This window comes from Anomalospiza imberbis, chromosome 16 (assembly GCF_031753505.1).
Source record: "Anomalospiza imberbis isolate Cuckoo-Finch-1a 21T00152 chromosome 16, ASM3175350v1, whole genome shotgun sequence".
Lineage (NCBI taxonomy): Eukaryota > Metazoa > Chordata > Aves > Passeriformes > Viduidae > Anomalospiza > Anomalospiza imberbis.
Window position 1 is genome coordinate 15,240,630 of NC_089696.1, and position 105,523 is coordinate 15,346,152.

At 52.0% G+C, this 105,523-nt stretch overlaps 6 protein-coding genes and 1 long non-coding RNA gene across 8 annotated transcripts; 5 read left to right on the forward strand and 2 right to left on the reverse strand.

The window, feature by feature from the left end:
- The first annotated feature begins 25,166 nt into the window (after positions 1-25,166).
- On the forward strand, positions 25,167-40,043 carry LOC137483852 (uncharacterized). The gene is made up of 20 exons (XM_068207265.1): positions 25,167-25,264; positions 26,817-27,178; positions 27,575-27,704; positions 27,838-27,931; positions 28,827-28,977; positions 30,406-30,568; positions 31,254-31,379; positions 32,359-32,427; positions 33,275-33,397; positions 33,688-33,843; positions 34,437-34,490; positions 34,710-34,927; positions 35,806-35,882; positions 36,026-36,136; positions 36,823-36,909; positions 37,643-37,750; positions 37,945-38,066; positions 38,371-38,493; positions 39,335-39,377; positions 39,512-40,043. Exons 2-20 carry the CDS (start codon positions 26,983-26,985, stop codon positions 39,587-39,589), a joined length of 2,229 nt encoding a protein of 742 aa, XP_068063366.1. The 5' UTR covers positions 25,167-25,264; positions 26,817-26,982; the 3' UTR covers positions 39,590-40,043.
- Positions 40,044-46,722: 6,679 nt separating this feature from the next.
- GNG13 (G protein subunit gamma 13) lies at positions 46,723-48,739 on the forward strand. The gene is made up of 3 exons (XM_068206350.1): positions 46,723-46,834; positions 47,629-47,751; positions 48,243-48,739. Exons 2-3 carry the CDS (start codon positions 47,654-47,656, stop codon positions 48,346-48,348), a joined length of 204 nt encoding a protein of 67 aa, XP_068062451.1. The 5' UTR covers positions 46,723-46,834; positions 47,629-47,653; the 3' UTR covers positions 48,349-48,739.
- Positions 48,740-48,884: 145 nt separating this feature from the next.
- On the reverse strand, positions 48,885-59,574 carry CHTF18 (chromosome transmission fidelity factor 18). The gene is made up of 22 exons (XM_068207266.1): positions 59,489-59,574; positions 59,186-59,350; positions 58,938-59,064; positions 58,683-58,857; positions 58,508-58,597; positions 58,328-58,380; positions 57,979-58,120; positions 57,223-57,435; positions 57,013-57,110; positions 56,096-56,219; positions 55,848-55,975; positions 55,125-55,218; positions 54,928-55,026; positions 54,235-54,365; positions 53,512-53,674; positions 53,206-53,430; positions 52,968-53,117; positions 52,465-52,595; positions 51,285-51,417; positions 50,404-50,514; positions 49,693-49,750; positions 48,885-49,021 (listed from the first exon to the last, which is right to left on the reverse strand). The coding sequence occupies exons 1-22, from the start codon at positions 59,568-59,570 to the stop codon at positions 48,885-48,887; spliced, it is 2,829 nt and encodes a 942-aa protein (XP_068063367.1). The 5' UTR covers positions 59,571-59,574.
- A 778-nt stretch (positions 59,575-60,352) lies between these two features.
- Positions 60,353-63,267, forward strand: RPUSD1 (RNA pseudouridine synthase domain containing 1). The gene is made up of 5 exons (XM_068207267.1): positions 60,353-60,578; positions 60,671-60,794; positions 61,277-61,379; positions 61,462-61,563; positions 61,727-63,267. Exons 1-5 carry the CDS (start codon positions 60,397-60,399, stop codon positions 62,119-62,121), a joined length of 906 nt encoding a protein of 301 aa, XP_068063368.1. The 5' UTR covers positions 60,353-60,396; the 3' UTR covers positions 62,122-63,267.
- A 2,143-nt stretch (positions 63,268-65,410) lies between these two features.
- On the forward strand, positions 65,411-68,501 carry LOC137483856 (uncharacterized). The gene is made up of 3 exons (XR_011004667.1): positions 65,411-67,589; positions 67,993-68,024; positions 68,455-68,501. It is a non-coding gene; the product is annotated as an uncharacterized lncRNA (long non-coding RNA).
- Positions 68,502-68,747: 246 nt separating this feature from the next.
- Positions 68,748-75,450, forward strand: LOC137483936 (mesothelin-like protein). The gene is made up of 11 exons (XM_068207426.1): positions 68,748-69,018; positions 69,114-69,204; positions 69,811-69,955; positions 70,512-70,696; positions 70,872-71,030; positions 71,200-71,333; positions 72,017-72,150; positions 72,307-72,407; positions 72,629-73,817; positions 74,949-75,146; positions 75,368-75,450. Exons 1-11 carry the CDS (start codon positions 68,849-68,851, stop codon positions 75,448-75,450), a joined length of 2,589 nt encoding a protein of 862 aa, XP_068063527.1. The 5' UTR covers positions 68,748-68,848.
- A 964-nt stretch (positions 75,451-76,414) lies between these two features.
- Positions 76,415-96,442, reverse strand: LOC137483855 (mesothelin-like). 2 transcript variants are annotated; one of them, XM_068207269.1, is made up of 23 exons: positions 96,302-96,442; positions 95,868-96,071; positions 95,163-95,254; positions 94,536-94,666; positions 93,928-94,049; positions 93,022-93,184; positions 92,216-92,431; positions 90,968-91,138; positions 90,151-90,297; positions 89,969-90,018; positions 89,375-89,495; positions 88,245-88,330; positions 87,511-87,640; positions 86,604-86,794; positions 85,249-85,339; positions 84,302-84,413; positions 83,859-84,043; positions 83,207-83,359; positions 82,349-82,482; positions 81,608-81,735; positions 81,014-81,108; positions 78,369-78,558; positions 76,415-76,907 (listed from the first exon to the last, which is right to left on the reverse strand). In XM_068207269.1, exons 2-23 carry the CDS (start codon positions 96,005-96,007, stop codon positions 76,816-76,818), a joined length of 2,940 nt encoding a protein of 979 aa, XP_068063370.1. In that variant the 5' UTR covers positions 96,008-96,071; positions 96,302-96,442; the 3' UTR covers positions 76,415-76,815. The 2 variants fall into 2 exon arrangements, with proteins under 2 accessions (XP_068063370.1, XP_068063369.1); XM_068207268.1 differs by having other exon boundaries at positions 76,415-76,910.
- Between the last annotated feature and the right edge of the window lie 9,081 nt (positions 96,443-105,523).

Genomic DNA, 105,523 nt, shown 5'->3' on the forward strand with positions numbered 1-105,523 from the left:
CAGGCAGGGGTGTCTGCAGGGAGAGCTGAGACATTTCTGCCTCAAAATCAATTAACAGCCGTGCTGCAGCTAATTAGCCCGTCCACATTTTGGGCTGCCCATTTTGTTCATCTTGTTCACAAGCCCCAGGGCTGGCACAGGTTGGGGTCAGGGAAGAGTGAGAGGTTTGGAGCGGGACAAATCCCTTCCTGGCAATTCCCGGGCTCACGGAGCAGCATTCCCGTGTCCCCCACGGTCCAGGCAGGGCAGTTCCCAGTCCTTTATCCCATCCCACAGATCAGCCTCAAACCCCTCAGCCAGCTGAGGCCAGCGCTGGGCCTCTCTCCCTTCCAACATGCCATCGGCACAAAGCTGAGTGGGAGCTCTGCTCTCCAGCAGGAAAATCTCCCGAGGGAGCCCAGGCTGGGAGCTGAGCCTGGGGGAGCTGCAGGGCCCGGGCTGGCCTGGCCAGCACAGACTCCATGAGCTCAGAGCTCCTTTCCACTCCTCGCTCCTGTGATTCAACAGTTCTGATCCCTGGGGAATTTTTAAAAATAACCTGGATGAAGCAGGGAGCAGGCCTGCCTTGGCTGGGAGGTCGGGCCAACAGCACTTTTCCATGGGGCTGTTCCATGATTAATCGAGACAAGAAAAGAAAAGAGAGGAGGAAATTGATAAACACAATGGTAATTCCAGCCAGGATTTGCCTCAGTCAGGTTATTAGAATCCTGACATCATGTCTTGAAAAGAAGACTGGAAATAAATCTCTGCGAGATAAGATCTGCCTGGGGGAGTGGAGGTGCACCAGGATGACCCAGCCATGGGGGGGGGTCCCCAAAAAGTTGTTTCCCCCAGTTTTCCAGGGTCTCAAAGCAGCAGCAGGAGCCTGTGGCTCCCATGGCAAACTCCCAGCTGGTGCCTGTGCTCCTGAGCCCGTCCTGCTCGGTCACCCACACCTGGGAAACGCCGCTCCCGAGGCAGCCCCAGGTGGGGGGAGCTCGTCTCCTTCCAGGTGATTTCAGCAGAACAAAGCCTGGGAAGTTTGGGATGGGCTCTCCTGATGGATGTGGGGCCTCAGCCACACCTCGAGCTCTCCGAGGGATCGGGATCCGGAGCAGCCGGAGCTGGAGCTCTTCCCAGAGCGGCAGCTCAGCTGGGATGGGATCTTTGGGATCCACAGCAGGAATTCTCCTGCCTCTTCAGCCCTCCTGGCTGGTCCTGGGGCAGGTGTGGAGCAGGAGTGAGGTCACCCAGGAACGTGAGGTCACCCAGGAACGTGAGCCCAGATCCCTCTCCAGCCTCACCAGCAGCACTGGGAATCTGGGAGTTGCTGTTTCAGGGAGGCAAAGGAAACTTCTTTGCCTTTTTTCCCCCCTAAATGTCCCCACTCGTGGCTGGTTTCAGTCTGGAATTAACTCCAGTCACCGGAGCTGCTGTACCTGAGATGTCATGGGAGTCCTCAAGGCCTTCAACCCTTCCCTCTCCAAGCAGAGATGATGGATCCCTAAATCCTGCCCAGTCCTGGGCTCTGAGCCGAATTCCAGGTGAGGAATTTCTGTTCTGTCTCCACATCCTCAGACTTTCATCCCTGGAAACCAGAGCTGCTCCCAGTCCAGCCCAGCCCAGCTCCCTGCCCTGGCAAGGATCTGCTGCAGGGGAAGAATTCCTTTTTTCTCTCATTTATTTTCTTTAACAAGTGAATTTTTACCTGTGAGCACTTGCTCCATGACTTTTCCATGGGCAGCCCCTGTGCCTTCCTCCCCTCCCTCTGCTCCAATGCAAAATCCCAAAGAAAATCCCTCCTGGGAGGAGGAACCCAGAGGCAAACACCCTGCCAGAGCTCTGACCCTCTCCAGCCCAGGAAATTCCTTGGCTCCTTTTGGAGCTGGCCCGAGGCTGAGCGGGTTGGAAGACGCTAAAAATCCCATTTATTGCAATATTCGGGGAGAAAAAGGTTGGGTATTGCACCCACAGATCCCCCACAGCATCTCCCAGCAGCCTGAGAAGGTTTTATTTTGAAATATATGACACTGTGGTACTAAATACCTGATATCAGGGAGTTTATATTGAAGTAATTATTGTTGTTGGATTTTTTTTTTTAATTTTTTTTTTTTTTAATACAGGTTTTTCCGGCCCAGTCCCTCATTCCAGAGGTGGGGGTGCAGAGCTGGGATCTCGGGATAGCGTTCCGTGTCCTCGCTGTCCCGATCTGCAGGCGACAGTGCCCTCTAGTGCCCCCCACCCCTGGGCAGCCCCTGGCCCCGGAACCTGCCGAATCCCCAAATTCTCTGCGGTTCTGCTTCTGCTTGGACGCGACGATGTTTTCCAGCCCTCTGGATGCTGTGATTCCATCCCAAGGCATCATCCAGGCGGGGCCTGGGGATGTTGGGGTTATCCCTGCAGGGAATTTCCATCTTCCTGTTGCTGGCGGAGACTTTTCCCACTTTTATTCTACTTTATTCCTTGAATATTCATATATATGTGTGAATATATATATTAAAAAATATATAAGATGTGTTATATATTATTAAAAAATTACAGTAATAGTATTATATTGTGTGTTATATTGTGTTATATTGTGTTGTGTTATATTGTGTTATATTGTGTTATATTGTGTTATATTGTGTTATATTGTGTTATATTGTGTTATATTGTGTTATATTGTGTTATATTGTGTTATATTGTGTTAATAGTACTGCATTTATATTATATTATATTATATTATATTATATTAATAATATAATATATAACGTCATATAACATAATATAATATAATATGTAATATAATATCATATCAATACTATACTATATTACTATTATTAATATAATATAATTTATAATGTTGCTATATTATATATAATAATATATATCATATTATTATATTCTATTGATATATCATATTAATAGTATAATGTTATATTAATAATATTATTTCCATTAATAGATATTAATATATTATATATTGTAATATATTTTAGATATATTATATGTCATTATTCCTACAGAGCCATGGAGCAAATCCTGAGTGCCTTCTCCAGGCTCAGGGACCATCAGGTGCTCCTCACCTGCCCTCAGTCCCTCCAAGCTCAGAATTCCTTGGACCCTGCCCTGGTGAGCATCCCGGGATGACATTCCAACTTTAATAGCACTAAATTAATTAACCCTAATTAATTACAGCTCCCACTGGCACTGCCTGCCTGCTTTCACTTCTCAAAGTCTCGCCTGGGGATGAGAATCCCAGAATCTTTTAGGGTGGAAAAGAGCTCCGAGGTCACTGAGTGCCTGGTCCAGAGCTCTGAGTGCCACATCCAGGAATTCCTGGGCACCTCCAGGTGTGGGCACTCCAAAGCTGCCTGGGCAGCCCCTGCCAAGGCCTGAGCAGCCTCTCCACGGGGAAATTCCTGCTGAAGGGACGCGGCAGCTGTGCAAGCACCCACAGGCACCCCACCCCTGCCAAGACCCTCAGCCAAACTCCTCGGTCTTCTGCTCAGGGAAAGGCTCCATGAAAACCCTCTGGAACTGGGGGCTGAACGTTCCTGGCCTGGCACAACCAGGAGGGAGCTGGGGAAGGGGCTCAGCCTGGAGAAAAGAGAAAAGAAAAGCCTGAAACCAGCCACGAGTGGGGACATTTAGGGGGGAAAAAAAGGCAAAGACGTTTCCTTTGCCTCCCTGAAACAGCAGCTCCCAAATTCCCAGTGCTGCTGGTGAGGCTGGAGAGGGATCTGGGCTCACGTTCCTGGGTGACCTCACGTTCCTGGGTGACCTCACTCCTGCTCCACACCTGCCCCAGGACCAGCCAGGAGGGCTGAAGAGGCAGGAGAATTCCTGCTGTGGATCCCAAAGATCCCATCCCAGCTGAGCTGCCGCTCTGGGAAGGGGCTCAGCCTGGAGAAAAGGGGAATCAGGGGGAATTTCTGGCTCTGCACAGCTCCTGATGGAGGGGACAGCCTGGGGGGTCGGGCTCTGCTCCAGGGAACAGGGACAGGAGGAGAGGGAATGACCTCAGGCTGGGCCAGGGGAGCTCAGGGTGGATTTCTGGGAGAATTTCCCTATGGAAAGGCTGCTCAGGCATTGGAACTGCCCAGGGAGGTTTGGAGTGCCCACCCTGGAGGTGTCCCAGGAATTCCTGGAGGTGGCACTCAGAGCTCTGGGCTGGGGACAAGGTGGGGCTCAGGCACAGCTTGGAGTTCTTTTCCAACCTCAGCGATTCTGGGATGAAAAACTGCTTTTCCCAGAGCATCCCTGCACTCCCCACCTGGGAATGCCAGAGGTGGGAGCTCCAGCAGGGCCCTGGCTGCAGCTCTTTAACACCACGAGGCTCTTGGTGCTCCGGGGGCTCTTCAACCACACACACGTTTGTGTTGTAAAACGCATGTGAACGCGGTGGGAAGGAATGCTGATGTGTGACTCCAGCTCAGAAGCTGGATGATTTCTTTATTATAACTGTGCTATAATCCATTAATATTCTATTTAAAGGAGATACTAAAACTACAAACCTACTTGTTTTAACTCCCATATCTAACTCCCAACTGGTGCCCCTCTCTGAGAGTGCAGCCACAGGTGGGTTGGATTGGCCATCAGCTCAAACAATCCTCACCAGAACCCAACCAAGCAATCACCCCAGGTGAACAATTCTCCAAACACATTCCACACGGGAAAACAAGGAGCAGAAATAGAAATTGTTTTCTCTTTCTTTCTCTCTGTGCTCCTCTATGGAAAATCCTGAGAGAGGGAGAAATGTGCTGCCACACGTTTGTGTTCCTTGCCTCTGCCAGGGAAGTCTGCTCCTCCAGGGCTTCTCATTAAGCAAAAAATTCACGAGGGAGGGTGAAAGTGGAGTTTTGCTGTCTGAGGTCAGGGGCAGCCGTTTCGAGTCGTTCAGCTGGGGAGGATGGGGGAAATTTCTCCCGTGAAACACAAAATTTCACTTCCCCGTTTGGAGAATCCACATGGAGCAATGCCTGGAGTAACAACCTGATCCCTGTGGAGGCAGAATAAAAGGGAAACACCTCAGGATTTGTGTCCAGTGAAAAACAACGTGTCCATGATGGAAAACCTTGTGGGGTTTGATGCTAATTTTCGTGGTCACCTTGGCTGCGCTTGAGGAAGTGGCCGGCGCTGCCAAGAGCGAATTTCCCTGATGATGGATGAGGAATCGGAGCAGAAAATAAATAAATATCAGCAACACCTTTTCTTTTTCCTGCTTTTCTGGCAGATTGGTGTCATCCAAGGTCACACATTTGGGCGCTGGAAGCGCAGCCAGAGCTCGGTGCTTTCAAATCATGTTTAAGCCAGAGCAGCTTCTTTAAGGGCTGGGTTAAAAAAAAAAAAGATTGAAGTAGAGTCTCCCAAAAAATCCCTTAATTCGTTAATTTTCAGCATTCCTTAATTTCATTAATTTGAAGTAGAGTCTCCCAAAAAATTCCTTAATTTGTTAATTTTCAGCATTCCTTAATTTCATTATTTTTAAAATTCCTTAGTTCATTAATTTTCAGCATTAATTGTCTTCTCTCCTTGTGTTCAGGCTTGGAAGAAGCTCCCCAGTGGGATAGTGGAAGGTGCCCTGCCCGTGGAAGGGGTGGAATGAGATGATCCTTAAAGTCCCTTCCAACCCAAACCATTGCAGGATTGGGCAAGAATTCCTTGTTTTCCTCCTGAAGCCTCTCCTGCATCCCCCACACCAGGTACTGACCCCTCTAGAGCTGATTTTTTTACCCTGTCTGTGGAAAAAATTGAAGAAAAAGGAGGATTTTTGGACAAAACGCTACAAATCTCAACAAGCAGTGATCCCAGAAGAGCCCCGGGCAGGGCAGCGGCTCCGGCCGCTCTCAGTGGATGGATTCGGGGCTGCAAACCCTGGGAACTGCAGCCATCCCCACCTTTTTCTGATTTCTTTTCCTTACCCCGGGCAGGGCTTTAGGAGGAATAATGTTTCCAGGCACATGGGCTGCAGTGATGGGAGGCAGAGCATGGCATGAAGCTGTTTTCCGTGTGCTCCCCCCTCCAAAACAAGGGTGAAAATTAAAAATCTTTCACAAATTAATCTGGAAAAGGCCTGGGAGAAAACAGGCAGGAGGCTCCTGAAGTGACCGCTGATCCCACAGGCTCTGAGGGCAGCGAGTGTCGCTCCTGCCTCTCCAAGCTGGTGCTAATTCCTGGGGGAAAAAGGGGGAAAATCGGGAAATTCCACTGTAAAACCCCACGAGTTTTACTTGTGTGGAACCCCAGCCATTCTGCAGGTTTGGAGATGACCTGGAAAGATTTCAGGATTGGGGGATTTTTTTTTTTATTATTTTATTTTCTTTTTTTCGGGGGGAGGGGGTTTGTTTGTTTTTTTGTTGGTTTGTTTGTTTTTGTTGTTGGCTTTTCCTTTGTTTGATTGGTTGGTTTTTGTTTTTTGGGGGGTTTTTTTATTATTATTATTTCTATCTCCCTCTCCAAATAGGAGGGAAGGACATGTGTGGGGCGACAGCAATGACACAGCCCCAGAGGGAGGAGGACAGAGCTGGCGTGATGTGAGGGAGGGACGAACAAACGGAATTTATGGCAACCTCTGGAAAAATGATAAATGGAAGCTGTAATTTTTATTGGGAAAGGGGAGCAGAGCACGGGTGAGGGACCAGAATAATCAAAAAAGCATAAATTAGGAATGGGGTTGTTGGACAGGAGCACACAAAGCTTTTGGCTCGTGGAGAAGGGGAGTTTCTGCCGGAGTAAGACCCAGGGAAATGCATGGGAAATTCCTGCAGGAAGTTTTTCTGGGGAGTTGCGTTGGGCTGAAATTCTCTGTCATGGCTCCATGGGGCTTCCCAGTGCTCCCAAACCCATCCCGCAGCCTGGGAGCAGCCCGGGAGAGGGGAAGGGCAGGAATGAGATAGCTCCAGGCTCCCTCCCATCCCAGGCCTGCAGAGCTCCCCGATGTGAGGGTGAGCGTTCCCGGAGATTCCCCGGCTCAGCGTGCGACGGGAATGGCCCCAGGTGTGCAGGAGCAGGGAACGGGAATGCACTCAGCATCTCTCCAGCACATTTCCCATCTCTCACCCCCCTGCCTGACCAAGCCCTGCCCTGAGCGCGTTTTTCCCTAAACCTGCGGGTTTGGTTTTTTTTTGTTTTGTTTTGTTTTGTGGGTTTTTTTGTGGTTTTTTTTGTTTTTTTAGCTTTGAATCCATCTGCAAATCCCTTCTGATGGCAGAAAGGAGCCAGATTTCCCTTTGGATGAGTTCGGCAAACTGCCTGAGCCCAGAGCTGGAGCAGCATCGGGATCTCGGTGGGGCAAAGCTGGAGGAGCCAGGAAAGGCAGGGATGGAGCAGGGGAAGGCAGGGATGAAGCTGGGGAAGGCAGGGATGGAGCTGCAGGGTTGGAGCTGTGCGAGGCAGGGATGGAACTGGGAAATGCAGGGATGGAACTGGGAAATGCAGGGATGGGGCTGGGAAATGCAGGGATGGAGCTGGGAAAGGTTGGGATGGAGCTGGGAAAGGTTGGGATGGAGCTGCAGGGATGGAGCTGCAGGGATGGAGCTGGGAAAGGTTGGGATGGAGCTGCAGGGATGGAGCTGCAGGGATGGAGCTGGGGAAGGCAGGGGTGGAGCTGGGGAAGGCTGGGATGGAGCTGCAGGGATGGAGCTGCAGGGATGGAGCTGGGGAAGGCTGGGATGGAGCTGCAGGGATGGAGCTGCAGGGATGGAGCTGGGGAAGGCAGGGATGGAGCTGCAGGGATGGAGCTGCAGGGATGGAGCTGGGGAAGGCAGGGATGGAGCTGCAGGGATGGAGCTGGGGAAGGCAGGGATGGAGCAGATGTTGAGTGCAGGGAGAACACCGGGAGCCTGGGAGGATAAATCTGAACAATTAACACGTGGGAGGCCGCAAGAAGGAGCAATGTGTTTTGGTAATCACCGGGAAGTGCCGACCCCTCCTCCTGCAGCTCCCAGACCTCGGGCACCAAGCAGATGTCACTCAGCCCCTGATTAACACGTTACCGAATTTCTGCCGGCGTTTAATAAAAGTTTGACGTAACATGCAGGTAATTGCTTCCAAATGGCAGGGGAACAATGTGGCCCTCTGTGCATGGCATTGTTTTAGATCAGGTGAAAACTCCTCTTGTTGCCTCCACATCAAGGAAAATCCCCCAGCCAAGACCCCGCAGCTGCTTTTGCAGTCGCTCCAGAGACAAAGGAACGCCCTGGGAAGAGCAGAGCCCCCAGCCCGGGAATATTTGTTCCCCGGATTTGTTCAGATGTCCACATGCAAGAAAAACGGGGAGATGCTGTTCCAAGAGCATGGAGTGGCAGGCCAAGGGGGAATGGATTTGAAGTGCCAGAGGGCAGGGATGGATGGGGTATTGGGATACAGGAATTCCTCCCTGGGAGGGTGGGCAGGCCCTGGCACGGATTCCCAGAGAAGCTGTGGCTGCCCCTGGATCCCTGGAGGTGTCCAAGGCCAGGCTGGACAGGGCTTGGGAATAGTGGGAATAGTGGAAGGTGTCCCTGCCCAAGGCAGGGCTGGCACTGGATGGGCTTTAAGGTCTGGTCCATTATGGGACTCCTGGAGATATCAGGGTGCTCCAAAGGCTCTTTCCTGTCCAGCTCCACTGCTTTCCAGCCCACCAGGACAAATCCCCTCCAGATCAAAGCCCCCCAGCCCAGAGCAGTGAGGACACACGGGAAGGACTCCTGGACAGGAGCCACCCTGGGGAAAATGGAGCAAAGTCGGGACAAAGCTAATGGAATGCTGATGCCTTGGGTTTTTTTGGTTTTTTTGGCCTTCTCTTCCTGCAAAAATCTGTTTGAGGTGTGTGGGTGTCACCTGTGCACGGAATGGGACTGGGATCTGAGGAGCTGGGACACAGGAACAGCCTGGCAGGGGGGCTTTTCCTCACTCCACATCTCTGTGCTGAAAAGAGATGCTGAGATGAAACCCTGTGGCTCCTTCCCCCTTCTCCAAGGCAAACACAGACAGTTCCATTCCCACTCCCAAGAAATCCATCTTCCAGCATTTCCCTGGGTTTGTGTGTGCTTTGTTTCATCCGGTGCCGTGGAGCTTGGACGCCTTTTCCATCTCACATTGAGCTTTGGATGCTGCCTCTTTTCCTCTCCTGCCTCCATAAAGAATAACAGTGGCCCTTGCTGTGTTTTCCCTGGATCATGGGCTGCTGGAAGCCAAAGGGAAGCTCTGGAGGAGGAGGAGGGCAGGAGGATCCTTTTCCCCAGCAGAGCTGCAGGCTGGGCTCTTTGGCCTCCTCAAGCCTTCATGGTGAGCAACAAATTGTCCTATAAAAATTCCCCTCTTGAGTTTTATTTTGCTAAGGAACAAGGCCCAACTTGGAAATTTGGGATTTAACTGTCCTACTTTTTATCTGGACAGCAAATCCAAGAGTAAAGGGCTGAAATCCAACGGGTTCTGCTTCTCCCTGTAAACAGAAGGAAAATTAAGACCCCCATGTTTGGACCAAGAAGGAAGAAAGGCTGGGAGACACCTGAGCATCCCCCTTTTCACTCCTTTTTCCCTTCTTTGCTGTTCCAACCTGGCTCTGTGGACAACACCCAGGGAAATGTGTGTTTGGGGCCCTCTGAGATGCCTCAAAAAACCTCCGGAGGCTGGAATGACACAGATCCTCCCATTTTACCCTGATTATAAATAAGGTGCTGAGCAGAAATTTCTTTCAAAAAGGAATTTCTTCATCTTTCAACCTCTGGGCTCTGGTTCCCAATGCTCCAGCTTGGATTATCTCCTAAAAAGGAAGCTTCAAACCCCACCCTTCTTTCCCTGTGGGATCCATGGTGCTTTCCATTGACCTTGGGAATGCTGAGTAACCTGGGAGAGTGGGAAGTGTCCTGCCCACGGCAGGGGGCTGCAACAGGGTGATGTTTAATGTCCCTTGCAACCCAAACCATGCCAGGATTCTATGCTGGAATCACTGGGCAATATTTTGCCTTTGCACCTTGAGCTGGAAGTCCCTGGGTGTTTGAAGGGATTTGAGATTTGTGGCTGGTGCCACTCTCTGAGCTGAGAGCTCAGAGCTGGAGTGATCCAAAGCAGCTTTCCTGGGACCTGAGGCTCCTGGGAGCCAGTTCCCAACAATATCCTTCCCAGCTGGTCCTCCACAGCCAGGCAAACCCCATCCCCTCTGATTCCCCTAAACACATCAGCCTCTCTCAGTCTTGGGATCTGTGAATCTGCCCCACAGCAGGGCCAAAACTGCTGTGACTTTGGTATTCTCAGTGGCACAGCTGGAGCTGCAAATCCAGGGTGGAAGATTTGGGATGGGCAGGGCTGGGAACAGCATCCTCCTGGCCACAGGAGCATCTTCAGCTGCACAGAGCATGGAGACAAATGAACTGGAGGAAGTGTTTCCTCTGCCGAGGGCTCTCACCCGCGAGCTCCCTGCTCCAGCAGAGGTCAAGAGTTGAAAAATGAAGAAGAAAGGAAAAGGGATAGAAAGATCCATCTTCCCTCATGAAATCCCCAGAGCAGGGGGCATTTGGAAGTCATTTTTCACTGGGCTGAGAGCTGTTTCTGGCCTTTAGCAGATATTATTCTCTCCTCAAACCTCATAGATTTGGATGTTGGGAAGTGTTTCCCCCCATCCTCACGGGTGTTGGAAGAGGAGCATTACCCTGGGTGCAGGGCTGAACTTCCACACTCTGGTTTGTGTTTTGGGCTAAGAGGGAGCCAAATTCCCACTACAAACCGCTCTGTTCCTCAAAATTCCAAGATTTTAAAGTCATTGGGGCTCAGATGCAAAGAGGAATGAGTGGTTTGGGTTCGCTGGGGTTCATGCACAGGGAGGGCTCTGATAAAACCCCCGCAAGGAGAGGAAGGAGAGGTTCAGCCTGGCTAAAGGAAATCTAAATAAAATTCCTTTCTGGAAGGAAGTCAAGAAAATTATTTTCCTTCTGTGTTTCTGTCTCTCTTCTTCTGGCTTATAAAAACACCTTGGCTGGGATATTCTACCAGCTCTGCCTTTTATGAAAAACCCCTGCTCAGGCTGTTCAGATTTCACGCTGTTCCATGAAAGTAAAATTTTATGACCAGAAGCTGAAATTAGGAAGGAACTTTTTTGCTGTTGTTTGTTGTCGTTGTCATGGCTTGGATTTTGATGGTAGTCAGGAGAGTTTGTTTATTTCTGCTTTTTCTGCAGCACAGCCAGGTCTGAGCTCTCCAGGGTTTTTCGGGATGCTGCTCCAAACAGGTGCTGGTGGTGGGAAGCTGAGCAAGGGGTGGTGGTGCCTTCCCTGGAGCAGGAAGGGTTCCACGGCTCTGTGAGGACAGATGTGTGGGAGAGCAAACATCCCACAGCAGGGGACACAGGTGACCAGCCTGGAACAGCCTCATGGGGTGACAAAGTGGCTGTGACAAGGTGGGAGTTATTCCCTCCTCCCCTCTGGAAAGCCAGAGCCTGTGGATCACAGCTTGCTCTGAGCTCACATCCAACACCAGCTGCTTCTTGGCTGGCGAGTGCCAGCAGGCTTTTTCTGCCATTTCTTCCTTGAAATGGAGCACTGCTGGTTTTCCATTAATTCCTCCTCCTCTGCTAAAAAAAAAAAAATCCTATGGAAAGGAGGAAAAAAGCCCATTCTAAGAGGTCACTTGGTCCCTCTTTATTGGGTGAGTTCCAGTGACCCTGAGGGGTTGTGACATCTGAAGGGGTTAAAGAGAGTTGCACAGGGTTAGGTGAAAGTCAGAACTGTTCATTCCAGTGTTGGTTCCTCCTGCTTTCCATGCCCAGGATCCATCCCTGGGACAATTCAGAGCCCCCTGGTTGGTGGGAACAGCGACTGGGACCATCCACCCACCCAGCTGTGACTCCAGCCTGGGCTCCTCTCCCTGCCCAGAGCAGCATCCCAAGGGGTTCCAGGGCACGGAACTGCTCCAGAGACATCCCAGGTGGGATGGGGGATGCAGGCCAAGCCCCGAGCCCTTCGTTTCCTCCCAGCCCAAACGTCTGTGCAGCCTCGGCAGATTTACGGGGCGGCCGTGAGTATTTCACCAGCTCTTTATTAATAATGCAGCCAGAAAAAGGGGCAGCCTTTCTTTCCAGGGCCTCTCCGAGCCCGGGATAATCCCAGGAGGGATTTGGCTGCCCCCAACAGAGGGTTTAGTGGTGGGCAGTGCTTTACAGCCCTTTGTTGGAGCGGGGCTGTTTCCCCAGCATCAAACGGAGGCTCAGGATGGGCTCTCCATAAATCTCTCCCCTCTAATCCTTCCCTTCCCACCCTTTTGCAAACTGGGAGAAACTGGAAGGGCAGACTGGACTGGGCAGGGCAGAGGTTTAACCCGTTGTGCTTTGGGGGATCTTCTTGGGAGCAGAAGGGGCCGTGGGTGGAAGGAGGAGCAGGTTTGGGTTGTGCTCAGCAATTAAATCCCAGAGGCAGATCGAGGAGCTCCTCTGGGCGTTTGCTGGTTCCAGCACTGGATTTAAGGAATAAATCTGGCTGCGTTACAGTCACCTCAAGCTACTGAAGCCATAAATGCAGAACTCTGAGGCTGATTTTGGTGTTTGCACCACCACCACCTTTGTCAAGGCTGGATTTTGTTAGCCTGGACTGGTCTGTCCTGTGGTGCCAGCAGCTCCTGGGTCACGCTGGGATTTTTATGCTCCCAGCAGCACTGGAGGTGAGGAACAGGTACCAGGCCCTGCAGTGATCACCTGAGGGTCACAGCTGGGAGCACACCTTGTGTGTCAGGGGACTCCCCCCCTCCTGGCCCTGTTCCCATCAATATTCCCAGTCTGGGATATCTCCCTGCCCAAGAGAGGGCCAGGAGCAAGCCCAGGGCAGGACTTGGGCAGCGAATTCATCTCTTCCTTCCCCCATCTCCATCCTTAAGGCACCGGGAGCTGAACTTTGTGTCCGTGTGGCCATAAAAGAGCGCGGGTTTTTTCAAGGCAGCTTTCCAGCAGCGATGAAAGGTCCTGCAGCGGGCAGAGGCTGCTTTGGGAATGGAACAAATTGTGGGTTTATGGCTCCCGTGTGTGTGGGGGGCTGTAAATCTCCCAACTTTTAACGCATCTGTTCTTTTCCGAGCAGGCTACCAATGGCTAAAGGAGGAGAGGGAGAAATATCCGACATTTCCTGACATCGGCTGCCCTCGGGAGCTCTTCGGGAAGGTTTTTAAAGGAATATTTATGGATGATCCTGGTGAATCAGGCCCTAAAAGGTACCGAGAAAGGGCTGGTGTTCATTAACATTTGGGAGCTGTGCATTGAGGATTTCCCTGTGGAGGGGCAAATGAAATGGAGTGAAAGTGAAGGAGCTTTCGAGTTAATCCCGTTCTTTTTTTCAGGTTATTGTTGTTGCTAAAAATCAGAACCTTATTTTTGATGGAGGAAAAAAAAATTACTAAAAGTCCATTTTTGATACGATTTTCCTGAGAAGATTCTTTCCAGAATTCCATACTGAGAAAAATAACAGAATTTTGAGATTTGTGAAATCCCTCAGAGGTTACTCAGTATTAATTACTCTGGGTTTAGGAACAGGAAAATCAGCACAGGATGGGTTGGTGGAAGAGCATCCTGGGGTTCTGACCTGCAGTGCCTTTTCCTAAGGCCAACTTGAGTTGCACCAGGCAAGGACACGAGGATTTTCTGCCCTGAGATTGAGATTGGGGTTTCAGAGAGGCACAGGGCAAGAACACGAGGATTTTCTGCCCTGAGATTGAGACTGGGGTCCCAGAGAGGCACAGGGCAAGAACACGAGGATTTTCTGCCCTGAGATTGAGACTGGGGTCCCAGAGAGGCACAGGGCAAGAACACGAGGATTTTCTGCCCTGAGGTCAGGGTCCCAGAGAGGCACAGGGCAAGAACACAAGGATTTTCTGCCCTGAGATTGAGACTGGGGTCCCAGAGAGGCACAGGGCAAGAACATGAGGATTTTCTGCCCGATGAGGTGAGCTGCAGCTGCTCTGCTCCATCCTCGAGGGAGGGAGACAAGGAGGGGATGCAAAGGCAGGATGACCTCAGCAGCAGGACAAGGACAGGCTGGTGTCCAGCTGATCCTTGCGAAACACCCTCTGGAGCGTGCTGGGAGCCGTGCCCAGCCCCGAGCGTGCCCGGTCCTCGCGCACTCACTTCTAACCCAATACTGGCTTCTTACCACAGGCACGGAAAAGGAGTTTTTTTGTTTCTCAGTGACCTCGTGAATCCAAGACACTGCCAATTCTCCATCCATCTCGGCATTGAAAACATCAACACCTCCCTCCCAAATGGAAAGGGAGTCAAAGGTCCTGTGCTTCCCTGTGCCCTTTGCTCTCCCTCTGTCCTCAGCTGGGGATTGGCCTTTAGGGAAGCCCCCTCTGCTCCACTAAACTGGATTTGCAACTGTGGCCTTGTGATCCTGCACCCAGAGCTGCAGTGGGACTGGGAGCAGCTCTGGGGGAGGCCCTGGGGATCCTTGGATTTGTCACTCCAGCTCAGGAGGGTTTGGTCCGTGGCTGTGCATTCCCAGCCCCTCAGAGGGGCTGCTCCAACTCTTCACTCCCACGTGTTTCCAACATCTCTGCTCAAAAGAAAGCTCCATCTCTCCCTCCTGTTTCTTTTTTGCTGAGACTCTGCTTGGAACTTGCACAAACCCTCCCCAAAAATAACCCTGGCACCTCTCCCAGCCGTGGGCGTCAGGACTCCTGTGCGGGGAAAGGGACGGCTGAGATCTCACTCCTTTTTGTGGCACATTTTGGTCACCTCTGGCACCTCACTGGTTCCAAACTTACGAGGTTCCTCCCCTTTCCAGCTCTTGCCTCCTCTCCTGGGTTCACGTCTGCCCCTTGGAGGCCTCTGGAAGCACGAAGGGTTTTCTTGAGGAACGTGGCACCGACAAAGCCGTAAAAGTGGCCAGTAAATCCAGGGAGTTTTCCTCCTTTCTCTGCTTCCTTTGGGATGACGTGAAGCTGCAGCAGAGAAGATGAGGCTGGGATCCTGTTCTGTTTGTTCCCTGGCCTGTGGGTAATTTTTCTTCGGGCCTGAGAAGAGTTTTGGGAATTTTTCTTAAGAAGGAAAACAGAGGGATAACAGCCACGGGTGCTCGTGGGCTCTTCCTGGCATCCTTGCTCTGGGAAGCAGCCCTTAGGTCAGGGGTGGATAATCAAAACTGGGGGGGGAAACCAAGGGCCTGGTGCCCAGCTGGTACAAATTGGCCAAATCCTTCAGATTTTAATGAGTTTGACCCTCACAGTCACCTGTGTAACTCCCTCACATGCTCCTGGAGGGAGGCATTATAAGGAGAAGGGGAAGTTATTCCTCTTGGAAATCTCTTCACCCTCCCTGTGCAGAAGGGAAGCTGAGTCCTGGCTGATCCAGGCAGGCTGGAGGAACTTTGAGACAAGGATTTGGCTTGGCTCTGTGGCAGTGTGGAATATCTTCCTATTTAAGTACATAAATCACAGGAAAATGTCCCAGAATGGTGGGGATGAGCCTTGAGAGCAGCCTGCACTCTGGGGAAACAGCAGCAGGAGAGGTTCAGCAGGGCTGGAAAGGCAGCCCTGGCCATGCTCTGAGGACAATCCCCTGTCCTGGGGGTCTGCACAAGCCCGGGACCCACCTGCAGTGCCCGAGGGGTGACCAGAGCCACCTGGGCTGGGGACAGCCCGGCCAGGGACACCCTCTCAGGTAAGTGCTCAGCAGGACCCTGACCCAGTTGGAGCCATGGGGACCACCATGGCCAGTGATGACTTGTGTTAAACCAGCTGCAGTTCTGCTTTTCTCCCTCCCCTGGGCACGGCTGCTGATTCCCTGGGCTGTGGTGGGAAGCAGGAGCCCTTCCCAGCCCCGGCCTTTCTCTGGATTAATTTAAGATGCTGTGAAGTGCGAGGTTTGGGGGTGGGAGATGCTGTCTAAAACTTGTTTGGAGGCCTGGCTGGATAAATCCCCGTGGAATTTAATTTAACTGAGCTGACACCAGTATGAATCACGGCAGCATTCCCAGCTCTTGGACACTTCCTACCAACTGCCTGCAGGGCTCTTGCTTTTTCAAGGGGAGACTAAAAGCATCTCAAAACTATTAAAGTCCCGAAAAAATAGTGGAGGGTTTTTTTTTTTTTTAATTTCACTGAGGAAAAAACAACATCTGCTATAAAAATCTGCTGGCCAGGGGCCAGGGGCAGTAGGAGCAGATCCCACTTCTCAGGGTTTGGCTGGTGGAGGCTGGAAGTGCCTCAGCCCCGTGATCCCGGCATATCCCAAAGCCGTGCCTCATCTGTCTGCAGGATTAGGTGGACACAGAGAGGCTGGAGAAGTCGGGATAAAAGAAAGGACAGAGGGAATTTGATGGAAAGAGGAAGGAAATGAAAGAAAGGCTTCCAGGAAAGGGAAGGAGACAACGCTGTATTTATAAATACTGGGTTGAAGTGAAGGCTCTGGGACAGAGTCAGGCTGCTGCACAATGAAATCCATGAGGTAGCTGTCTGTTCCCAGGATTTAACTGAAGAGTGACATCTCTTCAGAGGCAGGAAAGTGGTCAGGACTAAGCATGAAACATGTAAGATGGCAGAATTCAAAAGGATAAACATTATTTGATACCTTATTTATAGGGCACCACAGGGGAAAGGTAAAGGTTTCAGAAAAGAAAGAAGCACTTTAATTTTATCTGGAGATTTTCCAACAATAAAATCTAATCCATCATTCTCTGTGTGTGACTGCTCTTAATGAAAATTTAGAGGCTGTGAGTGAAATTTAGAATTCCCAGGGGATGCTATTAGGAAGATGTCTAGCAGCTATGCAAAACCTGTTAGATCAGAGCCCTGCCAGAGGCTGGCCAGGGCTGCAGTGTGAAAAGGACACCTCGGAATTCGGGGAGCCGAGGCCCCGCCAGCCTCTCCCACTGGGATTCCTCGGATGGACGCTCATCCCAGGGCTCCCCCCGGCATCAGGGACACCAATATCCAGCCACAGCAGCTGTGTTGATCCCAAAAGAGAGGGATTTGGGCCATTTGTGTTTGTTTTTCACCCAAAGCACCTCATGGTGCTGAGAGTTGTGGATTTCTCTCGTGTGCTCCCCAGGTTTTTTAACTGATCCCAGTTAAGAGCTCTCAAAAGAAGCAGCGAGAAAACTTATTTAATCAGAGAATCCTGGAGTGGTTTGGGGTGGAAGGGAATTTTAAACCTCATTCCTTTCCAATCCCAACACCCTCCACAATCCCAGGCTGCTCCAAGCCCCATCCAAGCTGGCCTTGGACACCTCCAGGGATCCAGGGACAGCCACAGCTTCTCTGGGAATCTGTGCCAGGGCCTGCCCACCCTCCCAGCCAGGAATTCCTTCCCAATATCCCACCTAAACCTACCCAAGGTTGCTCCAAGGCACATCCAGCCTGGCTTTGGACTTCTCAGCCCATCTTGGAGCTGCCCAGGGCCACAAAGTGCCTCTCATCCCCGCTCATTTCCAATCCTCTGCACTTTATTTTTAATTAAAGCAGATCACCAGACCGTTTCCAATAGTTTTTAATGGTCAAAAAGGGGCTTTGATTATAAAGACAATAATGTTCAATTACTGAAGGGCCTGCATGTACATCATGAATCAGTTTAATACCAAAGTCACTGCCAATTATTCAACTGATTCAAAATGAGGCTCCATCAGAAAATGTTAAATCACAGGATAAATCTGTCCCGGGCAAGGCTTTAGTAATCAAAATTCTCTCAAAGCAGAAAAGGCTTTTTTTAAAGCAGGGGGGGAAAAAAGGTTACAGCTTAAGCCAGACATTAAATAGTAATGCCAGATGTTAAACAGGTGACTGAAATTATTGGCAGCTATCAGATGCAAGGTACTACTGGGTGCAGAGCTCTGCCACCAAGTTTGCAATCTGGGCAAGGGGCTTAAATATTCCTGTCATTTTCTGCCTATGGATAAGAGGCAATTTGGATTATAGGATAATAACCTCCTAATTCTCAGCAGATGAGCATCAGCCTCCTGCAACATCAAAAACCAGCCCAAGTTTAATGTGGACCCTTCAGTGAGAGATGGTTTTAAACTCTGTAATTCCGCTGGTTCTGTGGAATTAAGCACAAGGTGCTGCTGGGACCCCTGTGCCTGCAGACAGCAGAAAGCACCTCAAGACCTCCTAAAATGCAGAACAAAACACCCCAAAAAAAGGGTTTACAGATTTTCATGTCAATCTTTCTACCCCCAAATTTACTTTATTTCAATTTTTCCATGAATTTCTGTGCTGGAGAACTCCAGTTGCCCAATACCACTTGGAGCAGGTACTGCCTGCCCATGTGGGGTCTCAATTCTTTGGGTGGCTCTGCCTTTCCCCCCCTCCTTCCCCTCTCCATCCCATCCCACATCACCCATTGTCCAGCAGGATTTGGGGGCCTGCACTGGCACTGATTTATTGTGCAGCACGTGGGGTGTGGGATCCTTCAGAACTCCTTCAGAACTCCTGCACCAACCCCTCCTGTGGCATCAGCCACTGCTGCCATCCACGGGGGGAAAGTGGGATCTGGCACCTGCAGCTCGGGGCAGGATGTGGGGAGTGCTCCGTGCCCAGGAGGATCAGTCAGGGATCTTTTCCCAGCAGGACACTGAGCACCTCCTGCCCTGCAGGATGACATCTGCTCTCTCTCCATGCTCAGCTTGGGCTATGTCAGAAATCATGTCTGTAGTGACAGGACAAAGGGGAAACTGAAAGAGAGGTGGTTGAGGTGGGATATTGGGAGGGAATTCCTCCCTGGGAGGGTGGGGAGGGACTGGGATGGAATTCCCAGAGAAGCTGTGGCTGCCCCTGGATCCCTGGCAGTGTCCAAGTCCAGCTTGGACAGGGCTTGGGACAGTGGAAGCTGTAGGGGGTACAGTGGGAGGGTTTTTAAGGCCCTTTCCGACCCAAACCCTTCAGTGATTCTGAATTTCCATGAATGGAGCTCTCCACAGGCACAAGCACAGCCCCAGCCTGTCCCACTCACTGCACCCTGTAGTAAATTGTCCCCAGTGCCTGGGCTGAGGCTGAAGTAACGAAACTCAGGTGCTCAGACGAGCCAAACCCCACATTTCCTTTAATTTTCAATCTTTTTCTCACTCTTTTTCTCCCTCCTTCCTTGCTACAGAGCCGAGAGCGTGGACAGCACGGCTGGGTTTGTTCCTGCCTCGGCACCAGCGGGAACATCCCAGCTCCAAGGCTGGAGGATGGGCGAGGAAAGGGTCAGGACACATCCCCCGACTGCGAGCTGAAGAAAAATGTTGGCAGAGCAAAGCTTGCCACAGGAAGAAAAGGTTGTCCTGGCTGTTCATATTCCTCCACATGGGGTGAGTAAAACTGTCGGTCAGACTGAAGCGTCTGATGCACAGAGGGGAATAAAAACTCATTAAAGGGCCAAAAGGAAACCCTATTAAAATATCAAATATAAACCGGAGGAGACTTGATCACCCATGTGCTGGAGGAGTGTCAGGGCTTGAATGAATCCGACTTTTTTTTTCCCCTGAAAGCAGAGGAAATGCGCTTTGTGGAAAGCCAGGTGGGATGAGGGGCAGGTAGGGTGTCAAAGAGCACTGATAATATTTCAGGGCCTCGCTCGGAGCCGGGAACACGAAGGGGATTTATCCGGTTTTCGGCGGGGAGGAGAGTGCTGGCAGATTTTTGAAGGAATTCCAACGAGGTTCAGACTCATCTGGTTCTTAAATCGAGAGCTCTTGGCCGCCGCTGTGCCGAGGCAGGAGCATCTCCACTCCTCACTGCCGGGACACAGCCTGGCTCGGGAACCAGCGCCGGCGGCTCCGCCTGATCCTCCTGCTGCCCTGGCCTGGCTCCTGTCCTGCTGGAAGGCCAAAAAAAAGAGCATTTCATGTGCTCTGAACTACCCAGAGAACCATCCTTCTCACAGCATCTCATTTCTGCTTTATGTGGTCTTGAGAGAGGAAAGAAATTACAGGAGGAAAGAGCAGAACAAAGCGTTTTCTTTCAAGCACTGAAATCTGTGTTGGTCCTGTCAGTGCTGGAAGGGATGGAGCCTGGTGTCCAATGGATTTGTGCCTCAGGGCTGATGGACTTTTAAACCCAACTGAACTGAGGCTCTGTCAGGCTTTCACCCCTTCCTACACACCAGGAAAACCACGTGGGGGAAAAAAACCAGGATTTCTCCCTCACCCAGAGCAGCTCTTGCCTGGTCAGCCACCCAGAGTCCTCTTTCTGGTGGTTTTCTCCTGTGTGGACCTCTGGTATCTCACAGGTGTGAAGGCTTTTCCATGGTTTGGGAATGTTTGTCCCATTTCTTTGTGGATTTGTAGTTTTCTGGTTGTGATTAAACTCAGAGAAGGCATAAATGAAGGGTTTCTCTCTCTCACAAATGTGTTAAATGCGTTACCTCTGGGATGTGGAGCTGTTGTCCAGTTGGTTGAACTTGGCACCGGAATTCAGGAATGACATTGGGATGAGGTTGTGAGGGGAACATCACTGGGCCATCACCCCAGAAATTTCATTCCCTCACAAAATCAGGGTTCAGGTAACAGCTTGTTTCTAATTTAGGTGGAGCAGAGCCCTGCTGCAGGCCCTGAGCTTCACCCACGTTCCTCGCTCTGTTCCCATTTCCCTCCTGCACAGTGAGGCACGTTCTTATCCCAAGCCCTTCTCCTGAATCCAGGGATTTTTTGGACACCTGGGCTGGTTTCATCCCATCTCAGCAACACCAGGGTACAAACAGGGCCCGTTGTTCCCTCACAGACACATTAGAATCACCTAAATCTTGTTTCCCCCTGAAATCTGAGCTGGTCCCACACAGCAAAGCACTGAGGGGCTCCCCAAAGGTGAAAAGAGGGGATATGCCCTCACAACCCCATGGAAAGAGCTTGAAAATCCCACAACTCTTTCCCAAAAGCTCAGTTCTAAGAATCTCTTTTCCATTTCCAGCTCTGAACATCATTTTTGTGGCCAAAAGAGGTGTGACAGGAGTCATCTGGGGTGGGCCCAGCTGCTGGATTAGCACCTGCCCAGGTGGGATTGGAGGTTTCAATCCTCAGAGCCTTTTCCAGTGCAGGGATCTATCCCAAACCTTTCACCAGGTACAAACCATGCAGCAGAATGAAGTAGCAGTGAATGTAAACGGGACATGGAAAGGTTTTTGAACAGATGTTTTAATGGTCTGTTTGCTGTTGTGGTCAGAGAGAAATTCCCTTTGACTTCAGCAGCTGGAGGGTAGAATCCCACTCCTCTGGCCCTCAGCTGCTCATTCCCAAGGAGCTGAAGTCTCCAGGTGATGTCCCAACAGCTGCAGAGTCTCCTGGAAGCAGGGATGTGGGAATCACCTGTCAAATACATCAATCTGTTTGCATTTCTAGCTGTGTTTTGAGATGTTTCTGGCAGAGATTCCAGAGAAGCTCTGGCTGTCCCTGGATCCCTGGCAGTGTCCAGGGCCAGGTTGGACAGGGCTTGGGGCAGCCTGGGACAGTGGAAGGTGTTGGGATTGGAACTGGACGAGCTTTAAGCTCCCTTCCAGGATCCTCTCATTCCATGATGTCAGTCCCAGACCTCGAGCTGGATCTGGGCACAAAATCCACCAGGGCAGAGCAGACCGAGCTCAGGCGATGTGAAATTCAATATTTTACACCCACACCACTAAAAATAAGGCGCCGCCGCCAACTCTTCATCTGGGAAGAGGAACCACCGATGTCACTGTGTCTTGGACAAGGCACAGCACTCAAGTCCTGACCATATTTAGCCATAAGATCATCTCCCAGGACTTCACAAAATCATGGAATCACAGGATGGTTTGGGTTGGAAGGGACCTTAAAACTCATCCAGTCCCAACCGTTCCCTGCCACAGGCAGAGAATCAGGAATTTCTGCATGAGAGCAGAGTTTTAGAGAAAAGTCTTCTGGACAAGGACCAGCTCTGCTGTTGTTATTTCTCCCTGCTATCTCCACACTTCATTTCATCCCCCAAATTGCTGTGTTGAGTTACTCAAGGTTGCTAAAACCGTGTAGTGCTAAGGAGGCAGCAAGAGGGAGGAAATTATGTCTCTAGAAAATGCCCCACAGAGCTGAAATCAGGCCACCTCTTTAGGTGTCGGGTTTAGATTTTGTCATTGTAAGCAGAGAAACTTGAAACATTTTGCCCAAATGTGTTGAAAGCCACGAAGATCTTAAAGATTATTCATGGAATAAATATTCATTTGCAGGAAGAGGGATTTTTTTTTTTTTTAATGCATGAATATTTCAGGCAGAGTGTGCAGTTGCTTGCAGGAAAAGGTGATCGTATTCTCAGTGCTGTTTAAGTAGTTCCTAATATTAAGGATAAGAATTAAAGGTATCAGGGCACTTCATTTTTAACATGTAACCATGGACTAGAATTCCAGAATGGTTTGGGTTGGAAGGAACTTTAAAGACCATCCAGTTTCAACCCCCTGCCATGGGCAGGTTCTGCTTAAGTTAAAATCCTTCCTAGATTTTCTTTAACTGATTCCTATTAGTGAAAAATTCCCTCAGAATCTGTCCTCAAACTTTCCCTCCCAGGTGCTGTAACACCATCACTCTGCTGAACAACTTTAACCACAAACACATTGCACTTGTAGCCCTGAACACCGGGAAATATCTTTATTTTATTCACAGGTCCCGTCGGCTTTTCCCCTTCGAAAACTCCATTCCCTGTGCCAGCAGCACATCAAGACATCGCAGCTCTCCCTGGTTCAGAATTCCCCTTTTTTTTTTCTTGAGGTCGAGTCCTGGCTGAGCCTGTGTGGAGCTCTGGTACCATCTAGTGTTACTGGGGGAAGCCTCAGCTGCTGGATGCGGCTTTTCCTCGCTGATGTCGCGACAGAAGCTGGCGATTGGGGTGAGGACACGCAGCGACAGCATCTCCTCCTCCTCCAGCTGAGGCTCGGGGTGGGCAGGTCCAGCAGGGCTGGGAGGGGAACAACTCAGAATCACAGAATCAGGGGAAATCCCGAGCTGGAAGGGACCCCACGGGGATCATCCGGTCCTGCACAGAGCCACCCCCAAAAGTCCCATTCCCCTGGCGTGGAACCTGCAGTGGGGCTCCTCTCTCCTGTGCTGGGTGCTCCTGCTGTAACTGGAGTGAGGGACTGGATTACTGTGATTGTCATGGATGATTGTGATTATCGGAATTATTGTGATTATCTGAATACAATTATTGTTATTATCATGGAATTGCTGTGATTATCATGGAATTCTGGAATGGTTTGGGTTGGGAGGCACCTTCAAGACCGTTTTGTGTATTATTGTGATTATCATTCCATGAATTATGAATTACTGTGATTATCATGGAATTCTGGAATGGTTTGAGTTGGGGAAGCACCTTCAAGAACGTCTCGTGAATTATTGTGGTTATCATGGAATGATAATCGTAATTATGAATTATTGTGATTATCATGGAATTCTGGAATGGTTTGAGTTGGGGAAGCACCTTCAAGAACGTCTCGTGAATTATTGTGATTATCATGGAATTCTGGAATGGTTTGGGTTGGGAGGCACCTTCAAGACCATCTCGTGAATTATTGTGGTTATCATGGAATGATAATCGTAATTATGAATTATTGTGATTATCATGGAATTATTGTGATTATCATGGAATTCTAGAATGGTTTGAGTTGGGGAAGCACCTTCAAGACCGTCTCGTGAATTATTGTGGTTATCATGGAATGATAATCGTAATTATGAATTATTGTGATTATCATGGAATTATTGTGATTATCGTGGAATTCTAGAATGGTTTGAGTTGGGGAAGCACCTTCAAGACCGTCTCGTGAATTATTGTGATTATCATGGAATTATTGCGATTATCATGGAATTCTGGAATGGTTTGGGTTGGGAGGCACCTTCAAGACCGTCTCGTGAATTATTGTGGTTGTCATGGAATGATAATCGTAATTATGAATTACTGTGATTATCATGGAATTATTGTGATTATCATGGAATTCTGGAATGGTTTGGGTTGGGGAAGCACCTTCAAGAAGGTCTAATCCCAATCCCTTGAACAACCCAAGTTCCCTCAGCTGCTCCTCCTTCGGATGCTCTCCCATAGCTTGGTATTCTACCTTTTGGTGACCAAAACTGCTCAAAATATTCGAGCTGGGGCAACCCCAGCGCAGAGTGTGGTGTGTGGGGGTGGTCTTCACTAATGAAAAACGTAACTAATTATCTGTAAGAACCAATCAGGTCCTGGCAGAATGGGTGTGGGGGAGTTTCAGTAATTAGCTGAGAAATTGGTCTTCATGTGGCAACTAAAAAAAACAATTAGCGACTGGTGGAGAGGGTGTGGGGGTCAAAGTAATTACAGGAGAAATGGGTGGTAATGATTTGGTAACGACTACGTTTGAAAGAACCAATAAAGTTCTGGAGGAATGGTGTGGGGCTTGGAGAACCTCGAACTGAGCAGATTTGTTGTAGCGTTAAGTAGTATCCGGGAAAAAAAACATTCAGGTTTCATAGATTTGTGAGTATGAACTGCATCCCGGGTCCGTTTAAATGGAATATTAATGGCCACACGACGCGTGATGGGGGAGGATACACGTTAAATGGGGAATATGTAGTATTTGGGACTGTACTTCCCCACTGCCTCTGCCAAGGGGGAAAAGAGCAGGAAAACGCGGATAGAAGGAGGCTGTGCCTTCCAGAAACTCCCGAGAGGCCCCACAGAGGTATGGCGCTCTCCCCGCGATCCGAACAAAGCTGATTTTTGCGGGACTCCTCTGGCACTGGCCTGTCCCAGCCGCACTTCCCGCACAGCTTGGCGCGGTGTGCAGGAGGCACGGGAGGCACCGCCCGCAAGGGCGCTGCGCGGATGCCGATTTTGCGGAGAATAAAGCGTTGGTTTAACCTTTTGTTTTGTTTTGTTTTTTTTACGCGAAGGGGTTTTATTTATTCCGCCCGCAGCCCGTGCCCTCACCGAACATGGCGGCGCCCCGCCGCCCTCAGGCGCCGCGGTGAGGGCGGAAGCGGCGCGCGGGCCCCGGCCCGGAAGCGCTCGCGGCCTTCAAAGAGTGGCGGGCGGCGGGAGCGGGGCCGCGGTGAGCGGGAAAACAAACGTCGGGAATCCCAGGAAAACGCCGGCAATCCCGGGGAGAGCGGCACGGCTGGAAGGGCTGAGCGGGCGGCGGGAGCTGCTCAGGGGGAGGTGGGTCGCGGGGTGCGTTGTGGCCGTCGGGGGAGGCTGTGGGGGCTGTGGGGGCGAGGGGCGGGTGAGGCGTTGGGGGTGTCGGAGGGAGGGGAAGGGAGCGGGGCATGGAAGGGGGGACATTAAATACCATCCCTGCCACGGGCAAGTTCTGCTCCAGTTAAAATCCTTCCTAGGTTTTCTTTAACTGATCGTTGTTAGCGAAAAATTCCCTCGGAATCAGTGCTGAGATTTTCCCTCCCAGGTGCTGTAACAGCCTCCCCGCTTGGTGTTGTGGGGAGGGCTGAGGTGGGGGATGTTGGAATTGGGGAATGGGGTGAGGTGGGGGATGTTGGAATTGGGGAATGGGCTGAGGTGGGGGATGTTGGAACTGGGGAATGGGGTGAGGTGGGGGATGTTGGAATTGGGGAATGGGCTGAGGTGGGGGATGTTGGAATTGGGGAATGGACTGAGGTGGGGGATGTTGGAATTGGGGAATGGGGTGAGGTGGGGGATGTTGGAATTGGGGAATGGGGTGAGGTGAGGGATGTTGGAATTGGGGAATGGGGTGAGGTGGGGGATGTTGGAACTGGGGAATGGGGTGAGGTGGGGGATGTTGGAACTGGGGAATGGGGTGAGGTGGGGGATGTTGGAATTGGGGAATGGGGTGAGGTGGGGGATGTTGGAACTGGGGAATGGACTGAGGTGGGGGATGTTGGAATTGGGGAATGGGGTGAGGTGGGGGATGTTGGAATTGAGGAATGGACTGAGGTGGGGGATGTTGGAACTGGGGAATGGACTGAGGTGGGGGATGTTGGAATTGGGGAATGGGGTGAGGTGGGGGATGTTGGAGTTTGGGAATGGGGTGAGGTGGGGGATGTTGGAGTTTGGGAATGGGGTGAGGTGGGGGATGTTGGAACTGGGGAATGGGCTGAGGTGGGGGATGTTGGAACTGGGGAATGGACTGAGGTGGGGGATGTTGGAATTGGGGAATGGGGTGAGGTGGGGATGTTGGAGTTTGGGAATGGGCTGAGGTGGGGGATGTTGGAATTGGGGAATGGAGTGAGGTGGGGGATGTTGGAGTTTGGGAATGGGCTGAGGTGGGGGATGTTGGAATTGGGGAATGGACTGAGGTGGGGGATGTTGGAGTTTGGGAAGGGGAGAGGGAGTAGGGTTGTTGTTGTGCTGGGTGTTTCTGGTGTGGCAGGTTTAAGGGACAGCCGAGTTGTTGTTAACAGGAGTTGTTGTTGTGGAATTCTGGAATGGTTTGGGATGGGAGGAACTTTAAAGCTCATCCTGTCAGCAAAAATCGGGAAGGATGAAAAACTCTTCCAGCACTACATAGTGATAGAGTGTCAGGCTTTATTTTATTCTGGTCAGGATGTACCACAGAAAATACTCCCTATACAGATGGCTTTTTACTAGATACCTTGTAGATTCATACATGCAAAACCCAAAGCAATTCCCGTTCATTGGTCCCAAATTTAATATTGCATCATTTCCAGCAATCCAGTCCCACCATTTGCCATGGGCAGGGACACCTTCCACTAAATCAGGATGCTCCAAGGCACATCAGCCTGGTCTTGGACATTTCCATAGATCCAGGAGCAGCCACAGCTTCTCTGGGAACCTGTCCCAGGGCCTCCCCACCCTCCTAGGAAAGGATTTGTCCCAAAATCCCCTCTAACCCTTCCCTGTCACTGGGAACTCATTCCCCTTGTCCTCATTCCACAGCCAGTCCCACCAAACCCACCAAAAGAACAGCTCATCTCATATGTTAAAGTTTTTTTCTTCTTTTTTCCTCTCCTTATTTTCAGGGTTGTCTGAGCTCTGGATGGAAGCTCCAGTGGGTTTTGAGGTGCTGAGTGCACTGAGGATGAAACATCTCTGTCTCTAGTGTAATTTACCCAGCAGAGGAGAAGAATTTGGGTCTCAGAGGAGTCTTTTTCTTCCCTTGTTGAAGAAAACACCTTAAAAGTACAAATGGACAGTCAGTGTTACCCTGGTGGCTGCCAGGTGGTTCCAGTTTGGAAGTTGGTGGCCATGTGGCCATCAGAAAAGGAGGAGGAGAGCATAATCCTGATCAGTGATGATGATGATGATGAAGTGCAATGCCCAGATGATGATGATGGAAGGGAGAGCACCCAAGGGAGTTCTGTCCTGTTTGTAGAGCCACAGGGTAAGAGCTGTTCCCTTGCTGCTGCTGGAGTTCCCTGAAAGATTTGGGGAATAGATTGAATGAATTCTCTGTTATGCTTGAAATCTGTCCTTGTGCTGCACAAGTGAATAAAACCAGGAGGAAATCCCCAATTTGTAGGGATATCTTTGATGGCACTACTCCAAAGGATGCTGCTGTGTAGTTTTCACATTCTTCAAACTGAGCTCAGACTGGACCTTTTCAATGTCAGCTGGGTCCTTTTTTATTTGGTTTGATAGTTCATGAAAGTTTTGTGTGCCATTCAGTCAGATCCCCAAAAAAATGTGCTTTAAAGTGTTCAAAAAGTAAATGTCAGTAATTTCTAGGGACTTTGGAGCTACCTTTACACTGATTTACACCTCGTGCTCTTTCCTGCAGAGAAGTCTCCCCTGCAGGAGAAGAAATCAGAAGAACTGGTGGATGAGGAGGGGGATTTGGTGGTCACCTACTGTAAACAAGCCAATGTGATGCCTCACGCCAGACACGACTGCCCCACGCACCCCTTTGAGTATGCCCAGGGCTGGGCAATCCCCTTTGGGCTCCCATTCTCCACATTTACCTTTGGGACAGCTGCAGGCAGCAGCAGAGCTGGGTATGGGTGTGATTTTCCTCATTAACCTTCTGGTTTTTCAACCTTGCAGGAGGAGAGAGAGTGATACTTGCCTCCCCCTTGGGAAAAACGCAGATATTTGTGACCAGTGCTACTGCTACATCTGTGACAAACTGGCTGCTGAGGTAAGGGCAGGGCACAGCTTGCAGGAGACAAAACTGGCTCAAATGAGAGCTTTAGCCAAGCCCTGCCTTAGGCTCAGATTTTTGGCAGCAGCTCTGCTCAGGTGACTGTGCCTAAATCACTCTGGCTCACGAGTTCTTAAGGTCAGGTCTAATATCAAATGGGTTATTTATTGAGTAGACAGGAGGTAGCAGAGAAAGGGGTTTTAACAGTTATTTATTTCACAGGATAAAACAAAGCAGGCTACATAAAGCAGTGCACAATAACAGGGTACCTGTATTAAAGTTGGCAAAGAAATAGGATAGATGAGGGATCAGCAATTCTACCCTCCCAGGAAAGAGTTTGGGGGCTCTAAGAGAATAATACAGGAAATTTGATTAACAGGTCCTTGTAACTACTTAAAGTGTGGTTCTCTTGGGGTTTATTTCTAGTCCAGGCAGCTGTTGGAGTAAACATACACAGTGCATTTCATAAAATCAGATTACTAAATCAGACATTTTTTTAAATGAATTAGAGACATGTCAGCTTTCTAGACTGTCCCCACTGGAGTTAGGAGTGGAGGGGATTGTGTGGGGGTGGTTTATCGCTTGGACCTTTTGTGAATTTCAGAAGGCATGAGCTGTGGGCAAAGTTGGGGTGAACATGCAAGGACAGGGCTCTGTTCCCAGCTTCCAGTGGGGAGGGTGCCAGTCCTGAGGGTCTCTCTGAAGGACTCAGCAGTGACAGGTAATCAATGAGTGTCTCTTTTGAAATGGTTGCCATGATACCAAATTGTTGCTTGTCAAAATATTTACTCAGGTGCAAGGAGGATAAAATTAATTATAATCCCTCCCTCAATGCTGAGGGGAAACACGAAAATCCAGCAACCTCTCCGTTTTTTTGTATTTTCTGACACAGTGCCAGCTCTGGACAGCCCCTTCCCTGTGCCACTGCAATGCCCACAACAAAAGCAACTTCTGGAAGTCACAGAGGAACTTTGCCCTGGCTGGGGTCCTGGCCACTTTCAACCTGGAGCTGCTGGAGCTGGACACAGAGCTGCGGCACGGGGGTGAGTGCTCTGTCCCCAGGGACCTGGGGCTGCTCAGGCCTTGCCTTGAGTGTTCTGTCCCCTCAGAGACCTGGGGCTGCTCAGGTCCTGTCCTGGGTGCTCTGTCCCCAAGGACCTGGGGCTGCTCAGGTCCTGTCATGGGTGCTCTGTCCCCAAGGACCTGGGGCTGCTCAGGCCCTGTCCTGGGTGCTCTGTCCCCAAGGACCTGGGGCTGCTCATGGCCCTGTCCTGGGTGCTCTGTCCCCAAGGACCTGGAGCTGCTCAGGTCCTGTCCTGGGTGCTCTGTCCCCAAGGACCTGGGGCTGCTCAGGTCCTGTCATGGGTGTTCTGTCCCCAAGGACCTGGGGCTGCTCAGGTCCTGTCCTGGGTGCTCTGTCCCCAAGGACCTGGGGCTGCTCAGGCCCTGTCCTGGGTGCTCTGTCCCCAAGGACCTGGGGCTGCTCAGGTCCTGTCATGGGTGTTCTGTCCCCAAGGACCTGGGGCTGCTCAGGTCCTGTCCTGGGTGCTCTGTCCCCAAGGACCTGGAGCTGCTCAGGTCCTGTCCTGGGTGCTCTGTCCCCAAGGACCTGGGGCTGCTCAGGTCCTGTCATGGGTGTTCTGTCCCCAAGGACCTGGGGCTGCTCATGGCCCTGTCCTGGGTGCTCTGTCCCCAAGGACCTGGGGCTGCTCAGGCCTTGCCTTGAGTGTTCTGTCCCCAAGGACCTGGGGCTGCTCAGGTCCTGTCCTGGGTGCTCTGTCCCCAAGGACCTGGGGCTGCTCATGGCCCTGTCCTGGGTGTTCTGTCCCCAAGGACCTGGGGCTGCTCAGGTCTTGTCATGGGTGCTCTGTCCCCAAGGACCTGGAGCTGCTCAGGCCCTGTCCTGGGTGTTCTGTCCCCAGGGACCTGGGGTGTCCTGTCCTGGGGAACAGCTTGGCTGCTCCACTCCAATCCTTAGGGAGTTTTTAAGGAGTAAATTGCTGTGCCTTTTTCCATGCTTGGGCCAGGGATGGGTTTGCAAGTGCAGATTCCTGCCTTTCTCCATCTGGGGGAATCATAGAATGGTTTGGGGTGGAATGGAGCTGGAAGACATCTCATTCCAGCCCCTTTCCTTGGGCAGGGACACCTCCCACTCTCCCAGGGTGCTCCAAGCCCCATCCTGCCAGGCCTTGGACATTTCCAGGGCTGCCACAGCTTCCTTGGGCACCCTGTGCCAGGGCCTGCCCACCCTCCCAGGGAACAATTCCTTCCCAATATCCCACCTAAATTTTCCCTCTTTCAGCCACAAAGTTTTCCTGACCAATAAAACTGGATGCAAACAATTTCCTAAATAACTCCACATGGGTAACTTTTTTTCCTAAATAATTTCACATGGGGAACTTTCTTTTTTTATTTCGGAAAAAAACATGCAATTTTTATGCTTTTTTTTTTTTTTTTGTCTTGTTTCTCAGGAGATCTCCTAGAAAAATTCATCAGGGATCTTTCTGTAGCCTATAACAAATACCTGACAGGAGAAAGGATGTGTCCCCCAGGACACGAATGCTGCTGCAAGCCAAAATTGCCCCCAGGGCAGTGCAATGTCTGCAGCTCACAGAACTTTGAGATGGTATACAAGTAAGTGACAACAGATTTGGGTTTGTCAGGGCAACTTTTATTCATTTAATGAGTTATAAATCAGAATTGTGGCACCTGAGACAGCAAAAATAGAGTGGAGAGAACTTGTATGGTCAGCAAGATAAATTGCATTTGGCTGTAGTTTAAAATCCCTCTTAAATGTGTCTTTAAATCTCCTGAGCTGTGCAGGACACCTGATGATCTCTGATTAATATAACCTGAGAAAGTGGGGAGCTAAGGCCTGGGCTTTGGGGTGGCTTTAGGTGGGATATTGGGAAGGAATCCTTCCCTCGGAGGGTGGGGAGCCCTGGCACAGATTCCCAGAGGAGCTGTGGGTGTCCCTGGACCCCTGGGAGTGCCCAAGGCCAGGTTGAACGGGGCTTGGAGCAGCCTGGGACAGTGGAAGGTGTTGGGGTTGGAATTTAAGCTTCCTTCCAACCCAAACCATTCTGGGATTCTGTGATTTTTTACTAATTGCTTTTTTAGAATGAGTTTCACCTTTTCACTGGTATAACAAACCTTCAAAGTACCCAAAGTATTGGTTGTGCCAGCACCTCCTCAGTGTGCTGGAGATCCTCTGAAGGATCTTGATTGCTCTCAAGCTGTGGGATGGCCACAATTGCCACTTGTTTAGGAAGTCCGTTGTTGCAGACCCTTGATCTTACAGGCCACTTGACTTTCTCAGGTATTCTGATGTTTTCGAGCTGGTAACAAGATTTTTAAATCAGGCAGAACAAGAAAGCCCCAAAGCTGCTGCTGTCATGCTGCTGGGAGCAGCTAAACAGATTGCCCTGCACAAAGACCCTGCTCTGTAAGTACCTGGCCCACAGAGAGAGGGGGATCTTCCTTCTTTCCTCCAGGGGAGGGGAATTAGTGAGAGAATCCCGGGGGTTTGTTTCTTAGGGGTGAGGAAAGAGTAAAAATCCGATGAACACACAGAGGGAGAAGTGGGATTTGGGGGGAAAGGAGAGGTTGGATGTGAGAGGGAAAAGTTAAGCAGGAATGAGAGTTTGAGATGATTTGAAAAATCCCTGCTAAGGGAAAGCCAGATTTAATATTAAACAACAAAGTTGGTTGGCAAGTTTTGCTCCACTGCTTACAGGAGGGCTTAGGCACAACAAAGGAAAACAAGCAACAACAAAACCAAACCTAATCCGGGCATTCAGAAAAGGAAACGAACCGAGAACCACCGAGGGCAGTGTGGGACAAAGGGAACAGCAAAGATTAAAAGGAGATCGGCCTTAAAAGCTTAACAGCACTCCCACTTAACAGTACTTTAAATTATGCCTTAAGCTTAACAATTCAACAAAGAAGCGGCACTTACACCTAACTTAAGCTTAGCTTAAAACTTAACCTTAACGATTTAAGGGGAATAACACTTTAACAGCATTTAACCTAACTTAGAACTTCGAAGTTACACTTAGCAACTCAGCAAGACACTTTTCAACAGCACAAGGAGTTTTGTGAAACCTGCACATTTTGGGGTTTAAATTCAGGAGTTTTGGTAAAAGAGAAGGAAATGATGTCTGGATTGGTTTGAAACAGCAGCTCCCCTGCAGTTCCTGCTGAGGAGTGATCCAGGTTTGCAAGGAGCAGGCTGCATTTATTATCTGGGAATTTTGCACCGTGTTTTGCACTTCAGCACTTGTTTCAGCCTTTGCAGGAATTTTTTTCAGCATGCCAGCTTCCAAGATTTTTCGTTAAAAAGTGTTTTATTCAACAGTTGAGTACAGAGAAGGGGAAAAGGCAGGAAGGGGAGCCAGGCATTAATTAGTGCTGATTTCTTCCACGCTTAGGAGCTGTCAGAACCTTGGCCACACTGCTTCCCTAAGGATTGCTGTCCCATTTCTGTTCCAGAGGTAAGATTGGTTTCCTTGCTGGCTGCAGACTTTCTGCTTGGCTTTAAAATGCATTTCAGGTGACAAATCTTCTGTTCAGAGGCACGTGGCAGGTGAGAGCAGGTTGTGGGTGTTACACCAAGGAGTAAACAGTGGCTGGGAGAGGTCACAGCAGCATCCTGGCAGGATTGCCCTGGGGTGGAGCATGGAAAAGCTCTCCAGAGGCTGGAGAATGAGGACACCCGGCTCCCTTGGCTTAATTCACTTCCCATTTTAGCTCTATCCTTCACCTTCCCCCCCAAATTCACCTGCCACAGAAGGTTGATGAGTGAAGAATTAAATTCTTTCCAACCCAGTTCTATAGTCTCACCTTCTCTGGAACTAATGACAGGTACAACCTAAATCCTACAGCAGTTCTCATTTTACATTGCTATTCTTGATTTTTTTTTTTTAATTTCTTACTTGGAACAAAAAAGGGAAAAGTTTGTCTTTACCTCCCTGCCAACATTTTAAAGAGTAAACTGTTCTTTATTTATCTCCACTTATCAATTAATACAAAAATGGTTCCAGTAGCAGGGAAGGTGCAGGAGCTCAGGCCCAGCACAGTTTGAAGTGTTTGCTGTACACATTCCTTGGAGACCTTTGTTTTAAAGCTTAAACCCTACAGAACCTTGGTTTTAAAAATAACAGCACAATAATAATTTCATTACTCACTACAAAACTTGAATCAGAAATTCAAATACAGATCCAAAAAACAAAACACCTCCAAACTTGTGCAGTTTCCCATATGATTAAAAAAGACAACTTGTTAGTAACTCACCTCATTTTAAAATACCCTTTTTGAATTATTTTTCTTTTCAAATCACAGGATCACAACCCAACTTCAGAGGATGCTGGTGTTGTGTGACTTCCCAAAAATGCTGTATGAAAAGTTTGTTGAGTTTTTCCAGTCCATATCCCTTCCCTGCCACTGCTTTGCTTTCTCAAACAGGTGAGTTCTTGGGCCTCTGAGTATGTTTGGATCCAGCTGCCTGTGGAATGTTCTTTCCCTGATAATAATAAAAGTGGGAGCATTTTAGAGGAATATTTCATTATTTGCTGCTTTCCCTGTTTGTTGTTTGATGCCATGACTGAGCTGTTCTCCCTAAATTTACTTCCTTTACCCCAGAACTGAGCACTAAACCCCAAAAGGTTTTATTCATCAAACTTCACAATCCTTAAAGGAGCTAATTAGAGTGCAACAAAACACAGTTTAAAATTACATTATTTTTATCCTTCCAGCTTGAATGTTTTGCCCTGGGACCACATGTCACTGACCACAGTTTTAAAAGGCCAGAACATCACTGGGCAGAGGAGACAGAAAGGAAGGAAGACGTACCTGTGGGAAGCACTCCCTGTTGTGGAGGCTCGAGTGGAGAAACTGCTGGAGAAAAAAAAGTGAGATTGGTTTGACTTCTTTCACTTTGAGAATTCAATTCTTATATTTTGACTGCTCCAAACCTCTTTACTTTGGTGTAATGGGGAAACACAAAACAAACTATTTTTTAATTTTTTTTTCTTCTCGACAAGGCCAGGAACTTTTTAAAGTTTCTCAAAGCCTTTTGAATGCCTCAGGACCAAGAAAAGATTGCTGGAGTGGCTCATTTCTGTCTCTCCATGAACTCTGCAGGTTTTACATGTTGATTTTCCAAGCAATTCCTCTTCGTCAAAGGCTGGCAAGTGGCAGGCAGCCAGAAGAGTCTGTTTGGGTCTGCAGAGGGTTGTGCTCCAGAAAATCCAATATTCCGAAGAATCCAGTCCACTTAGAGAATTCAGCTGCAAAGCAACCTCTGGTTTTATTTTGCCAGAGCTGAGATAATCTGGGAATTACCTCTAGGAATTTATTTCCAGCTGTATTTCTGTCCTGCTCTGCAATGTCTCGTGCATGGGAAGCTCTCCTGGTTTGCTTCTTTCATTGTAGGAAAAGTTTGCCCTGTGCACAGTTTTGCACTTCCTTCCCCTTCCTTCTCACCTTCTGGTTTTCTCCCCAGGTATAAGGAAGTTGTTCGGTACCTGAGAGCTGTGAAGTGCAATGAAAACCAAAGGTAAATGGCTTTTCCCTCTCTTTTCGCCTTTTCCCCTTCTTTTTCCTCCCCTTTCCTTTTCCCCTCTCTTTTCCTCCCTTTCCTTTTCCGCTTATTTTTCCTCCCTTCTTTTCCTTCTCTTTCCTCCCCTCTGTAATGGTCAAGCACAATCAGATCTCACCACAAATCCTATAAAAACCTCATCCTAATGAAACCCAAATCTCCATTTCCTCTTCCCAGGCTCCGAGACCTTCGGGACCTGATCCCATTCTACCTGTGCAAAACTGGGAATTTCCTGGATGCTGCCCATTCCCTGCTGTTCCCTGTGAACAGCCTGGCCTGCTGCTCTGCCTGCAGGATCACTCCTTGCCAGTTCAAGGTCTACCTCAAGATCTTCAGGACAGGCTGTGTTCCCTCTGGGAATGACATGCTGGAGACAGGGCCCTGGGTTACAGCTGGCAAGTGTCATTCCTTCCTTCCTTCACTGAGAATTTCATTCCAGCTCTTCACTGGCAGTCAAATGAGTGACACCCTGAGCCCAGCTGGCAACTGGGTGAGGGTAGGGAGGCCCCTGCATCCCTGGAAGTGTCCCAGGCCAGGTTGGACAGGGCTTGGGACAGCCTGGGATAGTGGGAGGTGTTTGGTTGGAGCTGGATGGGCTTTGAGGTTCTTTCCAAACCAAACCATGAAAACAGCAGGCAGGAAGGATGGCTTTGTACTGGAGCATGGATTTATTCACTTCACTTTGCTCAAAACACTCATTTTGTCAGCTGTGAGCTTCTGCTGAAAGCAAAGCAAGAGAAACTGGTAAAAGAAAATCCAGAGGTCTCCATTGCCTCCCAGCATTGCCACTGTCAGTGGGAGACTTGGCTTTATGTCTCAGCCATGACCTTGAGGAGAAAACCTCCTGATGGGCAGTGTTTCATCATCAGAATCATGAGCTCAGCCTCTGATGATTGTCTTCACCTGTCCTGGGCTTTGTCACTTCTCAGGGTGTCTTCTGCCACAAAAGATTTATCTGGGAGTTGCTCCCTACTGGCAGAATTCTTGGAAGTGTGAGATCCCTCGGTGTGGTGTGATGTCCACAACAAACACTTCTCTGGGATCACCAAGCTCAGTCTGGATTGTGTGCAGACTCTGCAGCTTTCCAGAACTGTGGTTTGTAGCTGATATTTATCTATTCCACCAACAAACCAGTGTAAAACAGCTCTAAACACTTGCTGGCTCTGCAGAAACAAGCCTGTAACCAAGTGAATATCCTGGTTGTGTTCCTGCTGTGGAGTTATTTGGGGTGTGTAGGATCTGGCTTTGATTCTTTTCATTTCCATCCCTGCAGGCTCTCCCCTGAGGAACACAGTGCTAATTAAGCAGGCACTCAAACTGCTCTACAGCAGCAAGGCACTCTACAGGAACGTGAGTGAGGCCAAGATTCCCTCTTCTCTCCTGTTCCCACTCCTTGAGAGGGCAAGGATTTGCTCTGACCCCTTTTTTCTCTGAATAATTCATCCCTCTGCACAGATTTCACTTTGTAACACAAATGTTCTGTTGTTTTTTAGGCCAAGTGTTGGAGTTCCTTCATCATGATTTTGGGGAGCAGTGATTTGCTGGAAAAGAGGGGGCACCTGCTTCCCTTAGCCCTGGGAGAGCCCCCCCTTGGCTTCCAAGAGGTACCAAACAGTTCTGGGAGCTGGGAGAATCTCCTGGCTTGGGTTTGGACAAGATTCCACTGGATGTGGGAATTGGCTCCTTCTCCCAGGTGCCAGAGTTAACTTCCAGTGCCTCATCCAGTGCTCCTGTGCCAGGGGTGGCTCTGCAGCATGTGGGGGTTCAGGAGTGTTAAAGGCAGCTGGAAATGAGTTCCCCCTGCTCCCAGCTCAGGCCTGGGACTGGTTCTGGATCTGTTCATGTGAGATGGATCAGATCAGAAAGGGCCTGGCCAGGGGGAATGGCCTCCCGCTGCCAGGGGCAGAGTCAGATGGGAGATGGGGAAGGAATTCCTGGCTGGGAGGGTGGGCAGGCCCTGGCACAGATTCCTGCAGAAGCTGTGGCTGCCCCTGGCAGTGCCCCAGGCCAGCTGGGACAGGGCTTGGAGCAGCCTGGGACAGCGGGAGGTGTCCCTGCCATGGCAGGGCTTGGCACAAGGTGATTTTTCCATCTCAGCCCTACAAAAAAAGAAGAGTTTTTAATAGGGTTTGGTTGGTGCTGCAGAGCCTCAGCTTCCCTTGAGTATGATGTGGAACAGGCACCATCCTCTGCAGAAATGCTGAAGGAGTCACTGAAAAGCACATGAAACCCCATTTCTGGCAGGTTTGGGGAGGATCTGCCATCCTTGTCCCTCACTGTCCCCTTGCAGAACGTGCTGGCAGCCAGTGGCAGCTTTCTGGAGGATCTCAAGTCTGGAGTTAATGTCTCTTTACCATCTGCTGTTTTCTCTGGTCAGGTGAGTGATGACAGCAAAGGAATTTATCCCCAGCACTGAGAAATGTTGGGTTATTAAAAGCTTTTAAGAGGGGCCTGGAAGATTTTCTGGGGGATGTTCAGCTAAAGATTAGCAGTCTAAACTCTGGAGCAGATATGAAGGTGGAGAAGTCAGGGTCTCTCCTGCTCTGCACATCTTCAGGCCAGGAGAAATCTTTATCCCTGTCCAAATGTATGGATTTATAAAGGAGGAGGGCTGGGAATAATTGATTGTTTATTAACTTCTCTCAGGGTTTGGCTCAAACAGACACTGGGGCTTCTCAAAACTCAGAATTGCCCAGAAGTTCTAAATTTCTTTGCAGTTAAGGGTTTCAGGTATGTGGAACTTGTTTGTAGGTAGCAGGAAAAACATTCCATATTCAATGCAGTCATCTAAGGAGCTGCCTCATTATTTTTTATTTTCTTGGAGGAAATTTTAGTTTATTCTCCAAAGATGTGACTCCTGAGCTGGATTTTTTTTCCCCTTTGATTCTCTACTTCTGCTCCTGTGTGAGATTTCACTTTTATGTGAGCACTTTGAGAGCACCAGAAATAAAACCCCTGTTTTTAACTCTTGATAAGGTTCTTGTGGATTTTTTGTGTGCCCTCCAAGCTCTCTGGCTGAACTGGAATGACCCAGTGCTGGTTTGAGTGGATAAATAAAGGGAAAGCAGCTGTTAAATCAATTTCTTTCCTTGTTATTGTCTTTTGTGTAGCTGCACCACGAGGCTTCTCTCGTCCTGGCAGTGCAAGCAGTGCAGCAGATGCTTTGTTGTGACCTTCCCCACTTGACTTCCTTCTTAGAGATAGTCCTGGCTTTTGGGGTGAGTCCTAGAAACTGATTCCTGTTCTAAGAGAAGAAAGCAAATAATGTTTAAAATCTCTGTGATGATGAAAACACATCCTGGAAGTTTAAGCCACATCTAATTTGACTTTGCTTTGATTTTTTTTTTTTTAATTATTATTTGCAGGAATGATTGGCAGGAATGAGGTTAAATCATATTTTGTCTCTTCTTAGAAAAACTTCTGGGCTCTGAGGCTGTTGCTGGACCAGCTTTCCTGTGAGGAGCACATCCTGTGTGGCACTGCCAGCCTGCTTTTGAGGGACCTGAGCCGTGAGGAAGCCACCATGCTGAGAGTGTGAGTGCAGCCCTGCTCCCAGAGCCTGGGAATGCAGCAGAGGGATAGCCTGGGCTGCAGATCTGGGCAATGCTCAGGTGGAGTGGAGTTCCTTCATCGTGGTTCTAGGGAGCAGTGATTTGCTGGAAAAGAGGGGGCCCTGCTCCCCTTGTCCCTGGGAGAGCCCCCCTTGGCTTCCAGCAGTGCTGGGAGAATCTCCTGGCTTGGGTTTGGATGAGATTCCATTGCATGTGGGAATTGGCTCCTTCTCCCAGATGCCAGAGTGAACTTCCAGTGCCTCAATCCTTGTGATTTTGTTGTCCAGGTGGCAGAACCTTGGCCCCCAGTACGTGGGGGAGTTCCTGTGCCTGTTCCTGACCTGCAGACACAAGAGGATGCAATCTGTGGGGCTCTTCAGCCTCAACGTGGTCATAGAGAACCTGCACCTGTGAGTGACTGGGGACTGCCCAGGGTCCCCTGAAATAAATCCTGGCATTGTCCCACTGGGACTGCCCAGGGCCACCTGAAATCCTGGCATTGTCCCACTGGGACTGCCCAGGGCCACCTGAAATCCTGGCATTGTCCCACTGGGACAACCCAAGAGCCACCTGAAATCCTGGCATTGTCCCCCTGGGACTGCCCAGGGCCCCCTGAAATCCTGGCATTGTCCCACTGGGACTGCCCAGGGCCACCTGAAATCCTGGCATTGTCCCACTGGGACAACCGAAGAGCCACCTGAAATCCTGGCATTGTCCCACTGGGACTGCCCAGGGCCACCTGAAATCCTGGCATTGTCCCACTGGGACAACCCAAGAGCCACCTGAAATCCTGGCATTGTCCCACTGGGACAACCCAAGAGCCACCTGAAATCCTGGCATTGTCCCACTGGGACAACCGAAGAGCCACCTGAAATCCTGGCATTGTCCCACTGGGACTACCCAAGAGCCACCTGAAATCCTGGCATTGTCCCACTGGGACTGCCCAGAGCCACCTGAAATCCTGGCATTGTCCCACTGGGACAACTCAAGAGCCACCTGAAATCCTGGCATTGTCCCACTGGGACAACTCAAGAGCCACCTGAAATCCTGGCATTGTCCCACTGGGACTGCCCCAGAACCACCTGCAAATCCTGGGGTTCCCCCCAGTCATTCTCCCATAAATCTGGAATCACCTTGGCTTTGGAGCTGTGTGTGTTGGGTTTTTGTAGGTGTTTGAGTCATGCAAAGCCAGGAGTGCCTGCACCTGTGGCCAGCTGGGAGGGAATGAGTGGGAATTTCTCTCTCTTTCAGATGTCCCTGGGCAAAGCAGCTCTGCACCTTTTTCCACGAGTCAGTGAGTATCCCAATATTTGTAGGATTTATCAGCAATGCAGATCAGTCACACCCCTTACCAATTAAATATTGAAGTGGTTTTTGTATTAAAAAACCATTCCTGAAGGGGATTAATTGTGTCTTGTCTCTTCCCAGGGGTTGGGGCAGCTCCCCTTTGGCACCACAGCTCACCAGGAAGTTTCCAAGTTCGTCAGTGCTTTTGGGATGCTCTAATTGGGACCAGATCATCAGGAATATTTTCCAGTTGGTTTTTCATCCAAGCAATCTCTTCCTGGAGAGTTCTTGGGTTTGCTTTGGTTGTCACCTCCAGGAAGAGTCAGCTAACAACTGGGACTGGCTCTGGAGTGGGAACAGAACATTTGGGGAGTTTCTTGCAGTTTGCAGTTCCACATATTCAGGAGCTGTTGGAAGAGGCAGCAGGTTGGAGTTGTTTTCAGAAGCTGACAAAACCAGGGAAACACGGATGGAGCAGGAAGCAGCAAAGAATTTTTCCTCCTGTTGGAAGAGGCAACTGCTGAGAGGGAAGAGCTTAAGCCAGGAAAACAGGGAGCTGAAAACTCCCTCTGCAGCAGTTTGGGGTCAAGTGCTGTTTGCACAGCTCTGATTTTGGGTTCCATTCTAAACCAAGAGGCTGGAGGATAAACCTGAGCTTTATTTTCTTCAGACAGCCCCGGTGTGGGGCAGTGGAGAGCTGATTTTATTTGGAAATAATCCAGCTTTCAGGCTGGGCTTTTATTTCCTGCTGAAAATAAGGTTTAGATGGGTGCAGGTGGCTCTGTGCATTTCCCAAATCCTAATTCTAGGGGAAATTTGGAGTTCACTCTGCCCTGGGCAGGGGAAAGAGCTCTGGAGCCTGGGCTGGGCTCTGCCCCTTTGGGATCCCTCTGTGCACTGCTTGGGCAGGCAGGAAAACAAACCTCAACGTGTGCCCAAGGGCACTTTGCACATTTCCAGGGGTTTGGGGGCTTCTGCAGCTCTTGGTAGCCCAAATTTCCTACCAAAAAAATGCACCTGGATGGAAATTTGACCCCTTGTTCATTAAAACTGCCCAAGTTCCATTGTTACCTTGACATTTTGGGTGGATTTTTTTGGTTATTTATTATATTGATTTGGGGTTGGATTTTGTAAAGGGCTTGGTTTTTTTGTTGTTTTTTTGTTTGTTTTTTTTTTTTTTTTTTTTTGGTTTGGTTTGGTTTGGTTTCTTTGGGTATTTTTATTTTGGGGTTTTTTATTGGCTATTTGGGTCCTGTTTCTTGGGGGGGGGGGGGGGTTGAGTTTTTTTGGCTTTGAGGTTTTTTTGCCTCCTTGGGTTTTTTGCTTTAGGTTTATTTTGTTGGGGGATTGGGTTTTTGGATTTTTTGGGAGGTTGATATTTTAGGAAGCTGAGGATTTTGGCGAGGGTTTATGTTTTTTTTTTTTTTTTTTTAGGAAGTTGAGGGACTTTGGGGATTGAGGTTTTTTTAGGATGTTGAGAGGGTGTTGGGGGTGGGATTTTTTTGGAGTTGAGAGGGGTTTGGGGGAGTTTAGGGGTTTTTAGGAAGTTGAGGGATTTTGGGGATTTAGAGTTTTTTTGTGGAGTTGAGATTTTCCTTTGAGTGTCGGGTTTTTGGTTTGGGGTTTCTTTTTGAGGTTTGAATTTTTGCCTTGGGGTTGGACTGGGCCAGGCTGAGCTTCCTCCAGATCCCCCCATCCCAGAACCCCAAAAAGGGAGTGGGAACAGATTTAGGGCAGGTCCCCTTCCAGCCTGGATTTCTCCCCCTTGGCACAGAAAATCTGGGAAGTGCTTCTTTCCTGTAAGCAAACACTTCTCCATTATTGATCCCTGCTGAATTTTAATGCCTTGGAGCAACCCTATGGATCCTTTAGGTAATGATTTAATCTTTTATGGATGAGAAAAAACCTTTTCTGGAGCTCTGCCCTTCCCTTTGGGCCTGGAGTGGTCCTGAAGGAAGGCTGAGCTCTGCTCCAGGTGAAATGGAGAGGAGCAGAGCTCATGAAAAATGGAAAAGTGGCCTCTGGAGCAGGAAATGGGGCCCTGGAGCTGCCTCGTCCCAGTGCTGGAGCAGACACAGCTCTGCTGCTTCAGCAGGGCTGCCAGGCAGGGAGCAGAGCTGCAGGGAAGTGACATTTCACCTGGAAAAATGGTGACATTTCACCTGGAAAAAAAAAAAAAAAAGGTGGATTTCACCTGGAAAAAGAAAAAAAGGGTGGATTTCACCTGGAAAACTGTGAATTTCACCTGGAAAATTGTGAATTTAAGGGCTTTCCCTAAAGTCTGGAGTGGGAATGTCCTCCCCAGCTCCAGGGAGGCTGTCCCTGCCTTCCCTGGGGGCAGCAGTGTCACCTGTGCTGGCTCTGGGCAGCACCAAGGGGCTCCCAGGGACCCTCCTCATCCACCAATTGCTCGCATTTCTAATTAATTGCTCTCATTTCTAATTAATTGTCTCCAATCTCTTCCCTTACTCCCAGTGCAGTGAATAGAAACCCACCCTGAGCATTTTTAAGGAACATTTCCAGCCCTTCACCCTCACCCAGCAGCTTCCTGCTGCTGCAGTCTGTGCTTGGTGCCTGATCTCCAGGAAAACCCTCTGGAACTGGGGCCTGCACATTCCTGGGATGGCCCAGGCAGGAGGGAGCTGGGAAGGGGCTCAGCCTGGAGAAAAGGGGGATCCCAAAAGGAGAAGCTTTGCAGCAGGGCACTCCCCAAACTTCCCTCACTTTTCTTTTTTTTTTTTTTTTTTCCCCACATTTTCCCCCGCTTTTTGATTTTCCCCTCACGACAAGAGAGATGTGGAGGGGCTGGAGAATTCCTGAGGAAGCTGGGAAGTTCAGCCTGGAGAAAAGGGGGATCAGGGGGAATTTCTGGCTCTGCACAGCTCCTGCCAAGAGGGGACAGCCGCGGGGTCGGGCTCTGCTCCAGGGGACAGGGACAGGAGGAGAGAGACAGCTTCCCTAGGGTTGGATATTTGGGAAAGTTCCTTCATGGAAGAGCTGGAAGGGGCTGCCCGGGGCAGGGACATCCCCGGGAGTGCTGGGGACAGGAGTGAGCGTGGGCTCTGGGGCAGTGGCCAGGCAGGGATCAATTAAAGGTTGGATTGGGGGATCGTGGAAGGAATTTTCCAACCTGAGCCTCCCCTGGCCCAGCCTGAGGCTGTTCCCTCTCCTGTGCTTGTCACCCCCCGGCTGTCCCCTCCTGTCAGGGACTTGTGCAGAGCCAAAAATTCCCCCGATCCCCTTTTTCTCCAGGCTGAGCCCCTTCCCAGCTCCCTCAGCCCCTCCTGGGGTTCCAGCCCCTTTTCCCTGCCCTTGGCCCTAAATAATGTGGGGACAGCTCTGAGGAGCGGGACTGAGTCCCTGCCCAGCTCCCTGGCATCACAGGGACTTTTCCAGCTGCTCTCCCAGCCGGAAATGCCGGGATTTAATCCCAGGACTGTGGAAATGCCGGGTTAACAGATGGCTGAGCTCAGAGCTCAGCGTCCTTCATCTGCAAAATCCGGGGGGGCTGCACCCCAGATCCCTGGAATCACACCCTGCTCCTGCCTGGATCATGGGATTCACCCCAAATCCCTGGAATCACACTCTGCTCCTGCCTGGAGCATGGGATGCACCCCAAATCCCTGGAATCACACCCTGCTGCCTGGGGCATGGGATTCACCCCAAATCCCTGGAATCACACCCTGCTCCTGCCTGGAGCAGCTCCCGGAGGATGGGATGGACCCCAAAATCCCAGGCAGGAGCTGGCTTCCCGGGACAGAGCAGGATTCCCGGGATGGGGCTGCACTCCCTGGATGGAGCAGGATGCCCGAGATGGGGCTGCATTCCCGGGATGGGGCTGCATTCCCGGGATGGGGCTGCATTCCCGGGATGGGGCAGGGTTCCCGAGATGGAGCAGGGTTCCCGGGATGCGGCTGCTTTCCCGGGATGGGGCAGGGTTCCCGGGATGGAGCAGGGTTCCCGGGATGTGGCTGCATTCCCGGGATGGAGCAGGGTTCCCGGGATGTGGCTGCATTCCCGGGATGGAGCAGGGTTCCCGGGATGGAGCAGGATGCCCGGGATGGAGCAGGGTTCCCGGGATGGGGCTGCTTTCCCGGGATGGAGCTGCTTTCCCGGGATGGAGCAGGGTTCCCGGGATGGAGCAGGGTTCCCGGGGCGGAGCAGGATGCCCGGGATGGAGCAGGGTTCCCGGGATGGAGCAGGATTCCCGGTATGGGGCTGCATTCCCGGGACGGAGCAGGGTTCCCGGGGCGGAGCAGGATGCCCGGGATGGAGCAGGATGCCCGGGATGGAGCTGCTCTCCCTGGTGCCGGTGGCTCCTGCATCCCCGTCCCGCGGGGATTTCGCCGTTCGGGCCGAGCGTTCCCGGGAGAGCCCGCAGGGCCGGGCCGGCTCCGGGGGAACCGGGGCGGCTCCGGGGGAACCGGGGCGGCTCCGGGGGAGCCGGGGCGGCTCCGGGGGAGCCGGGGCTGCGGGGAGCCCGGGCAGCAGCGCAGCACAGAGAGCACGCAGCGCTTCCCAGCTTATTCCCGGGAATATTTCCCGTCCGGCTCCTGCAGCATGCCTCCTTCAGGGAGCCTTTCTTTAGATTTATACTTTTATTTGATACTTATAGTTTTATTTTTATATTTTAAATTTGGTCTATTTATGATAATAATTTAAATTTTCTTTTCTTTTTTCTATTTTTATTTTTCTATTTTTAATTTCTATTTCTATCCTTATATTTTTGTATTTCATCTTTTTATTTTTCTATTTTAAACATTTGGTTTTATTTTTATGCAACATTTTATATAATGACGTGCTAATCATACATGTTTATATAATTATATAAATTTTATTTAATATTAATTACTATATAATTATAATGTATCAAATATATATTATATATTATATATAATTATTATATATAATTATTATATATAAGATAATAATTATATATTTATTATATAATTATTATATAATTATATAATATATAATTTTATATTATATATAATGCATATAATAATATATTTTATTTATTATATAGTATATAAATATAAATATATATACTTATAATTATATTATGTATAATTATATATATATTGTATTATTGTTATGCTATATAATGTAATTTTATAACATAATATATTTAATATATTTTAAATATATACTATATAATATAATATATAATTATTATAATAATTTTATATTAATGTATAATACTATTAAATAATCTAGTATTTTTTTCTCTTTTATATTTTATATATTTAATTCTTATATTTAAAATAAGGTTTAGATTGGTCAGGTGGCTCTGAGCATTCCCGAGATCCTAATTCTGGGGGGAATTTGGAGTATATTAAATATAAATTTTTATATTTATATCTATTTATGGATTTTTTTTATATATACACACATAAATGTAGGCATGCACGTATATGTGTGCATATCTAAGTATTTCTATGCATTAAAAATTCTCCATAATACATCAAAGATATTAAATCTGATCTGGAAACTGTATCCTATCTACATAAACACATATGTGTAATGTGAATTTATTTTCCACTGCAATTTGATTAAAATTAAAATATAGATTGGATTTTTTATATAATTTGGTATGTGTTAATATATATATATATATACACACTCTTGTCTTTCTGTATATGTTTATATAAGTATATATATATGTATATATAAGTATATATATATAACATTATTTATTTTTTATTATATATTTTATATTTTTTATTATAGATAAAACCTTAGCCCTGGAGGGTCTTTAAGGTTCCTACCAACCCAAACCACTCCATGATTCTCTTTTATATATATATTTAAAATTAAATATATGTATATATATTCTGCTAGATCATACTATATATTTATACTATTATTTATTCCATCATATATTTCTATAATATTATTTTTCTATTATATATTTTATTTTTAATGTTATTTATTTAACCAGATTTAGAGATTATTATATTATATTATATTATATTATATTATATTATAATTTTTTTAAATGTATATTGTAATATAGGGGTTTTTTATTACTTTTTATTTATATTTCACCCTCATCTCATGCCTCCCCCGGGGAATTCGCTCCCTCAGGAACGAGGGACTGGCTTCAGCCCCCGTTCTTTGCGTGGGCCCAGCCCAGGCGTGATGCAGAGACACAAAATCCAATATGCAATCCAAATTTAAATCCATATTTAATATTAATCCGATGGTAAATCCATACTTATACGATTTTTATTTCTAGAAATATTCGGTATTTGTTCCCCTGGGCCAGGATCTGGGTGCGCTTTGCTTTGTGCCAGCCTTGGTTGGGCTTTTTTTAAGCAACAGCTTTTAGCCCAAGTTTATTTTTAATGGCTTGACGACGGCGGGGGGGTCACACCTCTGGTTTTCCATTGAATATTTTGGCTTTAATCAGCTCCGACTGTTCCGGGGGCTTTTCCTTCCCCATAAATCCCTCATCAATGATTTTGGTTATCGATGACGCTGCCCTTTCACCCGCCAGATGTTCCGGCCCAGCTGCTCACTCCTGCCGGTTATCCTTCTTTTGTTTTCCACTTTTCTATTCATTCCCAGCCTCTCCAACTCCTCCAGCGCCCGGGAAGGGGGAAAAGCCACAAAATCCAGGGGGGAGCAGCGCGGGAGAGCCGGGGAGGGATGAAGGAAAGGATGCGGGAAGGGATCCGAGCAGGGATGCGGGCAGGGATCGGGGCAGGGATGCGGGAAGGGATCGGGGCAGGGATGCGGGAAGGGATCGGGACAGGGATGCGGGAATGGATCGGGACAGGGATGCGGGAAGGGATCGGGACAGGGATGCGAGCAGGGATCGGGACAGGGATCCGAGCAGGGATCAGGGATGCGGGAAAGGATCGGGGCAGGGATACGGGCAGGGATCGGGACAGGGATGCGGGAAAGGATCGGGGCAGGGATACGGGCAGGGATCGGGACAGGGATGCGGGCAGGGATCCGAGCAGGGATCAGGACAGGGATGCGGGCAGGGATCCGAGCAGGGATGCGGGAAGGGATCGGGGCAGGGATCCGAGCAGGGATCGGGGCAGGGATGCGGGCAGGGATCCGAGCAGGGATGCGGGAAGGGATCCGAGCAGGGATCGGGGCAGGGTTGCGGGCAGGGATCGGGATCCAGGGCCTCCCTGGGGATGTCCCCCACTCATCCCCTCCTCCCTGGGTCCCTCAGGACCGGGGGGCAGCCGGGATAACCCCAATTCCGGAGCCTGGCCGGGTACCAGGAGGCGCCTCCATCCCGGGCGCTCCAGCGGAGCCAAATCCCCCGGGAGCGGCGGGGGGAGGACGCTGCCGTGATCCGGCTCCTGCCGCACCAGCCGAGCATTAATAGATTATCCCGAGCATTTGGGATCGCCGGGAGCCAGGGGAGCGCTGCGGGAGGAGCACGGGCAAGGCCAGGGCTGCAGACGCGGCCCCATTTCTCTGCTGCCGGCATTCCCAAGCCAGGTGGGAGCGGGAGGCGCTGGGGATGTGCGGGATCGGGAGGAGCGGGAGGCACCCCCGGGGCGGGGAAGGGGCTGATCCCGCTCCCAAACTGGGATGGAGTGGGGCTGGGATGGAGCTGTGCCCGCGGGAGGGTCTCACCCTCCCGGCACCCCCAGCCCTTCCCTGCCCGTTCTCCCGGAGCTGGGGCACCCCTGGGGTTCACGGCCCCGGGGCTGGGGCTGGGCTTGGGGACAGGGGAATGTCTCCACCAGGTTTTGGGGTGGCACGGGGGCCACCCCGCTGTGGGCACTGCTCGAGCCCCCCCCCCACCTCCCCCACTGCTGTGCCTCAGTTTCCCCATCACACCCATCCTCCCCCAGGGTCACTGCTGGGGGACAATGGGGTGCAGGGGGCAGAGAGGTTTGTTTTGCTCCCCAAATCTCTGCTGGCCGCCCCCTGAGCCGTTTCCAGTGCTCTTTAGGCAACCCCAAATGCCTCCTGGTCCCTTCAGAGCCATGGCCAGGCAGGAAAAGGACAAACAGCCCCTTCCCAAACAGCCTCGGGCTGCTCCTTGCTGCTCCCCACCCAAATTTCAGTCAAATCTGCCTCAGTCCCTGCGTTTTGCATGAGAAGGGCACTGGCAGCCTTTGCCCCAACCAAAACAACCCCAAAAGCTCCTGGAGCCCTTGGCTGCTCCTCGGTGGGCTTGGAAACCTCCCCCGGAGCCTGGGACACGCTGTCCCCATCCCGGGGGAGCCTTTGGGGTGCAACTGAGGGATCAGGGCAGGACAAGTCACCAAAATCCCCGTTCCCAGCCCAACGGAGCCCTCGGAGAGCGCGATGGACGAGTGGGATCTCCCACAATGGAAAAAAGAGGTGGAAAGCCTCAAGTACCAGCTGGCCTACAAGAGGGAGATGTCCTCCAAGACCATACCTGAGTGAGTGGGGTTTCCCTTTCCCTTTTCCTTTTCTTTCCCCTTTCCCCTTTCCCCTTCCCTTTTTTCCCCATCCCAGTGCCCCCAAGAGCAGAACCCACCCCCCTTTTCCCCCCCTCAGCTCCCCGGGGACTCCCAAATAAGATTTTTCCCTTTCTGGGTCTCCAAGCCCAGGAGCAGAACACCCCCGGTGTCCCCGAGCCCTTTCCAGCTGCCCAAGCTCTGCTGGTGCCGGGATGTGGTGGCACCTCCTGACCCCGGGGTGTCCCTGGCAGCCCCCAAGGTGCAGATCCCCCCTTCCCAGAGCTTTGCAAAGCTCGACACCCTTCAAATCACGGATGGCTCCGTTCCCTGCCTGCTTTGTCACAGAGCTGGGGACACCCCCAGGATGCCCCCACCAGAGCAGGATTTACCCCGAGCCCCCCAAATCCCCCCTTCTGCTGCCCTGACCCCCCTGGGGCTGTGCCCACCCTCCCTCCCTCCCCTCTCTGCAGGTTCGTGAAGTGGATCGAGGATGGAATTCCCGAGGATCCCTTCCTGAACCCGGAGCTGATGAAGAACAACCCCTGGGTGGAGAAAGGCAAATGCATCATCCTCTGAGGCTCCCGCTGCAGGACGGAGTTTGCATTCCTCAGCTCCAGTTCCAACACAGAGCCCGAACAAAAGCCCTGCCCTCTCCTCCTTTCCTCTCTTGTAGTTGTAGAAGGGGTTTTAGAAATGGGGGGAACACGGGGAAATGCCCCAGGATGGGCAGCCTGGGGGGACGAGCAGCAAACGTTGCTCCAGGGGCGTGCTGCAGCTTCATCTCACACTTCTGCCACCCAAAAAAGGCAGACTTTTGCAACTTGTAAAGAAGCTTTTTATAAAACCCCCCATTTTTAGTGCTTTTAGATACTTTTGTACACTGTAGGATATTGTTTCAAAGCAAACCAGGCAGAATATGGCACCTCGAGGTTTAGGAGTGAAATAAACAGAGCAATACTTCACTACTGATTTTTTTAGATACATTTCTTTCTTTTCAAACAAAATAAGTGGGTAATAAAAAACACTACCCCAAGATGATGGCCACACAGCCCATCCATGGGCTGGAAAGCCAAAGGCAGCTGATCCCTGCAGCCGCAGCTCCAGAGGTGCCCCTAGAGCAGGTCCCTGATGTAAAGGTTCCTCCTGACAGCGTTGGAGAAGCCCTCGTTGAAGCGGAACCAGACGTCGCTCCTGCCCACGGCCTTGCCCATCTGCAGCTCCAGGGATTCCTCCTTGGAAACCCGAGGGGCTGCAGGAGGAAAATCCACTTTAAAACCAGGCAGGAAACCTTCAGCTCATCAGCTGTGCCCTGCCTGCAGAGGGAGGATGTGGGGAGGGTCGGGAAGGGCAGAGCTGGTGCTCCCAAAACCTGGATGCTGCAACCAAAAATTCACCCCAACTTCCCTTTGGATGGGGCCAGAATCCATGGATGTGCCCACAGGAACTCCCTGCCAGCTGGGCTGGGGACAGTTTGTCCCTGCTGCTGTCCCCTGGGATGGGGCTGAGGGACAGGAGCCCCCTTTTGGGAATGGGGAGAGCGCCCGGTGGCACCCAGGGCCACCCTGTCCCTGTGCCACCCACCTGGGGCTGGAGCCACCCTGTCCCTGTGCCACCCACCTGGGGCTGAAGCCACCCTGTCCCTGTGCCACCCACCTGGGGCTGGAGCCACCCTGTCCCTGTGCCACCCACCTGGGGCTGGAGCCACCCTGTCCCTGTGCCACCCACCTGGGGCTGGAGCCACCGTGTCCCTGTGCCACCCACCTGGGGCTGGAGCCACCCTGTCCCTGTGCCACCCACCTGGGGCTGGAGCCACCCTGTCCCTGTGCCACCCAGGCACTTCTGAGGCTGCCCCATCCCTGTGCCACTCACCCAGAGCTCAGGGACACTTTGTCCCTGTGTCACCTGCCCTGTGTCACCTACCCGGGGCCGTGGCTGCCTCTTTCTTCTGGAGTGGCCTCCCAAAAAAGTCCAGTTCAGGCTGTGGGAAGCAAAAAGCAGGAGTGGGGTTGGCTCTGGGGCACCTGCACTTCCAGCTGCTGCTCAGAGAGGGACAAAACCACGGCAAGGTCGTCCCTGGGCAAGGCTCAGCCACCCCAAGGCTCTTCTGAGCACAGCAGGAGCCAAATGCAAACCCTGCAGGAAGGGCCAGGAGCCTGGGAATGCAAACAGCATCCAAATTTGGGGGAAAGACAAAATGTGAGGCTCAGGTGGGGTTTTATATCCAGGAAAGGGCTGGCAGCTGAGCCCTGGAGAGGGGCAGTGCCAGGGAAGGATCCCAGCTCCTCTTGCAGCCCAGGGATGCCCAGGGTGGGATCATTCCAGAGCAGCTTTTCCAACTGCTTTCCCACAGAGCCCAAATCCAGCTCTTTCAGCCCAAATTCCCACAGCTCCTCCCCTCCCCCAGCCCTGAAAACTTCCTGGGACACATCCAAAATGTCACCCAGCTCCAATTCACGCCGATCCCAGCGATGCCTTTACGGGACACACAGAGCTGAGCCGGGCTATTATAGGAACCTGGACTAAAAATCCAAATTCCAGTGGAGCCAGGGAAGGCCTGGCAGCCCAGGAAAGAGCTGGTGGGAAGTGGGGCAGGCACTGGGGCAGGAAGTGGGGCAGGAACTGGGGCCTGACCTTGTCCTGCAGCGCTGCTCTCCTCACGATGTGCTCCAGGCGCTGCTGGTGGTTGGGGGTCCCCGCTGGCTCCGCGTCCCCTCGCTCCTCCCCGAGGCCATTCCCGGGATCCTGTGGGGAGGACAGAGCTGAGCCAGGCTCCCCTCGGGGTGTCTGAGCCCCAGGCTTGGGCTCTGAGCACCTGTCACCCCCTTGGCCCCCATCCCACCCAGGTCAGGTTGCAACATCCCAAGGATTTTTCCATCATTTTCTGCCTCGTGGGATCAGCCCCAGCTGAAGCCCCTTTCCCTGGGATTTCACATCTGTACCATGTAAACAAGGAGCCTTCAGAGATGTTTTTGCAGCTTCTCTTTGTCCCACACATCTCCCAGGAGCCCTTCTCCTGCTCCAAGGGGCTCCCAGGGATTAATTACCCCGCTGGTACCAGGGCAGGGCAGGCATCAGCTACACCCAGGATGTTTCTCCACCTTTTCTACCCCTTCCCATCTTTTCCTGCCTCCAGGAGAGTGGGCAGAGCCAGTCTGCTGCTCCTGGGGGCTTCGGGACCTCTGGAAGTGGCAGCAGCCAGGGAAGGGGAGGCAGGGAAGAGTTCACCTTCCACATGGCCAGGTACAAACAGCAGCCAAAAACTCCCACCTAAAAAATTCCCACCTCCTCACACCCCTCACTGGACAGTGGAAGGGTTCAAAGCTCGAACTCCCTCCAGAATTCCTGCAAAAAGCTGAGCCCTGCAGCCCAGCCCAGCTGTGCAGGGAAACAGCTGCAGCCAGGGGGGTTAATCCTGGATTTCCACTCAGCAGCCAAAGCCAGCTTTGGGACAAACACATCCCCGGGGATTTCCTCCACATCCACAGCCCTGCCAGCCCTTTGGGAATGCCCACCTGGGCCAGGTTCCTTGCCTCTGTCCTCCTCATCTTCTCCAGCTCGATCTCCCTGGCAATGAGCTGCTTGGCCTGGTAGCTGAGCTGCCTGCGGGCCGGCAGCTCCGGGAAGCGGCACACGGCCTCCACATTCCTGCAGCACGGGAAAACAGGGGATCAGCCCCAAAAACCAGCCAGCTCTGTGCAGCCTGCGAGCCCCAGCACCTCCCAGCCCTGCCCCGTGGCTGGTTCCTCAGTTTCCCCCCCGTGTGGGAATGGCAGGAGGGATTAGAGGGGTTTAATCCTGGCTCGAAAGCAAAAAGAGGAGATTGGAGCTGTGCTGGACAGATTGCCCTGAAAAGCTCAGGGGCACAGCACAACCTTCAGAGCCACCCCCAGGTGCCCCTCGGGACAGGCTGAATGGGAATCCAGCCAGGAGCAGGAGTTTGGGATCATCAGAGCAGCTGGATTCTTAATGAGGCTGGGGCACCACGTCTGGAGTGAGGCCTGCTTCAGTTTCCCCAGCACTGAGGAGCCACCAGTCCCTCTGCCAGCTCTGAAAATTTCATATTTATCCACTTTTTTTTTTTTTTTTGCTATTTATCCACTACTTTTTTGCTATTTATCCACTATTTACCCACTACTTATCCACTATTTATCTAATATTTATCCACTATTTATTCACTATTTAGTCAATATTTACCCACTATTTATCCACTATTATTGCCCCTAAAATAAGAAGAACAAAGCCCTGAGTCAGGTGGCTCTGCAGTCATTCAGGAATCAGTTGTCAAACCAACGCCTTAGAAAGGTTTAAGGAAATAAACCCCAGGTTTTGCTGACGACGTCAGATTTGTTTGCCAGAGAGACGCTGGGACACAGCTGCCAGGTGCCACAGGGATGTGCCCAGGTGGGTCAGCCCTGTCCTGCCACCTCCTGGGGATGGAGCAAAGCCAAAAGTCCCAACTCCTTCCTGAGCATCATCACAGAATCCTGGCATGGTTTGGGCTGGGAGGGATCTTCAAACCATCCAGCTCCAACCCCGACACCTTCCCCTTGCTCCAATTCCCATCCAGCCTGGCCTTGGACACTTGCAGGGATGGGGCAGCCCCAGCTGCTCTGGGAATTCTATTCCAGGGCCTCCCCCTCTCCCAGGGAAGGATTCTGACTCCCACTCCCCCTGGCCAGCCCCGGCACTCACGGATCCAGCTTGAAGACGTACTGGCCCTCGGGCAGGCGCTCCTGCAGGTAGGTGAGGTTGTAGGTGAGCATGGTGCTGATGAGCTCAGCCAGCTGCTGCTTCTCCTTCAGGCTGTAGAGCTGCGTGTTCACCTGGCCAGGGGACAACAGAGAACATGGAAACCCAAGCAGCCCAAGCGTGGGGTTTGTTTCTGGGTGAGGAAGGACCCAGATCAAGTGTAGCTCCCTCTCAGGGACACACAAGACAGACCCTCTCCTGGGTGGGGGTGACTCCGAGAGCTCCCCAAAGCTCTGCTCAGCCCAGCCCAGCCCAGGTGGGGCCCAGGACCCCTCCACACAGTCGGGCACCTCAACACCCTGCCCCCAGCTTCTGCAGCAGCTGCGACACCAAACCCAGCCCGGATTTGGGACAGAAATCCAGGCTAGCTCATCGGGGTGGGGTTCGCAGAGGGCTCCCAGCAGCCAGACAGGGCTGCAGCAGGGCCAGGGGCTGGGGACACTCACGGGCCGCAGTCTGGGGGCGATGATGTCCAGCAGCAGGCACAGCACGTCCAGCACCAGCGCCTGCTGCCCCGCACGGCTGCGGGCGCCGGGCGCGATCCCCGACACCATGGACAGCACCAGGTTCTGCATCTGGCTCAGCTTGGCCACGGCCTGGGGACAGCACGGGGAGCGTCCCTCAGGCAGTGTCCCCGCAGGGACAGAGCTGTGGCAGGCTGCCCGCGGGCCCTGCCGCACTTGCCTCGGGCTGGCTGCTGGGGTAGGCCAGCCGGGGGACGGCGGCGGCCGCGAAGAGCAGGTGGAAAGCCACGGGCAGGAAGGGCAGGTAGCGCAGCAGCTGGAAGCTCTGCCCCTGCAGCACGGCCCGGCCCAGCAGGTCGGAGAAGCCCAGCCACTCCAGGGCCAGGCACACGGAGCCCAGGCTGGAATCCCGCACCTTCATGTTCAGGAAGTTCTCAAACAGGCCCTGGAAGCGGGCGTGGGATCAGGTGGAGCCCAGCTGGCTGGGGGTCTGAGCTTCCCACTCCAGCCCCCCGGCTGCTCTCACCTGGGCCAGCTTCTCCTGCTCTCCCGAGGAGATGGAGAGGTGCAGGATGTAGTGGAAGCGGTGGGAGGAGGAACTGAAGCCCCCTGAGCCCCCAGGGTGGGACAGGTCCTCGTCCCCCAGCAGGAGCTGGGCAGGCAAAGAGGGGTCCATTCCTATCCTGTGCCTGGGGGAGCCCAAAGGGAAGAGCTGAGGGTTTCCCAGTGCTGGAGGAATATTTGGATCCTTGGAAACGGGACTAGAGGCACTGGAGGAATATTTGGATCCTTGGAAACGGGACTAGAGGCAATGCCAGTGCTGAATTATTGGGGGCTAAGTGGAGTGGTAGCAAAGCATCTGGAATGGCTTTATACCAAGAGGAAAGGTTAAGAAGGAAAATCCCCTGGGAGGGCGAGCAGGCCCTGGCACAGAGTGCCCAGAGCAGCTGTGGCTGCCCCTGGATCCCTGGCAGTGCCCAAGGCCAGGCTGGACAGGGCTTGGGGCAGGGAAGGTGTCCCTGCCATGGCAGGGGTGGCACTGGATGGGCTTTAAGGTCCCTTCCACCCCAAACCATTCCAGGATTCTATGATGGACACAAATCCCCTCAAGAAGCTGCTCTCCAGGACCTCACAGGTCCCATGCAGCCTTCCTTGAACACTTCCAGGGATGGGGCAGCCACAGCTTCTCTGGGAAATGGGAATACCACCCCCCAAGCACGCAAGAGATGTAAAAACCCCCTCCTTCTACCTCTGGGGCCTGGGGAGCTGGAAGATCTCTTGCCAGATGGAGAAGAGCCCCTTGTTCTGGTCCTTCAGGCCAATCCTCATGGTCTGCACCATCTGCACACTCAGCTCCTTCTGCCCTCGGCCGTGCAGGAACTGCAGCAGGAGCCAGGGGATGGAGGGGATGGGGATCCCGAAACCCCTGGAACAGCTGGACACAGCCACCCCCCTCTTCCTCCACGTGTAGGGTTCAAAACACCCCAGGGCGATGTTTCAGGAAGGGACTTCTGTCCCCTCTGTCCCCGTGGGAGCCTGGAGCTGCAGCACCAGCGTGTCCCCAAGGCCATCCCCGTGTCCTGATGGCCATCCCCTGCCCCCAGAGCCATCCCCATGTCCCCAAATCCATGCCTGTGTCCTGATGGCCATCCCCTGCCCCCAGAGCCATCCCCATGTCCCCAAGGCCATCCCCATGTCCTGATGGCCATCCCCTGCCCCCAGAGTCCCCATGTCCACAGGGCCATGCCCACGTCCCCAAATCCATCCCCGTGTCCTGATGGCCATGCCCATGTCCCCAAGGCCATGCCCACGTCCCCAGAGCCATCCTTGTGACCCCAGCACCTTCCCAGTGTCCCCAGGGCCCTGGCAGTGTCCTGATAGCCATCCCCATGTCCCCAGGGCTCTCCCCGTGTCCCCAGGGCCATCCCCATGTCCCCAGCACCTGCAGGGTGTTGATGCAGGAGCGGATGTCGCTGTCGGTTTTCTCGCAGAGCGCCAGCAGCGCGCCCGTGTCCGCCCGCATTCCCTGCCGGAGCGCGATCTGCGGGACAGGACAGGGCTCAGCGGGGAGGGGACACCGAGCTGCGGGGACAGGGGACACCGAGCCGCGGGGACAGGGGACCCTGGGAGAGCCCCGACCTCGCTGAGGCGCTGGGCGAGCCGGGAGGGAGCGGTGCGGGGGAAGCTGAGCAGGAAGGATTGCTGCCGGAGCGGGCGCAGCGCGGGCACGAACCTGGGGGAGGGAAACACGGGGGGTTCAGACAACCCAGCACGGAATTTCCTTCTCAGTCCTGGAATTATTTAGGTTGGGAAAGACCTCCCAGAGTGTTGAGTCCAACAGTTCCCCCAGCACTGCCAGGTCACCACGAAATGATGTCCCCAAGTGCCACATCCACACAGCTCTGAAATCCTCTCAGGGATGGGGACTCCACCACTGCCCTGAGCGGCCTGGCGCAACCAATGGCTGCCCTTTCCATGAAGGAATTTTCCCAAATACCCAATCTAAACTTTCCCTGGCCCAGCCTGAGGCTGTTCCCTCTCCTCCTGTCCCTGTTCCTTGGGAGCAGAGCCCGACCCCCCCGGCTGTCCCCTCCTGTCAGGAGCTGTGCAGAGCCACAAGGTCCCACCTGAGCCTCCTTTTCTCCAGGCTGAGCCCCTTCCCAGCTCCCTCAGGAATTTTCCAGCCCCTTCCCAGCTCCATTCCCTTCCCTGCACAAGCTTCAGCCCCTCCATGTGAGGGGCCCAAACCAATGCCAGGACTTGAGGAGCTGCACTCAAACACAGACACTCCCAGCAGCCACCTCCTGTCTGGGGGCAGGGTTTGGTGTCCCTGTCCCCCCTCCACGGGCAGGTGACACTCACTGGTCATTGCAGATGCAGATGATGGGCCGGAGCAGGAGCCCCCCCTCGCGCCGCCGCCGCCGCCCCGCGCCCGCCTCGCCCTCGCCGTCCTTCCGCTGGATGATGGCCAGCAGGACGTTGATGGAGGCCTGGGGGAAACAAGGATGGGAGGGATGGGTTCTTGCTCGTGGAACGCTGGAGGAGCTGTTGATGGGGTAATGTTTGAGGGGCTGGTGCCCACGGGGTCGGTGCAGGCGCCCCGGGCTCACCGCGGGCGCGCCGTCGATCTCGTCGATGATGAGGCAGTTGGGCCTCTCGTGGGAGCCCAGCACCGACCTCATCTGGGTGGCAGCTTCAATGCGGGTCTGGAACACCTCGGGGCTGCGGTCATCGCTGCGAGGGGACACGGCGACAGCTGACCTCGGGGGTGGGGACACTGCCAGCATCACCCCTGGGACAGCATCACCTCCACAGCAGCATCACCCCTGGGACAGCATCACCTCCAGAACAGCATCACCCCTGACACAGCATCACCTCCAGACCAGCATCACCTCCAGAACAGCATCACCTCCACAGCAGCATCACCCCCGGGACAGCATCACCTCCAGAACAGCATCACCCCTGACACAGCATCACCTCCAGAACAGCATCACCATCACCTCCAGCATCACCCCTGGGACAGCATCACCTCCAGAACAGCATCACCTCCACAGCAGCATCACCATCACCTCCAGCATCACCCCTGACACAGCATCACCTCCAGAACAGCATCACCCCTGACACAGCATCACCTCCACAGCAGCATCACCCCTGACACAGCATCACCTCCAGAACAGCATCACCCCTGACACAGCATCACCTCCACAGCAGCATCACCCCTGGGACAGCATCACCCCTGGGACAGCATCACCTCCACAGCAGCATCACCCCTGGGACAGCATCACCTCCAGAACAGCATCACCTCCACACCACCATCACCCCTGGGACAGCATCACCTCCACACCACCATCACCTCTACAGCACCATCACCTCCATAATAGCATCACCATCACCTCCAGAACAGCATCACCCCCAGGCCACTATCATCTCCAGCATCACCTCTGCCACAGTATCACCTGCCCCCTTTTGTGGGCAGGGCATGGGCTCACCTGGCCCTCAGGGGCTCACCTGGCCCTCAGGGGCTCACCTGGCATTCATCTCCACGGCGTTGTACCCCGCGTGCCTGGCGATGACGTGGGCCAGCGTGGTCTTGCCCAGGCCAGGGGGCCCACAGAGCAGGGCCACCTGTGGCACAGAAAGGAGGTCACCCCTGGAGGGCTTCCTCCTTGGAGGGGACAACGCTGCTCCTCAGCTGGTGGCAGCACAGGGAGCCACAGCCAGGTCCCCTCCTGCTCACCTTGTGTTTGGGTCTCTTGTGCTGGTCCAGCTCGGCCTCCAGCATCTCCTCGGTGAGCTGGACCTTGGTTTTCCACTTGTTGGGATGCTCCTTGGGATGGCTGAGTGGGGGATGAGCTGCAGGGCTGGGCTTGGGCTTCTTGCCAGCCTTGTCCTTGCCGAACACCACCGTGTCCCACAGCTTGAGCCACTTCAGCAGGCAGCGGTTGGTGTACTGCAGGAAAGCAGGAAAATCCCTGGAACCTGGGAAAAATCCAGCTTGGGGCAGAGGAAGGCTCTCCTTCATGGAGGAGGCTGTCAGGGCTCCACCTGGCAGCTCCCTGGGAAAAAGTGGAAACGTTTCCCTTCCCAGCTCAGCCCCCATCCCTCAGGGAAACCCTGGCTAAGTCCCACCAGCCCCATCCCTGCTGGCCCTGCTCTCTCTTGGCTCAACTCAGCAATTCCCAGCCTCTCCAATTCCCTACAAAACTGCTAACATTCCCCAGAAAAATTCAAAATAGCCAACAATTTCTGGTTAAAATCCTCCCTATCTTTTTTGTCTCGTTTTGGTCACGTTCCATAGTTTCTTCTGCCAGAACATCCCCAGTCTCCTGTGCAAACCTGCCACCCCAAGCTCTCAGGACTCAGGCAGAGCAGCACAGACACAGCCCCCCAGCCACTGCTTCCAAAGGCAATTCCTGATGCCATGGCATTAAGGAAGAGCTGCAGAGGTGCTGACCCCACCCCTCCCAAGCCCCGCCGTGTCCCAGCACCTCACATCATCACTGAGCAGCTCCATGTAGCGCTGGGGGGTGAACTTGTCCACCCAGAGGCAGTGGGATGCCGACTCCTCCTGGGCTGCTGGAGCCGTGTCCATGCTGGGATCTGGGCTCTCAGTGCTGGGCTCGCTCCCCAGGCAACTGCAGCGTGGAATTAATTTACCCCAAAGCACCCCAGGAGTCAGGGCAGGGTGGGAATTCCACCCAGACTCCCCAAGCCGGGGGTGATGAGGACAAAAAGGCTCCTCTGCTTGCAGGTCCTCCAAAATTTGATCCTGAAGGAGCAGCTGGGAGGCAAATCCAGCAGCGTGGCAGGGACTGGGGAGGGATTTCATCCCAACATCTCACCTGTTTATGATCTCCGTCAGCTGCTGGGAGGCCTCCAGAACCTGCCTGCGACGCTTGAGCAAAACAGAGAGGGGTCAGAGACACCCCGCAGTCCATGGCTGGGGGGCAGGAATTTGGGAGCCAGCCCTGTGGCCAGCAGGGGTGGCAGGGACAGAGGGGAAGGTCAGGGACATGTGGTACCTCCTGATCCACCTGCTCCTTCAGGTAGGAGAAGGGCACCCCCAGCAAGTGGAGCGGCCTGCGAGCGTTCCAGCCCAGGGAATCCGGGAGCTGCAAGGACACAGCACAACCAGCCCCGTCCTGAGCCACCTGGAGGCCACAGAGGAGCAAACCCGACCTGCAGATCCCTCCTCACCTCCAGCCCTGTCCCGCAGGGATCATCCCTCAGCACCAGGAAAACCCTGGTGCCCTGGGCAGACGTCACGTTGATGTAATCCTGCAGGATGGGGGGTCTCCTCAGGACCCTCTTCTTTTCCAAGGGTGGTGTGGTCTGCAGGGGGATCATTCCACTCATCTCCAGATGGTTCGAGCTGGAAAACCCCAAATTCCTTCAGCAGGGGCAGGGCCCTTCCCCTCTCTCCTGTTAAAAATGGGGTGCAGGGTGCCCAACCTGGTATTGTGGGGAGCCAGAGGTGCCTCTGGGCCACCATCCCAGGAGACATCCGGAGCCATCTCATCGTCCGCACCGAAATCGAGCTTCTTAACAGCTTCCAGGCGCTGCCGCTTCGCCTTCGGGGCTGGAGCAAGCGGAGAGCGTCACCGATGGACGGTGGTACCCAGGGGATGCTCCAGCAGCCGGCACCGCCCGGGGCGGGCGGCCAGGGGCCAGCAGCACCCGGGCAACCGGGTCAAACCTACTGCGGGGTTCGGCTGCAGCCGGGGACACGGCGGGGACACGGTCCCGGTCCCTCTTCTTGGCGCCGGTGCCCCCGGGAGAATCCCCGGGGATGTCGGGCTCCTCCGGCGGCTGCCTCTTGCCCCTGAACTGGGATGCTTTGGGGCCGGTGGGTGGGGACGGCTCATCTGTGAGAGGATTCAGACCACGGTGCCGGTCACCGGAGGGGACCCGCGGCGGGACGGGCACACGCGGGCGCGCAAAGCACGGTCCCGCCCGCTCCCTCCCTCCGCCGCCTCCCGTCCCGGCGCCGCAGCAGCGCCCACCTCCCAGCTCGGCCAGCACCTCCAGCTCGTCGGCGAAGCGCTCGTAGAAGCCGTCCTCGGGCCCGGCCTCGGTGCCCGCCATGGCCCGCGCCCGCCCCGCCGCCACCGGGCCCGCGCCCGCCGCGCTTCCGCCCGCGCGCGCCGCGGGGCCGGCGCTGATTGGGCGCGGCGCGCGCGGGCGGAGGCGGGGCCGGCGCTGATTGGACGCGACGTGAGCGCTGCCGGGAGGCGCTGCGGGAGCGGCCGGGGCCGGGGCCGGGGCGGCGGCGCTGCGGAGCCCCCAGCCGGGGCCGGGGCCGGGGCCGGGGCCGCGGCACCTCCGCCCTGCCCGGGTCACTTCTGCCCTGCCCGGGGTCCTCTCCGCCGCGCGTGTCCCCGCCCGGCGTCCTCTGTCCCCTCCCCTCTGTCCCGTGCCCTCCGGCGCTCGCGGCCGGGCTGCAGCGAGGAGCGGGGCGAGGCCGATCGCCGCCGCCGGGATGGGCAGAGCCAGCGCCGCGCGGCTGCGGGGCCTCCGCGCGTGACAGCGGGGCGGGGATGGGCCTGCCACGCGTGGCGCCAGGGCGTCCCGGGACAGCGGGACAGCGGCGGAGCCGTGCGCCGTGACCGCGGCATGGCGGCGGCTGGAGCGCTGCCGTAGCATCGGCCCCGCGGTGGGACCTGCGTCCGCGTGGTGTGACCCGGTGAGGCTGGGGGACAGGCAGGGTGACAGCAGCGTTGCAGGTGACACTGGTACCTCGGCAGCACCGGTGCATCTCCATTCCCTGCTGGGGTATCCCACCTGCAAGCCCTGCTCCCCGCCCGTCCCGTGTGTCCCGGGCCGCTGTGCCCGTCCCGGGATGCCCATCCCGCAGCTGGCGGTTCCTCATCCCGATTCCCCCTCGCTCTCTCTGCCCCGCAGGGTGCCGGCCATGGAGCCGGGCAGCATCGACAACCTGTCCATCCTGTACCAGAGCTCCGACTTCATCGTGGTCAACAAGCACTGGGACCTGCGCATCGACAGCAAGATGTGGTACGAGACGCTGACCCTGCAGAGCCAGCTCAAGCACCGCTTCCCCGAGCTGGCCGACCCCGACACCTACTATGGCTTCAGGTGAGCACCTGGGCACCGAGCCCCACTCTGCCCTCGGCTGGGGACACTCCTGAGATGCCCAGGATGCTCCTTTACCCCCGTGTCCTTCCCAGGTTCTGCCACCAGCTGGATTTCTCCACCAGCGGGGCCCTGTGTGTGGCACTCAACAAAGCGGCGGCGGGAAGTGCCTACAAGTGCTTCAAGGAGCGCCTGGTGACCAAAGCCTACCTGGCCCTGGTGAGCCCTCCCTGCCACCTCCTGCCTTGGCCTTTTGGTGTTCCTGAACACCTCTGCCCTGAGGGAAAGCTGAGGGGGTTGGGGGTGTTCAGATGGAGAAGAGAAAGATTCAGAGTTAGAGCCTAAAGGAGCTCAAAGAGAGCTGGAGAAGGGATTTGGACACTGGCATGGAGGGACAGGACACAGGGAATGGCTTCCTACTGCCAGAGGGTGAAGTTAGGTTGGATATTAGGAAGGAATTCCAGCACAGGGTGCCCAAAGAAGCTGTGGCTGCCCCATCCCTGGAAGTGTCCAAGGCCAGCTTGGATGGGGCTGGGAGCAACGTGGAAGGTGTCCCTGCCCCCGACAAGGAGTTGGGCTTGGGGAAGTGATGGGCTTTAAGGTCCTTCCAACCCCACCCTTTCTGTGATTGCATGATTCCTGTCATGGGAGGTGGGTGAGGAGCAGGTGCCAGGGCTCCGTTTGCACGTTCCTGCCCCCAGGTGAGGGGCCACGTGAGCCAGAGCCGGATGACGATCCACTACGCCATCGGGAAGAACACCACGGAGGGCATGACCCACATGATGTGCATCGAGGGCACAGAGGGTGAGCAGCCCCATCCCCTGCTCTGCCCACACCCCCAGGGATGCGCTGGGGCATCACAAACCCCCTCTGGATCTCCTTGCAGGCTGTGAGAATCCCAAGCCGTGCCAGTCAGAGCTGATCGTGCTGGAACACGGATCCTACAGCGGAGACCCCGTCACCAAAGTGCTGCTGCAGCCACTGACAGGTGGGGACAGGGGCAGCTCTGATGTGGAGCAGAGCCTGGAAAGGGATGAGGAAAGCTGAGAACTGCAGTGCTCAGGGGGACAAATGCCATTAGGTGTATTGTCACCATGCCCTGAAGGAGAGATTCAGGAATTTCCTGTCCCTGATTCCCCCTCTCCCCCCAGGGAGGACTCACCAGCTCCGGGTTCACTGCAGCGCCATCGGCCACCCCATCGTGGGGGACTTCACCTACAGCCACAGGCAGGACAGCAATCCCTACAGGATGATGCTCCACGCCTACTACCTGCGCATTCCCACCGGCAAGGAGCTGATCGAGGTGTGCGCGCCCGACCCCTTCGTCACTGCCATGGACAGCAACTGGGTGCCCCAGCACGTCACCCAGCGGCTGGAGGATGTCATCCAGGAGCTCAAGGACAAGGGGACACAGAAGGAGGAGGAGGAGGAGGAGAGCCGGGAAGCTGCCAGAGAGGAGGGAGCAGGGGGCGAGGGCAGGAGGGAGGAGACGGAGGAGCAGCGGGCGCGGTGCGAGCAGTGGTTGGCTGAGTGGGCTCTGGAGTGAGCACTAAGCACATCCCTGCATTTCCAGCTCCAGCCTTGTCCCAGCGGGTCCCCACGGAGCCCAGCGCTGCCTCCACACCTGCACTCCCTCTGTGGCTTCCCTCACTCCCGGGGCTGGCATCAGGTGGATTTTAGGAGCGGTTGAGGTGGGGTTATTTTGTAATGCCCATCATCCATCTGGTCACGGGATGTCCCTTTCCCAATCCTGGGCCTCAGCAGCAGAGTCAGTGTCACATTCCAGCTTAGAGTGACCCCAAAGCTTTCCGTCCCTGTCCTGGGGCTCGGGCACAGCTGGGCACTGCCTTTGCCATGGACATTCCCACAGCCTCTCCATGCCTGGATGCAGAATTGCAGCCCAGCACAGGGAGGGGAGTGCTGGGTGCAGCTCCAGTGTCCCTGTGCCCCATTCCCATTCCTCCCAGCTGCTGTGTCATGTGGGAGGTGGGAGACTGGGGGCTGGAGCACATTCTGGGGACACTGATAGTCCCCCAGTCATGGGGTGTCCTGTGAAACTGGACTGGGGTGGGCATGGAAAGGTCCCTGCCCCTCGCCCCCTCCCTCCCTCAGCCTACCTGGGCGGTTTTTAAAGGTTTGGTGAAGGTGAAGAAGTTGATACCAATGGATTTTAAACTTTTTTCAATTTTCTAGGAAGAGAACCTAGTCTTTTAGGGTTTGTAAAATACGGGTGGTCTCAGGAATGAGGTATTTTTAGTATTTCTGTGGTCAGAGAGCCAGCAGCCCAAAGCTTTTTTTGATGGATTTTATTATTCCTTCTACTAGCACTGCCTTTCCTGCTTATATCCCTGCTGAGACAGGTCAGAGGACACAAGTCCCTTTCTGCTCACCCACATGAGGAGGGATCAGTGTCCTGTGTAGGTCCCATGGGGTGGCTCCTGCCTGGCAGGTTTCCAGAGGGTCCTGCAGGCAGGTCCTTCGGCTGGGCAGTTTGGGAAAGCTCTGGAACAGTAGGAAAAGGATAAAGGTGAAAGAAGGGCTGATAATTGATGGGAAGAGCAGGCAGGAGTTCAGCTTTGACAGATGCCAAGAAATTTCCTTGGAAGTGCCCTTGCTTTGCTGGTCATCCTGCTTCGCTTTCCCCTCCCCTGCTCATCCTCTGCAGCCCTTGGGGGACATTTGGAAATGAGGAGAGCAGGACAGCTGGGGAGGGACAGCTGGAGCCACACAGCCCCATCCCAGGGCTTTCAAGGACCACGTCAGCACATGCCCAGAGTTGTTGTCACCTCACCAGCCCCATCCCATTAAAAACACACCTGATGGGGTTCACACAGTTGATATTCCCACCCCAAACGAGAATTAAAACGTCACAGCCCTCTCCTTGTGGATAAACACACCCTGCAAGTCACCAAAATCCCCAGGGTGGGAGGGGAAGAGCTGGATCACCTGTCCCACGTGTCCCTTTCTGGTGTGGCTTGGTGCCGCCACTGCAGGGTGGGGATGGCCTGAGGTGCCAGCCCTGGGCACTGAGCGGGCACGGTGGGCTCAGGGCTGGTGCCCGAGGGCTCGGGAGGGCTGGAGGAGCAGGAGCCCGTTGTCCTTCCTGCCAGGCTCGGTGGCCGGGAGGGGCTGGCCAGGTGCCGCAGCTGGGCAGGAACACAGGGAACCTGTTTGCCAAAGATTGGAGGGGTGACTCGCACGGGAGGTGCTGGAAAGTGACAGCGGGGATTCGCACGTCACAGGGGGGACCCAGCCTTGCCCGCGCCGGGAGCGGTCCCTGCTGGGAACACGGCCGGGACGAGGGCTGGGGACATGGGGACATGGATGGGGCTGGCACCCCGAGCCCGCTGTGTTTGCGTCGAGGAGCCCCCACAGCCCGCCCCAGCCTTTGTGTGCTGCTTGTCCCCAGCGCCACAGATAAAAGGGAATTTTCCTTACCCTGCACAGGGAGTTCTCCAGGCGCCATTCCCGGCTGCGTTCCAGGGCAATGTCCCCGTCCTGTCCCGGGGCTGCGGCTCCTCCAGTGCCCTGGGGTTGTGCTGTGGCTCTGATGTCCCGTGCACTCCGCAGTTGCAGTTTCGGTGTATTTGCTGTATTAAACGTGTCTGCCCTTCACTGTCCGCTCTCTATCCATCCCGCTCTCCCGGGGGCTTCCAGCAATGAGGGGAATGAGGCCGGACCGGCCCCGCGGGAGCGGCCCCGGGGCTGCGACCCGGCCGACCTGTTGTGTGAGGGAGGATTGAGTGTGAGAGGATTGGTGTGTGGGCTGCGGGATTGGTGTGTGACAGGATTGTTTTGTGAGGGAGAGGATTGGGAGAGGGGCAGGATGGCTGTGTGAGCTGGGGGATGGCTGTGAGCTGTGGGATTGTTGTGTGAGCTGTGGGATGGCTGTGTGAGCTATAGGATTGTTGTGTGAGCTGTAGGATTGTTGTGTGAGCTGGGGGATGGCTGTGTGAGCTATAGGATGGCTGTGTGAGCTGGGGGATGGCTGTGTGAGCTGGGGGATGGCTGTGTGAGCTGGGGGATGGTTGTGTTAGCTGTGGGATGGCTGAGTGAGCTATAGGATTGTTGTGTGAGCTGTAGGATGGCTGTGTGAGCTGGGGGATGGTTGTGTGAGCTGTGGGATGGTTGTGTGAGCTGTGGGATTGTTGTGTGAGCTGTAGGATTGTTGTGTGAGCTGTGGGATTGTTGTGTGAGCTGTGGGATGGCTGTGTGAGCTGTGGGATGGCTGTGTGAGCTGTGGGATTGTTGTGTGAGCTGTGGGATTGTTGTGTGAGCTGTGGGATGGCTGTGTGAGCTGGGGGATGGCTGTGTGAGCTGTGGGATGGCTGTGTGAGCTGTGGGATGGCTGTGTGAGCTATAGGATTGTTGTGTGAGCTGGGGGATGGCTGTGTGAGCTGTAGGATGGCTGTGTGAGCTGTGGGATGGCTGTGTGAGCTGGGGGATTGTTGTGTGAGCTGTGGGATGGCTGTGTGAGCTGTAGGATTGTTGTGTGAGCTGTGGGATGGCTGTGTGAGCTGTGGGATGGCTGTGTGAGCTGTGGGATGGCTGTGTGAGCTGGGGGATTGTTGTGTGAGCTGTAGGATGGCTGTGTGAGCTGTAGGATTGTTGTGTGAACTGTGGGATGGCTGTGTGAGCTATAGGATTGTTGTGTGAGCTATAGGATTGTTGTGTGAGCTGTAGGATTGTTGTGTGAGCTGTGGGATTGTTGTGTGAGCTGTGGGATTGTTGTGTGAGCTGTGGGATGGTTGTGTGAGCTGTGGGATGGCTGTGTGAGCTGTGGGATGGCTGTGTGAGCTGTGGGATGGCTGTGTGAGCTATAGGATTGTTGTGTGAGCTGTAGGATTGTTGTGTGAGCTGTAGGATTGTTGTGTGAGCTGTGGGATGGTTGTGTGAGCTGTGGGATGGTTGTGTGAGCTGTAGGATTGTTGTGTGAGCTGTAGGATTGTTGTGTGAGCTGTGGGATTGTTGTGTGAGCTGTGGGATGGTTGTGTGAGCTGTAGGATGGCTGTGTGAGGGACACTCATCCCTCAGGTTGGAGCAGAGGGAAAACCACCTGAAAACCCAAGGAATTTTTGCAGTCTTTAAGACTGGGAGATTTTTTGAAGATGATGAACCAGACATGAGCAGAGGGCAACTGGTTAAGGGAGCGGAGCATTCCCAGCCCTCCTGGCACAGGGAGGTGCAGTCAGAGCTCACAGCTGACCTGGGAATGTCCCCAGGAATCGCCTGGGGCAGATGTTCCTCCCCATGTTCAAGTTCAGGGTGGATCCTCCTGTGGCAGCTCCCGAGGGGGTTTCAGGGCCAGCTTTGATCTCCACAGGGACACTGTGGACACGGTGACCCCCAGAGTGGCCCTGATGTGTCCCTGCCCTCCTGCTCCAGCCACCTCTGTCCAGCCAGCCTGGGGCAGGGGCCGTGTCCCTCCAGCAGCCTCATAGCAAAGAAGTTTCTGTGATTTTACCGCCCCAACAGAAGCTATTTTTACAGTAAATCCTTCCAAAATAGAAGCCAGCAACACCCATGGGCGTCAACCCAGCCCTGGGGCTGCGGGACTGGTTGGGGGACGTGGCTGGGGACAGGACATGGCTGGGAGTGACAAACTCCTCTTGACACTGTGCCAGCAGCTCCAGGGACCCTCGGTGAGGGCTGGGACCCTCACACCTGGCTGAGAGGGGGGTGCAACCCTGCTCCCACCCAGCCACTCTTCCCTTTTCCCGGGATAAATGCTCAGATAAAGTTTGTGCTCACAGCTCCTCCAGGCTGTCATCTCAGAGCCTCGGGAAGGATGTGATTCCTCCGGTCCTGGTCCCCTTCGTGGTACGTGCTTGACAGCATTTTGGAGCATGATCGGGGGAAAACCTGTAAAATAGGGAATGGGATTGGCTGTGATCCAGGGAAAAAGGAGAAGCACAGGGGATGCACCTCCCAGAGGCTGAGCCCATCACTGAGCTCAGTCTGTTCTGCACCCCAGCTGCCCTATAAAATAACCCCTGAGCAGCTTTACAGGTTTCCCCCTCATCGGCAGCACCTTAATCCCCCTCAGGAGCACAGAAACTCCCAAACCAGAGGCTTTAATTCCTTCTGGGTTCACTTTTGGTTCAGCTGAACCCAGAGCTGAGAGTGACCCTTTGCGAGAAGTAGGAAACAACCCCAAAGCAAAACCAGGGAGAAGGAAAGGAGCCTGACAAAACAGAGTTGAGAAACTGGCCCGTCACACCCCGTGTGCGGAGCAACATCCCCACCCCGCACAGATAAAGTGCCGAGCGCTGCCCAGCCCCTGCCCCAGCCCCGCGAGCACCTTCCCGGCCGAATCCTTCCATCCCGGAGCCAAAACCCACTGGTCAAGGGGGAGGAGAACAGCTCGGCACAGCCACGGTAGGATTTGGGAGGAAAAAAAAAAGATTTAGGAGGGAAAACTCATTGTGTTGAGTTCAAACGGCGATAACGGGTTGTTGTGGGCAGCCCCGAGGGAATTTCAGGAGCAGGGATCGATTTTCTATCAGGGGATCCTCCAGAGGGGTGTGGAGGGTAGGGAAAACCTGCTGGGCTCCCCCACTGCCTTACACTGGATTTCTCCCAATCTGTGCTGGTGAGGAGCTGGGGGATGGAGGGGTACCGCGTCCCTGCAGGACAGTTGTGGATTTTCTTCTAATAACGGGTGGGAAAAGTCCTGTTTTCTGTTATGTCGGATTTAAGATCTCTCCCGTGGTTGCTGGGGGTCTGTGCAGCATCACAGAGATGGGGTGGGCACGGTGAGACCCCTGACCCCACAGCTCCAGCCCCAGTGCTGGGTGACAGAATCAGCCCCAGGACCTCCAGTGCTGTCCCCAAGCTCTGACCCCGAGTGTGGAACAGCTCCAGCCCCAGTGTCAGGTTGCAGAATCAGCCCCAGACCTCCAGCAATTCCAAGTGTGGGACTCAGCTCTCCGGACCTGCTCCAAGGACGAACCCCCGGCAGCAGCACCATGGTGTGGGCAGCCCCAGCCCTGGCAGCCGTCACCCTCTGCCTCCGTGAGTCACATCCTGTCCCCAGAAACTGCCCTGGGACCCCCAGGCACCCCCTGGCACCAGGGATGCTCCAGCTGTGCTGCTCCTCATCCCAATCCCGCTCCGTTCAGTGCTCCCAGGGCTCTGCTCCTGCTCCCCTCAGCATCGGCAGGCTTTTCCCAGGGACACATCTTCCCAGATTTCCAGGGATGGATTTACCCCTTTCTGTCTTTCACACCCTCCTGGAGGGAGCCGGGCGTGCTGGGGCTGGGGGCTGCTCTCTTCAGAGTGATGCAGCATTTCCTAAACATGAAATTAGCAAAGGAAAGGCTCTTCCCAGACTTCAAACCTGGAGCTGCTTAGAACAACCCCGACGAGCCGTTCACAATCCAGGGATGTTTCCTAACCTGCTCCTGCTTCCTTGCAGGTATCTCCACAGACCCGGTGAAAGCCACAGCGGTGAGTCCCTGCCGGCTCTGCTGGCTCCCACCGTGCCAGGGCTTTCCCAAAATTCCCCAGCTGGCGCTGGAGGTGCCACCATTCCCGCAGTGCTCAGCTCCAGGGCAGCACAGCCACCACCTCCCTGCCGTCCCCTCTGTGCAGAGCGTGTTCTTGTCCCATCCCTCACCTCCATGCCCTGCTCCCAAACCCAGCTCCAGGCAAGCAGGGACAGACCCACCCGAGCGTCCCCGCTCCTGAGAGTGGCTATGATGGCTTTTGTCCCCACAAGTAGCCCAGGGGCTGCTACAGCTCCTGGCTGTTCCCGTGGAGTTCCTGTTCCACGGGCAGCAGTCTGGGTGCTCCAGCTGGGTCAGATCCCATTAACTGCATCTCAGATCCCTTCCTCCCTTTCCTTACCGGAGCTGAGCATCCCCCATCCTCTCCTCAGGCTGCCCTGATTATTGGAGCCGTCCTGTCCAACGCTGAGCATCCCCAGTAAGTACCAGCCCCAGCGGGGGCTCTGGGGATCGGGGGGGGTCCCGGGGTGTCCGGCAGGGTGAATTTGCGTTTGTGCCACATCTGCTGCTGTGCCGGGTCACTGAGGCCGGAAGGATTTACAGCCCTGTGCAGCCGGTTCCGTGCTGGGATTCCAGCGGGCTGGGCTCCTGCAGAAACACAAACACCGAGAATTCTGCTTCCTCCACGCGGCTGCAGCGGGAGCCTCGCCCCGGCTGAAGCCCGGGCGCTGCTGTTTCCTCCCGCACCCAAATCCCGGGATACGGGGGCACCCACCCGGCCGTGGGGATGGCAGCACCCTGGCACTGATTTTAGGGGACATTTTCATGACACCCCACGTGTACAGCCTCGGGGCGCTGGTGTGTGACCTGGAGCCGGGCACCATCCTGGCCTCGGATCCCAACATCCTGGACAAGATGAAGCTCTGCCCGGCGCTGACAGGGGCACAGCGGGATGCCCTCAATGCCCTGCTCCTCTCGGGGGACACAGCGTACGGGTGAGGAGCCTTCCTGCTCCTGGAAGGGTGGGCGGCGGGCAGGAGGGGTGGGGATGCGCGGGGATGCTGAGCTGGTCCTGCCCCTGCTGCCGCAGGGATCCTTCAAGCTGGGATTTACAGACTCTGCAAGACCTGGGGCCGCTCGTGCTGGCGTTGAACCAGACCACGCTGAGTTTGGTGGCTGAGGTAAGGTCCCTCCTGGCAGAGAGATGACCATCGGGCAGGTCAGCTCCGAGGCTGGGTGACACAGGATCCTGTGCCCCCGGTGCCAGCACCCTGTGTCCCTGTGCCCCCGGTGCCAGCACCCTGTGTCCCTGTGCCCCCGGTGCCAGCACCCTGTGCCCCCGGACCCAGCACCCTGTGTCCCTGTGCCCCCGGTGCCAGCACCCTGTGTCCCTATGCCCCCAGTGCCAGCACCCTGTGTCCCTGTGCCCCCGGTGCCAGCACCCTGTGTCCCTGTGCCCCCGGTGCCAGCACCCTGTGTCCCTGTGCCCCCGGACCCAGCACCCTGTGTCCCTGTGCCCCCGGTGCCAGCACCCTGTGTCCCTGTGCCCCCGGACCCAGCACCCTGTGTCCCTGTGCCCCCGGTGCCAGCACCCTGTGTCCCTGTGCCCCCGGACCCAGCACCCTGTGTCCCTGTGCCCCCGGTGCCAGCACCCTGTGTCCCTGTGCCCCCGGTGCCAGCACCCTGTGTCCCTGTGCCCCCGGACCCAGCACCCTGTGTCCCTGTGCCCCCGGTGCCAGCACCCTGTGTCCCTGTGCCCCCGGTGCCAGCACCCTGTGCCCCCGCAGGCAGCACGGGAGGATTTCAGGAGGAGCATCGCGGCCGCCTACATCAGACAGGGACATTCCCAGCGGGAGAAATCCCTGATCCTCCTCAGGGCGCTTGCAGCAGCATCAGCTGCCTCCCAGCCCAGGCTGCAGCGCAGCGCAGACCGTGAGTGCTTCCCCTCCCTCCGGCCGGTCCAGAGCGCTGCGAGGGGACACTGCCCCGGGGCTGGTAGGATCTGGCAGCTCCCGGCTGGACCGGGCAGAAATCTGGGATTCCCATAAATTGGGGAAGTGTCCTTGAAGCACAGTGGGGGTTTGCTCTTACCTGGGAGCAGGGATGTGGTGGCAGCACTCAGGAAGGAGCTGGGACAGTGGGACAATCCCCAGGCAGGGCCAGCGCCAGGGCAGGGCGCTGCAAGAGCGGAGGATGCTCGTCTAGGGGACATGGAGCAGTTTGAGCTGCCTTTAACAGGACAAAGCACAAGTGGGCTGCAAAACATCACCAGGTTCTTCTGGAATGACTTTAGGGAATGACAGCAAATGAGGCACCTCCGTGGATTGGGGACCAGGACCCACCGTGGCTTGAGCCACGTTTTTGTGATTCCCTGTCCTTCACCAGGGCTCTTCCAAGGGGCTCTGAGCCCTGTGGCAGGAGCAGGGCCAGGTGGGAAGGGGACACACGGGACACACACCCTCTGCCTGACACAATTCCTTGTCCTCAGGCTGTCTGTACGGGCCCATCACCGCCAGAAACATCGAGAACATCATCCTCTACCTCTCCCCTGAAGAGCTTGACCAGCTTGACCCGTGCCTGAGCAATGATGTGCTAATAAAAAACTTGGAGGCTGTGCTGGATCTGCCAATCAACACAGAGGCTTCCTGGGTCCTGAAAAAAAAGGTGGATGAGGTAAGGGCTGGCACAGGACAGGAGCCCCCAGCAGCACGGGCCAAGCCGGGATGGGCAGGGAACAGGAATCAGTGGGCACAGGGATGAAGGTGCCTGGGTGGGTCCTTTGCACTCATTCCTGCCCCCTTTTCCCTTCCCTCACCCTCTTTCCTGCCCCACGGGCCGGGCCCCACAGTTTTTCCAGGGGTCAGGGATCCCGGAGCAGCAGCTGAGGCGCCTGGGGGTGCTGTCCCGCCTGTACACGGAGCAGGAGATCAGCCAGTGGCCCGTGACATCCAGTGACACCCTCTCAGCCCTGCTCAGCTCCTCGGGAGGAGAGTGGAATGATTCCCAGGTAAATCCATGGCAGCAGAAGGGGATGGGCGATGAGGAACCCAAACTGGGACTGCTCCCGTCCCAGCCCAGCTCAGGGTGGGGTTTTTTGGGGGTTGGCAGCACTGCCATCCTTACCAGGAGCATCTCCCGTTCCTGCCTGTGCCTTCCACGTGCCCTGTGTCCCTCAGGTGCAGCAGCTGGTCAGCAGGTACCTGGCCCTGGGGGGCTCCTTGACGGGGCCCCTGCTCCAGGAAATCGGAGGCAGGCGCCTGTGCAACCTGCAGGAGGAGCAGATCCAGCAGATCCCAGCTGGAGCCATCAGGTGAGCCACTTTTTGGGGCTGCTCAGCCCTGAGAAGCCCCAGGGCTCTGGGGAGGTGGGATGGAAGAGCCCCAGCTCTGCTGTGGATGTCCTCACTCCCAGTCAGGACAGTGGGAGGGCCGTGTTCCAATTCCAGATCCTACCTGAGCTCCAGGACCGTGAGCAGGGATATCCTGCTCATGCCTTCCAGCCACCAGAACAATGAATCTGCAGTTTGGGGTGCTGCTGGTGCCTTGAGAGGCTGCCTGGAGCAGAGGCTGGGCAGAGTTAAAGAATAAAGCAGGGATTTATGAAAAGGCCTCCAAGGATGCACCTTGGGCAGTGCAAGGGCCCGGCTGTGGCTACACCCAGGATGGGCCCTGGCTCAGGAGTTCTCACACTTTTCTAAGTTTTGGTCCATTTCCATGTTGGGGTTCATTGCCCAATTCCAGCTCAGGTGATGCAGTCCCACCCTCCCAGGCTGCTCTCCTCCATTCCCTGGTGTTTGCACTTCTTGGGGCTGGAGCTGCAGCGGTGTCCTTGGTTCTGGGGCTGGACAAGGATTGTTCTGTGTGCCTGAGCTGTGAGGAGAACTTGCTGACACTTCAAATGGAGTTCAGAGTTACAAACCAGTGCAGTCCAGAATCTGGAAACCATGGAAGCTCAAACTTAAGGCACCAGAGCTGACCTGTGTCCCCCTTCCAGGACTGCTGGGCAGTTGAACATCTCTTCATGCTCCCAAATCAAGAAGGAGCAGCTCTATGGAAAGGCCTGGGAGGCCTTTGCCAGCCTGGCCAGCACCCCCAGCCACTATTACTGCCTGATCTGGCCATACCTGGGTAGGTGCTTCCCCTCCACCCTCCCTCCCACCACCAGGTGCGGGGTCTCTCCTCAGCCACAGACAGGTCTGGCAGTCCCCAGAACCTCCCCAGATCCTCCCCAGAAGTGCTGGAAGGGTTTGCACATCTCCAGGTGTCCCCTGGGCTCTCTTTAAGGTGGAGCTCCAGCAGAGGATCTGAAGGAGTTGGCTAATGCTGGTGTGGCCATAAACATGGATCTGAGCATCTTCCTCGCCCTAAATCCTGAGGAACTGCAGGTACAGCCCTGGGGTGCTGCTGTCCCTGTCCCCAGAGAAGGGCAGGGCTGGCCGAGGGCTGAGCAGGGGGGGCTGAGGTCAGAGCCCAACCAAATCACCAGTTCTCCACTTTCTCACCTTTATAAATGTCCTTTAGGAAGTTTCAGGTGCTCTGCAGCCCCGTTAGCAAAGCATCTGGGGCTGTGAGGCTGAAGGAAGGGGGTGCTGTGTGTGTGTTGCAGAAACTCAGCGTCACCGACGTGAAACGTTTGCTGGGGGAAAACCTCCCTGAGCTGAAGAAGGCCGAGCACGAGCCCTCGGTGGTGAGCTGGGTGCAGCAGCAATTCCAGCAGGAGCTGGACTGCGTGCTGGGGATCGGCCTGCAGGGAGGGCGGCCCGAGCCCACGGGGACAGCCAGCCCTGCTGTCACCACCCCAGCCAGTGTCACCTCCATGGCCACTGTGACCACCCCTGCTGGCCCCACCACCCCGGACAGTGTCACCTCCATGGCCACTGTGACCACCCCTGCTGGCCCCACCACCCCGGCCAGTGTCACCTCCATGGCCACTGTGACCACCTCTGCTGGCCCCACCACCCCAGCCAGTGTCACCTCCATGGCCACTGTGACCACCCCTGCTGGCTCCACCACCCCGGCCAGTGTCACCTCCATGGCCACTGTGACCACCCCTGCTGGCCCCACCACCCCAGCCAGTGTCACCTCCATGGCCACTGTGACCACCCCTGCTGGCCCCACCACCCCGGCCAGTGTCACCTCCATGGCCACTGTGACCACCTCTCCTCACCCTGCCACCTCAGCCAGTGTCACCTCCATGGCCACTGTGACCACCCCTGCTGGCCCCACCACCCCGGCCAGTGTCACCTCCATGGCCACTGTGACCACCTCTCCTCACCCCTCGGCCAGTGTCACTGTCCCCACCCCCACTGCCATTAGCAGCCACTCGACCCCTCAGCCGAGCACGGTCCCCCCCAGGACCCCCACTCTGAGCCCAACCCCCCCAGGCACCCCCCCACACACTGGGGGTCCCACTGTCCCCCCTGTCCCCACTGCCACCCCCACTGCCCGTCCCGCTGTGACCAGCGCAGCGCCCTGCTCCACCCACCAGACTGCCACCACAGACAGAGCCACCTCTCCCGCTGTCACCCTCCTCAGCACCCTCCTGGCCACCAGCAGCCCCAGTGCCACGCCACTCCCTGCTGTCACCTCCCGGGCCACCACCAGCACTAGTGCTGGCACTAGCCTGCCTGGTACCACCCACAGCACTGCCACCACTGTCCCCAACCCCACCTCTGCTCCCACTGCCACCCACAGCACTGCCACCACTGTCCCAAATTCCACCTCTCCTCCCACTGCCACCCACAGCACTGCCACCACTGTCCCCAACCCCACCTCTGCTCCTACTGCCACCCACAGCACTGCCACCACTGTCCCAAATTCCACCTCTGCTCCCACTGCCACCCACAGCACTGTCACCACTGTCCCCAACCCCACCTCTGCTCCTACTGCCACCCACAGCACTGCCACCACTGTCCCCAACCCCACCTCTGCTCCCACTGCCACCCACAGCACTGCCACCACTGTCCCAAATTCCACCTCTGCTCCCACTGCCACCCACAGCACTGCCACCACTGTCCCCAACCCCACCTCTCCTCCCACTGCCACCCACAGCACTGCCACCACTGTCCCAAATTCCACCTCTCCTCCCACTGCCACCCACAGCACTGTCACCACTGTCCCTAACCCCACCTCTGCTCCCACTGCCACCCACAGCACTGTCAGCACTGTCCCAAATTCTACCTCTTCTCCCACTGCCACCACTGTCCCCAACCCCACCTCTGCTCCCACTGCCACCCACAGCACTGTCACCACTGTCCCCAATCCCACCTCTGCTTCCACTGCCACCCACAGCACTGTCAGCACTGTCCCAAATTCTACCTCTTCTCCCACTGCCACCCACAGCACTGTCACCACTGTCCCCAACCCTTCCTCTGCTCCCACTGCCACCCACAGCACTGCCACCACTGTCCCCAACCCTTCCTCTGCTCCCACTGCCACCCACAGCACTGCCACCACTGTCCCAAATTCCACCTCTGCTCCCACTGCCACCCACAGCACTGCCACCACTGTCCCAAATTCCACCTCTGCTCCCACTGCCACCCACAGCACTGCCACCACTGTCCCCAACCCCACCTCTGCTCCCACTGCCACCCACAGCACTGCCACCACTGTCCCAAATTCCACCTCTCCTCCCACTGCCACCCACAGCACTGCCACCACTGTCCCCAACCCCACCTCTGCTCCTACTGCCACCCACAGCACTGCCACCACTGTCCCCAATCCCACCTCTGCTCCCACTGCCACCCTCAGCACTGCCACCACTGTCCCCAACCCTTCCTCTGCTCCCACTGCCACCCACAGCACTGTCACCACTGTCCCCAACCCCACCTCTGCTCCCACTGCCACCCACAGCACTGTCACCACCATTCCCAATCCCACCTCTTCTCCCACTGCCACCCCTGTCCCTCACTCCCCCTCTGCCCCAGGGGCCACCCCAGCCCCAATCCCCAGCTCCACCATCCCCACCCAAACGAGCCTCGGCTCCTCCACGGCCGTGCCGTGCCAGCCCAGCTCCCCTCCGGACCCTCCCAGCCCTTCCTCCAGCCCCACACCGACACCTGGGAGTGCTCCAGAGCCACCACAGCCAACCTCCAACGGCCACATCAACCTGCAGCCTGCGCCTGGTGAGCTGGGAATGTTGGGAAGGGCTTGGGAATGCCGGGCAGGACAAAGTCGGCTGATCCCCCTGGTTCCTGGTGGGATTCAGTGTTGGGGGACAGGTGGGGACGTGGCCCTGGGGCTGCCCTCAGGTTCTCAGGTGCACTTCAAGGTGTCCCATCACCTCCTGAGCCCACAGCCCTCCCCGGTGAGCTGGAGAGTCCCATTCCCTGTGTTCTCCCTGCAGGATCAGGATCCAGGCTCTGCTCCTGCCTCGCTCTCCTGCTGGCAGCCACCACGGGGAACCTTCTGCTGGGGGGGCTGCTCTGACCCTCCTCAGCACCACCCACCCTGCACGGCCCTCCCTCCATCCGCCTGGAACTGCACTGGGCAATTCCCTGCTGGACAGCAGAACCCCAGGCAGGGGAAGAGAATTCATCCACCTTTGATGCCAGCACAGGATTTGGTTCTTTTTGAGGCTGGGCAGTGAAGGAGGACAGATTTTTCCAGCCCGGAGAAGCCTCACAGGTCCTTACTAGAGATTTACTCCCTGTAGTACAACCAGCAGTGATGCTGACTGCTCTGCCAAGGCAAGAACACCGGGCCCAGCTCTTCCAGGGATTTCCTGTCCATCCCATCCCACTGGGATCTGCTAAACAGTGGGAATACTCAGGGATTTGAGTCACTGGTGGCCCCGCACTGCAGCTGAGAGATCCCCAAAAATCCTATTTAACTTTTTTCACAAGCTGCTTTTTGATCAAGGTTTGTTCAAACCACGCACAGACTCTCATGGGATGATTAGCTGGAGATAATTTATCTTGATTACTGTTCAGTGCTATACAATAAAACATCAATCAGCTGTTTTTTCCTAATCCAGCGTGTCCTTCGATGTGTTTAGTGCTTTGTGGGGAAGCTTTTCCAGCATAAATCCAAAATCTGCAGAGAAGGACAGACCTGCTCCCTCTCTAGAAAGCTCAGACAGTGAAGATTTATAAGATATTAAATATATAAATCCCTTTTCCCCTCCCAGACTGTGTTCCTGGACGAAAGGGGCATGTCAGGAACTGGATACAGGTTTTACTGAGAGGTTTTTTTTCTGACAGGTATTTCCAATGAGTGGGGGAAAAAATATGGAAAACCTTGTACAAAGTTCCTTTCCTCCATCCTAAATGTTGAACAGCCAACCCCAAGGAACAGGAACAGGCAGATCCTGGGATACTGAGCCTTAATTTGGGGGGAATTCCTGCAGACAGGAAGGCGAGGGCAGCCTCAAGGAAGAGCAGACACTCATCAGTTTGCTTCTGGCATTTTTACTCAGTTCCAGGATTTATTTACAAGCAGCTGGAAAACTTCACTCCCACCCTGAGGTCCTGGCAGTGTCTCGAGGTCAGGCTCTGAGAAATGTCATTTTTAACCCGCAGAACTCACCCTTAAACCCAGCAGTAAGATGGGGTTTAGCAGTGGTTTGGGGCTGAGCTGGGCTTGGCTGTTCCAAAGGCAAAGATCCTAAGCCAAAGAGTCTGGAATCTTCTCTTCAGACACAACTGGGGTTTTTTCCAATGATTTGAAAGCCAAAAGTACCTAAAAGCGAGTCCTGGGCTGATTCCAGCTGCCTGGAACTCCGGGCACTCCTCAGGCCAGGTCTCAGAGCAGGTCACAGGCTGGTCCCCCTTGGTTCCTTGTGGGAGGAGATGGTCAAGACAGGATGGACACCATGAGGAAACTGAGGAGCAGGGCAGGCAGGAGGTGGAGCACCACGGCCACGGTCCCCAGAGGGGCTGAGGACGCTGCTGGAGGACAAAGAGGGCATCAGAGCAGAGAAATCAGTGACTGAACTGTGGGAAACGGATTTGCAGAGATAAGATTTGTTTGAGATTAAGAAATGCTGACTTAGAAATGGCATGGAACGAGACAGGCAGTGTTGAGAGAGAAATGGAACCAGAAACAAGTTTCAAAGGATGGCCCTGCAAATAAGACTAGATACTTCAGAGAAATAGAGCTATGAAAGATGCATTGGAGTAGGACCCACGAGGGGTAATTTTACATTTTTAACTTTAGGGCATCTACAGCATAGTGTAGCAAAAGATGATAGGCCAAGAAAACCTTATAATATAATTAAGAGATAGCTGGCTTCTGATTGTGATGGCGTGAATTATAACATCTCTATGGTCTCACCCTTCAGATGAGACTGAAAACGGAATAAAAGTTTTTAAACGCCTCTCAGTAACCCCATCTCTGGGTTAGAAAACAAATTAATCCAACAACTGAACCACTCCTCCATGGGGAAAACATTCCTCCGTGCCCCCTCATGGGATTCTCTTCGCCTGTCTAAGCACGGCAAGCACCAAGCTGAGTTTGGGGCTGGAACTGGAGGATCCTCAAGTCTCCTTCAACCCAAACCACTCTGATTCTGCCTCTAAGCCCAAACCCAGCACCCCCGAGGAGGAAGGCCTGGAGGTGCTCACTCAGCAGGGATGCTCCCAGTGGGATTCCGGGATTGCTCCTCACTTCTCGGGGTCTGGTTATCGAGGTGACCCCGAGAGTGTAGAAGTCCTTGCTTCCCATCTCGCGCAGCCAATGAAGTCTGAGTGCGCAGGGTCGGCTTCTCCAGGTTGTTTATTTTCCCTTATCTAGAACATTCTCTCTCTGCTCTGCTGAGCTCTGTCCAGCAGGTCGGCCATGGCATTCTGTCTGCCCTCAGGGCGGTGTTCACATTTTATCCCAAAACTCCGTGTGCCACGTTTACAGTAACGTGCCAATGTCTGTCATTTATTTTGGGCAGTGTGTCTGTGCCTTAAACCAACAGAAAAGTGTCACCATCACAGCGAGACATGGAGGGCAAGGAGAAGGAGAAGGAGGTCAGGACACGCCCAAATCCCTCCATCTTGTCCCCTCGAACCCCATTCTAAAAACCCCAAAATTCTACTTTTTCACCCTGTGTTAAACTCAACTTCCTCACCACTCAAACCCTTGTGGCTTGTAACTCCTCACACAGAGCTGGCAGCTTTTTCCACGGGCTAAAATGGAAGCCACAGGTGGTTTTGACTCCGTGCCAAGGTCTCCGAGCCCCCTGCCAGGGCCTGGAGCCAGCCAGGGCAGCCAGAGGGATGTGCTGGGCTGCCACACTCGCTCTGGACCCCGAATTTCCCTGCAGGGCTTCAGGCTCCTCAGCAGAGCCGCCCCACTTCCATCGTCACTGCAACCCCAGAAGAAACCCTTAAAGCGCAACCCCCAGGGCCCCAGAGTACCTGGGAATTTGGGGGTGACGAGGTTGATGTAGCCCTCCTGCAGGCCCCCCGTGAGCCCGATGTGGAGCGCGTCCAGCTCCGACTGCCTCTGCAGCACGATCCAGTCGCGCACCGGAGCCCGGCCCTGCCAGCGCGCCAGCTCGGGGAGGTGCACCCCCAGCAGGCCCTGCACCTCACGCGGGGTCAGCAGCTAGGAGAGAAACCCAAAAACGGAGCCAAAACATCCGAAAAATCCAAAAAAAATCACAGGTGTTCATAGACCTCGGGTTAGAGATGGAAACGGGACCCAAAACATTTAATAAATTAATAAAAAGTTAATAGAAAATTACTCCATATGTTATATTAAATATCTATTCTATGTTAAATAATTATAATATAAATAATATTACTTATTAAATAAATTTATTATTTATTATTATCAAAGAATATTATTTAGAAATATAATTTTACATATTTATGTATTTGTATATAACATAACATAACATAACATAACATTACATAATATAATATATAATATAATTAATATAATATAATATAATATAAGATAAGATAAGATAATATATGTTATGTTATGTTATGTTATGTTATGTTATGTTATGTTATATTATATAGTTATATATATATAATTTTATATTTATATATATATAGTTATATATATATAATTATATATATTATATTATATTATATTATATTATATTATATTATATTATATTATATTATATATTATATATATATATATTATATATAATATTTTTATAATATATATACATAATATATAATAAATATTTTGTATATTATATAGAAATACATAATAATATATAAATATATAAATATATAGAATATTTAATAGAAAAATATATTATGTATTTCTATATATATATTTGTCTTTATAAATTTATAATGTTATTATAATAGAAATAATATTATTTATATAGACATTATATAGACATTTAAAAATATTTAATAAATAAAAAATCGTTTAAAATAAATAAAAATATTTATTCAAAAATAAACCAAAAACTTCTTTCACTACATAAACAAGAGTATATCTTAATTTATATATTTATTAATATAAATATATATTTAATTACTTTTTAATATAGTGTAAATTATTTTATATATTATTATATTATTAGTTATAGTAGTGATAAATAATAAAATAATATAATGATAAAATATAAATAATAATATAATAATGTAATAAATTATAATATAGGATAATGAATAATAAAATATAAACAATAACAATATACAAAATAATATAATATAATATAATATAATATAATATAATATAATATAATATAACTAATAATAACATTTTTATAATCTTAATTCTATCTTTAATATAATTTTGTATTTTAATTTAAGCTTGGTTTATTTTTCTATTTTAATTTATGCATAAATTTGTTTTAATTCTGTAGTGGTTTTATTTTGTTACTGTTGAGATTTTGTTGATTTTGAGATTTCTTGGTTAATGCACTAAATAGTGTGGTGGATTTTAGCGTTAATTATTAGGTTAATTGTAGGTTAATGATTAGTCTTAATTAGTGTTAATTTTAGGTTAATTATTCGTGCACTTCTTCTTGTGAGATAGCGTTAGGTAAAGGTAAAGTAGGTTTAAAATTTTAGAAGGGTATAAAGAAAAAATTGTTAACAGTAACTAGAAGAAAGAGTAATAAGAATTAGACTAAAACTTTTAGAATACTTTTCTCTTTCTTATAACTTTTTTTTCCTCACTGACAATATAAAGAAATAATACTTAAATTTCAGTTTACTACTTCTAGAGTATACTTTTTTTAGTTTACTTAGGGAGAGAAATTTATATTATTTTATATCTTTTTATATCTTAATTATCTCTTAATAAAATATTTAAATTTTACATCTTAAGAAGTTAATACCTTAATTTATTAGGGTTTTATAAAAGCATTGTGTTTATTTTTCATTGGTTAGTAATTAGCTGTTACTTTGATTGGTTAGCACACTAGAGGTTCTGACATGCTGGTATTTTTTTTTTAAGATATTGTTTGCATGTTTTTCTTTAATGATTTAGGATAGCTTTTATAGGTGTGAGTAATTGTTGCAGTCGGGATTTTTTTTTCATGAGAATAAGTTGTTTTTTATCATTATGGGATTCTATTCCTAGGAAAAGTTGGCAGGTTTCTTGTGGCTATTTATTAGCCTTGCCACTAGCTCAGCTGAGGTTACAAGACTTCATTTTATAGAGATATTTTTTAATTTTTTTTTTTTCCTATATGTAACAGGGTGGCAAGGTTGGGATGGAAAGGGCCCCTCTGGAAATGATGGGATTTTTGGGAGCAGAAAAAAAAAAAAAAATCTCCTGCACCCGGCTGGGGGCCCCATCCCTGCCCAAACCCCTGGGGTTTCTGCCCAAACTGGTGCCGCTGCCTTGTCTGTGCTCCCCTGGCACTGCCCTGAAGGAACTCCACTGGCTTTGCACCCAGCCAGGACTCCAGATTTTTAAGGAATTTCAGGCCCTTTCTCCACTTTCTACTGGTCTAACGGAAGAAATTTTGGATCCGATGGAATTTGGATTTGATGATTTCCACCAGTGGACAGCACAGGCAAACCCCGGCACTCAACACGACAAAATGCAGGGAATTAAAGAACGCCAAGGCCCAGCTCACCATCAGAGAGTCTCTTCTCAAAGTCACAAAGGTGCTCACGTTCATGTTCACGTCGTCCCTGCTGAGAACCTTGAGATCTGCAGCAGGAGCCCCCTCTGGCACCAAAGCAAGGAGAACATCAAAGCATGGCAGACCCCAAAGGAGCACTCTGCACAAAATCAGGATTTCTCCAAAATCCACTAGGCTGGGGCTGACAACACACTGAGGTCCAGCTGCAAAACGTGGGGATGCTCCTCCTTCGTTTATTGGGAGTTATTTTGTTGGGCATTAAAAATCTGTGGCCATGCCGGACAGTGGGAAGAAGGGTGAGGAGAATTTGGAAAAATTCTTGGCTTAACAGGGGAAAAAAAAAAAAAAGTGACATGGAAAAGGGATTTGATAAATCCTGAGTTTGATTTTCCTTGTGATGGTCTGGAAATAGATTTGGACAATTTAAAGCAGGCAGAGAATATTTTATGCTACCTACAAGCTGGAAAGACAAACTTTTAACAACTTGACTTTGAAAATTCCCAAATCTTCGATGGATTTTGGATACCCATTTATTTTGTGGCTAAGAGTTCTCTTTCCCCACAACATCCTGTTTTTTTTACATACCCAGGTAAGGTAAAATCAGCTCATAGTAAGCAGGTAAATGGTGCTGGTCAGAGAAAGCTTCTTTGGCTTTCTGGTACAAGAGGTCCTTCGTCTCCTGGGAACAGGCTGAAGGATTCAGAGATACCACTCTGCAGGAAAATAAAGATTTAGGGTGAAAATAGCTTTTATTATCTTCAACATGTTCAATTTTTGCCTATTCTGAGTGTTTTTCTGGGATTCTCTGCACAGCACAGCACAGGGGATCCCTAATTCCCAGCTCTATGGAGAGAAGCTGAGAGGAAAAACAATGGCCCAGTTTCCTGCTGAGAATTTGTCCTTCAAGTGACGATGGCTCTGATGGTGCCCAATAAATCCGTGTGTTTGCCAAGTGGTAATTAATTAATTTAATTTAATTTCATTCAGTTTTTCAGAGGAATTCAAACGGAAATGCTTAAAAGCCACGAGGATGTGGCACTTGATGGTTTAGTGGTGACCTGATGATCTGAGAGGCCTTTTCCAACCTTAAGAAATCAGTAATTCTGTGAAATTCAATTTAATTCACTCTTTTGCAGACGAAAGCAGGCACAGAGTCAGATTTGCAGCCTGCTGGGCTGAAATAAAGAGAGTTTGATTGGAAATCCGAGCCCTGCCTGGCAGGTTCTAAGGTGCTGCCTAAATTCCCTTTCCCTGAGAACTGAAAAAAGGAAAAGTATGGGGAAGGGCTTTTGGAAGAAGCCAGGGACACCCCAATTTGGGACTCACTTGAGGCTGGGGGGGTCGATGGCCTTCAGCTCGGTGGCATTCAGCAGGCACACGTACTTGGTGCCAATGGCATCCAGGGCCGTGGCATTCAGGGCATTGCCCAGCTCCATGTAGCGTTTAATTGCTGCTGAGGCCTGGAAACACAATTAATGAGATGAATTCCATTGAACCAGAAGGTGTGGTTTCACCCCCGAAAGAAACTCTGTACTTTATACCTACAAAAATGAAATTGAACCATTTCAGATCTGTTCGTGTTGCTATGAGTTTTGTGTTAGAGACAGAAATGAGATGACATATTTTTGTGTAAAATTATTATTTTTTAATTGTACACCATTTATATTATTTTGGTATTTTAATTTTTAATTGTTTATTTTATTTATTTTTATTATATTTTTTTGCATACCATTTTATATGGTATTAGCAGGTATTGTGTTTGACTTTAATTGGCCAGTAATCTAGTGAAACATTCATTAGTTGGTAAGGATTATTGTTTATTAAACAATATATGTTATATATTTATATCTATCTTATATGTTTATTAAACTTTTTTATAGATATGTTTATATATTTTTAATGGATTTTATGGGATAAACTTCTTGTTTTATAGGTGTGAACTATTTTTTACAACAATAGATTGTTGTGCTGATTTTTATTCTTATGTGTTTTTTTTTTTTAATGGGAATTTAATTGGTTAGCTTAGAACAGAAAGGCCTGATTTTATGAGGCCTTTCTTTTATAAAGTTTATGTTCATTGGGCCACCCAAAATTCCAGCACCAAATCCGCTTCAACCACCTCGGAACCCCCTCAGTTAATCCCAAACCAGCCCCCAAAGCCAGGAGACAAAGCCAAGCCCCTACCAGGGAATCCGAGGGCTGAGGCTGGACTTTGAGGAATGCAGCCAGCATGTCAGCAGAGCTCAGCTTCCAGGTGGAAATCTCCTCCGGGGTGAGCAGGGGGAGGAAAGGGCCCATGTTGGAGAGCACGTTTTCGGGATAACCATCGGCATACCTCTGCGGAAACACCGCGCTTATGGGGACGGAGCGGGGCTGAGGCAGCCGGGCTCAGTCTGAGGGAAAGGTGGAGTGAGGATTTGAGGGCTGATTTCATCTCTCAGACAGGGATTGGAGGGAGGATGGAGCCACGTTCCTCTCAGAGGTGCCCTGTGAAAGGCTGAGGGCCAACGGGCCAGGCAAACTCTGATTAGATATAGAAATAAGAGATAAGAAAGAAATATTTTCCCAGTAAAGGTGGTCAAACCCTGGGAGAGGAGCTGAGAGACAGTGGAGTCCCATCCTTGGAGATCCTAAATTCCCCAGGACAAGGCCCTGTGAGATCCCATCAGTGGAAATTTGAGTCCCATCCTTGGTGATCCTAAATTCTCCAGGACAAGGCCCTGTGAGATCCCATCAGTGGAAATTTGAGTCCCATCCTTGGCGATCCTAAATTCCCCAGGACAAGGCCCTGTGAGATCCCATCAGTGGAATTTGAACATTTTTGGGCTGGAATTACCTCGTCCAGGTATTCCTTGATCACAGCCAGCTGGGGGTTGCTGAAGGGGTAGGTGAGGACCTGGGAGAGGTGATTTTCCAGGGAGGAATTCCGGAGGCAGGCATGCAGCTGCTCGGGGCTGTAGTAGGTAGGCATCAGGTCATTGTTCAGCATTGTATCTGTTATCTCCAGATCAGCTGGGCAACCTGCTGAAGCCATGCCAAACTCAGGGTTAAGTTAAATCCTTTGGCTCCAAGTTTTGGATCCCAGAATCATTTTGGTTGGAAAAACCTCCAAGGTTGATCTGTGCCCCATCCCCACTTTGGCACCAGCACTGAGTTCCTCGGACACCTCCAGGGATGGGGACTCCAAACCTCCCTGGGAGCCCCTCCCAAGGCCTGAGGAGCTCCAGGGTGACCCCTGGTCCCAGAGGGAATGGTCTGGATCAGGGGGAGCTCCCGTACCGTCCGCTCGCTTGTGCCGGCGGGGCAGGAGCTCCCCGACGACGGTGGCCAGCTCCTCCCTGGAGAGGGGGGAATCCCAGGCAAAGTTCCTCAGCCAGGTGCTCAAAGCCTTCTGCAGGGAAAAGGGATCATCAGGGGGATTTGGGAATGCTGGATGTGCCTCCAGCACAGCCCCTGCTCCTCACACACTGGGCTCCAAGCCTGGGGATCCTGAACCAAAAGTGATTCCTTAAATGTTGGATTCTCCCTTTCCCTCAGCCCATCAGTGACTGGAGCTCCTCACAAAGCACTGGCAGTGATTCCTGCTCTCCCCAAGTGACAGGAAGGGGCTGGCAGTGACCTGGATTTGCAGTTCCAGCCTGTCAGCTCTGGTGCCTTAAGTTTGAGCTTCCATGGTTTCCAGATTCTGGACTGCACTGGTTTGTAACTCTGAACTCCATTTGAAGTGTCAGCAAGTTCTCCTCACAGCTCAGGCACACAGAACAATCCTTGTCCAGCCCCAGAACCAAGGACACCGCTGCAGCTCCAGCCCCAAGAAGTGCAAACACCAGGGAATGGAGGAGAGCAGCCTGGGAGGGTGGGACTGCATCACCTGAGCTGGAATTGGGCAATGAACCCCAACATGGAAATGGACCAAAACTTAGAAAAGTGTGAGAACTCCTGACCCAGGGCCCATCCTGGGTGTAGCCACAGCCGGGCCCTTGCACTGCCCAAGGTGCATCCTTGGAGGCCTTTTCATAAATCCCTGCTTTATTCTTTAACTCTGCCCAGCCTCTGCTCCAGGCAGCCTCTCAAGGCTCCAGCAGCTCCACGAACCCTCCCTTCCCACACATCCCCATCCCTCTGGCACCAGGTGCTTTGAAAAGGCAGAACTGCTGGAACCAGGCTGGCCCAGCACCCGCAGCAGCTCCCAGCCCCGCCGTGCTTCCCAAAGTCCCCAGGCCCACCCTGGGGATCTGCTGCAGGATGCTGGGATCCAGCACGGGGATCAGCCCGCTCAGCTCGCTCAGGGTGAACGCTGACCACGCTGCAGGAGGCCTGCAGACAAACATAAAGTTTGTAAATAAGTAAAACCTAATAAAAGAAAAGCCCTATAAAATGTAGTTTAAAGCTAACTAAGCTAACCTATTAAATTTCCATAGGAAAATAAAAATCAGTTTACGTAAAAATAAAAATACTTATAAAAATACTTACTAAAATACTTATAAAATAAAAATAAAAATAAAAATCAATTTACATAAAAATCTTGTAAGAAAACTACAGTTTACATAACTATTCTTGTAAGAAAACAGTTTGCACCTACAAAAATAAGAAGTCTATCCCATAAAAATCCATAAAGAAAAAATATAAACTATCTAGAAAGAGAAAAGTTTAATAAACATATACACTATCCATTACCAAGCAATCAACTGAGTTTCAATAATTTACTAACCTATTACGTTCAAACACAGTACCTTCTAATATCATACAAAATGGGCTATATGCAGTAAAAATTCAGCTATTCTACACAAAAAAACAAGTGTCTCATCTGTCCCTTTTCTATCTCTAACGCAAAGCTACAACAAACATGGGCAGGAATCGCCTCTCAAGGAAGAACCAAACTGAAAAACCACCTTTTAATCCCCTGGGATTCCATCCTCGTTACATGTGACATTAAGAAAACATCAGGTTTAAACCCTCAAACACCTCAGTCACTTCCTGTTCACCAAACGTCATTGCAGCAGAGCAGGAGGAGTTGTCAGGGACATAAATCAGGGCAGCTGGGTGGGAAAATGGCCTTGAGCAAACACATTCTTTGCTTAAGGCTCTTTCTGGAGCCCAAAGAATTTCTCTTGCTCACTATGGCCCAATTCAGTGCCAAGATCTTGGGGCAACTGACATGGGAAGGAAAATATTTTGCTTCCCTGCGTGTTAGGATAGGGATTTATCAAACATCTCTCACTGGACAGGCAGAGGCAGATTGTCTCCTGGAAATCTGTGCCTGACCAACAGCTTGAGCTCACCTGTGATCACCAGGCCAATCAGAGAAGTTTGATTAATGGAAAATTAATTTTTCAGACCAGAGGAAAAGCTTTTATAACGAGCAAGAGAGACACAGAAGTGACCACTTATTTTTCAGGAGAATTACACCCAGGCCTTTCAGCTGAAATAATTTCAGCTAAACAACATAAAAGACCCAGTGTAAAGCTCAAAAGCATGAAGATTTTTGGGGTTTTGATCAAGCTGCTTGGTTGGAGTTCACTCAGGCCTTAATAGCACGAAGGGTTTGATCAAGGGAACAATCCAGGAGAAAAACCCATACCCAAAGGTGGTGTTGCCACTGCTGAGGACGTCCCTGATGGCCTCTTCTTGCTCAGGCAGGAAAGATCCACACTGGCTCAAATCCTTCAGCAAACTGCCCCCAGAGCTCCTGATGTACTCCCCACCCAGGTCACACACCAGCCAGCCCAGGATCTCAGCGTTTTCCTTATTTATTTGTGTGCCAGGAATTCTCTGGAATTAAGGCAGAGGCATTAATTGGGATGGAGCATCCCTGGACACCAATCCCTGCAGGATCCCAATCCCTGCAAGATCCCAATCAATCCCTGCAAGACCCCAATCCCTGCAGGATCCCAATCAATCCCTGCAGGATCCCAATCCCTGCAGGATCCCAATCCCTGCAGGATCCCAATCAATCCCTGCAGGATCCCAATCCCTGCAGGATCCCAATCCCTGCAGGATCCCAATCAATCCCTGCAGGACCCCAATCAATTCCTGCAGGACCCCAATCAATTCCTGCAGGATCCCAATCCCTGCAAGATCCCAATCAATCCCTGCAGGATCCCAATCCCTGCAGGATCCCAATCAATCCCTACAGGATCCCAATCCCTGCAGGATCCCAATCAATCCCTACAGGATCCCAATCCCTGCAGGATCCCAATCAATCCCTGCAGGACCCCAATCAATCCCTGCAGGATCCCAGTCCCTGCAGGACCCCAATCAATCCCTGCAGGACCCCAATCAATCCCTGCAGGATCCCAATCCCTGCAGGACCCCAATCAATCCCTGCAGGACCCCAATCAATCCCTGCAGGACCCCAATCCCTGCAGGATCCCAGTCCCTGCAGGACCCCAATCAATCCCTGCAGGATCCCAATCAATCCTTTCAGGACCCCAATCAATCCCTGCAGGACCCCAATTTCTGCAGGACCCCCAGCCCTCTCCCCATACCAGACACTCCAGAGCCTCCAGGAGCAGCTGCTGCCTCCGAGGTGCCTCCCTGGGCAGAACATCCACGTTTGCCTTCCCAATGTTGATGAAAAACTGGCTGCAGTTCCCTGTGGCTGCATAGTCTGAGGGGCTGGAAAGACAAACTCCATGAATTTTAGGGAATGAGATCGAGCTCAGCACATCCCGTGTCTGATAAAACATCTTCCACACTGATCTCCAGGAGTTGCTCTTCCCCAGTTTTCTTCCATGCCATTAAATCCTTTAAAATTTCCTTGACTTTAAAAAATGGTTCTTAAAAAATCAGTTTTCACCTGAAGGAACCTGTTGTGTGAGACCCAGCTTAAAACTGTTCAAGGTTTGGGTACAGAACCACAGCAGGAAGGTACTGGAACAGGGGAATCCACCTTATTCCCTGTTTTCTTTGGTGTTGTAAGGGAAAAGCATATTCAGAGGCCTGGGAATGCTAAAATTGGCCTTGGACACTGCCTGGGATGGGGCAGCCTCAGCTTCTCTGGGAAACCTGGGCCTCCCCACCCTCACAAGGAAGGATTTATTCCAATTTCTCATATAAATCTACCCTCCTCCAGCTTTCTGCAATCCCATTTTTTATTCCCCAGGAAGAAGCCTAAACAACTCTGCAACAGAAATCAAATTTGTCGGCCTGGTTATAAACGAGTCCTTATTTTTCCCCATGTTGCTGTAAGGCAACACGATGAAAACCACAGCACAGTTACCTCAAAAACAGCAGCAGGTCTTGGGGATAACTGTCCAAATCCTTGGGAATCCCATGCAGAGCCACCATCTTCAGCAAGCAGCTCAGCTGGAGGGACACCAGGGATAGCATCAAGGAGAGAAACCACCAGGAAACACAGGGAAAAGGTAAAATAATGTAAAGATTGTGGGAATTTCAGGCTTTCGGTGCTGACAGGCCCCCAAGAGAACACTGCATTTGACCTGAGGCCGTGGAGAAGGTTCCAAAACTGAATGACAGAACTGGAATGATGAGTGTGCAGTTTGAATAGAAGTAATATCACATGGTGGGAGACTTAGAGGCTTTAGAATATAGAATATAAAATATGTGTTTTTAGAATATAGTATATCTAAATACAGTATTTTAGAATACAGTATTTATAGAATATATTTTAGAATATTGTAATATATATTTCGTTTTAGGGTGGAGGCTGGTCCTTCTTCTCCTTCTTCTCCATGGGTTTGGGTGGTTTTGTGTCATTGGATAAAAAAGTCCCCATTGCGGGGCACGGGTGGTTGGTTATTGGGTTAAAAGTGAAAATAATTTCGGTGTCAGTTCTTAATTGCACAGTTTATCCTTAAAAAGCCTTGTAGAGAGAGAGATGGGGCTCCGTTTTCAGTTTGTTGGGAGTGAAGTGCTGTAGAACTCAGGGTTTGTGAGACGGTAACAGAGATAGGAACTAACACACATCTGAGTCCCAACAAGGAATACCATCTCACACATTTAACCCTGACCCTGGCAGAAGAAAAAAAGAAGCAAAGAATCCACAAAGGATTTTACACTGCTCGGAAGAAAGAAAAAAAAAAAAAAAGAGAGGAGACAAAAGAGATGGAAATCAGAGGGTCTGGACTTCTCCTCTCTTCAGGGCAATTCCGAGCTGTGGGAGGGACACCCAGGACATTTGTTGACAGGAAGGGACCACAGGGACCACCCCGACACCCCAACAACCCCCCCCTGTCCCTGGGTCACCCTCTGGGGGAAGAACCTGTCCCCAAAACCCATCCTAACCCCCCAGCACATCCCTGCTCCAGCCCTGAACCCCAAGGGTTGTTCTGAAGTATTTCCTGTAGCACCTGCAGGACAACAGCAAACCCTTGGGAATGTGGGCATTACCTGGTCCTGGCCCAGCCTGACCTTCTTCTTCCTCATGACCTTGGCCAGCTCCTGGAACCTTTCTGCCCCCACAGCGCTGGCAGCTGCACAGGTGAAGCCCTGGAGCACAGACTGGGAGAGCCTGGGAATTCCCAGCAGGAAAATCAGACGGGAGAAGCCTTCAGGAAGGTGCATTTAGAGCAGGACTCTGCTGACCCCACTGCTTCTTCCAGATATAAATCTCTGTTTTCATAATTTTCTTCTCAAATACGTCAAAAGACACATCAGCCCCTCCAAATTAATCCCTGGAATTGCCCTCTGGAAGGTTTGGAAATGCATTCCCTGCTTGGAAACGCCTTCCAGAGGCAATCTGGAGCAAGATCCCACGTGCAGCCTGAGCTGGCAGCATCACTTTAGGAAGAAAATGTGGTCCCAGGGTGTATTTGACAGCTGAGCCCTGGTAAATCTCGGTGTTCCATGTCTGTGTTTGTCTTCCCATCCCATTTCCCATCTGCTTCCCTGGGTTCCAGGGGGTGGATGTGGATGCACCACGGGAAGGGTGGGAATTGCCAGGAAAACAAACAGCAAATGGAAGGAGAGGAGGAAAATCTTTACCTGCTGAAGTCAGGCTCTGCCTTCACCACATCACTGAAGAACATGGCAGCCTGGGAAGCAGAGGCAGAGCTCAGAGGTTTTCCAGGGAAAAGGGCTCCGCTTCCAGCGGGGTTTGTGGAATTCACGGCCCCACAGAGGGCAGGGCTGCCAGGGAGGGGAAGGAGGAGCCCAGCCCCCCTTACCTGCTCTCTGGTCCATGGTTTGCTGTTGAGATCCTGCACATTTGGCTTCTCTTCCCCAAAAACAAGCAGGGATTTTGGGATGTAGCTGGCCAGTGCATTGGGAATGAGCTTAACCAACTCAGAGGGGTGGCCAACCCTGGAGGAAACCTTTAAAAAACCCAACAGAACAAACCATGGCAAATCTCCCCCAGTTTTAGCCCAAATCATGGCAGTATCAGAACCAGAGAATTGCTTGGGTTGGAAAAGACCGCCAGGATCAAACCCAACCTTGAATTAATTCTGCTCCATTTATATTCTTTCCCTGGGAACATCCACTGGGAAGCAGTTTCTGGGAGCATCCCATAAAACAAACCCCTGCTGCCCTTGTCCCCAGGAGGCTGAGCAGGCCAAGGACAGGGACACAGAGCCAGTGACAGGACGTGAATGGCCTGTCCTGCTGCCACCCTGCCTGGCCATGACAAATCCCACAGGGAACGCTGGCAGGGCGTGCAAGGCTTTAGAATATAGAATTTAGAATGTAGGATCTGTAATTTTATAATATAGTATATCTAGAATACAGTACTTTGGAATACAGTATGTCTAGAATATATTTTAGAATATAGTAATACATATTTAGTTTTAGGGTGGAGGCTGGTCCTTCTTCTTCACCTCCTTCCCCATGGGTTTGGGTGGTTTTGTGTAATTGGATAAAAAAATCCACATTGCGGGCACGGGTGGTTGGTTATTGGGTTAAAAGCAAAAAATATTTAGGTGTCAGTTCTTAATTGGCTGCCAGTCCTGCTCCTGTGTGAGGGCTGAGGAGACAAACCAAGGTCACCTTTTCCACCAGGGTCCTTTTCAGAGCAGAGGGCAGAGTGTCCACGTGCTGGGCAAAGCCTGGCAGCTGGGTGGCCTCCAGGATGACTTCTGGGGACAAACTCTGGAGCATGCTGCTGTTGAGGCCACCCACCAAAGTGCCCAGCTCTGCCAGGCTCTGTCCATCCAGGATCTGCAAGGGAATCCCAGAGAAAATCAGCTTGGAAAAGACCTTTGAGATCCTCGAGTCCCAGCCGTGCCCAAGGCCACCTTGTCCCCAAGCCCAGAGCTCTGAGTGCTCGTGCCTTAAGTTGGAGAATTTATATTTTCCAGATTCTGGACTGCATTGGTTTGTAACTCTGAACTCCATTTGAAGTTCTCCTCACAGCTCAGTCACACAGAACAATCCTTTTTTGTCGGATTAAGCCCTTTTCTAACCCAGAGATGGGGTAACTGAGAGGCGTTTAAAAACTTTTATTCTGTTTTCAGTCTCATCTGAAGGGTGAGACCATAGAGATGTTATAATTCACGCCATCACAATCACAAGACAGCTATCTCTTAATTATATTATAAGCTTTTCTTGGCCTATCATCTTTTGCTACACTATGCTGTAGATGCCCTAAAGTTAAAAATCTAAAATTACCCCTCGTGAGTCCTACTCCAATGCATCTTTCATAGCTCTATTTCTCTGAAGTATCTAGTCTTATTTGCAAGGCCATCCTTTGAAACTTGTTTCTGGTTCCCTTTCTCTCTCAACAATGCCCGTTTCTCTAGAAATTCCTATTTCTCTACAAATGTTTCTCTACAAATTCATTTCCTGCATTTTTCCAGCCCCAGAACCAAGGACACCGCTGCAGCTCCAGCCCCAAGAAGTGCAAACACCAGGGAATGGAGGAGAGCAGTCTGGGAGGGTGGGACTGCATCACCTGAGCTGGAATTGGGCAATGAACCCCAACATGGAAATGGACCAAAATTTAGAAAAGTGTGAGAGCTCCTGACCCAGGGCCCATCCTGGGTGTAGCCACAGCCGGGCCCTTGCACTGCCCAAGGTGCATCCTTGGAGGCCTTTTCATAAATCCCTGCTTTATTCTTTAACTCTGCCCAGCCTCTGCTCCAGGCGGCCTCTCAAGGCACCAGCGCCACATCCAGACATTCCTTGGACACCTCCAGGGATGGGGACTCCAAACCTCCTCCCTGGGCACTTGCCATGGCTGCAGCCCTTCCCTTTAGGAGCTTCTGCCTTTTGGGGAGCCTTTGAGGAGCTCTATACCTGGTAGCCTGAGCGGAGCAGTTTGTTGACAACAGCCCTGGCCTGCTCAGCACTCCAGCCACGGACGCTGCCCAGGGCAGGCAGAGCTGCCTCCAGGTGCTCCTCAGGGATGCTCTCCTGGATCCTGGACACCGAGAGCCCCAGGGCAGCCTGGCCCAGGGCTCCCAGCACTGCTGGGGAGAAATCCTCCAAATTGCTCAGCAGGGAGGATGCCACCTGCAAAGGTGCCAGGAGACAGAGCGGAGTCAGGGGAGCAGCATTGGATCCCACTGCCTTAAATCCCTGGATTTCTGCCTCAGGTTTGTCTGCTGAAGGCTGTGGATGTGTGGGAGAGGTTTTACAGGGACTTCTGTGAGCCAGAGAGAAGTTTGAGAAGAGGATCCATGTTCACCCCTGAAAGAAGTTTCTACCAAGGTCGTTGACAGAGAAACCAAGCAAGAAAGAAGGAGAAATAAGAGAAACCTGCAGCTGCCTGTTCCAATGAGCACTTTGCTTGTCTTGTGACCAATGAAACACACAAAGTGTAAACTTATGAGCTTTGTAAGAATGTAGAAAAGCATGCATGCTGGAATAAAACCAGATTGAATCCTTCTGGAAATGGAGTGTGCTGCTTTGGATTGCCTCTGTCTCAACTGTGGCACGGATGGACCATTCCCACCCCTGGGCGCTGTGAGGTGACGAAAGCCCAGCCAGACACCACAACAAAGACACAGGGTGACCCACAGGAGGGTGACAAGAGGGGACACCAGCCTGGGCCCCCATCCCCGGCAGGTTTTGTGCAGCTGAGAGGATTCCCAGGCGCTCACCTGCAGCTCCTGCGGTGCCAGCGAGGAGGGAGCTCTCCCTGCAGGCATCCCCCTGCTCCAGGGGCAGCTCTTCCCCAGCCTCTGGGCCACCCCCAGAGCCTCCTCCCTGCTCAGGTTCCCCACTGCCCTGGGGCTCAGGAAACAAAGGAACCTGTCCGGGAGGCTGCGGGGACAAAAGGAGAGGCTGGGTCGGAGAGGGGCTCCAGACCTTTCCTCTTTTCCAGAGGATGCTCTTCCTCCAGGCTCCTTCCCCCATCATTTCAGCCCTGCTGATGCCAAAGCTCCAGCTCAGAGCTGGAAACCCTGGGAGCACTGCAGGGAACTTGGGATCTGGCCCTCCTCGAGAGCAAGGGCAGTGGGATTATTTGAACATGGAACCTTTTAAAAAAGAAAATTAATGGAACCTTTTAGGAGAAAACTAATGGAACCTTTAAGGAGAAAATTAATGGAACCTTTAAAAAGAAAATTAATAGAACCTTTAAAGAGGAAATTAATGGAGCCTTTAAAGAGGAAATTAATGGAACCTTTAAGGAAAAAAAATAATGGAACTTTTAAAGAGGAAATTAATAGAACCTTTAAAGAAAAAAATAATAGAACCTTTAAGGAAAAAATAATAGAACCTTTAAAGAGGAAATTAATAGAACCTTTAAAGAGGAAATTAATAGAACCTTTAAGGAAAAAATAATAGAACCTTTAAGGAAAAAATAATAGAACCTTTAAAGAGGAAATTAATGGAACCTTGAAGGAAAAAAATAATGGAACCTTTAAAGAGGAAATTAATAGAACCTTTAAAGAGGAAATTAATGGAACCTTTAAAGAGGAAATTAATGGAACCTTTAAAGAGGAAATTAATCAACAGTGCCACACTGAGCCATCCCAGGAAATCAGATCCCCTCAGAGCCATACCTTGACAGGGGAACAGCAGGAGCAGAGGTCAGGAGCAGGGTGTAGTACAGGGCAGTCTCCCTGAGCAAGGTGAGGTTCCCGACCATCTCCAAATTCACCGGATCCCTGGCAAATTTTTGAAGCTTGAAGGAGGGAAAAAAAATAAAACAGGAAAATGATTCAGATGGATCCTTCAATCCTGACAGTGACACGGGACAGTTTGAGCCAACCTCAGCGTTTTTCACCCAGGTTTGAAGTTGTGCTGAGGTTTATTTTGTTTTGTTTTCAAGTAAACACTGGGACCTCGACCAAGTTTGGGGTTGCTCCTCTCAGTGACTCCAGTTTGCTCCCTGCAGAATTCCCTTTGTGGAACCAACTTCTGTGCAAGTCCCTCTTGCCACGTGATGGGGGGAAATAACTGCAGTGACTGTTCACCTCAGATCAACCAGAGGAATGTTCCTGGCAGGAATTCCAAGGCCAGATTGGAGCACCCTGGGACAGTGGAGGTGTCCCTGCCCGTGGCAGGGGCTGGAATGGGCTGGGTGACCCTTAAATCCTTCCAACCCCACCATCCTGGGGTTCTGGTTCTGCTCAGGGCAGGAATGTCACCTCCCAGGGTCCCCACTTACTGTTGCCTCATCCCCAAAAAGCTGCAGGTCCTCCACGGTGGCGTGCTCCAGAAAGGACCCCAGGTAATTCCGAAACCAGGCGGTGGAATTGAGACTGGGAATGGCCTCGCTGTAGCACCTCTGGCTGGATCCTGCAGTCAGACAGAAATCCAGGAACACAGACCCCACGGAACTACAGCCTGGCCCTGGAGTCACTGGGAACTGGGGATTTCTGAGGGTGGAAGAGGCTGCAGCCCATCAGAGAGCTCCCCTCACACTCAAACCCAGCGTTCACAGCCCAAATTCCCACGGGACAGGACGGAAAGAATCCCAGCCCTGCAAATATTCCATGCCCAGCCTCTTTCTTCCTCCCTCCAAATGCACCAGGAGCTTTCTGCAGGACATTCATGGAAGCTCCTGCCCGGGTCCCTTTCTGAGCTGGATTCTTCACTCTCAGAACCAAACCCTGCACAGGCAGGAAATGCAGTGAATTTGTAAAAATCCTGGGTTAATAAAGCCTGCAGGCAGGGAAATGACTCCCAAATCCACTAAATACTGACATTCCCAGCCTGTTTCCACTGGACATTCCCAAAGCCCTCTGTGAAGCCTCAGCCCTGTGACAGAGTCCAGGGAAATGGGGTCCTTTACCATCCTGGGTGAGGAAATGCTTGATCCCAGTGTAGAGATTCCTCTGCTCCTCCACGGAGAGCTGGGCATAGATTCCATCCAGGGCAGCCACCCTGCAAAAGGAAAGGAAAACACTTCAAACATTGCTGAGGTCAGGGCTGGGCTCTCACAGAAAACACTGATATTCCCAATCCCATCCTTTTCTGTGGGATTAAATTCTTTTCTGACCCAGAGATGGGGCAACTGAGAGGTGTTTTAAAAACTACTCCATTTTCAGTCAATGCAGATGTTATAATCCACACCATCACAATCAGAAGCCATTGTACTGTAATCTCCTAACTGCAAAAAACCCAGTGTATCGTAATTTCCCAATTGTAAAAAAGCCAGTGTACTGTAATTTCCCAATTGTAAAAAAGCCAGTGTATTTTAATTTCCCAATTGTAAAAAAGCCAGTGTATTGTAATTTCCTAATTGTAAAAAAGCCAGTGTATTGTAATCTCCTAATTCCAATACAGTATAAGCATTTCTTGGCCTATCTCTAATATTTCCAAACCAACATTTCTTATCTTAAAATTGATATATAAATACACACTATAAAAACCTCTTCATAACCTTTAAAGATTTTCCACCAATCCATTTCCCACCCTTTTCCAGAGTGGTTTTCCCCCTGCAGAGGAGCCCCCAGGGCGTGGCTCTGGTGGCACAGAGGGAACATTCCCCACTTACAGCAGCTGGAATTCCTCACAGGACACATCCTTGGCACGGAGGCAGCCAAAGACCTCGGGCTGCACCAGGAATGGCCCCAGGCCCTCGTGGAGCCACTGGAACAGCACTGGGGGGGTCTCAATTCCAGGCACTTGGAGCATCCTCTCCCACAGACCATTGATGAAAACCAGGCTCCACTCCAGGGGAAAGAGGCACCTGGGAAAACTGGGGGCAGGGGAGGAGAAGAAACCCCTGAATCCCAGGGAATTCTGACCAGCCATCGACACAAATCCAAGCAAATCTGAGTGCTGGGAATGATCTGTTGTTTTGAATGGGGCTCTTTCCAAAAGAAGGTAAAAAATAATCAGGGGGTTTGAAATAAAGCCTTTTCCTGGAGAGCAAACAAAGCAAAAATTCCCTGGATTTGAGGGAATTCCATTTGAGGGAGGACTCACCTGCTGGCTGAACACAGTCAGGGAGGCCAAAAGCTTCCTGGCATCATACTTGGAAAAGAGCAGGATGGAATATTCTGGATCCACAGCTGTGCTAGGTTTAGAGGCCAGGCAGGAATATAAGGATGTGAGGAAATCATCCTGAAGGTCCCGGAGCCAAGCTCCCTGGAAAAGAGAAGGGAAATGCAAATAAAGATAATATTTAGAGGGGAAATCACCCTCTGGGGGCTCATCCACACCTGGGCATTTGGGGAGGGATTCCTCCCTTGAGGGGGGTAAAACACTGGCACAGGGCTTAAAAGCTTTACCCAAAAAAAAAAAACAAAACCAAACAGAAACAAAACAAAAAAAAAAACACGCAAAATTGCCAAAACTTTGTCCAAATTTCTGAAAAATTTCATCTAACTAGAAACTTCCAGGGGAACTCTTTAATTCCCAAACATTTTTTTCAGGGAAATGGCTTACAAACAGTAGAAGATGGGGGGAAAAAAACAAAAAAAAAACCAAAAAAAAACAAAAAAAAAAAAAAAACAAAAAACAAACAAACAAAAAAATTCCAACCCCCCCAAAAAATCCCACTGACAAATATTTGCAGAAGTGCCGTCTTTCTGTCAGAAATATTTACCAAAAACCACAAATTGCTGTCAACTAAATTGCAATTACTGACAGCTACTTAAGAGGTGAAGACAAAAACAGGGAAGAGAGCAAACCTGGGATAGTCCAGGTGGCATTTTCCACACTGCAACCACTTCTGATTGTGCTTTTACCCCTTTTAATTGTGCTTTTTCCCCTTTTATTGTGCTTTTACCCCTTTTAATTGTGTTTTTCCCCTTTTATTGTGCTTTTACCCCTTCTAATTGTGCTTTATCCCAACAGCCCTGGGTGACTCTCCTGCAGAGATTCATTCCAATGCTGTGATGCCAATTTTTAAGTCAATTTAATTTGGAAAGTGCCTTTAGCTCAACTTCCTTCTCACTCCAGGGGTCTGGAGAAGGAAATCCCCACTTCCCAAAGGTCTCCGTGGGGGTTGGGGCACTCCTGAGCCCCGTGGCACAGGGCAGGTGTCCCCTGGGGGGTGGCACTGCCACAGCTCGGGCTTGGGGGGACGAAAACCTGGCAAAGCTTTGGCTGCTCCCCCCACAGCACCACCAGGGCTGGTTTTAAGTGTCAGAATTCCCCAGGAAAACAAATCCCAGCCCCGTGGGAAGCAGGGACTGATGGTCCTCACCTGGGCACAGGCGAGCTGGCCAAAGCTGAGGCTGCACGGGGACCTCTGGCCTCGGGCCACCTCCAGGAACTGCTCCTGGCTGGCACTGGGGGAGCAAGGACAGCGTGGGAAAGGGGGAGCTGGGGCAGGATGGGCTGGGAGTGGGGGAAACTGGGAGAGAATGGGGGAAACTGGGGCAGGATGGGCTGGGAGTGGGGGAAACTGGGAGAGAATAGGGGAAACTGGGGCAGGATGGGCTGGGAGTGGGGGAACTGGGAGAGAATAGGGGAAACTGGGGCAGGATGGGCTGGGAATGGGGGAAACTGGGAGAGAATGGGGGAAACTGGGGCAGGATGGGCTGGGAGTGGGGGAACTGGGAGAGAATAGGGGAAACTGGGGCAGGATGGGCTGGGAGTGGGGGAACTGGGAGAGAATGGGGGAAACGGAGAGGATGGGGGAAACTGGGGCAGGATGGGCTGGGAATGGGGGAATTGGGGCAGGATGGGCTGGGAATGGGGGAACTGGGGCAGGATGGGCTGGGAGTGGGGGAACTGGGAGAGAATGGGGGAACTGGGGCAGGATGGGCTGGGAGTGGGGGAACTGGGGCAGGATGGGCTGGGAATGGGGGAACTGGGGCAGGATGGGCTGGGAATGGGGGAACTGGGAGAGAATGGGGGAAGTGGGGCAGGATGGGCGGGGAGTGGGGGAACTGGGGCAGGATGGGCTGGGAGTGGGGAAACTGGGGCAGGATGGGCTGGGAATGGGGGAACTGGGAGACGATGGGGGAAACTGGGAGAGGATGGGGGAAATTGGGGCAGGATGGGCTGGGAGTGGGGGAACTGGGGCAGGATGGGCTGGGAATGGGGGAACTGGGAGAGAATGGGGGAAGTGGGGCAGGATGGGCTGGGAGTGGGGGAAACTGGGGCAGGATGGGCTGGGAATGGGGGAAACTGGGACAGGATGGGCTGGGAACTGGGGCAGGATGCTGCCCGGCCGTTAGGATGCTGCCCGGCCGTTGCAATAAAACCACACGTTGTAACTTTAAAATGCTGGAGAGTTTTTGTCTGTCGCAGTTGGATATCGACATTAGATCGATTCTCCTATTTCAGTAAATCAAGGGCACAAGGGGGACAGCAGGGTGCTGGCAGCAGGGCCAGGCAGGGTGCACTGCTGACCCCAGGTACAAACCAGGCTGAGAGGTCTGGAGTGGAGCTGTCTGAGCCCCGCTTGGAGCCAAGATAAGCTCAGCACCGGTGCCAAGGGCTCTTGGCTGCCTCCCCAATTTGCCCTGCCTTTCTTTGTCCTGCCCAGACACAAAACCCCAGCAGGACACCTTCCCTTCACTGTTTGAACAAGTGCAGCCAGAGCCCTCCCCGGCCCATGGGCAACCCCGAGGAAAAGTCCCAAAATCTGGGCTCTGAGGGATCTTGTCAGCCCAAGAAAGCAGAATTCCTCTCTCCAGGAAATGCCACAACCACTGGGGATGCTCACCTACCTCTGCACCGAGGCACACACGGCAGATTCTGCTCCCCAGAACAAAAAAATAGAGACAAAGATAAGGAATTGTGGGAGGATTTGGCACACAGAGCCCTCTCGGAGTTTCCCTGGAGGATATTTGGAAAGGAACTCACCATTGACAGGGGAGCTGGAGCACTGCACCAGGAGAAAGAGAGAAGAGATTGTGTTAACATTATCTGTGCTCACTGCAGACGGACTGGTGGGAGCCCTTTGGACTGGATGGGACCTGAGCACACTGAAACCCCAAATCCTGGGCACATTGAAACCCCAAATCCTGAGCACACTCAAATCCCAAATCCTGAGCACAGTGAAACCCCAGATCCTGGGCACAGTGAAACCCCAAATCCTGAGCGCAGTGGAACCCCAGATCCTGAACACACTCAAAACCCAGATCCTGAGCACATTGAAACCCCAAATCCTGGGCACAGTGGAACCCCAGATCCTGGGCACACTCAAACCCCAAATCCTGGACACACTCAAACCCCAAATCCAGAACACCCTGAAACCCCAAATCCAGAACACCCTGAAACCCCAAATCCTGGGCACACTGAAACCCCAAATCCTGGGCACACTGAAACCCCAGATCCTGGGCACACTGAAACCCCAGATCCTGGGCCCCAGGACAGTCACTGGCTCTGTGCCCCAGTCAGTTGGGAAGTGCCAGCTCATCCCACCCCCAGGCGTGAGGCGGGGAAGTTCTCCTGGTGATTTGAGCTGGTTCCAGAGAAAGGGGGGCTGGAACGGGCTGATCGCTAAGGTCCCCCCAACCCAACCCAAACCATCCAGCAGGGTTTTAACCACTCTAATTGAAATTCTTGGGTGAAATTTGCCTTACCAGCTCTGGCCCAGCAGCAGCAGCTCCCTGCCAGCCTGCAAGAAAAGGAGATTTCAGAGCAGAGGCAGCAAAAGCTCCTTCGCACGCCCAGCCCAGCCTCCCCAGCTCCCTGCAGCCTTCCAGAGCTCCTTTTTTGTGGGATTCTGCTTCTCCCTGACTCAGAGATGGGGTAACTGAGACGTGTTCTAAAAATTTTTATCCTATTTTTGGTCTCACGTGAAGGGTGGGACAATACAAATATTATAGTTCATGCTATTATAGAATATATCATATTAATATATAACATAACATAATATAGATAATATGTTATCTATTATTAATTATCTATATATTATCTATATATAGGTAATAAAACAATATATAAAATAATATATATAATTATATATATATATAATACATATAATAATATATACTATATATTACATATATTATATATAATTATATTATACATTTTATATATAATAATATATATAGATAGTGTAGTTATATATTATTATATTATTATCTATTATTAATATAGCATATCCATACATTAATATATTCTATTATATAACCCATATTTTATATAATATATATACTGTAATAATAACATATAATAACATAATCATATAATACAACACATAAATACATAAATACAATATATAGTATTAAATTTATATATTAATATATTATTATATAATATTATGCAGTATATATTGTACATTACTGTATTCAAATATATTAATATATATTATATAATCTGCAATGATATTTTATTCTATATTAATATATTATATGAATAGTTAGAAGCTATTTTATAATTACAATACATTATAAGTGTTTCTTAGCCCATCAGTTTTTGCTACACTAGGCTGCATATACTTTAAAGCTAATTATTTTAAATTAAAGCTAATTATTTAAAATTAAAGCTAATTATTTAAAATTACCCTTTGTGAGTCTCACTACAACGTCTCTTTCATAGTTCTACTTCCCTGAAGTATTATTTCTTTTAGTTCCATTTCCCTAAAATCTCATTTTTAAGACCATCTTTTAACACGTTTTTAGTTCCATTTCCCTAAAGTCTTATTTCAAAGACCATCTTTTAAAACTTGTTTCTGGTTCCACTTGTCTCTCAACATCTGCCCTGTTGTATGGCACTTTTAAGTCAGCATTCCTTATCTTAAATATTATCTACAGATACACACTATATAAACCTTCCATCAAGCTTGAAAAACTTCTCTACAAATCGATTTCCCCCAGTTTTGAGCCAGTATTTCACACACACCCTCCTGCTTCCCTGAATTTTGGAAGCCTCTCCACGGCCCCAGGTGAACGCAGCGTTCTCCGGGGGGTCAGAGGCTGCCAGCCCAGAAAATCTGAAATTCTCAGCAGCCAGGCTTCCAGCAGGGAGCAGCCCTGGGAGTTGTTCCTGCCCTTCCCCTGCTGTCCCTCCCGGGGTCTGGGTGTCGAGGTGACCCCAAGAGTGTAAACGTCCTCGTTTCCAGCCCGAGCAGCCAAAGGAGGAGTCTGAGTGCGCAGGGTCGGCTTCTCCAGGTTGTTTAATTTCCCTTATCTAGAACATTTTCTCTCTGCCCTGCTGAGCTCTGTCCAGCAGGTCGGCCATGGCATTCTGTCTGCCCTCAGGGTGGTGTTCACATTTTATACCAAAAACTCCGTGTGCCACGTTTACAATAACGTGCCAATGTCTGTCATTTCTGTTGGGCAGTGTGTCTGTGCCTTAAACCAACAGAAAAGTGTCACCATCACAGCAAGACATGGAGGGCAAGGAGAAGGAGAAGGAGGCCAGGACATGCCCAAATCCCTCCAGCTTGTCCCCTTGAACCCCATTCTAAAAACCCCAAAATTCCACTTTTTCACCCTGTGTTAATCCAACTACCACACCACTCAAACCCTTGTGGCTTGTAATTCCTCACACAGAGTTGGCAGCTTTTCCCTCGGGCTAAAATGGAAGCCACAGGTGGTTTTTGCCTTTGTGCCAAGGTCTCCAAGCCCCCTGCCAGGGCCTGGAGCCAGCCAGGGCAGCCAGAGGGATGTGCTGGGCTCCCACATCTGGGACCAGGTGTGGCAGGTCCCTGGTGCCACCTGGACACAGCCAGGCTGAGCTGTGGCTCTCCCCCCTTAGGGAGCACACAGGAGGAGAATCAGCCCCAGTGGGACCCCCCTGTTGCCCTGATTTTTAAAAGTGGTAAGTTTTCTTTTATAGTTCTTTTGAAAGTTTTAAATTTCTCATAAAACTTCTTTAGCCTTCTGATAATGTTTACATATTTGAGAGTCAGAGTTCTTACACAATTTCATGTATAAATAGAATAGTTTACATATTTCTCTGTGGGTGGAGAGAAATGATGGATTGATCTTTGGACCAGTGTGACTGGAGAGGTGGTAATTTCATCCTCCAATCCATGGTCACCTTTGGAATTCTAGAAATACCAGATGTTTGAATAAAGCCGGCTCTTTTTCTCTTTTGAACTTACCAAGCTTCTGTGTACTCATTTCGTGTCCAATAACAACACCTCCCCACCCCAAAACCTGAAATATTTCACTCACAGACCCAACAACAAACAGGACAATGAGAGGTGGGGATTCAGAGCAACCACCAAAGTCACGTCCTGTGCTCTGGCAGAACAATTTCCCCTCTCGAGGGTGGTCTCAGGTATGGAAAACCCTCCTGGCACAGCCCTCCCTCCACAGCAGAACTCACCCAGCAGCAGCAGGAGGAATCCCAGCCCTGGCAGCAGAGGAGGCATTTCTGGACAGCTCGTCAGGAACCCCTCACTTCAGCCAGGAAAAGCCAAACAGGAATGAATAAATAAAAAACGAGATCAGGACAGGTCTTCAGGACAGCCACAGGAATCAGTTCAGAAAGGAAAAAGGAAACAGGAATAAATAAATAAATAAATAAAATTTAAACAAACAAACAAACAAAAAAACAAACAGGATAGGTCTTGAGAAATCAGCCACAGGAATCAGTTCAGCCAGGAAAAGCCAAGCAGGAATAAATAAATAAAGAAATAAATAAAACCCAAATCAGGACAGGTCTTCAGCACACCACAGGAATCAGTTCAGCCAGGAAAAGCCAAACAGGAATAAATAAATACCAACCCCAAACCCAGGGGAGGGAAGCTAAAGGTCACGTAGAAATCTGAACACCCCAACACCCTCCACAAACCCCAAAATTAGACCCAAAGAACGGGAAAAACTCCTTGGGTGCGGGGGTTCTGGGAAAGCAGGTGGAGAATTTGGGGTTAATTAAGGCACCACGCCCTGAGCCGGGTCTGGGGTGGCACAGGGACAGGAGGTGGCAGAGGACAGGAGGTGGCAGAGGACAGGGGGTGGCACAGGGACAGGAGGTGGCAGAGGGACAGGAGGTGGCAGAGGACAGGGGGTGGCACAGGGACAGGAGGTGACCCAGGGACAGGAGGTGGCAGAGGACAGGAGGTGACCCAGGCGGGTGGCAGAGGACTGGAGGTGACCCAGGGACAGGAGGTGACCCAGGCGGGTGGCAGAGGACAGGAGGTGGCCCAGGGACAGGAGGTGGCCGGTTTGGGAGCCCAGGGACAGGAGGTGGCCCAGGGACAGGAGGTGGCCGGTTTGGGAGCCCAGGGACAGGAGGTGGCCCAGGCAGGTGGCAGAGGACAGGAGGTGACCCAGGGACAGGAGGTGGCTGGTTTGGGGGCCCGGGGACAGGAGGTGGCCCAGGGACAGGAGGTGACCCAGGTGTGTGGCAGAGGACAGGAGGTGACCCAGGGACAGGAGGTGACCCAGGCGGGTGGCAGAGGACAGGAGGTGGCCCAGGGACAGGAGGTGACCCAGGCGGGTGGCAGAGGACAGGAGGTGGCCCAGGGACAGGAGGTGGCCGGTTTGGGATCCCAGGGACAGGAGGTGGCCCAGGGACAGGAGGTGACCCAGGCGGGTGGCAGAGGACAGGAGGTGACCCAGGTGGGTGGCAGAGGACAGGAGGTGGCCCAGGGACAGGAGGTGGCCGGTTTGGGATCCCAGGGACAGGAGGTGGCCCAGGGACAGGAGGTGACCCAGGCGGGTGGCAGAGGACAGGAGCTGCCCCAGGGACAGGAGGTGACCCAGGCGGGTGGCAGAGGACAGGAGGTGACCCAGGCGGGTGGCAGAGGACAGGAGCTGGCCCAGGGACAGGAGGTGGCCGGTTTGGGGGCCCGGGGACAGGAGGTGGCCCTGGCCGGCCGCAGGGGACCCTGTGCCACTCACCTGTGCCCCGCGCGGGTCCCTGTGCCCGCCCGGGCACCTCGGGCTCCTTTTGACGGCGCGCCCGGGGCGTGGCCGCGGCCGCATCCCGGGCACGGCTCGGGAGCCCGGGCACTCCCTCGGCTCCGGGAGCACAGCGGGGCTGCGGGACAAGCCCGGGGCTGTTGGGCAATGCCCCACACGCGGCCGGCCGGGTTTGTTCCCTCCCTCCCTCCCTGGCACTCAAAGCAGCCCGTGCTGGGCGAGCTGCTCCCTCCGCGCGCTTATCTGAGTGCGTCTGGCAGTCTCGATAAGCTTGGAGACAGGAGCCCCTTCATCTGGGCTCCTTGCATCCCCTGGCATCCTCCGGTGTTGCTCTTTATGCGAGAAGCTTCAGAAATTTGCATTTTCCTACGGCCTTTGTGCCACGGCAGAGGTTTCTTAAGTAAAAGGTTAAAATTCAACACATAACCCTACAAGCTAAAATTTAAATGCTTAATTGATTTTTGTTAACTCAAGTGAACGCCAAAGATCTCCATTTCACGGGCACCGGGGAACGTTGGGCACCGGGGATTTTGTGTCGGGAGCTTGGAGCGGCTGGAGTTTCTGGAAAATCTCTGCGTGTGCCAGTCAGCTCCGGCTGGGAGATGCCAAAGAGGAACCCACGGGAGCTCTGGGGCAGGCTGGGCTGGGCAGGAGCTGTGCCAGGGAGGGGCAGGCTGCATTTTTTGGGAAAGGTTCATCGCCAGGGAACGGCCCCAAGAGCTCCAGGAGCCTTTGGACGGTGCCCCGGGGCTGCCCAGGGTGGGATTGTTGGGATGCAGCCCCTGTGAGCCCTCCCCACTCAGGATGTTGTGTGATTCCAGGTCGTCTGCGTGGCAGACCGGGAGCTCCGTGCCTTGGGACTCAGCTCGGGGTAAGTTTGCATCCTCAGATTTGGGGGAAAAACAAAAACCAGCAACAACAACAAAAAAAAAACAAACTAACAAACAAATCCCCACCCCAACAACAACAAAAAAAACAACAACCAAAAAATCAACAACAAAACAACCCCAACAACAACAACAAAAAAACACCAACAACAAAACAACCCCAACAACAACAAAAAACACAAAAAAAACCCCAACAACAACAAAACAATCACAACAACAACAACAACAAACAACCCCAACAACAACAAAAAAACACCAAAAAAAACCCAACAACAACCAAAAAACCCAACAACAAAACCCCAACAACAACAAAAAACCCAACAACAAAAAAACCCAACAACAAAAAAAAAACCCAACAACAAAACAACCCCAACAACAAAAAAAAATACAAAAAACCCCCAACAACAACCAAAAAACCCAACAACAAAACCCCAACAACAAAAAAAACCCAACAACAAAAAAAACCCCAACAACAACAAAACAACCCCAACAACAACAACAACCCCAACAACAACAAAAACAACCCAACAACAAAAAAA

Coding starts and splice junctions, on each gene's coding strand:
- LOC137483852 (XM_068207265.1), top strand. CDS start 26,983: ATGGACAGTCAGTGTTACCCTGGTGGCTGCCAGGTGGTTCCAGTTTGG. Junction 30,569..31,253: donor AACTTTGAGATGGTATACAA/GTAAGTGACAAC, acceptor TGACTTTCTCAG/GTATTCTGATGTTTTCGAGC. Junction 32,428..33,274: donor GTCCCATTTCTGTTCCAGAG/GTAAGATTGGTT, acceptor TTCAAATCACAG/GATCACAACCCAACTTCAGA.
- LOC137483936 (XM_068207426.1), top strand. CDS start 68,849: ATGACACCCCACGTGTACAGCCTCGGGGCGCTGGTGTGTGACCTGGAG. Junction 70,697..70,871: donor TGAAAAAAAAGGTGGATGAG/GTAAGGGCTGGC, acceptor CGGGCCCCACAG/TTTTTCCAGGGGTCAGGGAT. Junction 72,151..72,306: donor CCTGATCTGGCCATACCTGG/GTAGGTGCTTCC, acceptor GCTCTCTTTAAG/GTGGAGCTCCAGCAGAGGAT.
- CHTF18 (XM_068207266.1), bottom strand. CDS start 59,570: ATGGCGGGCACCGAGGCCGGGCCCGAGGACGGCTTCTACGAGCGCTTC. Junction 59,065..59,185: donor GGCTGCAGCCGAACCCCGCA/GTAGGTTTGACC, acceptor CGCTTGCTCCAG/CCCCGAAGGCGAAGCGGCAG. Junction 53,431..53,511: donor AGCAGGAGAAGCTGGCCCAG/GTGAGAGCAGCC, acceptor GCCCGCTTCCAG/GGCCTGTTTGAGAACTTCCT.
- LOC137483855 (XM_068207268.1), bottom strand. CDS start 96,007: ATGCTCCAAGTGCCTGGAATTGAGACCCCCCCAGTGCTGTTCCAGTGG. Junction 94,050..94,535: donor TTTTTGGGGATGAGGCAACA/GTAAGTGGGGAC, acceptor CCCTCCTTCAAG/CTTCAAAAATTTGCCAGGGA. Junction 93,185..93,927: donor CCTGCTGTTCCCCTGTCAAG/GTATGGCTCTGA, acceptor TTGTCCCCGCAG/CCTCCCGGACAGGTTCCTTT.
- GNG13 (XM_068206350.1), top strand. CDS start 47,654: ATGGACGAGTGGGATCTCCCACAATGGAAAAAAGAGGTGGAAAGCCTC. Junction 47,752..48,242: donor TCCTCCAAGACCATACCTGA/GTGAGTGGGGTT, acceptor CCCTCTCTGCAG/GTTCGTGAAGTGGATCGAGG.
- RPUSD1 (XM_068207267.1), top strand. CDS start 60,397: ATGGAGCCGGGCAGCATCGACAACCTGTCCATCCTGTACCAGAGCTCC. Junction 60,579..60,670: donor GACACCTACTATGGCTTCAG/GTGAGCACCTGG, acceptor TGTCCTTCCCAG/GTTCTGCCACCAGCTGGATT. Junction 61,564..61,726: donor GCTGCTGCAGCCACTGACAG/GTGGGGACAGGG, acceptor CTCTCCCCCCAG/GGAGGACTCACCAGCTCCGG.